Source organism: Eurosta solidaginis, chromosome 2 (genome assembly GCF_040869045.1).
Source record: "Eurosta solidaginis isolate ZX-2024a chromosome 2, ASM4086904v1, whole genome shotgun sequence".
Classification (NCBI taxonomy): domain Eukaryota; kingdom Metazoa; phylum Arthropoda; class Insecta; order Diptera; family Tephritidae; genus Eurosta; species Eurosta solidaginis.
The window spans coordinates 229059076-229203254 of record NC_090320.1 but is presented as its reverse complement, the minus strand read 5'-3'; positions in this window follow the sequence as shown (position 1 = coordinate 229203254).

Below are 144179 nucleotides of genomic sequence, written 5' to 3'. Positions count from 1 at the left end.
TGAAAACTGGTTTACACAGAAGCGACGCTGTTTCCTGAGTCAGAGCATGTGATATCGTTTCAGCAAATGTAGGTTTCGTGTTTCCGTATGTCGTTCGCTTTGTTTCGACATCCCGTATTCCATTAATAAAGCTCTGGATTTTTACCTTTTCGGTGTATTCCACGGTTGCGTCCGCATTCACTAAATGTGCCAGCATTTCAATATCAGACGAAAACTCTCGCAATGTTTCACCAGGCCCCTGGAAGCGGTTCAGAAACTCCATTTGGTAGATTTGTTTCCTGTGTTCGCTTCCGTAACTTCGTTCTACAACAGCCATCAATGCTTCATAGTTGTTCTGCTATCCTTCGGGCATCGTCTGTAGGATTTCGGCTGCTGGCCCCTTCAATGCTACAAATAGAGCTGCAACTTTATCTTCAGCTTTCCAGTTGTTCGCTGCTGCGGTCTTCTCAAACTATAGCTTAAAGACCTGGAAAGGAACAGAACCGTCAAAGGATGGTGTCTTTACCTTTGGTTTACTCGCTGAAAATGCTGGGGGATTTATATGCAACTCCTGTATTCGACCTCTCAAAACATCCAGCTCTGCCTCGATAATTCAAACTGCATTATTTGTTCGTCCATGCGCACTTCGAATTTTGATGATATACGCGCCTCTTGTGTTTCTAGTTGTACTGTAATATGTGTGTCTTGTTCTTTCAGTTGAGTTGCCATATATGTCTTTTGTTCTTCCAGCTGTGATGAAATTTGTGTTTCCTGTGCTTCAATCTTGGCTGTTATACGGTTCTCCTGCGATTCCAGTTGGGATGACATTTGCGACGACATTTCTGAAATGTGTGCCTCCTGTGCTTCCATCTCGGATGTTATACGTGTCTCCTGTTCTGCCAGTTGAGATGAAATTTCGGTTGATATTTGTTTCAAACTGCTAGTATCGCGTTAGTGTCAACACTTGCCATTGGATTCGGAGTCTCTATCTTCTCCTCCATTTTAGTCGCTGGCTCTTCCACATCAGGATAAAAGACATACTCGTCCACATTAATTCCTTCCAACTCCATTACCTCTCGTAGCCGTGCTTGAAGTTCAATCTTATTGCCGGTTGTATTCAACCCACGGCTCTCCAACTCTTTCTTCAGTTGCTGGATCCTCAATTCACTCAACTTTGCCATGTCCAAGTGGTTTTCGCAATCTTCGGAATTTATTCAACAATTCCTCTTCTGACACCAATTGTAACGAACTTAGTGCAATTCTGCTTATTTACAACCTTCTACTAACTTTCGAATCACTAAATAAAAAAAAAATAAAAACAAATGTAAGGCGCGATAACCTCCGAAGATATCTAAGGCCGAGCTTCTCTTCCAATTTGCGTCGTGCTCCTCTCGATTTTCCCTAAAAATTGGCCGGACGGGACCTAATGTTTTAAGCCGACTCCGAACGGCATCCGCAAGGCAGATGAGTTTTCACTGAGAGCTTTTCATGGCAGAAAAATACACCCGGAGCGCTTGTCAAACACTGCCGAGGGGCGACCCCGCTTAGAAAAAATTTCTTCTAATTGAAAAACATTATTTCTAAAATTTTGATGTTGCTTTTCCCGGGGTGTGAACCCAGGGCATACGGTGTGGTAGGCGGAGTACGCTACCATCACACCATGGTGGCCACGAATCACTAAACTGTTGAACAAATAACTCCAATATAGAATACTGCAAAAATGGTCTTTATTAGACTACTTGAAAATAACACTTATACTTAGCAACTGATAGCTTGCTTAAATCAAACTTATTGGTCGTGCCTCAACTGTTGCTGCTTTTATACTGTTTGGTTTCCTCGTTTTACTAGTTAGTTAACAGCTATAAAATTACCAGCTACGTTTATAGCTTCTCATATGCTCGTGTATATGTGAGTGATACTTGCACAAAAATATTGCCTACTTTTGTGACCATCTCAGACCAGATATATGCATGTTAAGTTGGGTTGATTTGCATGGACGAAAGTTAACCCATATGACGCCATCGATTTTTCGATAGTTTTTCGGCTCAGGAAAAAAAAGTTCCACTAAGCATACCCAAAAAAATAATTTTCAAGCCTGCAAAATTTGAGTTTTTTGACTTTTGTTTCTTTGATTTTTAAGGCTTTTTTCATGACCTACTTAAAAAATTTTCGTTTGATTTTAAAATTTTCATGTATACCCTGTCCGACTCAAAATTGTCCGCTTAAACCTTTGGCGATAACAGTTTTTTGAAAAAAAAACAAAAAATATTTTTTGGGTTTGAGGAGTGTTTTGGTAAAAAATTTATTTTTTCGCAATTTTTTTAAAGGGTTCCTTCAGAAACGTGCAAAAGTTTTGCCGATAAAAACGGATTTGTCTCATAGTTCCTATGTCACTTAAAATTATGCTATAAAAACGTCGGCATTAACAGTTTTAAAAAAAAAATTTTTTTTTTGGCTTTTGGGACTTGTTTTGGTCGAAATCGATTTTTTCCATTTTCAAGGCTCCAAATCATTTTTTATGTATATGTTTCCGCTAGGCCCCCCAGTAAGTATACCAAAATGAACAGGATACGAGCTAAGCTGATCTAGCCATGTCCATCTGTACGTCTGTCCGTCCGTCTGTCCATCCGTCTGTCCGTTTGTTTGAACGTATATCAGTCCCTCAATTTTTGAGATATCTTGATGAAATTTGGTAAGCAGGCATATTTTGATGGGGGATTTGACATTTGTCGAAATCGACCCGATCGGATCACTATAGCATATACCTCCCATACAACCGATTGTTCAATAAGAGGTTCTGCCTCATTTTAACAGCTAGCTACATCAAATTTTACCACAAGCTTAGGTATTTGGCATAGATGGTTGTCTGAAAAAATCGTTAAGATCGGACATATTTTTGTCGAAATCGATTTTTAGTCCCAAGTGAATTTATGCGCTAAAGACGGTGGTAAGTGCAGTTTTTAAAAAACAACTTTTGTCCGATCTTGACACTCCTCAAAACCCAAAAAATATTTTTTTTTTCAAAAAACTGTTAGTCGGACAGGGTATACATGAAAATTTTAAAACCAAATGAAAATTTTTTTAAGTAGGTCATGAAAAACCTTAAAAATCAAAGAAAAAAAGTCAAAAAACTCAAATTTTGCAGGCTCGAAAATAATTTTTTTGGGTATGCTTAGTGGAACTTTTTTTTCCTGAGCCGAAAACCTATCTAAAAATCGATGGCCCGATATAGGTTAATAAATTGACCCAGCTTAATTCATGTGTTTGTGCGTTTTCTCTCCGCTGGGTGTACGTACATTTGTGTAGACATAATGATTTAATCGTTTATGTAGATACAAGTGACTGCTCGCTTTATTGTTGTTGTGGCTTTATTTACTTAGTATCAGATTGGTGATGTGAGTATCACTTAGTGTCACCAATATTCGTCACAATATATACCACTGATTTTTATGATTTTTTCAGATAACAATATATGCTAAATACGTAAGCATTCGTTGAAATTTGAAGCCTCTAGCTCTTAAAATAGGGCAGCAATTACGAAGAGGTTCTTATCTAAACAATCGGTTGAGGGGGATATATACAATAAATGGAACGATCTCATCCATTTTTCCAGACAACAATGTGTGCAATATACGAAAGTATATAGTGAAGTTTGAAGCTTCAATCTGATAAACTGAGGGAGCTATCATAAAAATCATCTTTTTCTGAAATATCGGTAGTATGGAGGATATATGCTATAGTGGTCCGATCTGGCCGGTTCCGACAAATGTCTAATCGGACACCTAAATATACCCGCTCACCAAATTTTATCAAGATATATCAAAAATTAATGGACTAGTTTGCATACAAACAGACAGACGGACATGGCTAATCAACTTAGCTCTTCATCCTTATCATTTCGGTATACTTACTGGTGGGTCTACCTATTTTCCGTTAAGGACTTACAAGTTTGAGATTGGTGACGAAGTTACGGAAGGTTTCAAACCAAGGTGGTTGAGAATGCAATTAGTGTCACAGCATCCGACTTAGATGAGGTGAGAATTGCTTTATTTAGATTGAGAAAACAGCAACGCAGTGAGCGCTGATTGATTGTTTGAAGAGCTATTCAGAAACTGTGAACAGGAGTTGTTAGGGTGCATGCATCAACTTCTGTCGAAAAATATGTGCGAGTACTGGCCTGACGATAGCAATCAGAGTGTTCTTTGTTCGATTCAGAAATTGTATCAATTATCACAGAATCAGTTTCCTTAGAATTTGATTAAAATCGTGCCAAAAAAAATTGTAGGAAATATTCAAGCCAGCTGTGGATAGGTTTATTGGACCATATCAGTGCAGCTTCAGATCTGGTAAAGTTATAATCTACCTTAGCTGAGCAAAGAAACAATTTAAATGGTGGAGCGTCAATTTAGTAAGAAAATTTCTGGACAAAGGGGAGAAGGATCTAACTTTCCTTAAAATAATATTCTTAAGCTCACTAGCACCCTGATTATATCATAATCTAAACAAGAATATACAAATATATACGCAGTCACATCTTAAATATGATTTTTAGAGTTTATCTGTCTCTGATCCAGTTCCAGTGGCTATGCAGCTATCTTTGAAATTTTATCAAAGTCAGCTGATTATAATTCCATAACAGTGTATGTATGTGACGCCGACGTCGAAACGATATGAAATAAAAATGCATACATACTTACAGCGTGCTTTCGCTAGCTGACCTTTTTCGTCGGTTGGTCTAATTCAGCATCTTATGTGGAGGAATAACCTCGCTGACTGCATGTTTGTATGGATGGTTGGCAGCGAACAAACACACACACTTTTTTCAAAGTCTGTGTGCGGAATTATTACATTAAGTCGATATTTAACGACTTTATTCTATAATGAATCATAGAAAATATCTTGTTCCTTTTTCAGCGACCAATTGCCGCCAGGTGGGCAAAAATAGAACTGAATGGCGGAAATTTGTTTGACGGCCAAAATCATTTTAATGATTGGAAGCCAAATAAGTTAGTAAATAATACCGAACAATGGGCTACCCTTTAAGAATTTCTATACTCAGCAAAAATTGTATGTGCACCTAATAGTTATTTGTTTTAACAGGCAGCTGTGCAGTCCGACTTAAGCGGCTAAAAGTGTTTTTGTAATGGCTCAGAAAAGCAATAAAAAACTCAAGTCAAAACATGAATTATTCCAAAGTATTTGAGTATATATGCCTAGAAAGTTATGACCTGAATCCAAAAGTAATTTTTTTTTTTCTTGCTAAGTTTTTCTTACAATTTATTCCTCAAAATATTGCATTGTGGAAGAAATTGTGTTCTTATTTAAATATAAATGGGAGAAGTGAGAACTGGGTTCTCGTTTTTTACAGTACTATTGGATTGAAACATTGCATGCTATTCAAGAATGATAAATAGTAGTAGTTTGATTAATTCAATCGATAAAATAGAAGGTGGATGGGAAGGAACGCTTCCGTTTAATACTAATAAGGATCGAAGACAGTACAAAAAATTCATAAACTAAGGGCGCAGTGAAGAGAGAGAGGTTGGCGTTGTGAGGAAATGTTTAGGGATTACCTATTTTTTAGGTACATACTTCACGGTTACGTAGTATGGACCTATTTGGAAATATTTAATTTGAAAACATTGAATACTTGTCACGTAAACGTAACTGTGAAGAGTGATCAGTGACCCTTTGTTATACAACATTTTTGCATATTTGATATCGTCCCGCCTCCAACAGAGATAACAAAATATTTCCTTGAGCATGCCGATAAAAATCAGCATCTGCCCATACAGCAGTTTGATACAGATAAGCATACAAAGGCTTAGCGTAATCCATAAAGAATCGGTAAACACCTTTGCTAGGTCGCACCAGATTATAAATAAACACTATCCAACCTTTTCAGAAGAAGAAGGCAGACATGAGTAACTCTGGCTAAACTTCGTTTTGGCTACTGTAACAGGTTAAACTTTTACTAGAACTGCTAGTTTTCTCAGACAGCCGTTAGAGTGCTTCGATGACAATTTGTAAGTGGTCGCACCTATTGAATGGGACGAAGCACTGTTAATGCAAAAACAACATCTTCACTTCGTTCGTACAATAACTTTAGAATTTAGCTGATAAAAATCCGATGGTATTCGCAGAAGAAAGCCACACAAAACGTCGACTTGCTCTGTAGTTTTTTTTTTTTATTTCTCTATGTATAATTTAGTTTTTAATCATAAATTGGTACTCATTAAAGTGTAGAACTTCGATAATTTACAAATTGATCAAATCTTTCTTAAGGATTAATATATTTGAACCAGCATCAAATATATTTAGCTAAAATGCTCGTAAATATGAAATCAGACACACTTGGATAATTACGCACAGTCGTACGTTTTCATTCCAAATTCACATAAAAGCTTTCATTTTTGTATGTAAGTATTAGTCTACTCTAATATATACCCAGCAGTGCTTGTACTGAGTTAATGCATTTACTAACTTCTTGGGATCAGAACTGGCACTAGAGCATGCTTTTGTTTTATTTTGCAGTAATTGTGACTCACTGTGTGGCTAGAACTAGCTAGCTACTGAGGAAAAACTACTCAAGTTTGTAACAGTGTGTAGCTGTGCTCTCTCCAATTTGAAGCTTCCATCAATGGAGCAGAAAATACTATTTAACAATCAAAACGCTTTGTCTATATCAGTATTATTCTGGAGATTTATTGATAGATTTCTCATATTTAGAGCATACGTTTAACTCTTAGGAGTGGTTTCGTAAATAATAGCCAAAACAAAAATTACCTTCAAGGCCACTGCCGGGTATATGAAGAAATTTCATATATGTTTTCATGCTGAACTCAATTAAAAACTTTTCCTGTTGTTGAATTTGTTGTGGAAAATATGCCATATAAATAAAAATAATTGAACTAGTAAATATCTACTAAATATTTTTCTCTTATATTAGGGGGATATTATTTAAGGTATTATATGACTGCGGCCACCGTGGTGTGATGGTAGCGTGCTCCGCCTACCACATCGTATGCCCTGGGTTCACACCCCGGGCAAAGCAACATCAAAATTTTAGAAATAAGGTTTTTCAATTAGAAGAAAATTTTTCTAAGCGGGGTGACCCCCGGCAGTGTTTGGCAAGCGCTCCGAGTGTATTTCTACCATGAAAAGCTTTCAGAGAAAACTAATCTGCCTTGCAGATTCCGTTCGGAGTCGACATAAAACATGTAGGTCCCGTCCCGCCAATTTGTAGGGAAAATCAAGAGGAGCACGACGCAAATTGGAAGAGAAGCTGGGCCTTAGATATCTTCGGAGGTTATCGCGCTTTACATTTATTTATTTTTTATTATATGACTGCTTCTGCGTAAACAGAGGTATTTAAAAACATAATTCTTTAAATGTCAGATTGACCTTACACATATTTATAGAGTACTCATCTTAAGCTCACATCGAATCACGGAAGGGTCATCTGACCCATAATGCGTCACATTGTAAGAGTGTTGACGGTACAGCCGTCATGTTATAGTGGTCAGCCTTGTGTAAAATGTGCTGGCCTTCCATATCAGAGGTACGAGGTTCAAACAATAAAAAAATTAAAGCAGAAATGCATTAAACAATCCTAAATAGTCCTGCAAATATCGCTGGATCAAATGCCCTATTTTTGTCATACAACACAGCTCACGATTTGCTTGTGAGTAGTTCGTTAAGTTCCAATTTTTCAGAGCAAATTTTAAACTTTTTCTAAAGTTAATCCCAATCTGACTCTGCCATTATGTGCGTTTACAAAAAATTTTACTGTTCATATATTATCGGGGACCAAAGTGCCAGTAATTTATTGAGATTCTTTGGACTTCAACAATGACGTGGAATATTCAGAGTTGGAGTAGATGATCCCACCCTGGGATTTCGCAATATATTGGACCACATTTTTTATGTAAACGAAGATTATTGATATTAGAGAAAAATTGCAAAGTTTACAAACGGCGATGGTTACTAAGACATGTTTCTGAATTTTAATTCTTCATCAGCTAGCTTATCGGTAGCTGAGTATTGAATTCGAAATCTCAAACATTCATACTCGTACTGCTCGTTTTGATATTAGTCTCTAACACCATTTGGTATGTAATAATTCTATATGTTTTTAATCCTCATTGTGTGGAATACTTATAGGTGCGCTATTAAGAGCTTAGTAACATTGGATTTATAGCAAAGCTTTTTTAAGCAGTATTTTCGCTGTTCACTACTATATCGATATTATTAGCTGTATTCAATTAGAGAGACATACTCATATTGTTTTATACAATTGTTTTTGAAAGAAAAGTTGTGGATTATTGTTATACACTTTAAGCAGTAATATTTTCTAGATATAATTGAGAACTTCCGATTTTTGTATGGGATATGCATTCGACAATAACTTTTGTATTTTTACTATGCATATCTACTTAGAGATAACTCTGGTCGATACATGTTCTCTTGCATGAAATTTTAAGCACGATTGTTAAAATATTTTTACCCTTTTATTTCAAATGTAGAATCAGTGTTTTTCGGCTCTAGCTTCCGAAATATTTAGTAGTAAAGTTTTTAGTAAAAATATATATTTTTTTAATAAATAAACTTTATTATTATACTACAGTGAGTTAAATTATCTTTTAAGAGATTCTATTTTATGAATTGATTCTGGAGCATTGCTCTGATGCTCCAGCAGTAATCAGCTAACATATGCGTGGTGCTTGATATCGCTCTGCCATAATGCGGAGGTCCTGGTGAAAACATTCGCTAAACTCTTCACTGAAATCGCCTAAATTATAAGGAAAATGGTCCAAATGGCTACGAAGGAAGTTCATCTTGATACTCATGTCTACACCCAGATGTTAAAAGTGTAGCATCAGGTTACTTTCTGTTTCCTAAATAGTTTTTTACAATTCAACCCATGTAAATTTTCAGGTGATTTCGTGCGTATAGTGAACTCTGTATCACAAATGAGTTTTGTAATCTTGCTTTTCTGTGCGTCATCGAAAATCCTAGCTTTCACCTTTTCAGAACTTAGTTTTGAAAAAGATTTAGAAATGTGTTTAAAACATTCACCGTTTTTGTCTAAGGCCTTTATATGTTGTTTCATAAGACTCAATTTGACATGCAGAGGAGGTAATATTGTACGGCAGCTATCAGTAGGTTGGTATAAATCCATTTAAAGTGATTTCCGGGGTTTATCACAGGAGTTTTGTTCTTGAAATGAGGTATTTTTTAAGTTGCCCATAAGGGTAATGACTCAACATAACTTTTTTATACAAAACTTGTAATCCAGGGTTTGGTGCTAGTCTCATATGGTGAACCGTATACATCCATATAAGCTCGTATTTCAAAAACTCTAGCTGCTAGAAGAAATTTTAGTGCAGATTTTAAATCAGCGACCCCAAATTATTGAAAAACCAAAAAAAAAATTCATGCCACCGACAAAAAATGCTATTTACCCTTTTATTTCATTATATTAGTATATAGTACGATGCAACTATGAAGAGGTTTAGGCAGAGATTAGCTTCCCATCTGTAGCATGCTCCTTTTTTGATGCAATGATCTGCGGCTTCTTGTAAAGTACGACACGGCGTATGAGTAATTTTTTGCTAAATTGCCTGGATACTGCAGTAAAGCAGTACACCATTGGATGAGAAAATGAGAGTAATTTAAAGGCTGATAACTCCCTTTGAAGAGAACCTTTTCGTGGCACATAAAAATACAATTAAGTGGAATATACATACATACAATTCCCTAAATTTTAACTGGAGTAAAGTTAGTCTTTCACCATATTTAATACATTTTTTAATGTTTTTTTTACCATCATTTAAAAAAATAGTTTTCTTTTCCGTCGGTATAAAATAGGAGAACCTCTTTGATGACGTAATGTATTTTATTCAAACGACTGTATGATAATGACATACGGTACAGTCGTAAAGTATTAGAAAAAAAAAAGATGTTGATGTTTAAATAGCCTCAGAATTGTGTTTTTCAAGATTGAAAATGGTCAAGCGAAAGGAAATATCCGTCGAAATACGAGCCCAAATCATTATTTTGCAAAAACCAGGGAAAACCTATCGAGAAATAGCCAAACTTTTAAAAATATATCTGTGTGCAGTTCATACGGCCATTAGAAGATATCGGGAAACTGGACAAAATACTAACAGAAAACAATCTGGTAGACAAAGAAAGACAAATCAAATAATCGACAACAAAATATATGCAATAAATAAAGCCAATCGACGGAAATCTGCATCATAAATTCGTGTTGAAATCAATGAAGACTTGTATTCACCAATATCGCTCACGACAGTCGAAGGCCGGCTGAAGTCAAAAGGTATGATTGGGCAGAAAAGACTGAAGTTCGCTCAAGAACATATTGACTGGGCCATTGATCAATGGAAATCAGTTTTATGGTCAGACGAATCAAAACTCGAACATTTTGGTAGCCATAGGCGTCAGTATCTTCGCAGAAACGTCAATGAAAGATTCAAAGCAGATTGCATTGTGCCAACTGTGAAACATGATGGTGGCTCAGTGATGGTTTGGGGATATTTTAGCTACGCTGGCGTTGCCCAACTAAAAAAAGTTTAAGGAATTATGAAAAAAGAGCAGTATCACAGTATACTCCAACGCCATGCAATACCATCTGGCATTAATTTGATTGGGCGTGTATTCATTTACGAACAAAATAGCGATCCGAAACATACACCAAAACATTGTACTTCTTATTTGGAACGAAAAAAAGACGCATGTGACCTTGATACAATGGAGTGGCCACCAAAATCACCCGATTTAAATCACATCGAGCTATTGTGGGAAGAATTGGATGGAGAGATGTAAAACCAATAAGCCTTCCTAGCCTCTGGTTTTGTTTGAACTAAGTGTGGAATAATATACCACATCAAACACCTCAAAAATTCATCGAAAGAATGCCGAAATAGTGCGCTGCCGTCATCAAACCAAAAGGTAGCCATTTTCAAGAAAATCGCTTAAAGCAAAATTCACTGTTTTCTTATAAATTTTGATGGAACTTTCAGTAAAATTCATTAAAAATGTCTTCGGATAATAAAACTTTTCGACTGTACTGTCATATTTATATCACACCCTAATGCCCATTTATTTTCAATAGTCATAAATTTGACAAACAATATAGCAAGTGCAATAAGTTTACGCGTACTAAGTTGTTAACAGTTATATTAGGGGGACTCATTTAACCTTATAAATTGTGTAAACGTAAACGAGCTGTAAAATTTTGTATGAAAAATCATTTACACAATTTGTATAAATTTACGCGGACATTTCATGGTGTAAACGCGCTAAACACACTACAGCAGGTATTTTCATCAGAAATCTCCAACATCAGAAAGTCATTTACAAGAATATCTTAGTAAAGCGTTTTAGTTTTGATATTTACTTTATCTTGGCATTTTTTAATTTGTATAACAATCAAAAACAATGTTTGGCAATAATACAGCTGATCGACAATTAAGTTTATCAAGAATATTACTAGGTGCGTTCATATAACAGCGTGTGTAAATAAATATAATTTTATACCTTATAAGTTTATATGTTTTAATGAGTTCCCCTCTTATTTTTTCGAAGGCACAAAGCCATAAATATGTACATACATATGCATGTGTTGAGACATATGCGCCTAAAAGAAGTCCAAATTTCTTTCTATTTTGCTGACTTTAATTACAATTTTATACTGTGGGATGTTTACTTATAAAAACTAGCTAACACATTCTTACAAAGTTGTTAAGGTACCTAAATAATATACTTTATTAAAATAAAATTGTATATCATTATATTCCCATACAATTTTTAGGTTAATGGTATTAAATTATTCATTTATGTTAAAAGTACCTGGGCGACCGAGCTCTGCTCGGCAACGTTACGTTGTGCTGGCAACGTTTCTTTTTTTTTTAATTTCGAATAGGTGGCAACCTTAAATGGCAACCCTACTCAAAAATGTCCCTATTGTAATGCGGAGTGAAACACCTTTCGTTTGATACCCATATCGGCATATCTCATGCAATTTTTTTCATTTCGAATAGGTGGCAACCCTAAATGGCAACCCTACTCAAAAATGTCCCTATTGTAATGCGGGGTGAAATACCTTTCGTTTGATGCCCATATCGGCATATCTCAAGTAATTTTTTTTAATTTCGAATAGGTGGCAACCCTAAGTGGCAACCCTATTCAAAAATGTCCATATCGTAATGCGAAGTGAAATACCTTTCGTTTGATGCCCATATCGGCATATCTCATGCAATTTTTTTTCATTTCGAATAGGTGGTAACCCTAAACGGCAACCCTACTCAAAAATGTCCATATTGTAATGCAGAGTGAAATACCTTTCGTTTGATACCCATATCGGCATATCTCATGCAATTTTTTTTTATAGATGGCAACCTTAAATTATAACCCTACTCAAAAATGTCCCTATTGTAATGCGGAGTGAAATACCTTTCGTTTGATACCCTTTCGGCATATCCCATGCAAATTGTTTTTAATTCCGAATAGGTGGCAACCCTAAATGGCAACCCTACTCAAAAATGTCCCTATTGTAATTCGGGGTGAAATACCTTTCGTTTGATGCCCATATCGGCATATCTCAAGTAATTTTTTTTAATTTCGAATAGGTGGCAACCCTAAATGGCAACCCTATTCAAAAATGCCCATATTGTAATGCGAAGTGAAATACCTTTCGTTTGATACCCATATCGGCATATCTCATCCAATTTTTTTTCATTTCGAATAGGTGGCAACCCTAAACGGCAACCCTACTCAAAAATGTCCATATTGTAATGCAGAGTGAAATACCTTTCGTTTGGTACCCATATCGGCATATCTCATGCAATTTTTTTTTTTATAGATGGCAACCTTAAATGATAACCCTACTCAAAAATGTCCCTATTGTAATGCGGAGTGAAATACCTCTCGTTTGATACCCTTTCGGCATATCCCATGCAAATTTTTTTTAATTCCGAATAGGTGGCAACCCTAAATGGCAACCCTACTCAAAAATGTCCCTATTGTAATGCGGAGTGAAATACCTTTCGTTTGATACCCATATCGGCATACCTATGCAATTTTTTTTTAATTTCGAATAGGTGGCAACCTTGTGAAACGTTCTGAGTGGCAACGCCTAAGTAGAAAGTCTTAGAAGGTGATACATTATCTCTGTGCCAAATTTCATTTAAATTGGTTGAGCCGTTCCCGAGATCGTTCGGCTATACAAACAAACAATAATTGCTCGTTTAAAGTTATAAGATAAGATATAATCATATATTTTTGTTCATATAACAGAAAGCATTGGGATGTTCTCCTCATGGATCTAGGGGGTGGGAGGGCGGTATGGCCTAGGAGGTCGCATGTGGTCATAATAATTCGTTCGTGAGATGATCGGGCTTGGTACCGGAACGTACCAGATCTACATCCGGAAAAGGACCATCAATATCGATAACACTCCCCAAGGCCTTTGGGGAGTGTGCTTATCGTTACAACAACAACATGTTATAAAATGAATTTTTTTGGAGTTAGTCAAGTCTAGTCAGAAGAGGGATGTACATAATGTGCTTAAGCATTGTAGCGAACGCTTCTCCCCATTGCTGGCGATGAAGACGACGAAAATACGTATTCTACCACCTATCTCCACCTCTCTATGCTTCAGTGAGTCTGACAAAAAAAAAGGGAAATGCAAGTACTAGTGATGTTTGAAGTGTAAACATACAGGTGTAGATCTAGAAAACTAACGCTAAACAAACTCCTAGTAACACTAGGGGCTCATTCAGTCTATGTCAGGCCTCATGGACCGGCCAGTTCAACCTAACTTAACACTCTTCTTTGAAGTGTTTGAGGTATTGGTATAGCTACATACCGATATGTGTCGGTAACGTAACAATCGATAACAAATAGATAGCTTCTCGATAGCGCTCCCATAATATTTAAGTTGCAAACAATACCATCATATTCGGATGTCATACCGATAACTTTTCGATAAAAAATCGAGAACTTTTCAATAGCAAAACGATACTCATCGATGAAAATTTACCACACATCGATTACGTTTTTTTCGTTAATATACTTATAACACTGCGAGAATTCGTCTATTCCTCGTCAACAAAATGTCGATAACAAACCAATAGTTAATTGATAACAAAACTGATCGAAAATAAACCGATGCATTTCCGTTAACAAACCCAAAACTCGCCGATAACTCGTCGATAACAAATCGTTAACATTTTGATGAATAATCGATAACTTTTCGATATTTCGTCAGTAGCGCTCGCCAAAAGCGATAACATTTTGATAAAGGTCATACATGTTAAACAAAGCGAAAATTCATCGAAATATTTGTTATTGTTAGCAGACTAATAACAATTCTAATTCTATTCTTCGTTGATCGCGGTCACCGCGGTCTTATGGTAGCGTGCTCCGCCTACCACACCGAATGCCCTGGGTTCACACCCCTGGCAAAGGAATATCAAAATTTTAGAAATAAGGTTTTTCAATTAGAAGAAAATTTTTCTAAGCGGGGTCGCCCCTCAGCAGTGTTTGGCAAGCACTCCGAGTGTATTTCTGCCATGAAAAGCTCTCAGTGAAAACCCATCTGCCTTGCAGATGCCGTTCGGTGTCGACATAAAACATATGGGTCACGTCCGGCCAATTTGTAGGAAAAATCAAGAAGAGCACGACGCAAATTGGAATAGAAGCTCGGCCTAAAATCTCTTCGGAGGTTATCGCGCCTTAAATTTATTTATTTTTTATTCTTCGTTGACAACACGCCGATAGAAAGTCGTCAACAAACCGATAGTTCCTCCAAGAGAAATGTATATTACGCCAATAACTCGCCGTTAACGATCCTATAACTCATAGATAACGATTTGTTTCTATAAAAGATCGTTAACACGATATTAAATCGATTATACGCCGTCCTTGGCAGCCACCTTAGCCGATAATAAATCGAGACCATGGACGACTTCGTTTATTTTAAAACTAGCAATAACAACAAAATTAATGGCAGCTTTGAAATCAAAAGGAGGATAACTCTTGTCAACAAGTTTTACTTTAGATGGAGTAGGCAAAGGAAGGGTAAAGACTTCTATCGTCGTATAAAAATCACACTATAAAAGCCCCTTAACCTTTCTGTCTTGGTGTATGGATCGGGATCGTGAGCATAATCAGAGGGGATGGTATGGCGTTTGTAGTATTTAAGAGAAATGTTTTTCGGAAGAATTTTTAAAGCAAGTTATAAAAGTTAAAAGCCAAAGCTTACATCGGCTAAGCCATATTATGCAAGTTGTTGGAAATGCACTGGCCTTCAAATTACTCTTAGCGAGGCCTGTGTCTTTTATAAATGGAGGGAATTACCTTCACTACGTTGAGATAGGTAAGTAGAGGTAGACTTGATCTTATTTAATTCTATCAATTGACGTCAGTTATTACGAATCAGCAATGATTGTTCCAACTCACTACGCAAATCACCTCAGCATTTAACACCGATTACCGATGATGATGATGATGATGAAAGAATTATTATTTTCCGCTTAGTGTCCAACTAGGAAAATTCCATGAATTAGTTTTCCCTTCCTCGAAGTGGATCTAACAGACATTGAAAATTTGCTGTGAAGCTCGTATAGATCAATCATCGAATTTGATTCACTTAAATGTATAAAACTTCCATGTTCTTCATATTAGTCAAGAGCTAAATGTAAACCGCAAGTTTAAGTTGGCTGATCACTGCAACTTCTTCCAAGCGGAAGTTGGTGCTACTACTGCTAGGGAATTTAACATCTACTCTGATAACCAACCGGCTATCAAGGCCTTGAGTTCAATTATAATGCGATAAAGAGTGGTCTGGGAGTGACTGTCTTCACTTGCGATTGCATCGAACTATTTAGTGGTTAAAATTATCTGGGTTCCTGCATTATTGGGCCCCGAGTCAGCTCAACAAGCGTTGGGCGGACACCATGGCCAGAAGCGGAGGTTTGCCGAAATGATTGGGTTCACTAAGGCTCATCTTTCAAGGGTCACTGGGGTTTTGACGGAGCAGCTGTATGGATGATGATGAGTTGGAATCATTGAGTCACTTTATGTTTGATTGCCCAGCTTTTGCCAGAACTAGGAGAAATTATTTCGGTCGCGACTAACTTGGATATCCGGAGGGTTCATCCCAGGTTGAGATTGGCCTCATTAGATACTATATCGTTGCGTACTATATCTCTATTGTCGTTGTTGTTGTTGTAGCGATTAGGCTACTCCCCGAAGGCTTTGGGGAGTGTTATCGATGTGATGGTCCTTTGTCGGATACAGATCCGATACGCTCCGGTAACACAGCACCATTATGGTGCTCGCCCGACCATCTCGGGAACGATTTATATGGCCACATTAAACCTTCAGGCCATCCCTCCCTCCCCACCCCCAAGTTCCATGAGGAGCTTGAGGTCGCCAGAGCCTCGTCTGTTAGTGAAACGGGATTCGCCGCTTGAAGGTGAGGTTGAAAATTGGGTTGGAGAAGCTATATATTGCGCTACACAACCCCCTGAATCCCTACTATATCTCTAAATAGCTTTAGTTACGTCACCGTTATTTTATGTGTTGTCACAACGGATCTTCTTGCTGTCCAAGTGAGCTACCCCTACCAGGGCAGCCATCACCTAACTAACCAATATTGAGCGAACAGCAACAAAATTTTACAAATATATAAAGAGCATATCCTAAAACTTATAAAGCCTGCACTTTTTGAGGCAAAATTTTTGAATTATGCAGTTATACTCCCTTCAAGTGACTTTGAATTGATTTCAACTGAATTTCTAAGTTAGCCACATTTCCTGCAAGGCATATGCTTAGCACGTGCACTTTTATCTAGAATTGTAAAAGTAGTATACCGTTTTGTGTGGATACTTATATAAGAGTAATTATATATATGTGTGTGTGTCGATTTTATATATTTGCCACATGTGTGACACATGGCTTCAACCGTTGAGCGTTCAAGAGTTCTTGACATCCTCTTACAGCGTGACTCGAGGGTAAAAAGGTTTTGTGTACGCGCGTATGTGCACGTGCACGTGTGAGTGTGTGTGTGGCCTGTGCGCTCGAGGGAATAAGCTTTGAATTAGTTTTTAAGGCGCTTTCTTAAACAAAGAAGTTTTTAAGTACTTTTACGAGGTCAATTTAGAATAAGAGTGAGATTATCAAGTCAACAAAAAAAAAAAGAAAAAAGAGCGAATAACAACAATAAAGAACACAAAAATTGCTTTAGCAATAGAAAATAAAATAAAAGCAATTTGCGCTTTATTTATTGATGTCTTACATAGAATTTTGTATAAAAAGAAATAAATGTTTAATAAATTGCACCGCACTCAATTTGAAGTGAAAAGAAATAAATTGTAATTATATTTATGAGTTTCTGGAATTTTCTTGAATGTATTTCAATAGTTCAATTGGTTTAGTTATGTTGCTTTTATGGCAGTTAATTGATTTTCAAATTTGCTATACAATTTCGCGGTATTGTACTTGAAAAATTCTTCCAATTACGTGTGAATGTAAAAAAAGCTCCGTTTTAGACAGGGGCAAAAAATAAGTTACACAGTAAAAAACTTTAGTTCATTTTTTAAACCTAGGAAAGTTTACCGCTCATTTTAAGCTGTTTTATATTACTTTTCAAACCATCAAATAGTTTTGAGCAAATTCTAATATATCTTGTTTTTCATTTTAGTCCAGACACTCGAAAAATATAATTTTAATGAAAAGTATAAAATTAAAACCAAAAAGTTTTACCCGTACCGCATTATCAAACTTTTTGGCATATATTGTAAACCATAAGAAGATATGGTTGAGTTAGATTAGGTGGTAGGTGCACTGGTAGGGGAAGCTCACTTGAACAGCACGAAGGTCCGTTGTAATACCACATAAAATAGCGGTGATATAGATATAGCTACTTATAGAATGGTTGCATAGCAACGATAAAGTTTCGAATGAGACCGATCTCAACCTTGGATAAATCCTCCGGGTATCCGAGCGAGTCACAACCGAAACACTTTCGTCCAGTTCTGGCAAAAAATTACTCGATGATTACACCTCATTATTCTCCATACATCTACAGCAAGATAGTGTGTCCAGTATATTGAGACGTACCGCATGGATTGCCATTGAACAGTGCCCTGTAGGAACCCAATAACCACTGATAGATGAGCTTTAGTGAGCGCAATCATTTCAGCAGACCTCGTGTTATCCACTACCGGTAAGAAGGATTTTGCTACCCTGCAAGAGGTTGTGTTCGCCCAACGCTTGCTGAGTTGACTCGAAGCCCATTTATGCAGAAGCAGACATCAGCTAGCCAGCGGAGTCTTGAAATCCCTACAGCTATATTCATCCAGTTCAATTGTACCGATGCGGGTTAAGAGATCAGCTTGACAGAGCCAGATAATCTTAATCATTAAATAGTTCGATGCAATCGAAAGCGGGATTAAGCAGTATAGTTGAGCTCAAGGCCTTGATAGCCGATTGGCTGTCAGAGTAAATATTATATACCCTAAACATGGTAACACTGGAAAGCATTTTATCCACAACATCTTTAATCACAGAAAATTTCCCTTGGAAGACGCTGCAGTGATCCGCCAACTTAAACTTGCGGCTAACATTTATATCTTGACAAAAGACCAACCTTTCCGTCCAACTTCGACCCAACTGGGATGAAGGTTCCACAGACCTGCCCTGAAGGTTCATGAAGCCTGCCCAACGACCAGGAAGTGACCACCTTTTCCGCAATATCTTCTGGATTTATGTTCGGCATGACATTCAATGCGCAGGTAGATGTTTTACTGACACCAAAATTTTGGTGTTGCTCGCAGTGTACATTACATTGCACTAGACCAACACGCTATAGAGCAGAATCGGTTTGACTACCATCTCATTAAGCCAGTGTACTACTTTAGGCGAGAGCCCCTATCTCTTGCAGATAGCCCCCGCAGCATAGAAGGCAACGGCGGCGTTCATGTATGACTGTAGACCAAAAAGTTTAAGATTTAAACCAAAATTTTCAACCGTGTACAAAGTTGAATGTAATAATAAAATATTAATATATTTGACATTTTTAAAATTAATTGACAAATCAGTTTTGTTTTTGTGCTTAGAGCTGATTTCCATTTGATTTCGTTTTGAGCTGTGAACTTGTTTCCCCATACTTTGTTGTTTACACGACTTATAGCTCCATAAGGAATGCTTCTCATCCTACCACACAAGGTGAAAGCGAGGTGTGAGCCCAAAAAGGCATTGGTTGGACCTATAAAGCTTCTCAGAACCAATGCTAATACACAGATTGTTTAAAAATATAGTTCAAAACAGCTTTGTCGTCTTTAAGAAGTATAAAACATTCTTTTTGCCAGATTCTCAACATATTTTTCAAATTTAAATGCCACTCTTCCAATTTTTTGTTCCGTTAGCGATCGATCCAGTTTTCTGTTGGGCAAAGGTTTCCTCTTAGCTTTTTGTATTATATATTGCCTACTTTTAGGCAGTTAGCAGTATAAGGAGCCAAGTAAGGTTAAGGAATATGATTTCATTTGAACCTGAAGTCTGGCAACTTTTTTATTTATTGTGGTTATTGTTTTGATTTTATTTAGGAGAAAGAAAAAGGCAACTGCCGTAGATCGTTATATAGATGTATTTCGGGAGGTGCTAAATTCTTTCATTACCAATATTTTGGCCCAGCTGTTCGAACCATTCAGCTTTTACAACGCTGACTCGTTTGCATTCATAAGTACGCCTAAAGAGCATTGACGGAGGAGGCTTAGCAATCTTGCCCCCCCCCCAGCGGATTACGGGACTTAGAATATAGCCGCGATAGGTATGCCTGTCGTAAGAGGCGACTAACATGCAATGGGTTGTGTAGCGCAACTCTCTCAGGTGGTTGCCAGCGCAATATATAGCTTCTCCAACCCAATTGTCAACATCACCTACCCGTGGAGAATCCTGTTATTTTAACAGCCGAGGTTCTGGTGACCGCAAGTTCCTCGCGGATCTAGGGGGTGGGAGGGCGTAATGGCCATGAAGGTTTCATGTGTTCATGCCAAATCATTCCAGAGATGGTCGCGCCGGTGCCTTAATGGTGCTTGTTAATGGAACGTAGCGGCAAAGAACCATCAGCATTGGTAATACTCCCCAAGGACTTCGGGGAGTGTCCTTATTGCTACGACAAACAACAACAACACTTAGCAATTCTCGAAATGGATTTGTTAGGTGTCTGGAATTTTTTTTCTCTTTCATGTCTCTTTCATGTCACAAAAATTATCCATCTATATATTATGGCAGCGCTTCGCGTTACGAAAGGCCAAGATATCGCCCTGGAGATAATGGTCAGTAACGAATCGATATACAATCTGAGAAACATTGATTAGGCATTAAAGAAATGAAGACGACGGAAAAATATCCTCTGTAATTATTTTCTCATGGTATAGAAACAAGGAATTTAATAATAATGTTTAATGATGAACAGTACGAGTTCTTTGCACAAACTTCTCGTCCAGTTAATGGTGTACTGCTTTATAATTTACCTACAAATTGGAGGACTTAATCTTTTACGGCCACTCCGAACGGCATTTACTAAGGTATAAATTCACTCAAGGCATTTCCAAACCACAGCCAAGTTTAATTAAAACATAATGATTAGGCGGTTTTCATACTACATAATGCACACAGGGAGGTGGGGCACGCGCACTATATTGTTCTTTATAGTACTTCATTTGGTGCAAATCCCCAGAAGAAATCCTTCCGGTTTTAGCGTAGATATATCCGTCAATAAGCTTCATTGTTTTATTTAAGATAATCGATTTGATGATCACTCAGGTGACGTTGAGGAGATAATGCCTACAGCTCCACAAGGACTGAACTTGACCGCTTCAAACCATCCACAACTAAACAAGCTTTCACAGAAGGCTAATTTCTAAGGTTCGATTTGGTTTTTAATCTTAGTGGATCCGGAATATTCTATGCAAGACCGAATACTGAGATAGGGCGCTTTTGGAAAATATTCTGAAATACGGAGTTGCTGAACTGGCAGCCGAGATGGGATGGTATTCCCATATACAATCGATTTATATCACTGGAACTTGTTTTGAAATATGTTTTTCTAAAACGAATTTGAAAAAACTCAAATTTAGCAACAATTTTTTGTTTTGCTAACCATTTGGCGCACGGAAGATTTCTCCCGGATGCTTAAAGCTAACTTGATCTCGATTTGAAGCGGGCCTGTTTATACAATGACAATCCATTACAATAATCTCACCTAGTATATGATTTATGTAGATACTCCACTAGCTATACATCTTATCGTATCAACCACAAAAAACGCGTTGCTCTTCTCTCCCATTAAAATAGAAGTTGAAATAAAATAAAAAAAAACTTTTTTAAAATTAAGCTTTTATTATTTGTTAATAAAATTAACTAAAAAGTAAAAAATAAATTGACTGTAAAGAAATATAACACTTTATAAGTTCATTGTAACCTTTACCGATAATTAGGCTTTTTCGTCTGCGACAAAAAAATTCTATATTGTACATAATTATATATTTTTAACATTACAACTTTACACCGAAATTATTAAATCTTACAGTTTACATCACAGTCCTAATTGTTCTAAAAAAGATTACAGAGTTAAACAGCCTTAAAAGTTCAGCTATGTTAGTTATACACAGAAATACAACGTAGGCTGTGTCTTCGCTTTTCGCAAGCGTGAGATTCACCACGGTTAGGTACCGGCGGGTTTGTATGGGACTTAGGCTGTTATGCCAAAGTAAATACAAATCTTTACCGATAACTGTGTTATCGATTAATTTATCGAATTATGGCAAAGTAATATTGCATTGTCATCGGAGTTATACATGTGTGAAAAATTTCAGCTCAATCGGACACCGGGAAGTGTATCAAATTTAACTTGCAACATTCCATTACAGACAACAAAAGTGAAACTAAATAAAAGCTTACAAAAAAAAAAAACGATTTCCATCTTTATTCGCTCGTATGCTCAATTCTTCACATTTCGATAGAAGGGCACTGCAAATGCAACAACATTGATTGCGTTCTTTCTTAAATGCATAGTTTATCTTATTGATATGAAAACTTCTTAAAAACGGCATAAATATTTCTCTAATGGAATTGAAATAAGCCTCTTATACTAAAGCATACTTCTAGTAATATTTGCACACGTTCCACGAATGTGAACGGTTACTACATTGCGAAGTGTTAAACACATGCGTATGTGTGCACATACGTATGTATATATGTTTGACAAAGCAAGGAAATGCATGAAATTATTTTCCACGATACGCACACCCAGTGAGAATAACTCTTCTGAGAAGATACAGGCACAGGTGTAAAGGGGCGCGTGGAGTTCGATTGTATTACATCGAATTCTTAAACTTCCTAAACGGTTTGTCAAGAATTATATTTGTTTTCGATATTTTAACAGGTTAAACTATCTTTTTTCTTCGACGCTGGGGCAGCACACTGCCCTCAAGTAACCCAATGAACCCAGGTTAATCCTGTTCATCAATCCCCAGACCGCGGAACCACCGTTAGGCATAACGTCACGGAGGGGAAAGGCAATTTAATCTCCACTGCTACGCATGCGCATTTCTCTGCGCTCCACTTCGGCATGCATCAATCGCGTCATCACTGAAAACGCTGACTAAGGGAAAACTAAATTCCTCCTGGAAGGATTCTCTCCAAAATTCTGTAAACGGACGGTCTTTTGCATTGAAAATGAGGGCAATCAAACATTACGTGCTCTGCGTTTTCCAATTCGGTGTGCCAGTGTGGACAGAAAGGATACGAGTCTATCCTACACTTATATAGATACTCTATGAAATCGCCATGCCCACTCATTATCTGCATGAGATGGTAGTTTGTTTCGCCGTTCTCGTACCATTCTGCTATATTTCGAACTGACATGCAGGTCCAGTGCCCTTTTCTCGATTCTTTCCACCTTTCCTGCCACCCTTGCATTGTTCGTGAACTTGCGCCTCTCTTGGCATTTTCAAATGGTATGCCGTTTGCAATGCCACGCAGATCGACCATTTCACTTGACAGTAGACCTACTGGGATTATTCGAGATAAAACAGGAATAGCGTCGTCGGACACCGTACGATAAGCACATGCTATTCGTATAGCATTAATACCGTAGGCCCCTAGTATATCTTGTTTTTGGGTCATCTTAGATCCGTACCATACTGGTACTGCATATAATATTATCGAGCTGATTACCTTGGATAATAGCTGACGGGTAGCTTCGCCTGGGCCACCGATGTTGAGCATGATTCGCATTAGGGCTCCAATAACTTTCTCTACCACCAGCTTGAAGTGCTCCTAAAGAGTTAGCTTTGAGCCCATGTTCACTCCCAAGGTCCACTTGCAGAACAAGGAGTTAACTTTTTAATGTAGAGTTAATCTCACATGAAGGGTTAAACTAACACATTTTTGAAAAATTTTTATACCTTTCATGAACATGAGATGGTATATTAACTTTGGTCCGATGTTTTGTAACGTTGAGAAATATAGAAGATAGACTCACCATTAAGTATACCGAATTGATCAGGGCGACGAACTGAGTTGATATAGCCATGTCCGTCTGTCCGTCCGTCCGTCTGTCTGTTTGAACGCAAACTAGTCCCTCACATTTTAAGATATCTCAATGAAATTTGGCACAAGGATGTATTTTTGTATTATATTAGACATTTGTCGGATCCGGTAGGATCGGACCACTATAACATATATCTCCCATACAACCGATCGTTCAGATAAGACGATTTTGGTCATTCCTGTCGCAATTTAGAAAGTATAAACATGAAACTCGGCGATATATATTTTAATATGTCATAGAAGATTTTCTGAAAAAATTACTTTGATCGGAGCTATATATAGTATATATCCCATACAACCGATCGTTCAGATAGAAAGATTTTTGGCCATTTCTCCCTTAATTTAGAAAGTATAAACGTGAAACTTGGTGATATATATTTTAATATATCATAGAAGATTTCCTGAAAAAATCACTTTGATCGGAGCTATATGTATATAGTATATACCTCTCCAATACAACCGATCGTTCAGATAGAAAGTTTTTTGGCCATTTCTCCCTTAGTTTCCAATATAAAAACGTGAAACTTGGTGATATGTATTCTAATATATCATAGAAGATTCTCTGTAAAAATCATTTCGATCGGAGCTATATATAATATATATCCCATACAACCGATCGTTCAGAAAAGGGGGTTTTTTGCCATTTTTTTATATTTATCTGTTCACTGTATATTTCTTATCTTATACAGCGCATTATTTGGAGATTACGAATGAGATAAGATTATTGTTCAGCCCCATTCATGAAAGGTATGAAGTCTTCGGCACAGCCGAAGATAGTCCCGTCCTTACTTGTTTAAATTAACTCTGGGCTAAAAAATAATTATCTCTTCTGCAAAAGAGCCTAAATATTTCAAGAAAGGCTTTTGAATATTTTTTATAATCTCTCATGTTTAAGACAAACTTATCCGCAGTCCGAATTGAGCTCACCAAAACCACTTCTGTCTTGTTGCTAGGCATCTCCAAGCCCGTGTTTTTCAGCCATTTCTTTATTATACCTACGACGTCTCCGAGAAGATCGATTTGTAGGATACCGTCATACATGTGTCACTGGTATATACCGCAGGTCGATACACATAAGTATGTATATACACGTGACGGGTAACTTACGTTTTCAGGATGTCCGTTTTTATTAAATCGTACACAAAAGTTTAGTATAGTAATGAGTTAGAAGTTTTAATATAATTTTAGAGAATTAATATGGTTTATTAAATAAAGATCATGTAGGTATTATTCAACGTAATATCGCACCGCTCGTACTACTTATCGTCGGATGTCTTCGTTAAACTCTACTGGTGGACTTTTGTATTTCTAGGGTTGCCGTGTGTTTGACTAAGTGGTGCAATTTAGGAGATTGACAAAGTGGTGCATTTAGGAGTAGTAGTAGTTCATACCTACAAAGTGGTGGATTTCAGGAATTGTTCAGTATGGACTTATAACGTGTGACACATGTCATGCCATAGCGTTGGTATTAGCACAGATCTCTGGGGGACATTACCGGTGATGTTGTGCCTTGTTGGTTCTTTTTTCTTATCCAAAAGAAGTACTCTGTCGCCTAAATAGCTAACAATTATTCAGCCTCACATTCTTTATATCTCTATCTCTCTTCATCTCCCTTTATGCTTATTCCTCTTTCTCGTTCTGTTCTTTTTCGCTTGTAACTCCCATATGCTTTCACGTCCTTTTGGCTTTTCATCTCCCACTACTTAAAATGTTCCAGGAATGAAATAAATCATTATCACCATAAAAGTATCAAAACTGTGTACTTTATAGTTTAAGTCTAATTGGTGTTGTTTAACTAGTCTGCGTATGTTGTTGCTTCGCAGTACTCACATACCTTGGATATAAGTTTTATCCGAAAACATAATTCATTTCATTTACATACCTGTTTACAATTTTACATATTGATCTTATAGATGGTTGCATTATAACACACAAATGATATATTGACGGTTAACAGCGTTGCTTGAGTTATTTGATCAATTTCCTTGATTCCGTTTTAAGAAACTTTACTAAGCAAAGAATTTTCAGGAAGCCAAAAGAGAGTTTTGTTTTCAAATTCTTTCCTCGAAATGTTGTGTAATCTATAAGCTATTGAATATTTGCGCCACCGGGTGGGTGCATAGCTTTTAAATGAAAGATTATTTACTAGCAAAAATAAGCTAATGCAATAACATTTCTATATACATATGTATATAAATACACACTTTTGTATCATATGCCATGCGTATAGCCAAGAACACTTGCATGCTGCTGATGCACTTAACGACGAGATTTGCTTTACGCGCCAATGCACAAGGAAAGATTTCCGCCATTTCGTGCAAATTCATAGATGGATGGGTGCCATCATTTATAGCACCTGAGTACGTGTTTATCTTAGGTTAGCACTCTTAAAAAGTTACTTTTTCATTCAAGCGCTCACACACGCACAAACTAATACATCCAAATGCTGCTCCTATTCACTTATCATTGCTATTTCTCCTTTCATTCATTCAGCAGACTTCGTCATTCCACTAACTTTTACTTTGCACATTCTCCAAAAACTATATACCTTTATATTCATATTTTAACTCTTATCATACGCTTTGTAGACGCGAAGTAGTGGCAATCGAGTTTGCTGCATTTGCACTTGCACTTGAATTGCGTTTAGTTTAGTTACGTGAGTGGTTGAAGGGTGTGGCAAGGGCAAGCGGAAGCAGGAAGGAACTGCACGGCTTCGACTCTCTCCGCCTGCAACATATTTGGTTTGGCAGAAGCGTATCGGAAGTTAATTGCTAGATGTAGGCAATATTTCGTAGGTGGAGGAGTGAAGCAACATTGAAGTTAAAATTCAGCTAAAAAGTCATATTTTCATTTGTGTGTGTAAAGCAGTTGAAGAGTGCAGTTGGTAATATTTTTGGTGAACGTTTTGTGAAAATAACGGTAAATGGTGTAGGAAAAATGAGAGATAACACTTAAATATGGCATATGAGTAATGCAGCTGACTTCCGATACGATATGTTGTGGTATGAAAGGTAATTGAAGGTAGCTAATGAGACACACAGATTTTGGTTGAGAAATGAATATGGCAAAATGCCTGATTTTCAAAAGATCTTAAGGCAAATTTGGCCCTTTAAAGGATGAAATCTTTATCAATATGGAGAAGGTTTAAAAAGGGAGGAGGGATGAAGGAAGTACAGGTGGGGTGGTAGATGTGGAAGAAAGTGAGATCGATGCAGGAAGCAAATTGGCGGCTCGGGACCTACATATATGCTTTATGGCAGGTGAGTTTTCACTGGGAGACCTCTCATGTCAGAAATACAGTCGGAGAGTTTGCCAAATCACTGCCGAGGGCCACCACAACTTAGAAAAATATGGTTCTAATTAAAAAACCTTGTTTCAAAATTTATGATGTGCTTTGCCCGGGTACTGAATGCAGGATGTTCGGTGTGGTAGGCGGAGCACGCTAACACGATACCATAGAGATATACTGGTTAGCCTGGTGACTTGAATATTTCATATTCACTAAATTTAGTGAATGTAAAACAAAACACCCTGTTTTGTTTTGCAAACACTTTGGCTGAAATTATTTTAACTTAAATTGTTTTTTCATTTGGGCTACAATCAATTCTGGGTGGGATTTAAAAAAAAAAAAATACAAGCAAATGAGCTTAACTTTTTACGAGCCTTGGTAATGGTGGTGACGCCGCTTTAATAGGTTCTGGACGTATTAAGTAGGAATACGGCCGCTGAGTAGGCCGTGTTGTGTTAAAAACTTTGTCGAATGTTTTTGTTTTGTAGATTTCCATGTGTTCGAGTAAGTTCAGACGCCGGCCGGCACACGACGGTAGAATAACAACCGAACAGTCAAACACTCTTTCTTAAAAAATATTTTGACTTTAAAGTTTGTTTACAAAAAAAAAAAAAAAAAAAACAAAGTAATCACATAGGTACAACCAACAAGCACTCATCTACAAATTAACACAAACAGTTAAAGAACACAATCAACAAAAAAAAGTCAAACATCTAAAATTACTGACTTCTACCTGCCTCAACTATACACACAAGTTGATCAATGAAAACCACCCCATTTATAAATGAAAATATAACACACACATATACATATATAAAAACATTTTTAAACAAACGGCAACAATAGATCAGAACGAAAAATAACACTGAAGATGGCAAAATGCCGAAACCGGCATTGACAAGGGATGATGGAAAATTTTTCCAATATATATCAGTGCAATAATAAAAAAGTCAAGTACGGATTGGAGTGTCTTCAACTGCGCCGAAGGCCTCATACCTTCCACAAATGGAATTGAACAATAATCTGATGCAATTTGTCCGAAAAATGGGTTCTGTAATATACGAATCCGCTCCGGTCGGTTCCAACTAATGATTAATCGGACACCCAAATATACCCGCTCACCAGATTTGATAGAGATATCTAAAAAATTGAGAGACTAATTTTTGTTCAAACAGACAATAAGACAGACAGAGCGATATACATGGCGTAATCATTTCAGCTCATCATCCTGTACATATATATACGTATTGATAGAACTATCGCAATTTTGAGATTCGCTACAACATTAAAATATTGTAGCGAATTTTGCGAAGTACTTGATTGTTCTGCATCTTCTGCTATCGTTCGGATGGCTGAACTGTTGAATAATTAACTCAAATATTCAGTAAAGCAAAATGTTCTCTATTTCGAACACTTCTATGGTCGTAGTACCTCAAATTTAATATACTCGCGCACTTCACTCGTAGCATGCTAAAATCACACTAATTCGTTATTTCTCAGTTTGTGCTGCTTTTACACTCGCAGTTGCATCGTTCGCCTATTTCTTCTAGGGTCTAGAATTTTCGCGCATAATCTTCTCTAATTTTTGCTTATATACTCATATTACTCGTCTCTGCATCACATACTTAGTTTTTTCTTTGTACATGTACATGCGTGAATAATGCCATCTACGCTCTTAGCGATTACATGTATATGTGACTGTTTCTCTTTAGTTCTTTGCTTTAAGCTGCTAATTACATGTTTGCTGTTGTTGTGCATTTATTTACTAGCAACATAGTAGTTTACCGAAACTGATATATGCGCTACAAAACCATTTCATTTCAAGAAAGTTACACAAACGAACTTCAGCTAAGGTTTCAACTCGCACTGAAGAACCGAGCCAAATTGGCTATTAAGACAACAGCTGTTAAGACAACAGCTGTTAACAGATGCCGCTCGCTCCCTTAATCTTTGAGCAGTACTAGGTGAAGTGAGGTGAAGTTTTGCCAACTCAAAGAGTATCTGTGTTAGGTAGGTAAGTTTGGCCGGTGCATGAGGACATCACATAGACCGAATGTGTCCATACTGCTACCAGAAATTTGTTTAGCGAACAAATTGAAAAAAACACTATCAGACGCCACAAGTTAAAAATAACTCTGTCCTTTTGGCGAATACTAGAATATATGCTTCGAACAGCTGTCAAGCTGTATCACTCCCTAAAGCTGAAGTATTAGCCTTGAAACTCAAAGCTTGGTCGTTTCCTCCTCCACCCTGCATTTTCTCTATCTGCTATCACTAGCCAAGCCTAACTTTAAGGCATGTGACCACAGAAGGCAATGTTCCGTCAGAATACCGGTCGTGAGTCTACAGTCCTCTATTTTGATGGCAGGAGTAACTTTGTTAGTCTAAGCTTGTAAGACCTATCCATGATCTTTGAGACTTTACAGCCCCGTGCTTGGGTTCACGCTTTTCCGGTTTAGTCGATCATGTGTACCTCTCGTCTTTTCTTAATCGCGCCCAATCTAATAAGAACGGTTACGGAGTAAGCCTCGAGGGATGCGCCGTGTTTTAACTTGTTCATCCGCGTTTTCACCCCCATCTATTCACATGTTCCCTGGGACCCAATATATATGTATGCTTCTCCCTGTCCCGCTTCTTTCCAGTAATTGCGTACACCCTAAGACACTTTAAGATGCCGTGCTATAAGAGATTATTGCCTTAGTTGCTGCTTGGCTGTTAATATAAAAGTTGACGCGGCGGCAGTTTAGGTTATTTTCTTCCAGTATTTCTACTGCTTTGGTTACGGCTAATACTTCCGCCTCACAAACGCTACAGTGATTTGGCAGCTTGCAGGATCTGTTTATTTCCAGGTCAGCTGTAGTCAGGTTTTAATGCCACCATATTTCGCCATAGTGCCACGAAAAAGTGCGTAAGCACCAGTAACTCCAACCACGGTACCAACTCAATAACGCAATATCGCACAGAGTTACACAGCCCTAAAAGAGGGTCCCACACTTAGTTATTGGTACAGTATAGGTCTAAGGAAATATATTATTAAAATATATGCCAGTTAAAAATCTACCAGTATAAATATATTTCAGTTATTACCATTTACGCATGTAAGTTTAATCGCTACTGTAAATCTCAGAACGAAAACGAACAAATTTTACTGTAAGTTAATTAGCGATAGTTTTTTGTTTTACATATGTATGTACATAATCGCTTCCAATTAACATGAAACAATACAATTCACAAACATACATACATATTGATTTAACTGATAATATTTTAATTGTAGCAAACAAATCGTTTGCACGAGATCAAACAATATAAAGTCATTATATCAATTATAATATTCCAATTAATTAAGAAAATTGCAGTAATCGAATATTTGAATGCCGTTCAATGGCAGCTGTAGATATGTGAGAGCAAAGCGAATGAAGTACAGTTAGAGCAAAAGCAATAAATTACATGTGTAAAAGTTTTTACACATTTCCACATAGACATACATATGCACATACGTAAACAATTAACTAAAACATAAATTCATAGCTAGCATAGATATATACATTAAGCTGGGTCGATTTATTAACCTATATCGCGCCATCGATTTTTCGATAAGTTTTGGGCTCTAGAAAAAAAAGTTCCGCTAAGCATACGCAAACAATAATTTTTCAGCCTGCAAAATTTGAGTTTTTTGACTCTTTTTCTTTGATTTTTAAGGGTATTTTCATGACCTACTTAAAAAATTTTCATTTGATTTTAAAATCTTCATATATACCCTGTCCGACTCAAAAATATTTTTTGGGTTTGAGGAGTGTTTTGATGAAAAAAATTATTTTTTCGCCTTTTTTTTTTGAAGGGTTCATCAGAAACGTGCAAAAGTGTTGCCGATGAAAATGAATTTTTGTCATAGTTCGTATCCCACTTAAAATTATGCGATAGAAACGTTGGCATTAACAATTTAAAAACATTTTTTTTTGGTTTTTGGAACTTGTTTTGGTCGAAATCGATTTTTTTCATATTCAAGGCTCCAAATCATTTTTTATGTATATGTTTCCGTTAGACCCACCAATAAGTATACAAAATTAATCAGAGGATTAGCTGAGTTGATTTAGCAATGTTCGTCTGTCCGTCTGTCCGTCCATCTGTCTGTCCGTCTGTCCGTTTGTGTGAACGCAAACTAGTCCCTCAGATAGATCGGACATATATATAAAAAAAAAAATACAACCGATAGTTGAGATAAGAGGATTTTCGCCATTTTTTTTTTACATTGTCACGGATATTAGCATCACTAAACTATACCATCACTAAGGCGATGCTAAGGCCATGCCAAGCAGTATTTACGTTAATAATCAAATCAAGTATACACATATATAAGAGAGAGATGTCACACACATATGCATTTACTTATACGCCTATGTGCGCGCGAGAGACTGTAAACTACAAACATTCACATCAATAATTCAATCTTTATGTATCTACATAAACGAATAAATAAGTGCGTCTACACATATGTACCATGTACGAATACGAGCAGCGGAGAGTCAATGCGCAAACACATGCATATAGCTGAGAAGTTTGAGAGCCATGGACAATGCTAGTACATTCTGGAAAAATGCGAACGAGGAAACCAAAGGGTATAAAAGGCAACAGATGTAGAGGCGCTGTAATTCAGTTTGAGTTGAGCAATCAATGAGTTATTGATTAAGTACGCGATCTGGCAGCCAATAGTATAGTTTAATTTGAGTTATCAATCAGTTTGGTTATTAAGCCAGCGAGTAGCAAAGTATAAGTGTTATTGTGAAGTACTGTAATAAAGGCCATTTTTCAATTATTCAATATTGGAGTTATTTATTCAACAGTTTAGCGATAAGAACTTAGCAGAGGGTTGCAAATAAGAGGATTTGCAGCAAAATCGTTAAAATATATATGTCCGATTTTGACGATTTTTTCAGACAACCATCTATGCCCAATACGTAAGCTTGTGGTAAAATTTGATGTTGTTAGCTGTTAAAATGAGGCAGAAATGGGGCAGAAATAGCGAAAACCCTCTTATTGAACAATCGATTGTATGGGAGGTATATGCTATAGTGGTCCGATCCGGTCGATTCCGACAAATGTCAAATCCCCCATCAAAATAGGCCAGCTTAGCAAATTTCATCAAGATATCTCAAAAATTGAGGGACTAGTTTGCGTCCAAACACACGGACAGACGGTCGGACGGACGGACCGACGGACAGACGGACATGGCTAAATCAACTCAGCTCGTCCCCTGATCATTTTGGTATACTTATTGGTGGGTCTAACGGAAACATATACATACAAAATGATTTGGAGCTTTGAAAATTAAAAAAATCGATTTCGACCAAAACAAGTCCCAAGAACCAAAAAAAAAAAAAAATTGTTTTTTTAAAACTGTTAATGCCAACGTGTTTACCGCATAATTTTAAATTAAATTCGTTTTCATCGGCAACACTTTTGCACGTTTCTGAAGAAACCCTTAAAAAAAATGGCGAAAAAATAAATTTTTTCATCAAAACAATCCTCAAAAACCAAACAAACTTTTTTTATTTGAAAAAACTGTTATCGCCAAAGTTTTTAGCGGACAATTTTTAGTCGGACAGGGTATACATAAAAATTTTAAAATCAAACAAAAATTTTTTAAGCAGGCCATGAAAAAACCTTAAAAATCAAAGAAAAACAGTCAAAAAACTCAAATTTTGCAAGCTCGAAAATAATTTTTTTGGGTATGTTTAGTGGAACTTTTTTTTCCTGAGCCAAAAACCTATCGAAAAATCGATTGCGCGATATGGGTTAACTTTCGTCCATGTAAATTAACTCAACTTAATATACATATTTAATTATGTGTGAGATCTGCGGGTTTTGTTTGTGTGAGTGAAAAATTTGCGTTTGGGTGAGCAATTAATTAATGCTTTAATGACCGCGATAAATTTAGTAATAAACACACGTGAAAAATCAATTGGATATGTTTGATCTGGTCAAATCTAAATATAATCGTTGAAAGTGCAAAACCGCGTATAGCAATACTAATAAAACAAGAAAACAATATTTGTGCAAGGAATCGACTGACGCTCCTGTCATCGGTAGCTATTTTTTTATCCTTATTAAGAGTGTAAGATCGGATGGAAGAATATGAGCAGAAATTTGTCTAGTGAAAATTTGTTCACGAAATAATTAAAAGACTTGGAATTAGTCAAAAAATTGTGTAGATGTCATACTACTTCCGCGGTACTTTCAACGTAGGATAATATGGTTTTGCACTGTCACCAGCGCAATATATTTATATACGCGTATAAATATATAATGACTTCAAAAACAGGGTCTGTAGAAAATTTGGATAGTTAGGAATGAGAATAGTGAGAATGGGAGTGAAAGTGGAAGTGAGAGTGGGAGTAGAAGGGAGTAGTAGGATGAGAAAGGATTGAAGATAAACGAAGCAAGTAAGGACGGGACTGTCTTTGGCTGTGCCGAAGACTTCATACTTTTCATGAATGGGGCTGAACAATAATTTTTTACCGTTCGTAATGTCCAAGTAATCGGATGTATAAGATAAGAAATATATTGTGAACAGATGTACATACCTAAACGATTTTTAAGATAAATATAAAATACAAAATGGCAAAAAACCCCCTTATCTGAACGATCGGTTGTATGGGATATATATTATATATAGCTCCGATCAATATGATTTTTACAGAAAATCTTCTATGATACATTAGAATATATATCAACAAGTTTCACGTTTACACTTTCTAAATTAAGGGAGAAATTGCCAAAAATCGTTCTATCTGAATGATCGGTTGTATGGGATATATATTATATATAGCACCGATCAAAGTGATTTTTTCAGAAAATCTTCTATGATATATTGAATATATATCAACAAGTTTCACGTTTATACTTTCTCACTTAAGTGAGAAATGGCCAAAAATCTTTCTGTCTGAACGATCGGTTTTATGGTATATAACTATATATAGCTCCGATCAAAGTGATTTTTTCAGGATATCTTCTATGATATATTAGAATATATATCACCGAGTTTCACATTTATACTTTCTAAATTGCGGCAGGAATGACCAAAATCGTCTTATCTGAACGATCGGTTGTATAGGAGATATATGTTATAGTGGTCCGATCCTACAGTATCCGACAAATGTCTAATATAATACAAAAATACATCCTTGTGCCAAATTTTATTGGGATATCTCAAAATCTGAGGGAGTATCTTGCGTTCAAACAGACAGACGGACGGACGGACAGACGGACATGGCTATATCAACTCAGTTCGTCGCCCTGATCAATTGCGGTATACTTAATGGTGAGTCTATATTCTATATTTCTCAACGTTACAAACATGGACCAAAGTCAATATACCATTTCATGTTCATGAAAGGTATAAAAATTATTTTTGTAAGCGGGATCGCTCTTTAGACGTTGTTTGGCAAACAACTTTTCGAAAAATTGCCAAAACGCTGTAATTCGTCAGCAAAGATAGGTAAGGTGCTGGAACTTAATATATTGGCTGACTTAGTAACTTAGAACAGAACATTTTTAAAATCTTGAGAAATGGGCGTGGCACTTCCTATATTTAGAACTCGAAAATGTATACGTTTCTAAACCGTAAATCAAAAGCTGTTGAAGATAGCCATCACAAAATTGGCAATATATTTATTCAAAGTAATTACATTGTCATCAAAGACATGTCAGTCCAATGTACGAAAATTTAACACATATTGTAAATCGGGCTTGTTCTGGATTTCGATTCCGACCAATTTATTCGAAATCGAAATGGATTGGTGTTCTGAATATCGATTCCGACCAGACTTGGTCGATTTGAAAAGTTTTACCTCTGGGCAGTCGGAATCGAAAATAGTTAGCCTATTAAGCACAGATAATCACATTATTTTTCCTGCAAATAAGTTTTAGTGAATTAATCATTTTATTTGGAAGATTTACAACAAATTTTGCTGGACTGTTTGTTTATTTAGTATAACAAGTCTTAATTTGAAAATTCCTATCAAAAATTTTCCAGGCTAAACAAATTGGTTCTGGTCGAAAGGAAACCGACCTGTTCTCAATTTCGATCGATCGATTTTTGGGATTTTTATGCACAATTGCACGTCTTCTTGGCTCTGCATTTCCGAAAACCATTGGTGCTGGCATTTTGTTAAAATTTTTGCATAATTTTAATTTAACTAAAGTCAAAATAAATAAAAACAGTTGTTTCGCTTGATTACACTGGATCACAAAGTCCAATTTCTTTTCTGCACCAGAGACGCCATTATGAAATTCCTATGTAAAAGCACCCCCTGATTTCGAAAATCAATATTATTTTTAATTCTATGGTAACGCTTTTGAGATATTTACGAATAACGGTTTTTGCCAAAAAAAAAAAAAAAAAAAAAAAAAAAAATTTGGTCCACTTAATCATCAATACCTAACTACTAACACATATGTACCAGTAGGGTACTTAAGTATTAAATGGAAATATTTATATGAGTGCTTATAACTTTTGTATTAGTCCATCGATTTTATTGAGTGAGAGCTTATTTTTTTTGTAATAAAACAGAGATTATAGGGAAGAAAACAAGTCTACAAAAAACTAAAAAAGTTTTCGAGATCCCTCTTCGGAAAATATAAATTTTTTTATATTTTCCCAAAAAAAAAAAAAAAAAAATGGAAAAAATCCGTAATTATTTTTCGTTATCTTTGAATCTGCGGGGCATAGAAAAAAGTGTTGTATGCAAAGTTTATAGCAAATTCTATTACCTTTTAAAAGCTTCAACCCGTTTTGGAATTGCTTAATTCGTTCTAGTGGACCCAATTTTTTTATTTTTTTTTTTTTGGAAAAAACCGTTATTCGTAAATATCTCAAAAACGTTACCATAGAATTAAAAATAACCTTTATTTTCGAAAACAGGGGGTGCTTTTACATAGGAATTTCATAATGGTGTCTCTGGTGCATTTTGGCTGTAAACCAGTGTTATCGACTCGAAATGAAAACGATTTTAAATCGACTTCCAATCGATTTTTTTCAATCGGAGTTGAGAACACCAAAAAGAAATCAACTCGGAATCAGCCTCGTTTTTCTTTTCAAAACGAGTCGGAATTCAGAACAGGCCTGAATGACTCTGGTACATAAAAAAATTTTCGATATCACAATCGAACAAAAAGCGGATAATTTTAACGAGATAGGGTAAGAACATTGTGTCTATGACGGTAACTCTTTTATAGCTGGTTACGTTATTATTTAGGGTTCGTGATATTCTTCTTGATATGTTAGGTTGAACTGGCCCGTCCATGAGGACCTCACATAGACTGAATGAACTCGTAGTGTTACCAAATGTTTATCTAACGTCCAAACTGAAAAACCTTATCAAAAACCAGAACCTATATTTAAGAATTCATGAGCTTAAAACCGGCTTATAATAATTGAATTTCAATTATTATGTTTTCCAAGAGAAACTGAAAAGACAGAAACATTTACTGGCATATTGCGATGGAACCATTTCGAAAACCACCAACGTAATCATCATCAGGCAATCTTGTAATGTTGTCAAAGGTTTCACCGAAATTCGAACCGTGAATCACATGGTATATGACGCCAGAAGGCAGTTTACAGTCAGAATACTCATCATGAGTCTACAGTCCTCTCTTTTAAATGATAGAAGCAATTTTGTTAGTCTAAGGTTGTAAGACCTACACATAATTTTCGACTATTTACAGCGCCGCGCTTGGACCCACGCCTCTCCCGCTTGGTCAATCATGTGCACCTTAATCTCGTCCAGTCTAATTGGGACGTCTACGGAACAAGCTTCAAGATATGCACCCTTTATAGCTAGTTCATCCGCTTTTCATTTCAATCTATTTCCATATGGCCTGGGACCCAAAATAGATGTATGCTTTTCCCCGTCCAAGGATTGCTTACACTCTAGAAGAATTTTAGATGCAGCGCTATGCATAAAAGTTAACACGGCTACAGTTTAAGCTATTCCCTTTTTCTGGGCATGTATTCTGTATATTGTATATTATATATATGAGAGCTCGCGTTGGCTATATAACTTAGCCTTCGTAACTTTTTTTTGTATCCATTATTACAGTGGATATGGTTTGAATTTCAAAAGAAAATTGTAAAATTGCGAAATTTTTTTACTTTGGTGAAAGTTTAATCACGATAATCCGAACACCCTGTTTAGTCACTCGAAATTTTAAATTGTGCTGAATTTATTTTATTGACCTAATGAAACGGCTTGTTTTAATTGGCATATTACGGACAGCGTATTTGTCATTTCTAAATTTATTAATAAACTAATGTAATGACATTAGATAATCAGTTCAAATTGCGTAAATAAATACTGAAATTTTTGATATATTCGTGTGTAAAAACAAAACTTTCCGAAAGCTTAAACAAATTTTAGTTGTGTAATAATGCTAATTAATTATATTCATTTATTTACATAAATACTTGCAGTGCTACTACACGGCAGTTAAGGGTGTTTATACCCTGTTCCCACAGCAGTGATTCCGGAGACTTTAAGGTTATTAAAGTAGTTATTATTCATTTACTTAATTAATTTTCGCTTAACCGTTTAAATGTTTATGGTCGTCCAACAAGGTGCGACGGTCGCCTCTTCGCTGAGTTAACTGACGCTAATCGATCACACCAAAGGAATATATATCGTTTTCTACCGGGTCCTTGCAGCGGAGGGGGCCGCCTTCTTCCACTGTTTCTGTAGGCGCGTTCTGATAAAAATGCTTTCCTAGTCGTTCGTACAACATGGCCTAGTCAGCGTAGTTTTAATTCGCTGGAATATGTTGATGCCTGCGTATAGTTCGAGCAGCCCATCATTAAGTCTTCATCGGTACCCGCCATCGCCAACGCGTAGAGGTTCATAAATCTTTCGAAGAAGTTTTCTCTCGAACACTCCCAGAGACGCTTCTTTTGGTGGTCCATGCTTCTGCACCGCAGCGCTCGTGGTGCTGGATATACTTACGAGGAGATTATTCTGGCAAACTTAAGAAAGTGCTCTCGCAATATTCTTCAAAAGTTTTCCAAATCATGCCCAGATGAACTAGAAAATTTTAAGGAAGATATACACTATTTCTATCGATAGGTCCAGAAATCAAAATAAAAAGTAAAGCCAATGACCCAAAGAATTACCTGGAATGGGGCTAATTTCTTCCGTACCAGCGAAACGGGGGTACCGGTGCGTATACGTAATATTTTTTTGTTATCTATAAATCTTATAAAATAAAGTCGCTAAATGCCATGTAAGCGCATAACTTAACACAAAATGCTCCAATTTTAAAACGGTTTTTTGCATTTGAAAGATTAGCTACGTGAGATGGTACAATTAATATAATTTAAAGATATATATTATAGGGGCGTGGCAAATTGCCAAAATGTAGTAAAAAATCATAAAATTTTTGTTTACACAGCTATAACTCATAAACGGATGGATGGATTTAAAAAATTCTACTTTTCAGTAAAACTTTGAACTATTTACCTTCGATCTGCATCAAGAAAAATACTTGATTCCTTTCTTATATCAGCCAAATTGTTTAAACAAAAGTAACATTTTTACCAAAAAATTTGTTTGTGTGGTTGTTCGCTGTGAACTGTTCGCGCTAATTGCTTTTGAGTGAGGATGGTGCGACACATACATACGTACATATATAGCATTCGCTGCGTTATTTAACTTCGGGCGTAGGTTTATAGGCATGTATGTACACATGTATGTATTTTCATATCACATCAGCTTGACATATGTATGTACATACATATTAATGCAACATAAATGGTTAAGAATGCATACATCTATTGAAAAATACTCTTTCGTTAAAAATATTAAACATTTCCTTAAAATTCTTCAAAAAAATTTTATTTTTTGGTATTTTTGCATGTATCACTATCACTACATATTATAAAACAAAGTCGCTTTTTCTGTCCCATGTCCCTTTGGATGCTTAAACCTTTAAAACTACGCAACGGATTTTCATGCGCTTTTTTTTAATAGATAGAATGATTGAAGTTTGTAGATTGTATAATAACATCCATTAAATAGTGGAGAAATACTGTTATTTTTGAAGTTTCTAATGTGATGTATATACATATATAAGAGAAAGTGGTGTTAGTTACACTATTTATAACTTAAGAACGGATGAACAGATTTGGCTGAATTTGGTGGAGGGTAGCTTAGAACCAGGAGAAAGACACAGGATACTTTTTATCCCGTTCTCAATAGGGTCTTGATATCAAAACGTGGACCTGGGTAATCCTGGGATATGTTTGTACAATGTGGGTATCAAATGGAAGCTGTTTATGAGTACTTTGATACGGGGTATTTTTCGTAACCGTGGGTGACTAAAGTATCGAGATATAGACCAAAATGTGGACCCGCGTACCCCTAGAATGTGTTTATAGAATATGGACAACAAATGAAAGCTGTTGATGAGTGCTTTAGTACAGGGTGCTATTCATACCTGTTGCTGACTAGAGTCTCGACATTGAGGCCAAAACGTGGACCCCGATATCCCTAGAGAGTGTTTATACAACAAGGATAACAAATGAGAGCTGTTGATGAGTGCTTTAGTACAGGGTAATTTTCATATCTATTTGTGACTAGGGTCTCGAGATATAGGCCAAAACGTGGACCAGGGTAACACTAGGATGTGTTTTTACATTATGTGTATCAAATTGAAGCTGCTGATGTGTGCTTTAGTACAGAGTAATTTATACCGATGTATTATTTACGATCCTTTTTTCAGGGAAGTAGACCAGAGACGGGCTGGGAATGACATTAGGACTAGGATTGGGACTGAGACTCGGAGTGGGACTGGAACTCGGAATTGGACTGGAACAAAATACATACTACCCTCTGGGGCAGGCAATAAGAGATGAAGAAGAATAGGAAAAACTTGAGAGAAGAGAAAATGGGGAAGGAGAAGGAGACTAAGAAAGAGATAGAAGTGTGAAGAGGGGGAGGGCAGAGTTAGAGGGAAAAAGCTTATTAAAATGTATGCAGATAGACCAAATTTAGGGCAGGACAACGTCTGACGGGTCTGCTAGTCTGGTATAAATTAATTGTTGTATTATAACAATGCCTTCTTGTCCAATACTAGACGCTTTCTTGGACCTCACTTGCTACTCCTAGATTTAATAGCTGGGTCGCTCCCAATAACTACAGTATTTTCCTGTCGTTGGACATTAACACAGTACGTGCTCGATCGTTTCCCGTCACCCGCACTTCCTTCTTCTGGTTGCACTGACGAGACCTGATTTAAAAGCAGGTGGAGCCAGAAAGCAGTGTGCAGTCAGAATCGTGAGCCCCCTTTTTAGCGTATTTATATCATATTCACTTTTATATGCTTTGTAAATATCAAAGAATAAAAAAATGTTACCCATACGAGTCGGCTCTCGTCTTTTCTGGTGAGACCGATATATTTGCGTGCAACTGGGTATTTTTTAATACAGGAACGTGCTAATTAGTAACGGAAGTGACTTTGTTAATGTAGATTAGTAAAACTTGCTCTTGCTCTTGGGACCTTTGCAGCCCCGCGCCGTTTCTGCTTGGTCGATTATGTTCAGTTCTGCCCTCGGTTTATCTGGCCCAATTCGATAGGGACGTCTACGGTATAAGCTTCGAGGAATGCATAATTTTAATCAATCTCATCCACTTTTTACTTTCATATATGCGCATATGGTAGGGGACCAAATAGATATTGTTACGAATATTAGCAACACTAAGGGGTACTGTCATCTCTAAACCGATGCTAAGAGTGACTTGTATGCACATCCACAAATCAATCATTATGTATCTATATAAACGAATCAATCATTATGTCTCAACATATGTACGTACACGCAGCGGAGAAGCAACGCACAAACACATGCATATATCTTATCTGAGGTGCTCACAAGAGAGGGCAATAATTCGTGCAAGTATTAAATAAAAAAAAATAAATGTAAGGCGCGATAACCTCCGAAGAGATCTAAGGCCGAGCTTCTCTTCCAATTTGCGTTGTGCTCCTCTTGCTTTTCCCTACAAATTGGCCGGACGGGACCTACATGTTTTATGCCGACTCCAAACGGCATCTGCAAGGCCGATGAGTTTTCACTGAGAGCCTTTCATGGCAGAAATACACCCGGAGCGCTTGCCAAGCACTGTCGAGGGGCGACCCCGCTTAGAAAAATTTTCTTCTAATTGAAAAACCTTATTTTTATGTTGCTTTGCCCGGGGTGTGAACCCAGGGCATACGGTGTGGTAGGCGGAGCACGCTACCGTCCCACCACGGTGGCCGCCGGCAAGTCGTGCAAGTATTACTCACGCGCATATGAGAAGCTCTAACCGTAGTTGTGGCTGGTGATTTTGTAGCTGATAACTAACTAGCATGTTCTGGAATGGAAAAGCCTAGAAGTATGCAACGAAGAAATCAGACAATATAAAAGGCGACAACAGTAGAGGCGCGAGAATCAGTTTGATTTAAGCATTCCATCTGTCGAGCAGTAGCAGTGTTATTTTTGAGAGTACTTTAATAAAGGCCATTTTACATTATTATACAATGGTGTTATTTATTCAACAGTTTAGTGATTCGAACTTAGCAGAAGATTGCAAATAAGGGGGATTGCAGCAAATTCGTTACAATATGTATATTCCCCTCTATTCCGATTCTTTCTACGTACTGCTTATAATCTGACAAAATTTGCTTTGTTTTGCTTTGCGAGATAATGGCTTTAATTACAGCTTGGCTTCAATATAAAAATTGCCGATGCAGCCGTTGTAGCTGGTTTACTCCAGTTTATCTACTGCTTTGGTCATGGCTAGGGCATCTACCTGAAGAATACTCCAATGGTGGAGCAGCTTGTAGGATCTGTTTATTTTCGCATCAGCGCAGAATACCGCATGTCCTTCTCCTTCAATTACTTAGGAGCCATTAGTGTAAACGTGTATCGCTTCGTTCTTAATTTGAGTGCCCTTGCTCCAGCCTTTGATCTTTATTGCAGTTCTTGGATCCCCAATGAGGCGCGGTACGTACCGCGGTAATTTGTTTGTCCACTATATGAATAGTGGTCTTATCTGATCCTATGAATTGCGTTTAAGCTATTCAGAGGCATTGCGTCTCATTTCAGTTGTCAGCGCTATGCTCTTGCCTACCATATCTACAGGCGGGATGTGAAGAACGGCATACAGTGCAGCCGTCTGAGTTCTTTTCTTTCTGGGCTTCCGTAATTTAAAGTGCTGTGAGGCCTTCTTATATCTCTCTTCCATGTTGAACTCCCAAGAGAACTCACTTATTAGAATGATTCTCAGATATTCCTTGCTGTAAACAAGCTATCGCCTGCAGCGGTGTGGTAGTAGCATTCTCTCCTACCACACCGATGGTCCAGGAAAAGGAACATCAACATTTTTTAAAAAAGTTGTTTCAATTAGTCGTCAGTGATTTGACAAAACCTACGAGTGTATTTCTGCCGTGAAAAGCCCATAAAGCATGTAGGTCCACCCGTCCTGTCATTTTTTTTTTAGAAAATTTTAAAATAGGAGCAGGACGCAAATTGGAAAAAAACCAAATCTGGATCTCTTCGGACGTTAAACGCAGAAAAATTGATTTTATATTTAACGGAATGCAATATTTTCACTCCTTTTGGTCAGTTGGGTTACACTTTTGGTTAGGCGGATCAAAGCGCTTGGAATTTGCCCGTTGCGGGCAGGCCTGCCTTATCAGGTGACTTAAAATCCACGTACGCTAATGGTGCTAATTTTGGGTATGTATCATTACCCCATAACTTTCAGGGAGCATCCTTATCGCTACAAGAAGAAGAAGAAGGTATGTGACTCTTTTGGTTTGGTCACCACTGATTCAAAAAACTTGTAAACATTGTTTTTAAGTATTTGATATTCTGATAAAAAAACTATGCTCATTAGTTTTAAATGCTCTCATGCAGAGACGAATGAGCACAGCATACAAAAGAGTTGTTGCTTTTAAATTTTATTATTATTGTTGTGGTGTTGATGTAACGATGCATTTACTTGATTTCAAAATGTTTTACAGTTGTTGAGCAAACACATTTTGTTTGTTTTTGCTTTCATTTTGTTTTTTTATACCTTTATATTAAGTCGATTTCATGTTTGTCCCCTCATTTCCATACGAATTTTTGACCCACGGAAAAGTCTTTTTCGGTAACTTCCGGTCGAGATAGACACTTGATACTCAGAGCATAGTTCAGGTCTGGGTGACATTACAATGCAAGTGAAAAAAAAAATCCGCTAGGTGGCGCACGGAACGAGATATACAGAAAATTAATTTTAAAATGGAAATTTTGCGATCGACTTTTAACTAACTTCTCGGTGATCCAGAGACTTGAAACTTAGCACCTAGTTTGCGAGTCGATGGCACTACAATTCGTGGAACACAAAATGCAGCCTGCTGGCAGACGAATCGAAATAAATGAAAATCCTTGAAAATCCCTGAAAAAACGCAGGGAATTTTGTGATGAGTAACTTCCCGGTGAGCTAGAGACCTGAAGCTTGGGCCATGAGTCAGAACCCGGTGGCAATGCAATATTTGATCAAAAAAATTTCGTTAGGTGGCGCATGGATCAGATATTAAGAAAATTAGTTTTGATTTGGGAATCTTTCAATCCATTTTTAACTAACTTCCCGGTGACCTAGAGACTTGAAACTTGGCGCACGGTTCGAGGCGTGGTGACAATACAATCTGTAGAAAACAAAATTCCGTAAGGTGGTGCGCTAAATGAGATAACTACAAATCCTTGAAAAACGAGGGGAATTTTGCGATCGATTTTTAAGTAACTTTCCGGTGAGCTAGTGGTCTGAAACTTGAACCGCGAATTAGAACCAGGTGACAATGTAATATTTTATCAAAAAAATTTCGCCAGGTGGCGCATGGATCGAAATATTAAAAAATTAATTTTGATTTGGGAATCTTTCAATCCATTTTTAACTAACTTTCCGGTTACCTAGAAACTTGTGACTTAGCACACAGTTTGCGAGTCGATGGCACTACAATTCGTGGAAAACAAAATTCCACCAGGTGGCAGACGAATCGAGATAAACCAAAATCCCTGAACATCCCTGAAAAAAAACGGAGGGAATCTTGCGATCGATTTTTAGGTAACTTCCCGGTGGGCTAGAGACCTGAAACTTAGGCCGCGGATCAGGACCCGGTGACAATGTAATATGTGATCAAAAAAGTGAAACTTGGCATGCAGTTCGAGGCTTTGTGACAATACAATTTGTGGTAAACAAAGTTCCGCTACGTGTCGTGCTAATTGAGATAACTACAAATCCCTGAAAAACGAGGGGAATCTTGCGATCGGTTTTTGAGTAACTTGCCGGTGAGCTAGAGACTTGGAACTTGGGCCGTAGGTCAGAACACGGTGGCAATGCAACATTTGATCAAAAAAAAATTCACTAGGTGGCGCACGCGGATCGAGATGGTAAGAAAACAAATTTTAATTTGGGAATATTTCAATCCATATTTAACTAACTTTCCGGCTTTCTAGAGACTTGAAACTTGGCACGTAGTTAGGGGCATAGTGACAATACATTATATAGAAAACAAATTTCCGCTAGGTGGAGCGCTAGTCAAGGTAACTGCAAATCTTTGAAAAACTAGGGGAATTTTGCAATCGATTTTTAAGTAACTTACCGGTGAGCTAGAGACCTGAAACTTCGACCGTGAGTTAGGACCCGCTGGCAGTGCAATATTTGATCAAAAAAAAAAATTCGATAGGTGGCGCATGGATCGCGATATTAAGAGAATTGATTTTGATTTGGGAATATTTCAATCCATTTTTAACTAACTTCCCGTTTACCTAGAGTCTTGAAACTTGGCACTTAGTTAGAGGCCTAGCGACAATACAAGTTGTAGTAAACAAATTTCCGCTAGGTGGCGCGCTAGTCAAAATAACTGCAAATACTTGAAAAACGAGGGGAATTTTGCAATCGATTTCTAAGTAATTTCCCGGTGAGCTAGAGTCTTGAAACTTGGGCCGTGAGTCAGAACCCAAAATTCCAAATGTCTGATGATGAAAAAATTTTAAGGACTACCTTTATTTAATGGACCAAAAAATAGAATGCAATTTTTCCTTTAATACAGACATAATCTTGTTGAATTTCGACTAAAAAACTTTAACAATAGCTCTTGTAAAAGAATTATGGGATTTAAAATTATAAAGGTAGAGCGCGTGCTTAAATTTTAAATAATCAATTAGTTAATCCCAAGTACATAGTTTGCCTTGAATTGAAGGATTGCGCTCCACCTTTATAGTTTTTTTTTTAGTCCATTTATATAAAGGTAGTCCTTAAAATTTTTTTATCATCTTTTCCTTTATTTAATCATTGCATATTACTGTTGACATGAGATGCAAAGTGTTTATGTGTGTGTATGTGACTGTCATGCAGTTTGGCCACAAAAGCATTTTTAATAGGCAACCATTTACAACAGATGCGTTGGGTGGACGTGGCTAGTAACAATGTGCTCGTACTTAACACTATACCATACATACATACATATATTTATTATTAACGTCGCGTACTACACAGCGCTAGTTGCAGAGCCATACACGCGCACACACATATGTACATGTTTGCATGAGTTAAAAATCACAGCTTTACCTCTTTTTCTACCGCCGATCACCACGTCGTTGACACACTTAAACGAATGCACTTTCGTTATTCAAACATATTCACGTATGCGTGCGTCTGTGTATGTGTGCATGCACAGTTTATTTGTATTTGTATTCGTTACCATTGTCCTTGCAACAATTTCGCTGAAATTTGTCACGTTAAAAACATGGATGTGTTGGATAAATTGAGTTTGCGGGGTGTATACGCCTGACCTGTTAGCTCACCAAGATCGCAGCTACCAACCCGCTAACGCAGTGAAACGCGGGATACAATGAGGTCAGTGAGCAACAAGAAATTCATTTCATCGTGGTAGCGGCAGATAGCGCGCGCTAAACATGTGTATACTTTTGTGTTGTTGTATTAATTTTTCCTTTGTTTTTGAGCTATAATGTTAGTCGTGTTGATGTTAGTCGCCAAATTCTAAGGATGCAACATACAGTGTTGGCTAAGTGCCACATGCTGCACGCAATATGAGAATGAATTCTCACAACTAATTGTGTGTGGGAGTTGGTGAGTTAGTATGTGTGTATGTGTGGATTGTTTATTCATACGAAATAGATGTGTGTCTAATTTTTGTTGACATTTATTGCAATTTTCTACAAAATTCACGTGAAAAATATTAGCGAAGGAAAGCTTCGGGGAAGGAAATAGCAATAAAACGCTTATGAATAATGCATAATAAAATGGTGTAACAACTGGGTGCTATGACTTGCTTTACAATTGCATACACCGCATGGTTTTTACCAGGGGTTTCCTGATCCAACAAAAAGTATATCCGCCATTGTAAGTTCTTATAATAAGTGTCTGCTAAAAAGTTTCTGTGAGTATTGTGAACCACTAAGCAAATCCGCAAGCAATGCCCTGCTAAATAACAATTACGATCCCTTGTAGACCTTTTCGCGTTCTTAACTGACTTAGTCCTAGGTTGGTATGAAATAATCGCAGCTTTTGATTAATTTATTGAATATGTAGCTAAGACTTAAGCGCTGTTGGTACAAATGCGGCTACCAACTGCTCCGTTCTGCATCCGATAAGCATCAGTTCGGAGGAAGCATTAAACCTGTGGTGCCAAACTGTTGCTTTACGTGACTGTCTCCAATATACGCTGTGAGAAAAGTAATTAGGTACATGGCAAAACGTTTCCCATAAAAATGCTTGCATGGGAAAATTTTACGTGGTAGAGTTGATATGAGCGAAATCAGACAGAAAATGAGTTAATGGAAAATAAAATAACGGAAAACAAAAAAAAAAAAAAAAACAAATCGATGGTACATAAAGAAGAAAATGAAATGACAATGAAAATAAGTAAATGTAAATGAGATGAAACAGAAGAAGAACATGAAGAGGAGGAAAGAAATGAGGTAAAAGATAAAAACGATGCTTATGGTTATCGTCAAAGCAAAGCAATAAAACGTAAAAGGAGGAAAGGAAGAGAAGAACAAGTAAGGAAGGCTAAGTTCGGGTGTAACCGAACATTAAATACTCAGCTGAGAGCTATGGAGACAAAATAAGGGAAAATAACCATCTAAGAAAATGAACCTAGGGTAACCCCGGAATGTGTTTGTATGACATGTGTATCAAATGGAAGGTATTAAAGAGTATTTTCAAAGGGAAAGGGCCATAGTTCTATAGGTGGAAGCCTTTTCGAGATATCGCCATAAAGGTGGACCAGGGGTGACTCTAGAATGTGTTTGTACGATATGGGTATCAAATTAAAGGCGCTAATGAGTATTTTAAAAGGGAGTGGGCCTTAGTTCTATAGGTGGAAGCCTTTTCGAGATATCGCCATAAAGGTGGACCAGGGGTGACTCTAGAATGTGTTTGTACGATATGGGTATCAAATTAAAGGCGCTAATGAGTATTTTAAAAGGGAGTGGGCCTTAGTTCTATAGGTGGAAGCCTTTTCGAGATATCGCCATAAAGGTGGACCAGGGGTGACTCTAGAATGTGTTTGTACGATATGGGTATCAAATTAAAGGCGCTAATGAGTATTTTAAAAGGGAGTGGGCCTTAGTTCTATAGGTGGAAGCCTTTTCGAGATATCGCCATAAAGGTGGGCCAGGGGTGACTCTAGAATTTGTTTGTACGATATGGGTATCAAATGAAAGGTGTTAATTAGTATTTTAAAAGGGAGTGGGCCTTAGTTCTATAGGTGGAAGCCTTTTCGAGATATCGCCATAAAGGTGGACCAGGGGTGACTCTAGAATTTGTTTGTACGATATGGGTATCAAATGAAAGGTGTTAATTAGTATTTTAAAAGGGAGTTGGCCTTAGTTCTATAGGTGGACTCCTTTTCGAGGTATCGCCATAGAGGTGGACCAGTGATGATTATAGAATGCGTTTGTACGATATGGGTATCAAATGAAAGGTGTTAATTAGTATTTTAAAAGGGAGTGGACCTTAGTTCTATAGGTGGACTCTTTTTCGAGGTATCCCCATAGAGGTGGACCAGGGATGATTCTAGAATGCGTTTGTACGATATGGGTATCAAATGAAAGGTGCTAATGGGTATTTTAAAAGGGGGTGGGCCTTACTTCTATAGGTGGACTCCTTTTCGAGGTATCGCCATAGAGTTGGACCAGAGATGATTCTAGAATGCGTTTGTACGATATGGGTATCAAATGAAAGGCGCTAATGAGTATTTTAAAAGGGAGTGGGCCTTAGTTCTATAGGTGGTCGCCTTTTCGAGGTATCGCCATAGAGGTGGGCCAGGGATGATTCTAGAATGCGTTTGTACGATATGGGTATCAATTGAAAGGTGCTAATGAGTATTTTAAAAGGGAGTGAGCCTTAGTTCTATTGGTGGACTCCTTTTCGGGGTATCGCCATAGAGGTGGACCAGGGATGATTCTAGAATGCGTTTGTACGATATGGGTATCAAATGAAAGGTGCTAATGAGTATTTTAAAAGGGAGTGGGCCTTAGTTCTATAGGTGGTCGCCTTTTCGAGGTATCGCCATAGAGGTGGGCCAGGGATGATTCTAGAATGCGTTTGTACGATATGGGTATCAATTGAAAGGTGCTAATGAGTATTTTAAAAGGGAGTGAGCCTTAGTTCTATTGGTGGACTCCTTTTCGGGGTATCGCCATAGAGGTGGACCAGGGATGATTCTAGAATGCGTTTGTACGATATGGGTATCAAATGAAAGGTGCTAATGAGTATTTTAAAAGGGAGTGGGCCTTAGTTCTATAGGTGGTCGCCTTTTCGAGATATCGACATAAAAGTAGACCAGGGCTGACTCTATAACGTGTTTGTACGATATAGGTATCAAATTAAAGGTACTAATGAGGGTTTTAAAAGGGAGTGGTCCTTAGTTGTATATGTGAAGGAATTTTCGATATATCTACCAAAACGTGGACCAGGGTGACCCAGAAACTCTTCTGTCGGGTACCGCTAATTTATTTATATATATAATACCACAATACTGTTCCTGCCAAAACTCCAAGGGCTTTTGATTTCGTCCTGCAGAACTTTTTCATATTCTTCTACTTAATATGGTAGGTGTCACACCCATTTTGCTAAGTTTTTTCCAAAGTTATGTTTTGCGTCAATAAACCAATCCAGTTAAAATCTTTCATCCCTTTTTCAAATTTGTTATAGAATTATGACATTTTTTTAACTTTTCGTAATTTTCGATATCGAAAAAGTGGGCGTGGTCATAGTCGGATTTCGGCCATTTCTTCTACCAAAATAAGGTGAGTTCAGACAAGCACGTGAACTAGGTTTAGTAAAGATATATCGATTTTTGCTCAAGTTTTCGTGTTAACGGCCGAGCTGAAGGACAGACGGTCGACTCGGCGTGGCTTCAACCGATTTCACCCATTTTCACAGAAAACAGTTATAGTCACAGAGTCTATGCCCTTACCATATTTCACAAGGATTGGTAAATCTTTGTTCGACTTATGTTATTAAAAGTATTCTAGACAAATTAAATGAAAAAGGGCGGAGCCACGCCCATTTTGAAATTTTCTTTTATTTTTGTATTTTGTTGCATCATATCATTACTGGAGTTGAATGTTGACATAATTTACGTATATACTGTAAAGATATTAACTTTTTTTTTAAATTTGACTTTTAAAAAAATTTTTTTTTAAGTGGGCGTGGTCGTTTTCCGATTTTGCTAATTTTAATTAAGCATACATATAGAAATAGCAGTAACGTTCCTGCCAAATTTCATCATGATATCTTCAACGACTGTCAAATTACAGCTTGCAAAACTTCTAAATTACCTTCTTTTAAAAGTGGGCGGTACCACGCCCATTGTCCAAAATTTTAAAAATTTTCTATTGTGCGTCATACGTTCAACACACCTACCAAGTTTCATCGCTTTATCCTTCTAGATAATATGGGATAGTACTCACCAGTTTATATGCGGAATTGCGGACTATATGGGCTGCTGAGGACGTGCTGATGATGACGGGTTGTTGTTAATGTTGTTGTGTTACCTTTGGTTTAGCTGTCGCTGCGTTTCCTCGATCAAGCACGTATTATGAAATTATGCAATAATATAATTGCGTATTCGGGCTCTCCTTTACTTTCACCAACTACTTCCACGCTCACGTATCAGCAGTATCTATGGTTAGGATTTAATAGTGATTCATTCAATGCCAGTCACAAACTGATTCTTGGTTTCCACAAAGGACATCGGGTTACGTTGATATTAGTCACCGCTGTGCACCGTACCAAAACAAAATTATGTAAAAACCAAAAAAAACTCAAGGATAAGTTATGGCTGAGACGTTGATGATTTCCACGGCTGTTCTAGGGACCGTCAAAGCAGCGTAGCGATTATGAGTCAAATTGGCGATTGCTTGCGAAGAGGAATCGTAAAGTATTTTACTACTACAGATCACGTTAACCGCTTGAAAGATAGTAGTAATAGCTACAATAAATGCTAGATCTCACTTCACAGCACATATCCCAGATAAAACCATAAAACCCAATGTAAAATTTCACTAATTACACATTTTAAAGCCTGGATTTCGAAAGTTTTATTTTATGTATTTATTTTTGATTTAACTGCAAGCGTATTCGCAAATTCATTTAATGTAATTTATATTTTCTACAGCACGGAATTCCGATTTTAGAGGTAGCAACTGATATGCCTTGCAAAAATTGTAATAATAATTTTGATAATCAAAAAGTGGTGGTTTTCTGACAGGTGGCGATTTTGCCAGATCGCCATCCTGCATTTGCGGCGAATTACATTTGGTGGATTTTGCGGAGGCTGCCACACGTCCAAGAGGATTCCCAGTGGGAAATTTAAGGGTAAATGCAATTCTTTGATTTTATGGGTAATTCAATATAATACAATTCCATATAATAAAATACAGTACAAGATACGGAATATATATAAATTCATGGATATACGTATATACAAGAAGGAGATGGGACGGGTGGCAGCCTACGCCGCGCAAACACCTTCTTTGGTAATAAATTATCGCACTTTTTCTGTTTTTCGAAATTTTCGATATCAAAAAAGTGGGCATGGTTATGGTCCGATTTCGTTCATTTTAAATAGCGATCTGAGAAGAGTGACCAGAAACATACGCATCAAATGTCATCAAGATACCTCAAAATTTACTCCAGTTATCGTGTTTACGGACGGGCGGACAGACGGACGGATATGGCTAAATGAATTTTTTTTTTTGCCCAGATCATTTTGATGTATAGAAGCCTATATCTATCTCGATTAGTTTATGCCTTTACGGATTACCGTTATGCGAACAAAATTAGTATACTCTGTGAGCTCTGCTCAGCTGAGTGTAAAAAGGAGTCGATGAAAAAAATAATGACGAGGAGAGCAGAGGAACGATTTGAAGTCCAAGTCGAAGCGTGCTATGAATTTGTTATCGAAGTATTTACGTATACCAATGAGTTATCGCTATGCCATTTATGAAATATTTGGGTCTTACACATTTCTTCTCAACGAGTTATCACTTTGTTAACAGAGCGTTATTGGCGAGGTAAAGGCGATTTATCGAAGTGTTGTAAATTTGCTATTTGAATTGTAATCGAATTATTATCGATTTTTACAGAAAGGTCTTGATCATTTAACAAAAAAGCATTGATATATAATCAAACAGTTTTCTACTTGTTATCGACAACTTATTGATTTATAATCAGTGTTGCCAAAGCCATTTAACCCGCTGGGGGATATTATTGCTGTTTTTTCGATTTGTTTCCAAACAGTGACCTTTTTGCTGTTGATTTATTATCCAAATGTTATCGATTATTTATTGACCACAATATTAGTTTTTTATCGATTTATTACCAATAAATTATCTAGGACTCATTGGTTTGTTATGAAACAAATGCTGATAACACTGCAATACAAAATCGGTGTAACCCCTCGATGTCAAGCCAATAAGAAGCCGATAACTCGGCGATAACAAACTGATAACTCGACACGTTGGTTCCATGGCCCATTACGCCTTAGTTTTTTCCGTGAACTGAGATCACAGCCAGTACTGGCAGGTATTCAGAGGAGCATTCACACAGCCAGCAGAGTTGATTGCTTGCAGGCTGGTGCCTTCCCTTGCTAGCTCATCGGCAGCGCCATTTCCCGAGATGTAACTATGGCTTGGGACCCATATTATGCTCAGGTTGCACATATCAGCGGGATTGTTGAGAGCATACCTGCACTTTAACACTACTAGTGACGCGAACGATGATGATATTAGAATGTGCTAGATGGATATTCGAAGATGCCGCCATTACCATGATATTCCGGTTGAAATTATTTGCATAGATGTTAGTCAATTCACTGTATTTAAAGGTCGAAAATATGTAAGATTGTATAACTTTTACCTTTTATATATATACGGCGGCCGCCGTGGTATGGTGGTAGCGTGGCACGCCTACGACACCGAAGACTCTGAGTCTTAGTACCGAGCAAAGCAACATCAAAAATATAGAAACATGTTTTTTAATTAGTTTTTCTAAGCGAGGTCGCTCTTCGGCAGTAATTTGGCAAACATTCCGACCGTATTTCTGCCATGAAAAGTTTTTCAGTGAAAACTCATCTGACTTGCAGATACCGTTCGGAGTCGGCATAATGGCAATTTGTAGGAAAAACTAAAAACGAACACGAAGCAGATAAGAAGGGAAGCTCAGCCTGCTAACTCTTCGGAGGTTATCGCGCCCTGTATTCATTAACTATACAAATTAATGCAAAATAATATCGGATATATCTTCAAATAGGATGACAATTAAGCGGATGTTGATTAGAGAAAAAACAACAGATCAACTGAAATACCATTGGTATCACAGAGGCTTCTGATGACAGAAGTATTCGGCAACAAAGATTTTATGGAATATATGTAAATTAAGTTATTCGCCTTCTCGCAGCACAACATTGTCTCCATAATCGCATGCTACTGGGTTTTCAATGGGAAAATTTAGTATTGGCGGCGTATGGGATGAGAGGAAGGTACATAAAATTCATAGTGTTACTATCTTAACGGCTTACTAATCTTCGCCTTGAGTCGGCGAAACTTTAAATTTACATTTCTTACTGCAAAACCCACTCATTTTTATACTCAGTTGAGCAGAGCTCACACAGTATGTTAAGTTTGATTGGATAACGGTTGGTTGTACAGGTATAAAGGAATCGAGATAGATATAGACTTCCATATATCAAAATCATCAGGGTCGAAAAAAATTTGATTGAGCCATGTCCGTCAATCCGTCCGTTCGTCCGTCCGTCCGTTAACACGATAACTTGAATAAATTTTGACGTAACTTGATGAAATTTGGTATGTAGGTTCCTGAGCACCATCTTAGATCGCTATTTAAAATGAACGATATCGGAATATAACCACGCCCACTTTTTCGATATCGAAAATTTCGAAAAACTGAAAAGGTGCGATAATTCATTACCAAAGACAGATAAGGCGATGAAACTTGGTAGGTGAGGTGAACTTATGACGCAGAATGGAAAATTAGTAAAATTTTTAACAATGGGCGAGGCACCGTCCACTTTTAAAAGAAGGTAATTTAGAAGTTTTGCAAGTTGTAATTTGGCAGTCGTTGAAGATATCATGATGAAATTTGGCAGGAACGTTGCTCCTATTACTATATGTACGCTTAATAAAAATTAGTAAAATCGGAGAAGGACAACGCCAACTTTTAAACAAACAATTTTTTTAAAGTAAAATTTTAACAAAAAATTTAATATCTTTACAGTATATAACTAAATTATGTCAACATTCAACTCCAGTAATGATATGAAGTAACAAAATACAAAAATAAAAGAAAATTTCAAAATGGGCGTGGCTCCGCCCTTTTTCATTTAATTTTTCTAGAATACTTTTAATGCCATAAGTCGAACAAAAATTTACCAATCCTTGTGAAATTTGGTAGGGGCATAGATTCTATGACGCTAACTGTTTTCTGTGAAAATGGGCGAAATCGGTTGAAGCCACGCCCATTTTTTATACACAGTCGTCCGTCTGTCCTTCCGCATGGCCGTTAACACAATAACTTCAGCAAACATCGACGTATGTTTACTGAACTGAGTTCACGTACTTACCTGAACTCACTTTTTCTTGGTATAAAAAATGAACGAAATCCTACTATAACCACGCCCACTTTTTCGATATCGAAAATTACGAAAAATGAAAAAAATGCCATAATTCTATACCAAATACGAAAAAAGGGATGAAACATGGTAAGGTAATTGGATTGTTTTATTGACGCGAAATATAACTTTAGAAAAAACTTTATAAAATGGTTGTGATACATACCATATTATGTAGAAGAAAATGAAAAAGTTCTGCAGGGCGAAATAAAAAACCCTTAAAATCTTGGCAGGTATTACATATATAAATAAATTAGTGGTATCCAACAGATAATGTTCTGGGTCACCCTGGTCCACATTTTGGTCGATATCTGGAAAACGCCTTCACATATACAACTACCACCACTCCCTTTTAAAACTCTCATTAATACCTTTAATTTGATACCCATATCGTACAAACACATTCTAGAATCACCCCTAGTCCACCTTTATGGCGATATCTCGAAAAGGCGTCCACCTTTAGAACTAAGCCCCACGGCCTTTTAAAATACTCATTATCACCTTTCATTTGATACCCATATCGTACAAAGAAATTCTAGAGTCATCCCTGGTCCACCTTTATGGCGATATCTCGAAAAAGCGTCCACATATTGAACGAAGGCCCACTCCCTTTTAAAAATACTCATTAACACCTTTCAGTTGATACCCATATTGTACAAACACATTCTAGAGTCACCCCTTGTCCACCTTTATGGCGATATCTCGAAAAGGCGCCCACCTATAGAACTAAGCCCCACGCCCTTTTAAAATACTCATTAACACCTTTCGTTTGATACCCATATTGTACAAACGCATTCTAGAGTCACCCCTTGTCCACCTTTATGGCAATATCTCGAAAAGGCGTCCACCTATAGAATTGAGCCCCACACCCTTTTAAAATGCTCATTAACACCTTTCGTTTGATACCCATATCGTACAAACAAATTCTAGAGTCATCCCTGGTCCACCTTTATGGCGATATCTCGAAAAGGCGACCACCTATAGAACTAAGGCCCACTCCCTTTTAAAATACTCATTAGCACCTTTCATTTGATACCCATATCGTACAAACACATTCTAAAGTCACCCCTTGTCCACCTTTATGGCGATATCTCGAAAAGGCGTCCACCTATAGAACTAAGCCCCACGCCCTTTTAAAATACTCATTAACACCTTTCGTTTGATACCCATATTGTACAAACGCATTCTAGAGTCACCCCTTGTCCACCTTTATGGCAATATCTCGAAAAGGCGTCCACCTATAGAATTGAGCCCCACACCCTTTTAAAATGCTCATTAACACCTTTCGTTTGATACCCATATCGTACAAACAAATTCTAGAGTCATCCCTGGTCCACCTTTATGGCGATATCTCGAAAAAGCGTCCACCTATTGAACGAAGGCCCACTCCCTTTTAAAAATACTCATTAACACCTTTCGTTTGATACCCATATTGTACAAACACATTCTAGAGTCACCCCTTGTCCACCTTTATGGCGATATCTCGAAAAGGCGCCCACCTATAGAACTAAGCCCCACGCCCTTTTAAAATACTCATTAACACCTTTCGTTTGATACCCATATTGTACAAACGCATTCTAGAGTCACCCCTTTTCCACCTTTATGGCGATATCTCGAAAAGGCGTCCACCTATAGAACTAAGCCCCACGCCCTTTTAAAATGCTCATTAACACCTTTCGTTTGATACCCATATTGTACAAACGCATTCTAGAGTCACCCCTTGACCACCTTTATGGCGATATCTCGAAAAGGCGTCCACCTTTAGAACTAAGCCCCACGGCCTTTTAAAATACTCATTATCACCTTTCATTTGATACCCATATCATACAAACAAATTCTAGAGTCATCCCTGGTCCACCTTTATGGCGATATCTCGAAAAAGCGTCCACCTATTGAACGAAGGCCCACTCCCTTTTAAAAATACTCATTAACACCTTTCAGTTGATACCCAAATTGTACAAACGCATTCTAGAGTCACCCCTTGTCCAGCTTTATGGCGATATCTCGAAAAGGCGTCCACCTTTAGAACTAAGCCCCACGGCCTTTTAAAATGCTCATTAACACCTTTCATTTGATACCCATATCGTACAAAGAAATTCTAGAGTCATCCCTGGTCCACCTTTATGGCGATATCTCGAAAAAGCGTCCACCTATTGAACGAAGGCCCACTCCCTTTTAAAAATACTCATTAACACCTTTCAGTTGATACCCATATTGTACAAACGCATTCTAGAGTCACCCCTTGTCCACCTTTATGGCGATATCTCGAAAAGGCGTCCACCTTTAGAACTAAGCCCCACGGCCTTTTAAAATGCTCATTAACACCTTTCATTTGATACCCATATCGTACAAACAAATTCTAGAGTCATCCCTGGTCCACCTTTATGGCGATATCTCGAAAAAGCGTCCACCTATTGAACGAAGGCCCACTCCCTTTTAAAAATACTCATTAACACCTTTCATTTGATACCCATATTGTACAAACACATTCTAGAGTCACCCCTTGTCCACCTTTATGGCGATATCTCGAAAAGGCGCCCACCTATAGAACTAAGCCCCACGCCCTTTTAAAATACTCATTAACACCTTTCGTTTGATACCCATATTGTACAAACGCATTCTAGAGTCACCCCTTTTCCACCTTTATGGCGATATCTCGAAAAGGCGTCCACCTATAGAACTAAGCCCCACGCCCTTTTAAAATGCTCATTAACACCTTTCGTTTGATACCCATATTGTACAAACGCATTCTAGAGTCACCCCTTGACCACCTTTATGGCGATATCTCGAAAAGGCGTCCACCTTTAGAACTAAGCCCCACGGCCTTTTAAAATACTCATTATCACCTTTCATTTGATACCCATATCATACAAACAAATTCTAGAGTCATCCCTGGTCCACCTTTATGGCGATATCTCGAAAAAGCGTCCACCTATTGAACGAAGGCCCACTCCCTTTTAAAAATACTCATTAACACCTTTCATTTGATACCCATATTGTACAAACACATTCTAGAGTCACCCCTTGTCCACCTTTATGGCGATATCTCGAAAAGGCGTCCACCTATACAACTACCACCACTCCCTTTTAAAACCCTCATTAATACCTTTCTTTTGATACCCATATTGTACTAACAAATTCTAGGGCCACCCCTGGTCCACCTTTATGGCGATATCTCGAAGCGGCGTCCACCTATGGAACTAAGGATTACTCCCTTTTAAAATACTCATTAACACCTTTCATTTGATACCCATATCGTGCAAACAAATTCTAGAGTCAACCCTGATCCACCTTTATGGCCATATACCTAAATGGCGTCCACATATAGAACTATGGCCCACTCCCTCATAAAATACTCTTTAATGCCTTTCATGTGATACATATGCTATACAAACACATACCAGGGTTTCCCTCGGTTCATTTTCCTACCTGGTTATTTTCCCTTATTTTTTCTCCATAGCTCTCAACTGAGTATGTAATGTTCGGCTACACCTGAACTTAACCTTCCTTACTTGTTACAGTTAATTTCAAATTAGTTTGTCATAATTAAATGACAAATTTTTCTGCGGAATTATTTTGTAGAATTATGTAAATATACCAACTTTAATATCCACTGAGACACCTTTGTATGTCAATATCACTGCAAACCGTGGCAGTGTTGCTGGTGTTATTGCATAAACTAAATATTTTAAGTGTTCAAGTGAGAAACGGAAAACAAATATTACATTTGTTGTTGGTTTGATAGGAACCTCATAGAAATTTTGCAATGCAAATTGTTTTGCATAAACATAAGATATGTCTATATAATTTACATAAATATTTACATATATTCATGTATAATGCATACTACAAAAGGTCATTAGAAAAACGTTTCAAAATATCCAATACATACCGAACAATTTCCGAAGCATATTTAAATTTTAAATACAGAGGCGCATACTCATAGTCAAAATAAAATAGGTTTTGTATTTAATTGCAGCATTTTTGACAGATCGCTCATAGCAAATTATGTCAAAAAGCTGCAAACTAAATTTAAAACTTCTTTGATTGTGACTATGACTATGCGCCATAATGTATAGCAGCGATGGGCAAAACGACTCGTATGAGCTTTTGCTCATACGGGCACGCTTTACACATTTAAGTGCTTGGTGAGGGACGATCAAGTGCAGGTATGTGGGGAGAAGAACACAGGAAGAGAATAATATACAAACACACATAAGATTGATAAAGAGAGAGTATTTGGCTATATGGAAAATAGAGCTGCCATCGCTCTTATTATGTTCAAATTATTAAGGGTTTTAGAATAAAATAGCCTTTACCGGCGGCTTCGCTCGCACTAAAGGCCACAAATATATAATATCGCTTTTGTGATTCACAACTCGAACTGAATTTTCAGTTGCAATTTTAAAAGTTCCTTTATTATTCAAATCATAAACAAAGCAAGTTTTAAAATAAGAAAAATGGTCGCCGTAAATTAAACACACATGCAACACATGCTCCAACAATTTTTGCAGTATGGATTTAAAGATATATGTATGAGAGCTGAAGAAGTTTAGTGTTTCCGCAACTTTCTTGCGATGAATATTGTTTGAGACGAAGCGTACGATATTTTCAATGTATTTTTTTTCTCCCCTAACACCCCAAAACACACAAACGTCTCACCAAGCACTCGCTGGGACTGAAACTGACTTAGGAGCCGAAAATAGGCCCATCCCTGATGTATATCTACCATTCTCCGTAGTTGTTATTGAAGCACCGTGCAACTCTTGTCATGATTACAATACATATGACGTAGAAAGTGATGATGCAAATTATACAAAGTAGGATTAAATCCAACTCAACACACACACATATACCTGAGCAATTAGCTTTTGCACAAAAGTTTATATGTTTTTAACATGCTTTTATTAGCTTGGCCTATATCTATCTATGTAACCATGTGTGTATGTAACGGAATATTTGAGCTTAATTTTCACCGGTTTCTAGATGTCTCATTAATTTGAAACTTTGGATACTATATCAACATTCAAATTGATATTTTAAAAGAATCTTTTATTTTGATTTTAAATATAAAAATTTATTTTTGTTTATTTTTGAGTTTAGATATTTTCCAACTAATTAGAATTTTCTTTTTTTGAAGTTATTCAAAATTTTAAGTTAACACGAAAACTCAATTAAAATTATTTTAAAAATTAAAGTAAAGAGTACAAAGTAGTTAACACTATATTTACTCCCCCCCATTATATAGTTGATAATACAACTATATATTTTTTAAAATTTTATTTATTTTATTTTAAAATATTAATATTAACATTGAAAATTTATAAATATACTGACACTAAAATTTTCGTTTTGAAATAATATTCAAAAATAAAGTAATTCAAAAAATAATTTACTAAAATAAAGTATATTTAAATAAAGTAGATAACTCCACATTTACTCCCCCTCCAGTGAAACGAAAAAAATTTATTTTTGAATATTAATTTACAGTGTATATTAAGTACTGTAAGATTTTTATGTTATAGTTTGAAGAACATTTGAATTATGTGTTAATTGCGTTAAAGGTTTATGTTAGTATTGATGAAAGTACCCAATCTTTTGATGATTTGATGTATTTGATAGCTTATTTTTAGTTGTTGTTATTGTTTACTTATTGTATTAATATTTTATGTATATTAATATTTGGTTGTGTTACTGCAATGTTGTTTGTGAAATATTGTTATTTATCATGATGTGATTGAAGAATCTAGAATTAGGTTGAGTAATAGTAGATGGCAACTTTGTGTGCACAATTACTCAAAAATTAAAAACTTGTATTATGCAGAATATATGTTCAATATATAATTGTACTCTGCATAATGTATGTCCAAGTTGTTGGTAAGGAAGTAAAATTTGATTCCGTTATTCGTTTGAGATTGATATGAAATTGTCATATGATTTTAATTTCAATATGAAAGAATTGATATATGTCAATAAAAATTATTTTAGGAAATCTTTGGAGATTTTTTAAAATTGATTATTGATTGTTGATTGTTTTTTTTTTTAAATTTTAATGGTTGTTCTTGTTGTATGAAAATGCACTGAATATACTTTTAAAATTTATATTAAACAGCATTCAAGGATGTGATGATTCGGAGCAGGACCGTGTGTACATTTGCTGAAACCGGTAGATAGCTTGTAATTGGTCCAGGTAACTTTAAACAAATTTTCTTTGGTAGCACGTCACTTAGTTGCACTTTTATTTGCGGTATTTTATTGGTCAATAGCTTTGTGATACGTAAAGCGTGACATTCAGTGATTGTATCACATATAGACTTATATAAACATTTAGGTCCGTTGGTAGAATCGCCAATATATCAACATTCAAATTGATATTTTAAAAGAATCTTTTATTTTGATTTTAAATATAAAAATTTATTTTTGTTTATTTTTGAGTTTAGATATTTTCCAACTAATTAGAATTTTCTTTTTTTGAAGTTATTCAAAATTTTAAGTTAACACGAAAACTCAATTAAAATTATTTTAAAAATTAAAGTAAAGAGTACAAAGTAGTTAACACTATAGATACGTATCAAAGACCGATGACAATGCATTAATGTTATGGTGTGGTAACATAAGGTCAACGGCCATTAGGTCAATTGGCCTTATTACCACGTTGAATGGCCATAAGTTTGATTGAAACTTTGCACACGTATCAAGGTTCGATGACAATGCATTAATGTGATGTTGTGGTGACATAAGATCAACGGCCATAAGGCCAGTTGGCCTTATTACCAATTTGAATGGCCATAAGTTTGATCGAAACTTTGCGCACGTATCAAGGCTCGGTGAAAATGCATTAATGTGATGGTGTGGTGACATAAGGTCAACGGCCATAAGGTCAATTGGCCTTATTACCACTTTGAACGGCCATAAGTTTGATTGAAACTTTGAACACGTATCAAGGCTCGATGACAATGCATTAATGTGATGGTGTGGTGACATAAGGTCAAGGGCCATAAGGTAAATTGGCCTTATTACCAATTTGAATGGCCATAAGTTTGATCGAAACTTTGCACACGTATCAGAGCTCGATGACAATGCATTAATATGATGGCGTAGTGACATAAGGTCAACGGCCATAAGGTCAATTGGTCTTATTGCCACTTTGAATGGCCACAAGTTTGATTGAAACTTTGCACACGTATCAAGGTTCCATGACAATGCAATAATGTGATGGTGCGGTGACATAAGGTTAACGGACATAAGGTCAATTGAACTTATGACCACCCCAAATGACCATAGATTTGAAACCTTGCACATAATGCGAAAAACGCATTCCTTTATTAATGATAGAAGTGGATGCATGGCACATTTATTTTTTTATTTTATAGCTAACCGAACTAAAAAATAGAAAATAATTTTCAATTAAAAAGAGTTTATATAACAGTAGTAGAAGGTCAAACAATCATTTAAAGTTAATCGCCTCAAAATAAAATTATAATAAAATTGAAGTTATTAACAGAATAATTCAATTCACAATAAAAAGCGCGGGGTGCTTGATATTGAATGATACAATCATTCTGTTGGCAACTATCTGAGAGGAAAGATATGAAATGTAGTCAAATGCACCCCACGCGATTTAATCTGAATAAAATTATTCTGTTAATAACTTATATTTTATTATAGTTTTATTTTGAGGTGATTAACTATAAATGATTGTTTGACCTTCTACTACCGTTATATAAACTCTTTTTAATTGAAAATTATTTTCTATTTTTTAGTTCGGCTAGCTATAAAAGCGTGTTTTTTTAGTTTTTTTAAACTATTATTTATTTGTTGTGTTAACAGTGCTTGGCGCAATTCAATGCATGTTACTACCCACATATTTTTATCAGAATCCTCTAACGGAAGTCCAATGAAACTGGCAGTTTCAAGAGGGGTGGACCATAGGGAGATTGGTGTTAGAGGCGTAGGTTTCACATTACAATTAAAAAGATGGTTGGTGCATGTGGGGCACATCTCAATCGATATATCTAGGTCCTCAGCCACTTCTCTAACGGTGATTCGACGATTGGCCAATGCCATTTTTTTCACTTCATCAATTTTTTCGTTTGTTGTTAAAGTGCTCGGGAGTCCGGCACTCTCTTTGCCGTTCACATCTTCTCGGCCTTCTGAGAACATTTTGGACCACCGATAAAAGTTGCTTTGGTCCAAGCAGGTCGCTTCTCCGTATGTCACAGTCAACACTCGGAATGCATCCGCGCACTTAATTTCGTTTTTCACACAAAATTTGATACAGGTTCTTTGATCCATTTTTTTTTTTTTTTTGAATAGGTAAAAATAGAAGACGAGCCAAAACACGTACAAGCCAAGCAGCTTTCAACAATTAGGTGAACGTTCAAAATGGCCGAGCTTGTCGGCATAAGTGAGAGACATGAGTACCAATATAACGCCATTAATTTCCATTAACTGATCTTCTTTTAGATTTCGGTCATATCAAATCTAACACGAACAACGGTCCCACATTACGATAGTGTAGTCACTTAAGCTTACATTCTGTATTTCCCCATATGCATACCACTTTCAAACACAACGCCTAAATTGACACCACCCTTCTTTTACTCTGTGGAGCTGTTTACACATCACATAAATTCAATTGTCACAAGTAAGGAAGCCTAAGTTCAGGTGAAACCGAACATTACATACACTTGAAATGCTGTTGTTGTTTGCTTTGTGTGCTTAATAGTGGCTGCGCAATAATACATATGCATATGGTTCTTTTATGAAACAATTTTCGTTTGAAAGGAGCAAAAAGGATACAGAGGCTAACACCAATGACCTTGAGCGGATAAGAATGTAGTTTTCCTTCAGATATGGGGATTTTCCTACTGTTTATTTTAAAATAAAGATATAACAGAACAATAAAAATACTGTAACGAATTTAGTGAAACTGCGCTTATTTTACACCTTCTTCTAATGTTCGTATCGCTAAACTGTTGAATAAATAACTCCAATATTCAATAACGCAAAAATGGTCTTTATTAGACTACTTTGAAAGTACTTCACAATAACGCTTAACTTCACAACCAATAGCGTGCTTAAATCAAACTGATTACGGACTACTCAGCTTCTGCTGCTTTTATACTCTCTCTCCAAATGTCTAGACGCTTCTTCTTCTAGATTCCTCTACCTGGTCACCAGCCGTATGCGTGTATTTGTAGTGACCATATGCGTGTGTATATGTGATCGAAGTAGTAGCTGACGATGACATGCGCTTGTGAGTATCTCTCTGCGGCTTGTATGTATGTGTGTACATGATGATTAATTTTTTTACGTACGTACAAGTGTGGCAGCTTGCTTTATTGTTGTTGTGGCTTTATTTACTTAGTATCAGATTAGTGATGTGGGTATTACTTAGTGTCAATAATATTCATCACAATACGATTAGTAAAAAATTATTTTTGCTAAGATTTAACTCATTATTTTTGCCTATAACCGTTTTTAAAGTCATTTATATAAAAGTGGGCGTGGTACTTACCAATCTTTCCCATTTTTACTAGAAATATTTTCTGCTATAGGGAAAATTTGTGTTCCCAATTTTATTACGGTCTGTTAATTTTTCTTTCGAGTTATGGCTTCCCAAACAGAAAATTTCTTAGTTATAAAAAGGTGGTACCAGGCCCAGTTTTTTAAATTTATTGTTATAAATCCACTTGGAAAATGAAATACCATTGATATTAAGCTCTTTCTGCAAAGATATACCTTATTTTATTCGTCCACGACCCTTTTAAAAATATTTTATATAAAAGTGGGCGTGGTCCTTAACCGATTTCGTTAATTTTTCTTTAAAGCATGCCTTATTGTAAAGGCAACCTCTCTGCCGACGGTTATTACTACAGGATTCACGATTTTTGATTTATGATTAACAAGTGGGCGGTGCCACGGTCATTTTAAAATTTTTTTTTAAAATTTTTATCAAGAGTCTCAATAACCCCTTCAATGTTGGTCGCCTTGTCGTGGAGAAGGGGCTTAAGTATCATGTTGTAATCTCCTATGCGGAGGAGTCCCAACACGAGACCAACTAAGAGGAAAGCCCCATATGTCCTACAGCGTCGATGGCGTGTTCAGAAGAACGCATCACTTGTCGCTGCAGGAGATGTGAGGATTGCCGCACCAACAACACCCAAGCCAAGGTGTTGAGGTACCCGTGCAGTTGGCTGTGTGGTCAGCGAGTGTATATTGAAAGGCTAATCGCGAACGGTTGCCTCCGATGCCCGGGCAAGGCAGGTGGTATAAGTGCCTTACCCCCGGTTTGCTGGCTCTACCGGGGACTGACTAACCATTCCATGCAAACTCGTGGGAACTGTATGCCCAAAGCTAATAAAAATAATAAAAAGGAGGGGGAGAAAGGGAGCGTTCTGGGAACGCTCTCTGAAGACGATCTTCTGGCGACGCCAACAACTCCTGGGGTAGCTCAACCTGGCGGAGCTGTGTGAGGATGGGTTGTCAATCCTCGGAGGGCGAGCAGGCGAGTCTTAACCCAATGATCAGGGTGGCTCAAATTAACCTGCAGCACTCAAAAGTCGCACCGGATAACCTGCTGGTCCTCCTCAGGGAGGAGGACATTGATGTCTGCCTAGTGCAGGAACCATGGGTCTTGCGGTCACAGATTATAGGCCTAAAGACTCGAAACTATAACCTTTTTTCCACACATGGAGAAGGTAAACCGAGGGCTTGTATCCTCGTTAGGAATACTATTAATGGTTTCTTTTTACCTAATTTCAGTAGCTACGACATTGCTGTGGTCAAGGTCGAGTCAAGAAGCGGCCGAAGCTTATATGGCCCACGATCGGCCCGCTTCTCCAGAGGAGGTAGCGCAAATGGTAGGACAAGTAGCCAAGAAGGAGACGGTCGTGATGGGTTGCGACGCCAACGAAAGGCACGCGGTTTGGGGGAGCAGCGACAAAAACGAACGGAGTGAGTCTCTGTTTGAATTTATATTAGCTAACAAGCTCTACATATGTAACAAGGGCAGCTCTCCTACCTTTACTTTTCCGAATACGACGAACTACCCGGGGTGGGAGGAAGTCCTTGATATAACATTAACATCTGACTCCCGGGAGCTTACCGTTAGAAACTGGGAGGTCTCGAAAAAACTTTCCCTGTCCGATCACCGGTTGATCCTTTTCAACATAGACTGGGAAAAAGAAACAATTCAGCCGCACAGAAGCACTAAACGGACGTTCTGGAGCCTATTTGACACGATAGTCAGTGATAGGCTCCATAGAAGTAGGACGCCTATTCAATCTACAGACAGTCTTGAGGACCGAGTCCGGTTTCTGGAGAAAAGTTTTCAGGTGGCCTTTGAAGTCGCCTGTCCAATTTCGAGGAGCAAAAGGACCTTTACACTGTGGTGGGATAAAAATCTCAGCGACCTGTGGTCAAAGCTGAGGAGGGTCTTCAATGACTGTCATTTCAGGAACGATTTCCAGGAGTACAGCATGGCTCTAAGGGAGTCTAAGAAAGCCATATGGACAGCAAAATCAAGCTCCTGGCGAGAACACTGCGAGTCGATTGAGTTCACGAAGGACTCAGCCAAGCTGGCACAGATTCTTGCCAAGAGTCATTCAAAAAAGACATTTGTCAAGCGCAAGACATTTGTTAATCACATTCCGGTCTCGTTGACGAAAGCAAGGGTGGTTTTCATATCTAAGGCCGGCAGAAGGGGGCATGAAGTAGCCTAAGACTTTCGCCCAATAAGTCCACGTCCTTTGTTTTGAAAATATTCGAAAGACTACTAGATATACATATACAGGAGCTTCTAGGCCAGGCTCCACTTTCCACGGCACAGCACGCGTACGTGAGAAGGAAATCCATAGAAAACGCGCTACTTGAGGTAGTTCGAACAGTGGAAAAGTCCCTTCATCATAAGCAGTTCACTTTGGCTGCGTTTGTTGATGTGGAAGGCGCGTTTAACAATGTATGAGCCGAAGCGATTGAGGCTGCCCTCGGTAGGGCAGGGGTTGAAGAGCCACTACGGCTTTGGTTTTCAACCCTGCTTCGCAACCGCGAAATAACAGCAGAGCTAGGCGGAGGTAGTGTTGGCAAGCAAGTATGCAGAGGCACACAACAGGGGGACGGGGGGGGTTGGAGGGGGTGCTTTCACTTCTGCTTTGGTTGATCACCATAAATGAAATCCTAGGAAAACTTAACGCAGGGGGATTAAGATCGTGGCGTATGCCGACGACGTGGCGATCTTGGTCTCTGGCCCTTTCCCCTCCGTAATGAGCGATATCATCGAAAGGGCCTTGGCTAAACTCAGCAGGTGGGCACAGGGATGTGGCCTTGGGTTAAATCCGGACAAGACGGACCTGCTTCTCTTCACGAGGAAGTACAAGCCACCTGCCTTCAGACAACCATTCTTAAACGGCTAGCAACTAACCCTGTCATCGAGTACCAAGTATCTGAGACTAACAATTGACTGCAAGTTGAATTGGAAAGTATGCATCGAAGAGCGGGTACGGAAGGCCTGCATCGCCTTCTATGCCTGCAAATCAATGTTTGGTAAGAAATGGGGACTCAAGCCAAGCATGGTACTTTGGATATACGAGGCGGTGGTGCGACCGGTGCTTACCTATGGTTCCATAGTCTGGTGGGGAGCTCTAAGTAAGAGCTACAATCTCACCAGCCTGCAAAAAGTCCAGCGCACTGTGTGTGTTGGTGCCATAGGGGGGACGTACATGGCCCACAACTGCTTTAGACCCCATTTTGCACCTTCTTCCGATCTACTTGCATGTAATTTATACATCGTCACAAACCGCACTGAGACTCAGGGAGTCTGGGTGTTGGGAGGATACTAAACATGGGCATAGTAGTATCCTAAAGAAACTTTCGGATGGTACATGTAGTAACGAGACAGATTACTACCCTCGCAAACTGAAGTTTGAGTATGGTTGTAATACCGCCATTCCAAGCAGGAACGAGTGGAAGAGAATACGGGCATAAGGGTCGAGGACATCCAAATCTACACTGACAGCTGAAAGATGGAATCGGGATTGGGGGCCGGATTCTTCTCTGGGTCCCTAGATTTGTCTGTATCATTCAGACTCCCATCGCACTGCAGCGTGTTTCAAGCAGAAATCCGCGCGATATAGCAAGCCTGCGAATCACTGGAGGGCTTGAATGTAGCTGGTAAAGTTTGCGTCCTGTCGGATAGCCAAGCAGCGCTAAAAGCGCTTTCCTCGCCACAAATCAACTCAAACTTAATGTGGGCTTGTAAGCGATTCATATCCCAGTTATATACCAATCTAGAACTACACGTTATCTGGGTCCCGGATCATAGGGGGATAGAGGGTAACGAGAAGGCCGACGAGCTAGCACGCAGGGGCTTATTGGAGATGAACGGAGAAATAACCAGTGTCGAAGTAGGCATACCCTTAGCAGTAGCCAAGAGGAATATCCAAAACTTCTACTTGAAGAAAGCACAAACAAAGTGGAACAACATCACCACCTGTGCAATATCAAAATCCATTTGGCCGAACTATGATGGAAAGAGGTAGAGAAGTTTTCGGAACAAATCCAGGGCCAACACACTCAAACTGATAGCAGTCTGCACCGGTCATTGGGCAGTACGTACGCATGCGGAAAATATGGGCATTCCGTATAACAACTACTTCAGAAGCTGCAAAGATCCCAATGCCAGGGAAACAGTAGAAAACTTTTTGTGTAAATGCCCGGCTCTAGCTAGAGCCCGGCTAAGGTTCCTTGGAATCCCGTTTCTAGAAGACCTCAGAGGGTTATATGTGATAGCAATCCCGAATATTCTTAATTTTATCAACAACTCTGGCTGGTTGTAATATATTGACCGTAATATTGCGTAGGTTTTTTGACGAGTTACATGGCATCAAAACGGCTTTAAATAGCTACTTGGGCGACCAGGGTCGCAGCCATTTCACCTACCTCAATATCAGTCCACCCGTCAAATTTCAACACACTAGGTGTATTATTTACTAAATAATCAGGTTTTTTGTGTTTTCCAAAATGGTATTACGGTATAAACAGCGGGCGTGGTTATCATTCGATTTCGCTCATTTTCAACACCAATCTTATTCTGGGTCCAGATAAGCTCGTGTACCAAATTTGATGAAGATATCTCAAAATTTACTCAAGTTATCGTGTTAACGGACAGACGGACGGACGACATTGCTCAATCAAATTTTTTTTGGATACTGATGATTTTGATATATGGAAGTCTATCTCGATTTCTATATACCTGTACAACCAACCGTTATCCAATCAAAGTTATAATACCCTTTGTACAAGTACAGCGGGTATAAAAATGCGAGATATTTCCGTACCTAACTGTGCATCATAAACTATTATTAAGGACATTTGTATGCATCTGTAGATATCACAAATTTCATTCATTCATCATTCCTAAAATATCACTTAAATTTCATTTATTTGCTGCCCTAATTCTTTAAAAATGAACTACATATGTACATAGTTTGGTATTATATATATTTTAAGAATTTTGTTTATGGCTTTTAAACAATTGAGGCCTATTTTCATAATATCTCTTCTTCTTACTGAATATCTAAGCTACTTGGTGTCATACTTTTCGGTCACTTGTGGCATTCTTTCAATATTTGTTCACCAATTTAAAATCCCAATTTTTATTGCTCTTTTCCGTTTACAAAGTTTTGCATTTTATTTTTTTTTTTTCAATTCAAATCTCTTTTCGATTTATCGCCGTAAATCGTTCGGAATGAAGGCTTGACTTTGTGTGTTTGTAAATTTACGCAGTTAATAATATATGTGGATAAATGCCATATAGGAAAATCTTAAGTTAAATTTATACATACATAGTTACTTATAAAGTTATTAATAATTTATATTTATCTTAAAATTTTATGAGTTTTGTTTTAAATGAATTTCGACCTCGGTTTTAGAACATCGCTTCGGGTCTGGTTTCAGATTGAACTTTCACATTGGCTTCGGATTCATTCTACATTCTACATGGCGTGACTACAAAAAAGGGCAAATTATTCTTGTTCTTAGAAATTCGCGGGATTTGGATTTCATCTTCAAAACTTGTTTCGATTTCGTTTGTTAATTTTTGAAAATTCGCTTCAGTTTTGGTTTCGTATTTCGAAACATGCAAGTCTCGGCTTTAATATTGCTCTTTGAAATTGGTTTCTGTATAGCTTTAGGTATTATTCGATAAAAATTACGTTGGTTTCTGTAAACGTCAGTTTGGTTTCGGTGTCGGTTTTGCAAACATCCAAATTTTGGACTTAGTTTCGTTCTTTCGGTTTATATTGGACTTTGGTTTTAGTTTCCTTTTTCGGAGATAGCTTAGTAAAATTTTTTGTTGGTTTTTGAATTTAGTATCAATTCTTGGTTTGGCTTTTTTCTTAGAAAGTAAATTTGTTTCAGTAAATTTTGTTCGAATTTTATTCGTCATTATGGATTACCTTAGCGCATATTTCTTGATCGATAATTTTGAACAATTTTGACATTATTTGGGGATATTTTCGGGATTATTAAGCAACTCTTTTGGAATTATTTTAAAACTATTTTGCTGTTTTGTCGGTAGAGTTTCAGTATTGTTTCCACTAGCAGTTTGAGATTTCGGTATTGTTTAAAGGATCATGGTACTAACTCATTTTGCTTCGTTGATTTTCCCTCAGGGTGGATAAATGATGTATATTGGAACGACTTTTCGTCATTCCTAGTAAAATTTGGTTTCGAGACAAACCGGTTGCAGTGTTGTGCCATCATCATTGTCGATTTTCCTACTCTTTTTCGAAAATCGACACTGGAGATGGTACGACGCCGAAACTGGTTTGTCTGGAAAAAACCAAATTTGACAAGGGATGACGGAAGATCGTTCCAATATACATCGATCATGGTACTATTTCGGGATAAGTTTCTTGATTATTTTTGGAATCTTTCGCGAACTTATTGGTGATCGTTTTAGCATTTTCCTCAAAATAATTTCTTGATTTTTACAAGATCATATCGGGACCATTTTTGGATACTTTCGAACTAACGTCGGATCATTTTCATATGGTTTTTAGGATCATGGGACTATTTCGGCACTGCTTCTAGACATTTTCGGCTTATAAGCGATTATATTACGACAATTTGCTATTCGGCAACGTTTCAGTATTTTTTTTTTGGTATCACTTCGGGATTGTTTATGAGTTCATATAAGGACATTTTCATGATTGTTTCATTGAAGTGATCTGGAATTTTGTTTTGTTTGTCTCTTCCGAATCTCATGTTTGAAACCATATAGTCTAACTCTATGGTAGTACTATACTGCTATGGGCAAACGGCCTGTCCCGAGGCATTAAGTCTAGTTGTGAGATAAAAATTTGGAGACGAATATGGGGAAAAAATAATTTAAAGAGAGATGTTGTTGAGTTTGGGAGACAGGAAAAGCGGATAGTTGAAAAAAAAAAAAATGCTTGGAGCGATTTACCTCCGAGGAGGTTAAGGCCGAGCTTCTCTTCACTTTGCGTCGTACTCCTTCTCGTTGTCCCTACAAATTGGGTGGATGGAGCCTACATGTTATACGTCGACTCCGAACGGCACATGCAAGGCAGATGACTTTTCACTGAGAAGCTTTTCATGGCAGAAATACACACTGTTTGACAAATAACTTCAGAAGGCCGACCGCGATTAGAAAAACGTTTTTTAAATTTTTGATGTTACTTTGCCTGGGAATGAACTAAGGACACTCGGTGTGGTAGTCGGAGCATAAACCTTTTCTATGATGAGGCGGTTTACAACTTTCACACCACAATTTTCCTAAAGGGTATTAGTAGGCAAAACCGTCTACCAAAAACACGCATCCACACACATATGTTAAACCATGTTTTTTTCATTTCCTTAACCTTACACATAAAAACCATTAACACATTCAAAGTAAGTTCCCTTTTCCTCTCACTCCCTGTGACAGCATACCAACACATTTCCGTTTGCCATTAACAAACGGAAGCTGTGAAGTTACGATGCAGCCAAATGCCAAAGCACATTGATAATATTTTTAACTGCCATTACTGTTTGTAGGCACAAGAATATGTGGTATGATATGGTAGAACGAGTTAAGGCTAAAGTGGGACTCTTTATATAAATTTCGTTTTCACACATTTGTGTCAACTGGTTTTCTTTTTTTTTTTTTTGCATGCACTCTTCAATAGATACTCGGTAATGGGAAATCTTTCAGTATCTTAAAATACTTTCTATGCAGTAACCAGAATGACTTGCTGCTGTTGGCATGACCTATAACAGTTTTTATGCAACGCTTTCATTGGGTTCTACAACTCTATAGAGAGGCCTGGGTGGGTGTGTATGTGTGTGTGTGTGTATGCGTGCAAAACTCATTCCCTCTTGCGAGTTAGACTTCATTCGCATTTTTCATTTGCACTGTTCGCACTTTTTTAGGGGTTTCGAATTTTTTATGAGTTTGACTTTTTTACGGTCACCTGCTCACTATTGCTTCTTGCACTTGCATTGAATATATATATGTATGTATATACTTTTTTTCAAATACCGGTCGGCCTATTCATTTCGATTAAATAAGATTATGATTTTGAGTTTCAACTTTTAAACATTGCGCAGTGGCAACTTTTATCGAAGGCCTTTGAAAGTTTAAACTTCGTTGACTCTTAAATGATCAAACCAATCGGCTTAGGTTTTTTTTGTTGGGCAATTAAGAAGAAACTTTACTGCGCAGATATAAACAGGTAGGAAGATTTCAAAAACAAAGTCGTAACAACAGATGAATGATTTTTTGTGCAATAATTGCAATGCAGGTTACTTTTTTGGTGTAATTGGAGGCACCGTGGTTTTTGTTATTGTTGAGGTGTGGCCCCTTCAATCAGATGTCTGTTGGGATGGCAAGGTTTATGGGTGTTCAACAGAGACTATTTGTTCAGCATTTCATATACTTCTCCATAAGGGGGAGTACTCCCATCTCATTATGTAGGTAGTGTTCTGGGGACATAAGAAGATAGCCCGTAGCGGTTCTGAGAGCGGTGTTTTGGCAGGCCTGTATTTTCTTCCAGTGTGTAACCTTTAGGCTTGGCGACCATATCGGGGACACGTAGCAAGCAATCGGGCGCCAAAACACTTTGTAAGGGGCAATTAGCGTTTCTTTGTCTTTATCCTAAGTGCTGGCGGTATGAGATTTAAGGATTTTATTACAGATCTGGATTTTAGGTGAAATTGTGATTTCTTGCGTGCCAAAATGTAGATCCAAGTCGAACGTCACACCCAGTATTTTAAGGTGTAAGGCAGTCTGTAGCATTATGCCATCGACGTGTATGTAATAATATAGTCGATATTTGCCGTAAATAAGGTCACAAATGATTCGTGTGGCGAAGAAATTGGGGAGATAAATGAGATAGCTGTTTATTTTACTACAAAGCTAATCGATGTGTGGGCCTGGACCTCTGGTCATAATTATGCTGGGTTGAGATATTACGTTCCCGAATTTCATGGATGCCTGCCGAGCAGACAGATAACTTGCGGCCCACCTTTGGATACTTGGGAGGACAATTCCAAGTCATGCAGTAACGTTCCGTAGTTGACTGTATCAAAAGCTTTAGATAGGTTTAGCGCTACGGAGTCACCATGGTGTTAAGGTAGTGTGCTTGGTTATCATACCAAAGGAAATAGACTCAAGTCCCGGAAACAAACTTTTCAATTACAACAAGTTTTTCTAAGATAGGCCGCACCTTGGAGTGACTTTGAAAACACTCAGAGTGTGTTTCTTCCATAAAAAGCTTCTGGTTTTTCATTGCTGAATGGTTTTCGGCAACCCGTCAGGATCATTTCGGGAAAGCTTCAGGTTTATTTGGGGATACTTCAGGGCTCATTTCTGTATGGTTTTGGGGATCCGGCCAGGAACCCGTCAGCGTCATTTCCGGCCTTTTTCGGGACTATTCCGGGATAATTTGGGAACCCTTCTAAGATCATTTCTGGACGATTATCGGGATACGTCTGGGCTCCTTTCGGGACGATTCCGGGATTAATTGAAGACGCTTATATTTTCTGGATGGTTTGCGGTATCCTTTCGGTATCATTTCGGAACTAAAGATATAGCTAAAATACTTTTTTAACTTTGAATGGAATTTTTCTGTAAATAACTTAGATTTTATTATAATTTATTTTTGATTGTTCGATATAAATCGTTATACCTCTGAATCTATTTGACCTAGTCCAATGATATTTGATATATAGTTCACATGGATCGCGACTACACAATTTTTGAATAGTGGGGTTATTTCTATATCATTTCGGGACTACCTCCAGATCATTTAGTTATTGTTTTCGGGATCATTTCGGGACTATTTCCAGATCATTTGTGGGTTAGTTTCGAGGTTATAACGGGACAGTTTCGGCATCATTTCAAAATAATCTTTAGATAATTTCGGCATCATTGCAGAACTATTTCGGCATCATTTTGGGATAATTTCAGGTCCATTTCGGGTCTATCTACAGATAATTTCAAAATATTTTCGAGATGATTTAGGGACTATTTCTAGATCATCTCCTTAATATTTTTGGGATTATATCGAGAAAATTTCGGGGCTATCTTCAGATCGTTTTAGGATTGTTTTCGGAATTATTTCAGGACTATTTCATGATCATTTCGCACTATATGCAGACCATTTCGCGATTATTTCTGTACTATTTCGGGACGATCTCCAGATAATATTTTGGGATCCTTACCTCTCATATCGGGATCGAATCAGGACTATTTTGGCATAGTTTAGGGATGGTCTTCAAATTGTTTTCGGAATAATTTTGCAATTGTTTCGAAACTGTTCCGGGATTGTTTTAAGAATCATATAGGGAGTATATCGGTGCATTTAGAATACAAACTCACACAAAAAAGAATGTGGATGTGGTATATCTATCAAAATTTACCTTTTGCCAGTGATTTTTTCTAGTTTTGAGGTTAGGGCTGTACCTGAATCCTTAACGACAATCGGATTGGGATTCAACAAGCCATGCCAGATCGGGATACTTTTTTGTGACTGTGTAATGTAAAATAAACAGAGATTTGTATCTGTTTTTGGAGGTTAGAGCCCAACATAAATCCGTTAGGCCAATTCTGATGTATATGATTTGGCGTCCCAAATTGCATGTAAATACATGTGTAGCATTACCATATCGGGATAGTTTTTTTTCTGGATGTCCAATGTAAAACAAACACTACCCAATCGCCAGTGCTTTTGGAGGCGAACGTGAATAGTCCATATATTTCATTTCCTCCTTGCGAACGGGGCCGCGAGTAAAAGATAGCCTCATACATAAAAATAACTGTTCATATGCAATAGTGAACTATTAAAGTTTGTGGACTGTATAATAAAAATGTGAACTGCACAATTCAATTGTCGGTTGAAGACTGTCTAGACAAGCCAAATTTTATTAGTTTCTTTCTCCTTGTTTACATAGTTGCATTTTACAGGGTTGTATTGATAATGTACATTTTCAGGATTATAATTTTATGTAGTATATCTAAAGCTTAGGTATAAAAATGGATACAAACTAGTGAATTAAATAGAACAATTGTAGACCATCAAATTTTGTGAATACTTCGTATATCGATAGACAACGGACGCAAACATACCGCCCTTCTTGAAAGTATCCACTTTCAACAGTCCATAAATAACGGGCATAACTTAACGATGGGACGTTTAAATGTTCCCCTTGATGTTTTGACTGAAACAACTCTTACAAGTTCATCTTTGCCTGGATATGTTTCTACAACTTTGCCTATACTCCATTTGCTTGGTGGCAATGTATCATCTTTGAGGAGCACAATGTCACCACATTGGATATTTTTGAGTTTTTGGCTCCATTTTGGGCGTTGTTGTAATTGACTTATGTATTCTAACGACCATTTTTTCCAAAATTGTTGAACTAATTTTTGTAAATACTGCCAACGGTTTAAACTATTTACCTTGGATTGAGTGTAATTAGTTTCTGGGATAGTCGCCATCGATCTAAGAATTAAAAAATGCCCTGGTGTAAGGGGATCTGGATCACCTTCGAATTTTGTGCAGAGTGGCCGTGAATTCAAACAACACTCTATTTGGCATAAGACCGTGCATGTCTCTTCGAATGTTGTATTAGCATCTTCGAGAACTCTCTTCAAATGGTATTTTGTACTTTTGACCCCTGCCTCCCACATTCCTCCAAAGTGAGGACCAGTTGGGGGAATGAAATGCCATTGAATTTCTTGTTCTGCCATACCTTTAAAAATTTTCTCCTGGTTATGCCTTTCATGTAAAAAATGCCACAATTCCTTCAATTTTTGATTACAGCCTACAAAATTGGTACCGTTATCTGAGTATATGTTCGACGGTTTTCCTCGTCTAGCCACAAATCTACGAAGGGTTGCCAGAAACGATGCAGTTGATAGTTCTGATACCAACTCTAAATGTACTGCCTTTGTCACTAAACAAACAAATATTGTTATCCAACATTTGTAAGTTTTGCTTCCCCTACCCTTCCACGACTTTACGTGTATAGGTCCTGCAAAATCTATGCCTGTATTCACGAAAGCTAATGCTAGTTCCACCCTATATCCAGGTAAGCTACTCATCTGCTGAGAAAATGGTTTATTTCTGAAGCGCATAGATGTGGTACACTTGTATATACATTGCTTGATTATTCGGACCACTCCTGGAATCCAGTACCTTAATCCGAGTACATATTGCAATTGTCGATTACCTGCATGTAAATATTTCTTATGATGATATCTCACTAATAAATGTGTCAACGAACTATCCTTGTTAAGAATTATCGGGTGTTTTTGATCAAACTTTATAACTGCGTTCTCAACCCTTCCACCTACTCGCAACAATTGCTTTTGATCGATAAATGGTGTTAATGCAGATAGACTGTGTTTTACAGGTAGAGATTTTCCAGCTAATAACATCTGAATTTCTGAATGGAACGAATCCTTCTGAGCCTGCCTAACTAAGACATCATGCGCATTATCTAGCTCGTGCACATTTAAAAAGCCTGTTGTTCTGGCTACTTTATTTGTTCTACAGTTTGTTTTGAATCTCAACATGTATGCTGTCACTGACAATAACTTTCCAAAACTTGAAAATCGTTCAAATAAATCATCTGTTGGATTTTCAACGGCATGGCATATGACCATATGTTGCCTTTCTTCTAGATGTGTTTCCTCTGGCGGCTCTGGTGCCACTTCTTCCCACTGATGACATGTTCTCAGTATGTTAGGCCCGTGCCACCAAAGGTCGTTATTTATTAAGTTACAAGCGGTAATACCTCTTGTTGCTAAATCTGCAGTATTATTATGTGAAGAAATATGACGCCAGCTTTCTCGTGGTAATATATTCAAAATGTATGAAGTTCGGTTAGCAATGAATGTTTTCCATCGACGTGGATAATCGCTTAGCCAAGCTAAGACAATAGTTGAATCAGAATACCCGAATATGGGAACCTGATCAACGTCAAGTGCTTCCTTTACTTTTACAACCAGTTTGGTCATGAGCTGTGCAGCGCATAACTCAAGTCTTGGTAATGTTATTTGTTTAATAGGTGCTAACCGGCTTTTGGAGGCAATAAGATTTGTTGACACTAACCCATCTAAATGGCGAACTTTAATATAAACTGCGGCCGCATACGCTACCTCTGACGCATCTGCAAAGCAATGAAGTTCTACCAACTCACCGTTTGTAACTGTAATCCATCTTGGAATTCTCATTTTCGAAATGTCATTGATGCCACTCCTCAACTCGTACCATCGTGTGACCACATCATTAGGCAACTTCTCATCCCAATCAATGCCCCTCAACCATAACTGCTGCATTAAAAGTTTTAAAGAAATAACCACTGGTGCTAACCATCCTAATGGATCAAATACTTTCGAAATATCTGATAAAACTGTTCGTTTGGTAATTTGCTGTTGTATTTCGTTTAGAGTTACCTTATATTTGAAGGAATCACACGTTGTGTCCCATAACAATCCTAAGGTTTTGACTATCTGCGTATCATCGATAATCGTTTCCGCTGACATTTCTGTATCATTTGCATCGATCGTGGACATAAATTCTGATGAGTTCGAACACCACTTGCGTAAATGGAATCCTGCTTGAGTAAGTAGATCACATAACTCGATTTTTAACTGCACAGCCGACTCTACATCTTCGAAACACCAGATGAAATCATCTACATAAAACCCGTCTAGAATTGCTTTACTTGCTCTGGGAAATAAGGCCGAATTTTCAATTCCTATTTGCTTGAGTGTCCTTGTTGCTAAAAAGGGTGCACATGCAGTGCCGTACGTAACTGTTTTTAGCTCATATGCCTTTACTTCATCTTCACTAGTTTCCCTCCATAAAACTCGCTGATTGCTTCTGTCGCTCTTGTTGACCAAAATCTGTCTGTACATTTTTTCTATATCACCTGTCAACCCTACCTTAAACTTGCGAAATTGAATCAATAAGAAAAATAAATCTTTTTGAACCGTGGGTCCTATGAGTAGTTGATCATTCAGTGACTTCCCATTTGATGACTTACAAGATGTATCAAAGACTACCCTGAGTTTTGTAGTTGTACTTTCTGGTTTCAACACGGCGTGATGTGGGAGATAATACTCGACCTGTGCCTTTTCATCTACCACTTCTTCCATATGATTCATCATTTTGTATTCATGCATAAATTGTTTGTAACTATGTGCTAATATTTCATCTTTATTAAATCTCCTTTCCATTAAGCATAATCGATTCCATGCTGCTAACCTTGAATCGCCAAATTCTAATTTTTCTTCCCTGAGAGGCAGCCGAACTACATATCTACCATCTTTTGCGCGTGTAACATACTTTATGTAATGATCTTCTGCTTGTTGTTCCTCAACTGTCAGAACCTGTGTCAGTGGCTGTACTTCTTCGACTTCCCAAAACCTTTGTAATTGATTAGTTGCATCAAGTGATGCAGTACCCACAAAAATATGAAATGATTGACTCGACTCTATTTTGCCAAGTATCACCCAACCAAATATTGTTTCAACCGCTGAAGGTGAACCACTTGGATGAACTAGTTTTCCCGACAGTACACATGCTGAAAACACATCCGCACCTAAAATTATGTCTATTCCGTTTGGTGTGTCATAATTGTTATCGGCCAGTTCGAGATGGCGAAACTAGTTTAGTTTCTTATTTTGTACTTTTTTTCCTGGTAAATTTCGAGTCAAATTTGGGAGACACAGTGCGCTAGTCTCAATATTGTGATTCCCCTTTGGAAAATTTATGCTTAGTTTTACTTCACCCTTACAACGGCTATTAACCCCTCTACCTATACCATGAATCGTTGTATTATTGAAGCTTCTCTTCAACCCCAACCGCTGCATGCAAGCTTCTCGTATGAGCGACACCTGTGCTCCTGAATCAAGTAACGCTCGACAGGTTTGATAATGACCATTGATATCTAATACCCTTATTATGTCCGTAGGTAGCAGTGTTATATATTCGTTTTGTATATTTGATAAATTTATTGATACTGACTCTGTTTGTCTTTGCGGATAATTGCTTTCATTCGACTTATCTTGCATTACATGCAATAATGAATTATGTTTCTTGTTGCAAACTTTACACAACGATGATGTGCAATTAACGGCTCGGTGATTGTCCTTGAGACAACTAAAGCATAGCCCCACATCGCGCACTACTTGAATCCTCTCCTCTACTGGTTTTCTTTTAAATTGGTCGCATTGATATATTGAATGATTTTCTGCACATACTGGACATTGTTTTACTTGAGAAACGTATATTTTCGATGCCTGCGTCTGGCGATTAAAATAGCTTAGAGGGGTTAACGATTTACCTGAACCTTTATTTGACTGTATATTTTCTAATTCGGTAACGCGTTGCTCTAAAAATATCATTAAATGTACAAACTTACTTTCATTTTCTGTGCTTCTGCTCCTATACCACAGCATTGGTGTTTCAGAATCTATTTTTTTTTCAAATAAGTACAACAAAAGTGTGTCCCACTGATCCACTGCCTCACCTAATGCTTTTAACGCATTGATACTTTCGTTAGAATCATTGTACAGACGCTTAATCTCATTCAATGTTGGTGCTTTAATTGGTTGCTGATCAAGTAACAGACTTACATATGCTTTCTTCACCTTATCACCCTCATTATATTTTTTATATAGCAATCCCCATGCTACCGAGTAATTCTCATTTGTGGGCTTCAAATGCCTCACTATTGATAATGCCTCCCCTTTCAACTTTGTCAACAAATACTCGAACTTTTCTATGTTTGCTAAACTTGATTTGTTATGAACCATTACCTCAAACAAATCGCGAAAGTGTATCCAGTTTATGTACGTTCCGTCAAACTCTGGAATTTGTATACGAGGAAGCCGGACTTCTTGTTGCCTGGTGTTCAATTACCTAGAAACATACATATATATATATGTTGCGATTCTAACTTGAAATGTACTAATGTCCCAAATGAATATAATGACTGATGCTTCTCTCTCAATACGTTTTTTTTTTTTTTTGATACAATGTTTTATGCTACTAATTGAATAACATATTTGAACTGAATTCAAGAAAGACTTATTGTAGACATCTTACATGTATGAATGTTATACTCAACCAGTTCTGATTTGAAATGTACTGATGTACCGAATATGTTATGCTTCTATCTCAAAATGTTGTCTCTCTGACTCAATGTTAGGTTTAACGACTTTTGTGCGTTCTGGTTTCAATTTGCAATGTTTCTATGACTCTGCTGAATATGATATGCTACTCAACTCAAAAATGTATGTTATGCTTCTATCTCAAAATGTTGTCTCTCTGACTCTCAATGTTAAGTTTACAGACTTTTGTGTGTTCCGTTTTCAATTTTGAAATGTTTCCATTGACTCCTGACTCTACTGAATATGTTATGTTACTCAAATCAACTGCTAACTATGTTTCATGAAATATTTACGATATGCTTCTGTCTCACAATATCGTTTCTCTGAATGCTTTATAGCTAAACGTACGTTACGTTTTGATTTGAAATGTTTACATCGAATCTTACTCTAACGACTGTTATGTATCGAATCTATTTATGTTAAGTTCTGAATACGACTGTTAAATATGTAGTTTTTTTTTTCTTTTTGTACAATATTTTAAATTCCTCATGCAATGACATTTAACTTAATTTCCAGAATTACTTATTGTATCCTACTTACATACATTAATGTTATAACTCCACACGCCTCTGTATGATAAGACGACCCTTTGTGTATGTATGTATCATCTGTTCATTGCTGGGGTACTCTGCTGGCATGTTCCGACTTGTTCATTGATGCTGCTTCCTCTTTACGTGACGACTAGGCCTTTATTTAGAACCACTTATTGAATTATATCCACTGCTGCAGTTGGTGTTTCAAACTTTTCAAGGCACGTAAATATTTATGCACTATGCACTTTCGCTTCACGTGTATGTACCTATGTCCCTGCATAACATATATGCTTGCTGTTATGTATATATATATGTATGTGTCATGTACGATTGTACGAACACCTTTCTGTTTATGCACGTTTAACTTCGCTTCAACGCTGTTTCTGCCGCAAATTGGCTTTTTTATACTCAGTTGAGCAGAGCTCACAGAGTATATTAAGTTTGATTGGATAACGGTTGGTTGTACATATATAAAGGAATCGAGATAGATATAGACTTCCATATATCAAAATAATCAGGATCCAGAAAAAATTTGATTGAGCCATGTCCGTCCGTCCGTCCGTCCGTCCGTCCGTCCGCCCGTTAACACGATAACTTGAGTAAATTTTGAGGTATCTTGATGAAATTTGGTATGTAGGTTTCTGAGCACTCATCTCAGATCGCTATTTAAAATGAACGATATCGGACTATAACCACGCCCACTTTTTCGATATCGAAAATTTCGAAAAACCGAAAAAATGCGATAATTCATTGCCAAAGGCGGTTAAAGCGATGAAACTTGGTAGATGGGTTGACATTATGACGCAGAATAGAAAATTAGTAAGATTTTGGACAATGGGCGTGGCACCGCCCACTTTTACAAGAAGGTAATTTAAAAGTTTTGCAAGCTGTAATTTGGCAGTCGTTGAAGATATCATGATGAAATTTGGCAGGAACGTTACTACTATTACTTTATATGTGCTAAATAAAAATTAGCAAAATTGGATGAAGAACACGCCCACTTTTTTAAAAAAAATTTTTTTAAATTCAAATTTTAACAAAAAATTTAATATCTTTACTGTATATAAGTAAATTAAGTCAAAATTCAACTCCAGTAATGATATGATGCAACAAAATACAAAAATAAAAGAAAATTTCAAAATGGGCGTGGCTCCGCCCATTTTCATTTAGTGTGTCTAGAATACTTTTAATGCCATAAGTGGAACAAAAATTTACCAATCCTTTTGAAATTTGGTAGGAGCATAGATTCTATGACGCTAACTGTTCTCTGTGAAAATGGGTGAAATCGGTGGAAGCCACGCCCAGTTTTTATACACAGTCCTCCGTCTGTCCTTCCGCTCGGCCGTTAACACAATAACTTGAGCAAAAACCAATATATCTTTACTAAACTTAGCCCACGTACTTATCTGAACTCACTTTATCTTGGTATAAAAAATGGCCGAAATCCGACCATAACCACGCCCACTTTTTCGATATCGAAAATTACGAAAAATTAAAAAAATGCCATAATTCTATACCAAATACGAAAAAAGGGATGAAGCATGGTAACTGGATTGGTTTATTGACGCAAAATATAACTTTGGAAAAAACTTTGTAAAATGGGTGTGACACCTACCATATTAAGTAGAAGAAAATGAAAAAGATCTACAAGGCGAAATCAACAGCCCTTGGAATCTTGGCAGGAATACTGTTAGTGTTATTGAATATATAAATAAATTAGCAGTACCCGACAGATGACTTTCTGGATCACCTGATCTACATTTGGTCGATATCGCGAGAACGCCTTCACATATATGAAAGAGTCTTTATTCAAGATCTTTCGGGTTGTCAGGATTTCTGTATTCCGATTAAATAAAAACGCTGCCGATTTATGCACATTAGCACATTATAACTAACAATTCATGTTTATTAAAGTTTAAAGTTAAATATATGAAAATATGTGTGTTTAAATGAAATTGATTAAATAGTTTAATTTAGTGAAAGTAAAATGAGTATTAGAATGATTTCTCTGCCCGTTGCCGAACCGACGTTGTTCACGGCGCGTTGTTCAAATCTAAACTGCTCTTTTGTCGCTGACATTGAGTAAGGGTTGCCAATTGATTATTATTCCGTTCATGTGCAGAGATGATGTATTTCGTAGGATTAATTACTAAGGTAGGGTCAGCCTAACCGTTGTATTATATTGACCATAGATTAGGTTGCCTTTATATTATATTGCTCGTATACTTAGGATGACCTTACATTCGGCCAATCCTGATTACTGGAGTCGCCCTCGGCTCCGTCGTCGTCGTCGTCAAAACCATCAAAATTGGGTAAACTACACCATGGCTTCAACTTATCTGATGCAAAAATTGAAGTATAATGTCGTTGCTTACGTTTTGATCCAGGTATGTCTTCAATGAGATACCGGTCTTTACCTATAACCTTTGTTATCAAAAACGGCCCTTTGTACAGTGGCTCCAATTTGCGAGAACCACCAGTGCTCACCTGTTCATTTTCGGCGAGAACAAGATCGCCGACGTTGTACTGTGTTGGTTTACGATGTATTTCGTCGAATTTAGATTTTGCTTTCTCTCTTTGCTGATTTATTCGATGCACGGCATCTGTTTGTATCTCTTTCATCTCGTCGTTGTTGATAGTTTTATCTTCATGTAATGCTAATATCAATTTGTTTTGTAAAATATCTCTAGGCTTATAACTGAATAAAAGTTCTTGGGGTGTTCGCTGTGTTGTTTTATTCTTCATGGTGTTAATAGCCCACTGTATACTTTGAATTTGTTCATCCCAGTTTTTGTCGTTTTCAGTTGATGGAAGTAACATACCCATAATAGTTCGATTTGTTCGCTCGGCATGTCCATTTGCCCGTGGAGTTCGAACTGCGTTTAAAATCTGCTTGATGTCGTGATTGTTACAATAATTCTTAAAGTCATTTGATGTGAATGCTGTCCCTCGATCTGTTACGATACGTGTAGGCACTCCAAAATAACTGCTCACCTCATTCAATAGTGTCAATACATGTCGGGTTGCAGTACTCTTAACTGCTCGTACTACCGTATATTTTGTAAATGAATCCACTAAAACTATAATATGTTCGTTTCCTTTTTTACTACGTGGAAAAGGTCCAAGATAATCAATATGTATTGTTTTAAATGGTACAGGATCGATTTCATCGTAAAGGTACGCCCCTTCTGTTTTACCACCCCGCTGCTTATTGTACGCACACTCGACGCATGATTGTATAAAAGATTTAATGAAATTTCGCATACGTGGAAACCAAAAGTATTTCTGTGTTTCTTCTAAAGTTTTCTCCGTGCTAAGGTGTTTAACTTTCTCATGTACGCTAGCTATAATTTTGTAACGCATTGATTTTGGTACTAACCATAATTTATCACCTTTCTGTTTTCGGTAAACCCGCCCATTTTCGAGCTTATATTCTTCATTTGTAATTTTATCACCGCTTTCTAATTTCTCAATAATAGAACGAATATTATTGTCTTGCTGTTGCATACTGTACATCCAATCTCCCATTTCTATTGTTGTTTTTGAAATTTTTAAAGATGCTGTATCTATATCTACGCTTTTTTCGTTTGGTGTTCTGCTTAGGAAATCAACATGTTCCATCATCTTGCCTGGTCGATGTTCTAACTTAACAATAAAGTCCTGGATACGTAGCCACCAACGTGCAATTCTTGGTATCAACTCACGCTTCTGCATCGCTGTAGTAACTGCATTACAATCCGTCACCACTACAATTTCTTTACCTTGTACGTAATATCTACGACTACTAACCACTGCTAAAACTTCGAGTTCATAGCTGTGAAAACTACGTTCGCTATCTGTTGTGGATCTGCTATAATACGCAACTGGTTTCCAGTCACTGCCTTCCCGCTGTAAGAGCACACCTGCAATGCCAACAGAACTGGCATCAGTATGTATTTGATGATCTGCTTCAACGCGATAACCTGCCATCACCGGCTTCGATGTTAACGCTGTCTTCAACATCAAAAATGCTTTCTCTTGCCTATCAGTCCATATAAACTGTTGATCTTTGCGTAATAATTCACGCAACGGCTCGCTTATAATCGAGTACCCTGGCACGAAGCGTCTAAAATATCCACTAAGACCTAGAAAACGTCTTATATCGGTTACGGATTTTGGCACTGAAAAATTATTTACAGCCGCCGTCTTTATATTGCCTGGACTTACACCACCGGGGTGAAGTTCATGTCCTAAAAATTCTATTGTCTGCTTCATAAATTCGCATTTGTTGATATTTAAAGTGAGATTAAGTTGGCGTAAAGCTTCAAATACTCTAGTCAACTTTTCGTACATCTCGGATATATTGTTACTACCAACCAATATATCATCCATATAGTGAATCATGTCACCAGGTTGAGTCCTATCTTTAATGTTTTGCATTAAACGCTGGAATACCGCCGGCGCATTTCTAAGCCCGAATGGCATTCGCTTAAATTCAAATAAACCGTCTGTTGTTATGAACGCAGTGTATTTTCGACACTCTTCTTCGATTGGTACCTGATAGTAACCACTATTTAAATCTAAGACTGAAAAATATTTGTATCTCAAGGCTTCGCTCAGCCTTTCTTCTATGTTTTTGTAGGGTAAATTTCTTTAGTTGTAAACTGGTTTAGTCGCCTGTAGTCAACGCAGAGGCGTTCACCGCCGTTTTTCTTCTTAACCAAAATAATTGGACTTGCGTATTCTGATTTCGATGGGCTAATTATGTCGCATGACAAAAGCTCATTAATCATTTCTGTTACAAGATGCTTTTTCGGCTCAGGAACCCTGTATGGTTTTTGAGCAATCGGTGTATTCGTTGTCAGTTCAATTCTCATTTTCGTCGCATTAGTTAAGCCAATGTCACAAAGCTTTTCTGCAAAAACGTCCCTATTATCTTCCAATAACGCTTGCAAATTTGAATTCACGTCGTCTATACTACAATTAATGTTACTAAAACTCGTTACTGGTTTTTCCACGACTACCTTTTTCACCTGCGTAGAAAATGTAAAGTTGTCCGCTTTTATTTCTGCTACCATGCCGTCATTTCTAAAAATATCATTTACAATGACTGGTTTTTGACAAAAATTTGTTGATTCTTGTAACTGAGAACGCTTAACAACAACTGCTTTTTTTCCGCAATTTTCTGCTTCATTATTTGGATGAAGTTTATTACAGTCTTTACATTTACGATTCTGTTTCGATTTCGGACAATTTCGCGCGATATGTCCACCTTCTTTGCAATTGTAACACGTTACGCTTTTCGTTTCGACCGCGCTTCGATTCATATCTTTAGAACTTTCTTTATTGCGATTGTTTACGTACTCGTTTTTAAACTGTTTTGTTACCGACATATTTTGTATATAATCTTCAATTGTTTCGCGCATATCTTTAAGAGAATTAAACTTAATTGGAGCTATTGCTATTTGCAACTCGCGATGCTTTAAACCGTCGCGAATGTATTTTATAATTGTACTTTCAGTCAAGCCATACCGTCGGCCTAGTCCGCTCATTCGAAAACAATATTCATTAAATTTTTCGTTTTGCATTCGCGTTGAACTTGCCATTTTATAATGAATTTGTGCGTCATTCAATTCAAAACTAAATTCACTTTTTAACGCACTTGCCAAATCAGGCCAATTGGAATAAAATGTTGGTGCAGCATCTAACCACATTCGTGCAGCACCTTTTAATTTACTGTACACTGCCAAAAGTAAACATTTCTCATCCCATTCGTATGCACTTATTGCACTGTCCACCCTATTAACAAATTGTGTCACTGTTAGAGAGCTTTCGTTCGTTGGGTTAAATTCTGGTATTGTCTCAGCAATTTCTTTTACACTGGCATTTCTGCCCACCACTCTTATTGAACTTTGGGGTGACACAACTATACGCTCTTCATTTACACTAGAGCCACTACCATTCACTTCTTGTGCATTTGTATGTTGACTTGGAACCAAACTTTGTATTTTTGTCATCATAATTTCCATCATTGCTCTTAAATCATTTACTTGCGTTTGTAAATTTGATTCAGAATTCTCGATTTGGATTTCATCACTACCTAAGAAATCACACAATCGTAACACTAATTCAGCTTTTGTTCCCGTAGTTGAAAGATCATTATTACGCAGCTGCTCTTTCAGCTCGTCTACTTTCAATGTTGACACTTTTATTTTCATTTTGCTATTTTGTTTACTTCTTTTAAAACGAGTATTCTAATTAGAATTTGTTTACTTATTTGTTTTGCTTCACTCGTCCTTTTGTTCGAGTTTTACGACACGTTGTCTCTTTTGTCTATTTACATTTTCATACACACGAATGGTCGTGTAAGCGAGATCGACACTTTGAAATTATTACAACAATAACATTAACGACCATTGTCGTATTCTTTACTCGTTCACTCGCACGCTCTACACGCAGACCGCAGAGTTAATAAAAAAAATCTTGTATTTATTACTTCAAATACAAAGCTCTGATTTCTATTTTCTATGTTCATCAACCGTTCGTACATTCGTACGCCCGATAACTATACTTTGCCACAGTTATATTCGTACGCATATAATTCACAATTTCTGCTTTCTTGCTTTTGCCTTTTTTTTCCCGCAAACCGCTCGTCCATTCGTACGCGCGATAGGCAACAAATTTTGGGCAACAACTACAACACGCAATTTGAAATCAACCACCGAAATTCACTTGCTCTGTCTTACTTTGTATGTATCACCGACCGATCGTCCATTCGTACGCGCGACAGGCAACACAACAACAATTACAACATGCAATTTGTACACAAACGGATTTTCGTTGTTTCTTTGCTTGCAACTTACGATTTATAGCAACGCTCTATGACACGTAAAAAAAACATGACAATATCGTATGCAATTCAAATACTTTCCGTTGATACTGCTTTATCGATAATGCTTTACCGACGCTCGTCCATTCGTACGCTCGTAGGCAAACACAACAACAAAACATATGTATGTACATCAACTTTCGATTTGTGTCTTATGTACAGACTTTGAACATGTCTACACTTGTCAGAATGTTGCATGTATTCTGATGCAATCTTCCTGAAACGAACGAATCTTCTCAAGAATTCGTTGTTTTACACACAATCATATTTTTGTTCTATTATATTTCAATATAATTCACACTGTCACTGTGAGGCTATGCGGAGCATCTCACTTCTGAACTGAAAGAGTCTTTATTCAAGATCTTTCGGGTTGTCAGGATTTCTGTATTCCGATTAAATAAAAACGCTGCCGATTTATGCACATTAGCACATTATAACTAACAATTCATGTTTATTAAAGTTTAAAGTTAAATATATGAAAATATGTGTGTTTAAATGAAATTGATTAAATAGTTTAATTTAGTGAAAGTAAAATGAGTATTAGAATGATTTCTCTGCCCGTTGCCGAACCGACGTTGTTCACGGCGCGTTGTTCAAATCTAAACTGCTCTTTTGTCGCTGACATTGAGTAAGGGTTGCCAATTGATTATTATTCCGTTCATGTGCAGAGATGATGTATTTCGTAGGATTAATTACTAAGGTAGGGTCAGCCTAACCGTTGTATTATATTGACCATAGATTAGGTTGCCTTTATATTATATTGCTCGTATACTTAGGATGACCTTACATATACATCTAAGGGCCACTCGCTTTTAAAACCCTCATCAATACCTTTAATTTGATATCCATATCGTACAAACACATTCTAGAGTCACCCCTGGCCCACCCTAATGGCGATATCTCGAAAAGGCGTCCACCTATAGACCTAATGTCCACTCCCTCTTAAAATGCTCAGTAACACCTTTCCTTTGATACCCATATCGTACAAACATTCTAGAGTCACCCCTGGCCCACCCTAATGGCGATATCTCGAAAAGGCGTCCACCTATAGACCTAATGCCCACTCCCTCTTAAAATGCTCAGTAACACCTTTCGTTTGATACCCATATCGTACAAACATTCTAGAGTCACCCCTGGCCCACCCTAATGGCGATATCTCGAAAAGGCGTCCACCTATAGACCTAATGCCCACTCCCTCTTAAAATGCTCAGTAACACCTTTCGTTTGATACCCATATCGTACAAACATTCTAGAGTCACCCTTGGTCAACCTTTATGGCGATATCTCGAAAAGGCGTCCACCTATAGAACTGAGGATTACTCCCTTTTAAAATACTCATTACCACCTTTCATTTGATACCCATATCGTACAAACACATTCTAGAGTCACCCTGGCCCACCCTAATGGCGATATCTCGAAAAGGCACCCACCTATAGACCTAATGCCCACTTTCTCTTAAAATGCTCAGTAACACCTTTCGTTTGATACCCATATCGTACAAACATTCTAGAGTCACCCCTGGCCCACCCTAATGGCGATATCTCGAAAAGGCGTCCACCTATAGACCTAGTGCCCACTCCCTCTTAAAATGCTCAGTAACACCTTTCGTTTGATACCCATATCGTAAAAACTAGCCATATCGTGGAACTAGCAATAACAAAATATATATTAATGATGCACTCACGGGTTTTAATCGAGCTTTGTTTACGGCAGCATATAAATTAAAGAAAGAGAAACACTACAAATATTTATGGTTAGGGAAATCGAGCTTCCTATTAAAAAGAGCAGAAAATGAGAGGGTTAACAACATCAGAACTTTTGAAGACATAAAATTTATTGTTGATTAGCTACTCTGTAGCTATACTCTTTGTTCTTTTTTTCTTCATTTATTTTTCTTCGATGTTTGTTGACGTTCTGATTGATGATAACCTAATCATCGCTAGCAAAAATTTTTTTCATAAAGCGCCCTCAGTAGGTTCTAACGATATAAAAGTTGTGCATCAGAATATACGTAGCCTTAGGCAGAATTTTGATTTATTTTTAAGTCATATCGATGCATTAGGTTGCCTACCAGATATTATATTTTTAACGGAAATTTGGATATATTCTTATGAAGTAAGTGACTACAGCATACCTCATTTCAATTTTTATGCCAATGCGAATGATAGATACAGTGCGGGAGGTGTTGGAGCCTTTGTGCGCGATACTTATGAGTGTACCTCAGTAAGTAAAAATCTTTATAGTGCTGATATGCTACAACTTTCTCTTAATATAAAAGGCGAACAATTTGTTTTCCTAGGGGTATACAGACTACAATCTGTTCCTATTTCTGTATTTATTCAAGAATACTCCAGTTTCGTGCTGTGTGAAGAAACTACAAACTTTTTCATACTGGGTGATTTTAATTTAGACCTTTTGCATCACTGTAATACAACTGACGATTATTTGGCCTTGATGGCTGGAAATGGTTATACTTCCTATATTAATAAGCCGACGCGCTTAAGTTCGGGTACGTGTATTGATCATATTTTTTGCCGCTTTAATGCCGTACCATATAGATATTGTAATAGTTTTAACATTGACTTGCAAGTAACTGATCACACGATGACGGGTTTGCAAATATTTGGAATTGTTTTCGACAAACCAAAAGCAAATCGCGTTCAGAAATCATATACCAAAGTTAATTTCCCTATGCTGAACCATAAGCTATGTTTCGAAAGTTGGTCGAATGTCCTCGCTGAAAATGACATATCAGTAGCTTTTTACATATTTTTAGATACCTTAAACGCGCACATTCTCAACTCTTCGTATACTGTAAATGATCGTATTTCCAATTTAATTTTAAAAAAGATATATTTTAATGTGGTTGATATACTGATATACTTATTCAACACCAGCATTACTCAGGGTATTTTTCCCGATGGTTTGAAATGTGCGATTGTAATTCCGATTTTGAAAAAAGGGGATAAAAAAGATGTTAATAATTACAGACCTATTTCACTACTCTCGGCCATATCTAAAGTTTTTGAAAAGGCTGTTAAAACCAGAATTGTTAATTTTCTAAATAAAGCGAGCTTTTTTAGCTCCATGCAGTTTGGCTTTCGTTCTGACCTTTCAACAAAAGACGCTTTGCTAGATTTTTGCACCAACGTCTACAAAGCTCTGGATGAAAAAAGAAGTTGTGCTGCTCTCTTTGTGGACATAACAAAAGCTTTTGATATGGTCGATAGGGGTGTACTATTGGATAAACTATATAGTGCAGGATTCCGCGGTGTTATGCATAAGTGGCTTAAATCGTATATATCGGGCAGAACACAAAAAGTTAAAGTAGAATGTAGCTACAGTAGATTACAGCTTGTTAATCTGGGTGTTCCCCAAGGCTCAGTGCTTGGTCCAATATTGTTCTTGGTCTATATTAATTCAATATTTAAGCTTCCATTGAGAGGCAAGGCCACTGCCTTTGCAGACGATCTTGCAATTGCGTACAGTACACCGAATTACTTTGAATTAATATGTGACATTAACCATGATATACATTTGTTACGAACCTGGTTCGCTTCACACAAACTGATTGTAAGTAGTAAAACTAGACTTATGTATTTCAGTCATGTTCTCAAAGAACAACCAAGTTATGATGTCATATTTCACTCCGCAGTGTGCTCTCGCTTTAACATGCACCATATATCGTGCACTCAAAGTGACGCGATGAGATCTTTTGATTGTAATAGAAACTGTAGTGAGAGCTGCTTCAGGGTTGAAGTTGTTGAGAATTTCAAGTACCTAGGAATTATAATAGACAACCGCTTGAGTTGGTCTGAGCACATTAATGCACTAAAAAAATACTTTCTATATACCACTCGTCACTTTTATCGTCTGAAAAAGTTATGTTCAATATCCACTTTAAAAACAGTTTACTACGGAATATTTCAATCTAAACTGCAATATGGTATCACATGCTGGGGCGGCGTTTCGGCCAATAAGCTGTCAGCAGTGGTAACAATTCAAAAGGGGATTATAAGGCGAATCTGTAGTGCAAACTATAGGTCTCACTCTATGCTATATTTTAGGAAACTAGATATATTTCCGTGTCGACATCTCTATCTTTACAAAGTTTTAAAAACATTCTTTATACGGTGTGGCTACCTGGAAAGCTTTCCTTCGGAAGTCTACAACTTACGAAGAAATCTACTTCCGATGGTACAAATTCCGCATACTAGGACGTCGCACTTTAGAAGTTTTTACACATACACGTCGTGCAAATTTTTCAACTCCCTTCCTGCCACTGTACAGGTAATAAGAAATGTCAACTTATTTAAAAAAAAGTTAAGCTGTATCTTTTTGGTTATAATCACTTTGAATTAGAAACGATGCTGAGGATGACCCTATAAACCGTACATACCTTAGGAAGCTGCAAATATTTAGTATTGATTCTCTTTCATATCTTTGATGATTTAATTTAATGTATAACTTAAACTCTTTATGAAATTTTTATTTTTGTACACCCCACACAAAACAATATACCAAAGCTAGGACTGGCATTTAGAACTATGTTAAACTTTAATATAAAAAATGCCATATACTTTTCCTATGCTGCATAGTAATTTGAAATTATTTAATGCAATATTGTAATCTTAGGTTAATAAGTATGCATCTGGAAAATGTTTAATAAAATACAATACAATACAATACAATACAATACAAATACATTCTAGAGTCACCCTTGGTCCACCTTTATGGCGATATCTCGAAAAGGCGTCCACCTATAGAACTAAGGATTGCTCCCTTTTAAAATACTCATTACCACCTTTCATTTGATACCCATATCGTACAAACACATTCCAGAGTCACCCCTGGCCCACCCTAATGGCGATATCTCGAAAAGGCGTCCACCTATGGACCTAATGCCCACTCCCTCTTAAAACGCTCAGTAACACCTTTCATTTGATTCCCATATCGTACAACTAGAGACACCCCTGGTCCACCTTTATGGCGATATCTCGAAACGGCGTCCACCTAGGGAACTAACGATCACTCCTTTTCAAAATACTCATTAACAGCTTTCATTTGATACCCATATCGTACAAACATATTCTAGAGTCACCCCTGGTCCACCTTTATGGGGATTTCTCGAAAAGGCGTTCACCTATAGAACTAAAGCCCATTCCCTTTTAAAATACTCATTATCACCTTTCATTTGATACCCATATCGTACAAACACATTCTAGAGTCAGCCCTGGTCCACCTTTATGGCGATATCCCTAAATGGCGTCCATCCATAGAACTATGGCCTACTCTCTCTTAAAATACTCTTTAATACCTTCCATTTGATACACATGTCATACAACCACATTCCAGGGTTACGCTAGGTTCATTTTCCTACATGGTGATTTTCCTTATTTTGTCTCCATAGCTCTCAACTGAGTATGTAATGTTCGGTTACACCCGAACTTAGCCTTCCTTACTTGTTTCTATTTCAAGTTATATGTATTTTCCACCAATATGTACATATGTAAATTAAATCACTTAGATAGGACTGTACATACATGCATTTTTATGCACTCAATACATTATTCATATAAACGTCTAATCTTGTTTAACCAATGTATTTTCTGCAAATTTTCTTGCAAATTCCATTCAATGCTTTGAATATGTTTGTAAATTCACTGCACTAAATTGTTATACAATAATTGGCACTGATTTTGCTAAATTTTCGACCGACATTCGGCTCGATGGACCAAATTTTATGTTCATATGCAATAGTGAACTATTAAAGTTTGTGGACTGTATAATAAAAATGTGAACTGCACAATTCAATTGTCGGTTGAAGACTGTCTAGACAAGCCAAATTTTATTAGTTTCTTTCTCCTTGTTTACATAGTTGCATTTTACAGGGTTGTATTGATAATGTAAATTTTCAGGATTATAATTTTATGTAGTGGGTATAAAAATGGATACAAACTAGTGAATTAAATAGAACAATTGCAGACCATCAAATTTTGTGAATACTTCGTATATCGATAGACAACGGACGCAAACAATAACCGTTGAAAAAGAAGCTTGCAACACATGTCTTTCATAGAGCTTTTTTCTTTCGCATGATTGCAAAATTATTATTATTATTATTGAAGCGAACTACTACAAAAAATACGATGAACGCATTGATGAGAAAAAAATTTATATGAATCATGTAACCACTGCTTGTGTGAAAGTTATGGCGCACCATGGTTGTAACCATTCACGCATGGCTCGTAAAATTGTTAAAAGTGAGAAAACTAAAAAAATATGTCAAAGGCTCAGGGCGAATATGCGGCAAATTGAAATTGCGTTACGTTGCATGCACACAGTTGCGAATCTACTTTCTTGCACATGCGTGTGGATATGTGTTGTTGTGTATAAAAATAGTAGTCACGCCCCAAAAATATTACTAATGAGTAGGATGTGGCTGGTGTCATGACAATGCTTTGCCCAGTTCAATAGGCGCGAAGACACATGTATTGCCATAAAAGCCTTTTGACGGAGGCCCAGGGCAACTAGTTTCAACACGACCACATGAAAGCTGCTAGGTTAGGTTGAACTGGCCGATCCATGAGCACCTCGCATTGACTGAAAGAAACCGTAGTGTTACCAGAAGTTTGTTTTCCGAACAAACTTACAAACCCTATCAAAAACAAAGACTTATGTTGTAAATAATTTCGTGCTATTGGCAAATACTTGAAGCTTGGAAGAAACTAGGCTACTTGCCCATTCTAGTTCTCACAGCCGTGTTACTCATAATACCCAAATCGATATTGGGACAAAGTAACGCATGATTCCTTGGGAATTGTGATATGGCTCCAAATCCAGGTTTGATAACAGAATTCGCAAGCAGCCGATATTATGCACCAGCGCGACACGGGATTTTTCCCGATCAAAGACTGTAGTTTCAGTGTATAAAATAAATACAAGGTGCGACATTCAAGACGTTCCTCTTTTAATTTTTGTTACAAATTGGTAATAAATAAGATACATTTTTGCTAAGAAGCTTTTTGTGGCAGAAAACACCCGGAATTATTGCGAAAGGCGGTCCCACTTAGAAAAAATTGTTTTGAAAGATTTTGATATTGATTTTCCTTGCCCTTGATGTGGTAGGCAAGCAGACTACCGCCACAACACGGTAATCTCATATAATTTGCAGCAGCTCCTTGAAGCTGCACTGTCCAGACTGTTTTACTTCGGCCAGATATTGTACTCAACCTCAGCCCAGGAAAGTGGTTTGGCTGCATTAGTCAAGTTTTCTACATTAAAGCCCTAATTGAACTCAATCTTCCATACAAAATACAAATTCTTAATCATTGTGGATAAAATATTTGTGATATCTTATCTGTCAACTGCCTTACAGGATGTTCAATATGGATACTTTTTAGCATTTGGCAGGGTGTTCAATATGGCGGCGCATAGGACAGGCTATCTGCAGCTGGTGATATAAAGAGATATAGAATGAGACAGCGATAGTCAATTAAAAATCAGGAGATCCATTCTGTTTGTAATTCTGACGTATATGCAGAAGTTAACACACTTGTTTTATCCACAATGTTCTTAATGATCTCGTTACTGCTTTTTTGAATGCCTAATCGAGTGAAAAATCCAGCCGGCTTTGCTTGGTGCTTCGAATTTATTGTCAATGTGACAAATGACAATCAAAACTGAATTATTTTCACTAATTTACGAAAAATAAAAATACACGAAAAAATTCAGAATGGCTTTTTCGAAAATAATACAATCTATGGATAGTTCCGCATACATTTTATTCTTATTGTATTTAAAGTTAAGGAGGAAACGGCTGCTTTTCATTTTAACTGTTTTTTTATAAACACGAAATATTTTTTGGGGCTGCTGACAGCTGTTTGCTTAATGGATCAAAAGGTCCTGTATGAAAAGGGAAATTTAATTATTTCATTAAATAGATTTGTGATTCGATTAAGTTTCTGTATGAAAACGGTATAGCGCTTGACTTGTCAAAATCTTTTGACACAGCCAATCACTGCGCGTTAGTTCAAGACTTGGAAGGGTCTACCCTTCCAACGAGTCTCAAAACGTGTACCGCGTATATATGATTGGTCGACAGGCATCGGCCGAGGGGTACCCCAATTTTGTTTTGTTTAATTTCTACATGTTCCATCTCCACCAGAAGATGTTTTTATAATTTCGTATGCCGATCGCTGTACAATAAAAAGAACAACCGAAATAGTTCAACTAGTATCTAAATGGAGATGGAGGAGGAAACGATCAAGCACGTTATGTGCTTGTGCATTGCGCTAGCTAGGCAAATCTCCAGCTACTAGGAATGGTACATTTTTCAAATCTAGAAGCAGCAAGTGTCATAGTTCCTAGAAAGCTTCTAGTATTTGCCAAGAATACGGCGCTATTTTATACCATATATCCTGGTTTATATATCTTGGTTTTTGATAAAGGTTTTCAGTTTGGTCACTAAATTCACTTCTGTTAACACTTCGGACTCACATAGTCTATGTGAGCTCCTCATGGTTCGGTCAGTTCAACCTAACCTAACCTAGTCTCTGAAATAAGCATATATATTCACTGTCTTTCTGAGCCATTCCAGCTCGCTCAGTTTAACAGTGTCACCCACCAAATCCGAGAGAAGTAGCATGTCCTACCAACAAATTATTATTTACTTATTACTTGGGATTCTGAGGTATCCTAAAAATTTAGCATGTGAAAGTTACACGCCTCGTAAATACGTTTTTGAGGAAATATAAAATTACTTATACGATTCCCACAAGATTCCCTATATCTTCATTCATTTTCGAAGTACATCGGATTGTTGACCAGTCATTGCCACTAATTTGCTTTATATTGAAAACTGATCACGTTCTGAACTATTTTTGTATCAAAGTCCAATTGTGGCGGCGTTCGTTGTGAAGGTCAAGTGCAGTAAAACTTGCTCTACATTGGCGTTGTTTGCTAAAAATTAACCCTTTATTACAAAGTTTCCTTATAATTTCAATCAAATCTTTGCCTCATAGAGCGACTGGATGCGTATCCTCATATTGACCAATGTACAGCTAAAAGTCATAATTGAAACACAAAGTTTTTTAGGTTTTTTTTTATCTTAAAAGTTGCAATATCTGTAACCCAGCATCTACACAGCCGCTCACCTGAATAGGTGCAACCATTATATAGGAGCTGAGACATGTATACAAGTATTTATGATACAGTACATACAGATCACTACTGGATTTTCCTACTCCCATGGTACAGTTTTTAACGATGAACATTGTAGGCTTACACAGCGTCCACATTGTTCCCTTTCGAGTAATGTACCACCCTTCATTGGATAGCCATGGTATTTTGGTCGCCTTCTACGACAGGTATATGGGCATATCCGAATCCACATACCCGCAGGGGGAGTTTTGAGGATAGATATATTGTTGTGAGGTTATGCAATGCGACTTATTGGTCTATTGTGACTTCATTATTTCCTCATCCAAACCGAGTTCTCAAGTGAAAGCCAAAAGTGTATGTACATATATACTTTCTCATTTGAATAATCCAAGTATTCTTAGTCTTCTTCACGTGACTGCATCTGATTTAAGCAATATGTGTTTTGCAATCTCATGCTCGCTGCCAAAGAACCGGAAGAGCCTATCAGACCATTTACCCATTTTGGGAATGTGGCTATTTAGTCTGCAGTGACCAATGCCTCTTAAAATGCTTAGGCTGCTATTGGGCGGTTAATCTAGGCTTTATAACGCTTGGCTTTATAAAATTAATTGTATCTTATTATTCGTGGCTTTGCCTGCCGAGGTATTACTGCTCTCTGAGGCAAGCCTGCCTTTGCCTTAACTCTTTTGTTATAGTGTGTAAGCTCATCGGTATGATGGGATCAGGCCCTAATGGATTTTAAGCCGCTGCCTTTCTGAGCAGCCCGTCCGCTTGTTTCTTTTCATACACGCCTCTGTTGGGGGTTACCAAGCTAATGGTAATAATAGGCCCTAGATGATTTAATCCCACATGCCCAACACACTCAAAAACTTTGAATGATTGAGCTTTGTAAACAGTGGTGAACCTTCTTAGATGAGCGTCAGTGTATAAGATAAGGCCGCCACATACGGCGTAGTAAACATTGACTGAGGCTAGTTGCAACGCCAACTTTATTCTCCAACCCCACTCGCATATAGCCACATACACGAACTTTAAATTGCAATAGCTGCCAGTGTCGCATTTCAATATAATAAATTTATGCAACTGCCGGTTTTTATGCCGAATAAACGTAATTTTTAATTGAAAACCACGTGGTGACACTCACACATGCTCAGGCAAATAAACGGTCTTTAGCTCATGTAAATATACGCCTGTACGAATAAATATATAGCGAAAACAATATATAAAACTACCTAGCCCTTTATGCACACATGTTTTTAAGTTTTATAAGAAGAGAAAAAGTGCTAAATTAAATAATGGGAAATGGCACATAAAAACGTTAAGAATGATAAGCCTACACTACAAAGGGCAAATGAAAAGTTCAACGCCTGAAAAAGTTCACAATAATTTTTATTACTTCCGAACCTGCAAAAGTGTTTAAAATATTATTTTTTTATTACACACGCCAAATGCGAATGAAAAAATTCATTCATATTTAAATTCATTTATTCAATCTTTTTACCATTAAAAAATTAATTTTAATTGAAAATTTAATTTCAAGTCCCTAAAAATTGTACAGCAAAGTTTATAGCCGCCATCGTATCACTTTTCCAATGCCACTTAACCTTTGTAAAAAGGACACAAAGCCTAAAGGTGAAATAAGAGCCAGGATATACGCAATTCATAGTTGTTCGAGTAAATATTGGCGTATAAATATGTTTGTATGCATGTATGTGTATATGTTTGTGTGTTTACTCGCAAATATGAGTGGAGCTTAATGAAAAATTGGAAAATTGCAAACAGGCAAAATGGCAACTGAGTACTTATCGATTGCTGCAAATAAATTATCCGTAAAATTGTTCGAAAGTTTGTTTTTGTTGTTTTTTTTTTTTGTTTTTAGTTATTATTAAAGTGTCATATTGTGACATGACTTGAGGGAGTTTTTGCGGTATATACCACTTTGATTATAGCACTTTAACAAAGTCATTACAGCACAATTAAAAATATTATGACAGCACGCGGAAAATATCGAAGAGAAACAAGAAGAGGAATAATAAAGTGGGAGAATCAGTTTTGCGGGCAAACGCAAGGATGGATACTGAAAAGTTTAATAGCAACTAAGAAAAAAAAATCATCATTTTAAGAGCTAATTATTGACTCATGATCGGATATACAATTTGTCATGAAAAAAAAGGTTAAGGAGTGTATTTAGTACAATGTACGATGTGAAATGCCACAGGGAGGGATTAACCATGCCAACGGGCTTATCTTGTTCGAGCTGTGATATAAAGAACATGGATTTTCATATGATGTGATATCGCACCGATACTTTTACCACACGATGCCGATTTTTCTAACTCGTTGCTCTTAATACGATACTTTGTGGATAGAATACCCGAAACCGATTAAAGTTGGGAATCTGTCACAGCTGTGAAATACGTATATATTTTCAATTTTTTTTTTTAACGAAACTTACTTTCTCCTCTGGTTTCAGGCTTTTTATAATCAGTTGAGCAGAGCTCACAGAGTATATTAACTTTTATTGGATAACGGTTGGTTGTACAGCTATAAAAGAATCGAGATATATATAGAATTCCATATATCAAAATCATCAGTATCGAAAAACAAATTTGATTGAGCCATGTCCTTCCGTCCGTCCGTCCGGCAACAGGATAGCTTGAGTAAGTTTTGAGGTATCTTGATGAAATTTGGTATGTAGGTTCCTGGGCACTCTTCTCAGATCGCTATTTAAAATGACCGATATCGGACTATAAACGCGCCCACTTTTTCGATATCGAAACTTTCGAAAAACCGAAAAAGTGCGGTAATTCATTACCAAAGACGGATAAAGTGATGAAACTTGGTAGACGAGTTGAACTTATGACGCAGAATAGAAAATTAGTAAAATTTTGGACAATGGAGTTTTGCAAGCTGTAATTTGGCAGTCGTTGAAGATATCATAATGAAATTTGGCAGGAACGTTACTCCTATTACTATGTGTGTGCTCAATAAAAATTAGAAAAATCGGATGAAGAGCACGACCACTTAAAAAAAATTTTTTTTAAGTCAAATTTTAACAAACAATATAATATATTTACAGTATATAAGTAAATTATGTCAACATTCTCCGCCCTTTTTCATTCAATTTGTCTAGGACACTTTTAATGTCATAAGTCGAACAAAAATTTACCAACTCTTGTGAAATTTGGTAAGCGCATAGCTCCTATGACGATAACTGTTTTCTGTGAAAATGGGCGAAATCGGTTGAAGCCACGCACAGTTTTTATACACAGTCTACCGTCTGTCCTTCCGCTCGGCCGTTCACGCGATAACTTGAGCAAAAATCGATATATCTTTACTAACCTCAGTTCACGTACTTTACTGAACTTACTTTGTATTGTAAGGCCCACTTCCTTTTAAAATACTCATTAACACCTTTCATTTGATACCCATAACGTACAAACAAATTCTAGAGTCAACCCTGATCCACCTTTATGGCGATATCCCTAAATGGCGTCCACCTATAGAACTTTGGCCCACTCCCTCTTAAAATACTCCTTAATACCTTCCATTTGATACACATGTCATACAAACACATGCCAGGGTTACCCTAGGTTCATTTTCCTAAATGGTGATTTTCTCTTATTTTGTCTCCATAGCTCTCAGCTGAGTATGTAATGTTCGGTTACACCCGAACTTAGCCTTCCTTACTTGTTACTACTAATTTGTTGAATAAATTTATTCCGTTCAAAAACCTCAAACCTCCAAGAACACACTGCAACTCACTCACTCAAGTAATATAACTCATTCTATTTCTGTCCCTTCTCAGGGCTCTCAAATGACACTTTTAACTTTGTGATATTCTATGAAATGGCAACTGCCTCTTTGCAGATCTTTTGAATGTGTTTATAACAGGTTCAGTCACATGCTGTTGTAAAACGGCCATCAAAATTTAAACTGTGGCTGTGTTGGAAAGAGTAAAGTCATCGAAGTGGAAATTAGTCGTTTGTTAACGAGTAACGAGACAGGACGGCTGGGCGATTGGTTGTTAATACTCAAAAAATTATTCGTAAGTATGCTATAAAAATATTTTTTGATTGATCGATTCTAACAAAAAATTAGAACAAAATATAAACAAAATCTGCTAGGTACTCCAGTTATGTATGTACTGGAGTACCTAGCAGATTTTGTTCTGCCCGATATTTCACAAGCGAGACTCGTTTACCCTCTTCGCACTTTATCCCTTTATTTTCTACTTTTTCTTTCACTTTTATTCTTACTGTTGGCCAACCGTTTTCCATTTAACTTCCCACGACCGAACCAATTTCCATTCCTGTTGCCGCACCCACTCACACTTGCACTCCCAACTTCTTCACCTGACCGACCGACCGATCGTTGTCTTTGTTATTACAAACTTTTACTATATGACACTAAAAAAAAAAATCGCAACACTCTTTAGATATAAAATATACATAGATATTTGGGACGTTCTGCTGCCCGATAATATTCCACTTTGTCATGTACATACTTTCTCAGTAAACGGAGACATTTTTCTCCATTTCATTTTATGGACCTTTCCTTCTTCTAACCCCACTGAATTCATCTCCCACAACCTCCCTCCATTTTTCTTTATATCCTTCCCTTCTCTAGGTTCCTCTCCTTCCCATCTTCCACTCGCACTTTCTCCATTTATATCTCCATTTCCTACTCCCACTTTCTTTTTTCTCTCTTACCCTATCTCTATTTTTATTCCTCTCACCACTCTTTATATCCCACTCCATTTCCAAATCCTCCTTCATATTTTCTTCTTTCTCTTTTTCACCCTATATCTTTTGTATAACTCTCGTTATCCTTTTCGCTCTTTTCTTAACCCAAATCTTGTTAAAACCGTCACTAAAACATCCTATTTTATATCCATATTGGGAAAACACATTTTAGGATCACCCTGGTTCGTATTTTGGTCTACATCTCAGATATTGGTCTACATATGGAATTAAAATTCACTTGAAAACTACGGAACTAACGCAACCATGATTTTTAAGAGTGGTTCATCCGATCTTAAGGTATAAAGCTGCCAACAGATTTTGCGTCTTTTTTATATAAGATTAGCCTATTCGAAAGACTGCCCCCATAATAAGTTTCAAACCATTGCCACCATCTTGGTCGGCTTCGCGGAAAGAAGGTTCCATAATATTGGGTTATATAACATGGTAGAACCTTTGCACTAAATTTCAAGCAAATCGCACCAAAAATAGAACTTTTTCTAAAAAGTCGCAAATATTCAGCCTGTTAAAGTTGTACCCTTGTACCGAGTTTCAAGCAAACTAAAATTCAAGAAAATCGCAATTAAATTATTTTGTTATGAATAGGTCGGCCCCTGGCTTACTTCTCGAAAGGATAGTTAAGACTATGGACCAAATTCTGAATCCAAAGCATTCTCAAAGCACCACAAACATACATACCAACAAAGTTTCATAAAAATAGATCCAGTCCCTTAGAAGAAAATCAGTCAAAAGCAGTCCTACAAATATGTATATTGAGATTTCGGGACTATTACCCAATATTAAGGGACCATTATGTGATCAGTTCGGGACAGCTTTCCTTGTATACTTGTGCCTATTTCAGAATAGTTTCATGACTATCACCGGGGTTTACCGGTTGTGATTTCGGAATCATTTGCCCATTGTTTTCGTATATTTTGGGAGCATTTCGAGATTATTTTCGTATTACTTCGGGACAATTTACGGAACATTTCGCGATTGTTTTCAAAAGTTAGTGATGAGTAATTCAAAAGCGTTTCGACACTTTCTCTCAAGACTTTTGGGGTCATCTTACAATTCTTTGCCAACTATCCTTTATCCAATTTGGGATCATTTCTTCCCTTTCTTTCCGGATAGTTTCGATGCTATTTGAAGATCAATTACGAACTTTCAGTACGAGCATATTGGCGGACGCCTTTCTATTGTGGTGCCTAGTTGGTCTAACTGGCCAATGGTCTTCAACTCAAGTTATCTGGAAACTAACATCAAAATACTTTAAATATTTTTCCTTAAAAGTCGCCCCACGGCAATGATCAAGAAAACCCTTAGAGTATATTCTGATATGAAAAGTGTCTCAACAAATTCATCTACTATATTAGATGCCGTGGGAGTCGGTCTGAAACATGTATGTCGCTTAAATTGTAGGGAAAATGGAACAGCGGCACACCACAAATTTTAAGAGTTTTTACCTTCTATGAGATATAGACCACAAAATATTATTTACCAATTATTCGAAAGCGTTTTGGGATTGCTGTAGACATAATTTCAAAACAAATTTCTGGACTGTGTTGATGCTATATTTGGATCATTTTGGAGCTATCTCCGGAAAATATGGAAAATGTTTCGCTTTTGTCATACATCAGGTCTACGTGTATAACATCTTTTTAGACTTCAGTGTAGCGCGCAAAGAAGCTACTTGTATGATCTTTTTTTAGTAATTTGAGACTAAATGGGATGCCCGATTAGAGAGTATCTATCAAGCGATTTATTTAACTTGGCGAAATCAAGTAACCGCTCACCGAAAAATTATGATGAACGAATAAGCCACTCAAAAATTTTTCAAGTGAATATCCAGTCTAGCAGACATATTAACCTTTAAATTGTTTACTATGCGGTTCAACCTAAATGGCTTATACATAATTAAATTGTTCAGAAAAAGCTCAAATTTTAGGTGTTTTTGAAGTTTAAAATTGAACAAAATCAAACCAACACATTCATACGTTTGCATAGTGAGATGTATGAGCCCCTGTAGTGACTTAAAGCGAGATTTTTTAAGCGTGTTCAAATTAGAGTTAGACTTGTCCATACTTCATTCCCACATTTTTTTATACTCAGTTGAGCAGAGCTCAGAGAGTATATTAGGTTTAATTGGATAACGATTGGTTGTACATATATAAAGGAATCGAGATAGATATAGACTTCCATACATCAAAATAATCAGGATCGGGAAAAAATTTGATTGAGCGATGTCCGTCCGTCCGTCCGTCCGTTAACACGATAACTTGAGTAAATTTTGAGGTATCTTGATGAAATTTGGTATGTAGGTTCCTGAGCACTTATCTAGATCGCTATTTAAAATGAACGATATCGGACTATAATCACGCCCACTTTTTCAATATCGAAAATTTCGAAAAACAGAAAGAGTGCGATAATTCAGTACAAAAGACAGATAAAGCGACGAAACTTGGTAGATGAGTTGAACTTATGACGCAGAATAGAAAATTAGTAAAATTTTGGACAATGGGAGTGGCACCGCCCACTTTTAAAAGAAGGTAATTTAAAATTTTTCCAAACTGTAATTTGGCAGTCGTTGAAGATATCATGATGAAATTTGGCAGGAACGTTACTCCTATTACTATATGTACGCTTAATAAAAATTAGCAAAATCGGAGAAGGACCACGCCCACTTTAAAAAAAAATTTTTTTTTAAAGTAAAATTTTAACAAAAAATTTAATATCTTTACAGTATATAAGTAAATTATGTCAACATTCAACTCCATTAATGATATGGTGCAACAAAATACAAAAATAAACGAAAATTTCAAAATGGGCGTGGCTCCGCCCTTTTTCATTTAATTTGTCTAGTATACTTTTAACACCATAAGTCGAACAAAAATTAACCAATCCTTTTGAAATTAGGTAGGGTTATAGATTTTATGACGTTAACTGTTTTCTATGAAAATGAGCGAAATCGGTTGATGCCACGCCCAGTTTTTATACACAGTCGTCCGTCTGTCCTTCCGCATGGCCGTTAACACGATAACTTGAGCAAAAATCGACATATCTTTAATGAACTTAGTTCACGTGCTTACTTGAACTCACTTTATCTTGGTATGAAAAATGAACGAAATCCGACTATGACCACGCCGAAAATTACGAAAAATGAAAAAAAATGCCATAATTCTATACCAAATACGAAAAAAGCGATGAAACATGGTAAGGTAATTGGATTGTTTTATTGACGCGAAATATAACTTTAGAAAAAACTTTATAAAATGGTTGTGACACCTACCATATTAAGTAGAAGAAAATGAAAAAGTCCTGCAGGGCGAAATAAAAAACCCTTAAAATCTTGGCAGGTATTTCATCTAATTCTAATCTAATCTAATATCTAATCTAATATATCTAATATATATTATAAATGGGAAAGTTTGGATGTTAAGATGTTTGGATGTTTGGATGTTTAGATGTTTGGATGTTTGGATGTTTGGATGTTTGGATGTTTGTCCAGACGTTTGTCTTTGTGACTCAATAAGGCAAGAACGGCTGGACCGATTTGGATGAAATTTTGCACACATATAGCCAATAGTCTAGAAGGATCTACTAGCTATATATTTTTGAAAAGGGGCGTGGTCTCCGCCCCCTAGGAACAGTTATAATTTAATTATTATATTTTTTCGTCTTTGCGACTGAATCACGCCAGAATGGCTACACGGATTTTAATGAAATATGGGACACAGACAGTAGTCTACTAGCGAAATTTTTTTCGCACATGGAAAGAGGGTGGGGTCCCACGACCTCTTCGAGCAATTACTTTTTAATAATTTTTACACATTATAACTTTACGTATACTGGCCTTCACCAATATCACAGACTCAAGGGGTGTATATATTTTTTAAAAGGGGCGTGGTCCCCGCCCCCTAGGAACAGTTATAATTTAATTATTATATTTTTTCGTCTTTGCGACTGAATCACGCCAGAATGGCTACATGGATTTTGATGAAATTTGGGACACAGACAGTAGTCTACTAGCGAAATTTTTTTCGAACATGGAAAGAGGGGTGGGGGTCCCACGACCCTTCGAGAAATTATTTTTCATAATTTTTACACATTATAACTTTACGTATACTGGCCTTCACCAATATCACAGACTCAAGGGGTCAAATAAGTCGAGGGCTTACAAAGTAAGCAGTGACACCCTCCGCCCGCCCCCCCTTATCTCCCCCTCTGGTGTAAAATCCATAAATTATTATAACTCAATCTAAATTTTCTCCTAAATCAATAGTTTTTGGTATCTGGTACATACAGAACGATATCTAGACAATTTTGGAGGAACGATCAGTGGTCCTCTCCTCTACTCCCGCCATCCGCCCTCCATCAATTGTTTTTATTAGCACGCTTTTATTAGCTTTACCTGTATGTTTCTATCTAACTTTTTATTCGCTCCAATGCGCCTGCTGCCTTATTAACATGGTTTTATAATTAGCTTCACCTTATTTGTAATCCCGTAAGGGTCATATCGAGACCCTTCCGGGATCATTTCTGGATGGTTTTCGGGATCGGTCCGGGATTACGCCGGGGTAATTTCGGGACTTTTTAGGGACTATTTCGGGATCATTTTGGGACCCTTCCGGAATCATTTCTGTATAGTTTACGGGATCCGTCCGGGATCCCGTCGGGGTTATTTTGGAACATTTTCGGGACTATTCCGGAATCATTTCGGGACTATTTCGCGATCATTTGGGGACCCTTCCGGCATCATTTCTGGATGGTTTTCGGGATCCGTGCGGGATCTCGTCGGGGTCATATGGGGACTTTTTCGGGATCATTTGAGGGCTCTTCCGGCATCATTTCTGGATGGTTTTCGGGATCCGTCCGGGATATCGTCGGGGTCATTTGGGGACTTTTTCGGGATCATTTGGGGCTCTTCCGGCATCATTTCTGGATGGTTTTCGGGATCCGTCCGGGATCTCGTCGGGGTCATTTGGGGACTTTTTCGGGATCATTTTGGGGCTCATCCGGCATCATTTCTGGATGGTTTTCGGGATCCGTCCGGGATCCCGTCGGGGTCATTTCGGGGCTTTTTCGCGACTAATACGGGATCATTTGGGAACCCTTTCGGCATCATTTCTGGATAGTTTTCGGGATCCGTCCGGGATCCCGTCGGGGTAATTTCGGGACTTTTTCGCGACTAATACGGGATCATTTGGGAACCCTTTCGGCATCATTTCTGGATGGTTTTCGGGATCCGTCCGGGATCCCATTAGGGTAATTTCGGGACTATTAGGGGATCATTTGGGAACCTTTCCGGCATCATTTCTGGATAATTTTCGGGATCCGCCCAGGATGCCGACGAGGTCATTTCGGGGCTATTTCGGGATCATTTGGGATACCTACCCGCATCATTTCTGGATGGTTTTTGGGATTCGTCCGGGATCCCGTCGTGGTCCTTTCGGGACTTTTTTTCGACTAATACGGGATCATTTGCGGACCCTTTCGGCATCATTTCTGGATAGTTGTCGGGATCCCGTCAGGGTCATTTCGGGACTATTAGGGGATCATTTGAGGACCTTTCCGGCATCATTTCTGTATTGTTTTCGGAATCCTTTCGGGATCCCGTCAGGGTCATTTTGGGACTTTTTTGGGGCTAATACGGGATCATTTGGGGATCCTCTAGGGGTCGTTTCGTGACTTTTTCTGTTTTATTTCGGGATCATTTGGGGACCCTTCCGGCATAATTTCTTGATGGTTTGCCGGATCCATCAGGGTCATTTCGGGACCATTTTGGGATCATTTGGGGACCCTTCCGAGATCATTTCTGGATCCGTCCGGGATGCCGTAGGAGCCATTTCGGGATTTTTTGTTACTTTTCCGGTATAGTTTTTGGACCCTTCCGGGATCATTTCTGGATCTGGGCGGGATCCCATCTGGGTCATTTCCGGACTATTTCGGGATCATTTTGGGATCCTTCCGGAATCATTTCTGTATGGTTTTCGCGATCCGTCGTTGATTCCCTCGGAGCCATTTCGGAACCTTTTCTGGAGTATGTCGGGGTCATTTGGGGACTTTTTCGGGATCATTTGGAGCTCTTCCGGCATCATTTCTGGATGGTTTTCGGGATCCGTGCGGGATCTCGTCGGGGTCATTTGGGGACTTTTTCGGGATCATTTGGGGGCTCTTCCGGCATCATTTCTGGATGGTTTTCGGGATCCGTCCGGGATATCGTCTGGGTCATTTGGGGACTTTTTCGGGATCATTTGGGGGCTCTTCCGGCATCATTTCTTGATGGTTTTCGGGATCCGTCCGGGATGCCATCAGGGTAATTTCGGGACTATTAGGGGATCATTTGTGGACCTTTCCGGCATCATTTCTGGATAATTTTCGGTATCCGTCCGGGATGCCGACGAGGTCATTTCGGGATTATTTCGGGATCATTTGGGATACCTACCGGCATCATTTCTGGATGGTTTTTGGGATTCGTCCGGGATCCCGTCGGGGTCATTTCGGGACTTTTTCTCGACTAATACGGGATCATTTGCGGACCCTTTCGGCATAATTTCTGGATAGTTGTCGGGATCCGTTCGGGATCCCGTCAGGGTCTTTTCGGAACTATTGGGAGATCATTTGAGGACCTTTCCGGCATCATTTCTGGATAGTTTTTGGAATCTTTTCGGGATACCGTCAGGGTCATTTCGTGGCTTTTTCGGGATCATTTAAGGATGGCTTTCAGGATTCGTCCGGGAACCCATCAGGGTAATTTCTGGACTTTTCCGAGACTATTTCGGGATCATTTTGGGACCTTCCCAAGATCATTTCTGGATGGATTTCGGGAATTGTCCGGGATGCCCTCAGGGTCATTTTGGGACTATTAGGTAAGCATTTGAGGACCGTTCCGGGATCACTTCTGGATGGTTTTCGTTTTCCGTTCAGATTCCCGTCGGAATAATTGCGGGACTTTTTCGGGATCATTGGGGTCCCTTCCAAAATCATTTCTGGATGGTTTTTGGGACTCGTCCGGCATCCCGTCGGGGTCATTTCGGGACTTTTTCTCGACTAATACGAGATCATTTGCGGGCCCTTTCGGTATCATTTCTGGATAGTTGTCGGGATCCGTTCGGGATCCCGTCAGGGTCTTTTCGGAACTATTGGGAGATCATTTGAGGACCTTTCCGGCATCATTTCTGGTTAGTTTTCGGGATCCTTTCCGGGTCCCATCAGGGTCATTTCGGGACTTTTTCGGCATCATTTAAGATTGGTTTTCAGGATTCGTCCGGTATCCGTCAGGGTAATTTCTGGACTTTTCCCAGACTATTTCGGGATAATTGTGGGACCCTCCCAAGATCATTTCTGGATGGATTTCGGGATCTGTCCGGGATGCCGTCAGGGTCATTTTGGGACTATTAGGTGATCATTTGAGGACCTTTTCGGCATCACTTCTGGATGGTTTTCGGTATCCGCTCAGGATCCCGTCGGAATTATTGCGGGACTTTTTCGGGATCATTTGGTGTCCCTTCCGGCATCATTTCTGGCTGATTTTTGGGATTCGTCCGGCATTCCGTCGGGTTCATTTCGGGACTTTTTCTCGACTAATACGGGATCATTTGCGGGCCCTTTCGGAATCATTTCTAGATAGTTGTCGGGATCCGTTCGGGATCCCGTCAGGGTCTTTTCGGAACTATTAGGTGATCATTTGAGGACATTTCCGGCTTCATTTCTGGATAGTTTTCGGGATATTTTCGGGGTCCAGTCAGGGTCATTTCGGGACTTTTTCGGGATCATTTAGAGATGGCTTTCAGGATTCGTCCGGGAACCCGTCAGGGTAATTTCTGAACTTTTCCGAGACTATTTCGGGATAATTTTGGGACCTTCCCAAGATCATTTCTGGATGGATTTTGGGATCAGTCCGGGATGCCGTCAGGGTCATTTTGGTATTAGGTGATCATTTGAGGACCTTTCCGGCATCACTTCTGGATGGTTATCGGTATCCGATCAGGATCCCATCGGAATCATTGCGGGACTTTTACGGAATCATTTGGGATTCCTTCCGGCATCATTTCTGGATGGTTTTCGGGATTTGTCCGGGATCCCGTCGGGGTTATTTCGGGACCTTTTCGGGGCTAATACGGGATCATTTGGGGATCCTCTAGGGGTCGTTTCGTGACTTTTTCTGTATTATTTCGGGATCATTTTGGGACCCTTTCGGCATAATTTCTTGATGGTTTGCCGGATCCATCATGGTCATTTCGGGACCATTTTGTGATCATTTGGGGACCCTTCCGAGATCATTTCTGGATCCGTCCGGGATGCCGTAGGAGCCATTTCGGGATTTTTTGTTTCTTTTCCGGGATAGTTTTTGCACCCTTCCGGGATCATTTCTGGATCTGTGCGGGATCCCATCTGGGTCAATTCCGGACTATTTCGGGATCATTTTGGAATCCTTCCGGAATCATTTCTGTATGGTTTTCGCGATCCATCGTGGATCCCCTCGGAGCCATTTCGGAACTTTTTCTGGAGTTAGTCGGGATAATTTAGGGACCCTTCCTGGATATTTTCTGGATGGTTTCTGAGATCCGTCCGGGAGCCCGTCAGGGTAATTTCGGAACTTTTTCGGGACTATTTCGGGATCAATTTGGTACCCTTCAGGCATCATTTCTGTGTGGTTATCTGGATAAGTCTAGAATCGTGTCGTTGTCATTTCGGGTTTTTTTGGGACTACTTCGGGAACTTTTGGAAACACTTTCGGGGCGTTTCTGGATGGTTTTCGGGATCCGTCCGCGATAGCATCGGGGTCATTTCGTGGCTTTTTCTGGAAAATTTCGTTATCATTTTGGGATCCTATCAGGTTATCAGCTCATAAAGTTCTTTTTTTTTACTCAATTACAAAAATAAAATGCATTAGACAGAAAAAAAAATTTAAACAGATAACTTTATAAGCAGGCTAACGTGAATAGCCCACATATTTCATTTTCTCCTTGCGGACGGGGCCGCGGGTAAAGGCTAGTATCTAATCTAATCTAATATATTGTAACGAACTTTTATTTGCAAATCCTCTTATTTGCCCTTTTGCTAGGATCGTATCGCTAAACTGTTGAATAAATAACTCCAATATTGAATAACGGAAAAATGGCCTTTATTTAAAATACTTCACAATAACACTCAAACTGTGCAACGAATAGCTTAATAACCAAACTCATATCTTAAAGGAAACTGACTTTCAAAATAATAGTGCTATTGCTCGCTAGATATCGTCTTACTCGTAACTGCTTGACAATTCAAATCAAACTGAATTACTTCTTACTCGCCTGCATCGCTTTTATAGTTTACGCTGCATACTTCTAGGCTCTTCGATTTCCAGAAGTTACTAGTTGTGTCGGCTACAAAATCGCCAGCCACAACTACGTGCACAAATTATTGCTCTCTCTTGTGACAACTCAGATAAGGTATATGCATGTGTTTGTAGTTTACAGTCTCCCGCACACACATAAGCGTATAAGTAAATTCATCGGTGTGTGACATCTCATCTCTCGCTGCCTTGTATGTAAATGTTGCTCGTCGGAATGTGTACATATGTGTAGACGCAATTATTGATTCGTTTATGTAGATACATAATGATTGAATTATTGATGTGCATTCACGTCACTGCTTAGATCGGCTTAGAGCTGGCAGCACTCCTTAGTTTTGCTAATATTCGTAACACTGCCCTCCACCTAAGTCTGATCGTCCCGATCAGACAAATCTCTCGATCTAAACGCTGCTAATCTCTCCAAATGAACCACTTTCATTTTGGTTCGTGGTTTGTATGCGGTACACTACATCGTTGATCCGTTTTACAACTTTGTATGGGCCTTCCCAGTTACACTGCAATTTCGGGGACAAACCTTTTTTTCGTTGTGGGTTGTATAGCAGCACCAAATCTCCTTCCTGAAACCCTTCCGAATTAATTGCTTTATCGTACCTCGCTTTCATCTTGTCACTCATAATCTTTGCTCGTTGCCTTACCAGATCGTGTATCTCTATCAGCTCTTCTTCTAAGACATCAATGGATTTCTTGACATTCCTCTCCGTATCGGCATCTATCCCATACTTCAAATCAGCTGGCAGTCGAAGGTCATTGCCAAAAATTACCTTTGCGGGAGTTTGGCCCGTTGTGTCATGTACTGCCGATCGGTAGGCCATCAAGAATAATGATATGTGTGTATCCCAGTCCTTATGGTACTTGTCGACTACTTTCCTTAAATGCTCCTCTAATGTTCTATTGAAACGTTCCACCATACCATCGGACTGAGGATGCAATGCAGTTGTCCGTGTTTTTCGAATGCCCAACTTCTTGCACAGTTCTTGGAACACAGCTGATTCAAAATTCCTGCCTTGGTCAGAATGTAACTCCATTGGTACACCATACCTTGCAACCCATTCGTTTTTAACCACTTCTGCTACTGTTTCTGCTTCTTGGTTTGGGATTGGGTATACCTCTGGCCATTTACTGAAATAATCCATAACCACCAGTACGTATTTGTTTCCGCGGTTGCTAGTAGGAAATGGACCTGCGACATCCATGGCGATCCTTTCAAATGGTGCACCTGAAATATACTGCTTCATCTGGCCACGACTTCGGGTTTTGGGCCCTTTCGCTCTGTTGCATACCTCGCAATTGGCAATCCACTCGGTGACCGACTGACGGCAACTAACCCAATAGAATCTCTGCTTAATTTTCTCGAGTGTCTTCGTGATTCCAAGATGGCCTCCACTTGGACCATTGTGCAACTCGCTGAGCACGTCAGGAATCCTCTTTCTGGGAACAACTATAAGTTTCTTCTTGCACTGACCATCCTCACTCTCCCATACTCGATGCAAGCAACCGGATATCAATTCCAAACTGTTCCACTGTGCCCAATATGACTTCGCAATGGGACTCTCTGCTGACATATCCTCTCTGCTTGGTCTTTCGTTTCGTTCGAGCCCTTGCATAACATGTGACAGATCTGTATCTTCTAGCTGACACTTTCTTAGTTGTTCCTTGTCCCATTCATCCGTACACGTTATAGTCATTAGCCGGACATCTATAATGTCTTCTTTAGCCTCGGCCTTTGAACAGTGCTTGCATTCCAAACCACATGGCCTTCGTGACATTGCATCGGCATTTCCATGGGTACTACCTTTTCGATGCTCAATGGAAAAGTCATAGCTTTGAAGTCGCTCGATCCACCGTGCCAATTGTCCTTCCGGATTACGGAACTGCAGAAGCCATTTCAATGCTGCGTGATCTGTCCTGACATGGAATCGCTGGCCGTAGAGGTATTTGTGAAAATGTTTAATGCACTCTACCAATGCCAACAGCTCTCTCCGCGTAACACAGTAGTTCCTCTCTGGTCTTCCAATCGAACGGCTGTAATATGCAACTACCTTCTCCTGTCCATCGACCAGTTGTGATAAAACGCCTCCTATAGCATATCCACTTGCATCTGTATCTAGAATAAATGTTGCTCCTGGAATCGGATATGCTAACATTGGGGCAGTGCACAAACGCTCCTTCAATGTTTGGAAAGCCACTTCTTGCTCCTTCTTCCATTCAAAAGCTTTGTTTTTTCTTGTAAGCTCATGGAGGCTATGGGCTACGCTGGAAAAATTTGGTACAAATCGGCGGTAATATGTGCACAGCCCAAGAAAACTTCTCAATTCATGTAGATTCTGTGGTCTTGGTCAATCCTGTACAGCCTCTATTTTTTCGTTCGCAGTGCAGATGCCCTCTGTCGTTACCTTGTGACCCAAATAATTGACTTCCTTTTTAAACAGCGCACACTTTTTGGGACTTAACTTCAGACCAGCGCCAGCTATTCTTTGGAAAACTTCCTCCAAGTTCTTAAGATGTTCATCAAAGTTCTTGCCCAATACGATGATGTCGTCCAGGTACACCAAGCATGTTTTCCAATGTAGTCCTTTCAGTACCTGGTCCATGAGTCTCTCAAAAGTAGCTGGTGCATTACAAAGTCCAAAAGGCATCACTGTAAATTGCCAAAGACCATCACCGACACTGAAGGCTGTTTTCTCTTTATCTTCCTCCTTCACCTCCACTTGCCAGTAGCCGCTTTTCAAGTCCAGCGTGGAAAACCATTTCGTACCAGATAGCGAGTCCAGAGTGTCGTCAATTCTTGGCAATGGGTAGCTATCCTTTTTCGTTACGTCATTCAACTTCCGGTAGTCCACGCAAAACCTCATTTTTCCATCCTTCTTTTTTACAAGTACTACCGGTGAGCTCCATGGACTAGCTGATGGTTCGATGACGCCGCTGTCGTTCATTTCTTGAATGATTTGACTCACAATTTCCCGCTTCGCCAGTGGAACACTACGTGGAGCTTGACGGATCGGTCTCGCATCTCCAGTGTCAATTTGATGTTTCACAACGTTGGTGCGGCCTGGTTTAGAATCATCCTGGTCAAATATGTTCGCGTACTTTAGGAGCAGTTGTTTTGCCTTACTCTGATATGCTTCCTCTAGTCCCTGCATCCATGCCGTGATGTCATTTGAAAGATCAGTATTACTAGCTGAAACGTGTTCCTGGAGCTGTTCACAGTTAATAACCACTTCAGCCTCTTGGCATCTTCCCAAAATAGCTCCTTTAGTCAGTTTGAGTGGTGACTTGAACTCATTGAGTACTCTTACCGGAATACGTCCATCTTGTTTTGTCATAGCCAGGGTTTTTCCTACAAGTATGTTTAGTGCTGATTTGTTTGCTGCTTCGACAACCCACAATTTGTTTGTCCCACAATCTCCATCAACCTTTGCCCAGATGACTGCTTCGGATTTTGGTGGTATTTGCTGACTCTCTTCCACCAGCACTCGTTTACTGCTGTAGCCTCTCTCGTAGCCGAAATTAAGTGGTACATCCATGTTTTTATATCGCATCGTCTTGCTTTGCATGTCGATCTTGATGCCCTGGTCGATTAAGAAGTCCACTCCAATTATGATTTCATCAACAATTTCTGCCACTATAAAATTGTGTACTACCATGACGTTCCCAATTGCGACTTCACATTCTACTTCTCCAATTACCTGGGTGTCCTCTCCCGTGGCTGTACGTAATCTTGCTCCAAGCAATGGTCTTATTTTTTTGTTGACTAAATCCGCTCGAATGATGGAATGAGATGCACCCGTATCTACAGTCAATAACCGTTCCTTTCCGTCCACATGTCCTCCAACAGTAAGGTTGCTCGATCTTCTTCCAATCTGCGAGATAGAGATTATGGGGCATTCAATTGCGGGAGCCAGCTGTCGCCCCTTGCGGCTGACTCGATTTAGTTTAACGATTGAGTGGTCTTGGATATTTGCTCATCACCTTCTGCTCTGCGTTTATGACCACCCACATTGTTGGAACTATTGGGACCGCTGCTGCAATGTCGTGCAATATGACCTGGGTTGCCGCACTTGAAACATTTAATAACTCCGGCATTTTTCTGTTGTGATCCCTTCAGTGCTTCCAAAATAGTGTCTACCCAATCTGGTCTTTCCACTTCTACACGATGAGCTTTGTATGCTGGTTTACTCAATAGTGAGGCCGTTTCCTGAGTCAATGCATGTGATACCGTTTCAGAGAATGTCAGCTTTGGGTTTGCGTATGTAGCTCGCTTCGTTTCCACGTCCCGTATGCCATTTATGAAACTCTGGATTTTTACCCTTTCAGTGTATTCCACAGGTGCGTCCGCATTTGCAAGATGGGCCAATCTTTCAATATCTGAAGCAAACTCCTGCAATGTTTCATTTGCTTTTTGGTAGCGGTTTTGCAACTCAATTTGGAATATCTGTTTCCTATGCTCGCTTCCATAACGTCGTTCTACAGCAGCCATCAATGCTTTATAATTGTTCCGCTCTCCTTCGGGAATCGTCTGTAGAATTTCCGCTGCTGGCCCCTTCAATGCCACGAATAGTGCAGCAACTTTATCTTCTGCATTCCAGTTGTTCACTGCTGCGGTCTTCTCAAACTGTAGCTTAAAGACCTGGAAAGGAACAGAACCGTCAAAGGATGGTGTTTTTACCTTTGTATTGCTTGCTGAAACAGCTGGGCGGTTTAATTGCAACTCTTGTATACGACCTCTCAAAGCATCCACCTCGGCTTCGATTTTTTCCTCAAACTGCGTTATTTTCTCGTCCATACGTGCTTCGAGTTTTGATGATATACGCGCCTCTTGTGCTTCGAGTTGTACTGTTATGCGTGCCTCTTGTGCTTTCAGTTGTGTCTCCATTTTTGATGTAATCTGTGTCGACATTTCTGCCATACGCGTTTCTTGTGCTTCAATCTTCGATGTAATCTGTGTCGACATTTCTGACATACGCGTTTCTTGTGCTTCAATCTTCGATGTTATCTGTGTCGACATTTCTGACATACGCGTTTCTTGTGCTTCAATCTTGGATGTTATGCGTGTCTCCTGCGATTCTAGTTGTGATGCCATATATGTCTTCTGTTCTTCCATCTTGGATGACACTGTCGATGTTTGAGCAGATATTGCAGCTAAAATCATGTTCAAGTCTGTACTGGTAACCGTCTGCGCTGTTTCGTTCTTCTCTTCAATTTTTGTTGTCTCCTCGCCATCAAGATGAAAGACATGCTCTTCCACATCAATTCCTTCTGCTTCCATTGCTTCTCGTAGCCGTGCCTGAAGTTCGAGTTTAACGCCGCTTGTATTCAATCCACGGCTCTCCAACTCCTTCTTCAGTTGCGGGATCTTCAATTCACTTAACTTTGCCATGTCCTTGTTGTCCTCTAGAATTTATTCAACAATTCCTCTTCTGACACCAATTGTAACGAACTTTTATTTGCAAATCCTCTTATTTGCCCTTTTGCTAGGATCGTATCGCTAAACTGTTGAATAAATAACTCCAATATTGAATAACGGAAAAATGGCCTTTATTTAAAATACTTCACAATAACACTCAAACTGTGCAACGAATAGCTTAATAACCAAACTCATATCTTAAAGGAAACTGACTTTCAAAATAATAGTGCTATTGCTCGCTAGATATCGTCTTACTCGTAACTGCTTGACAATTCAAATCAAACTGAATTACTTCTTACTCGCCTGCATCGCTTTTATAGTTTACGCTGCATACTTCTAGGCTCTTCGATTTCCAGAAGTTACTAGTTGTGTCGGCTACAAAATCGCCAGCCACAACTACGTGCACAAATTATTGCTCTCTCTTGTGACAACTCAGATAAGGTATATGCATGTGTTTGTAGTTTACAGTCTCCCGCACACACATAAGCGTATAAGTAAATTCATCGGTGTGTGACATCTCATCTCTCGCTGCCTTGTATGTAAATGTTGCTCGTCGGAATGTGTACATATGTGTAGACGCAATTATTGATTCGTTTATGTAGATACATAATGATTGAATTATTGATGTGCATTCACGTCACTGCTTAGATCGGCTTAGAGCTGGCAGCACTCCTTAGTTTTGCTAATATTCGTAACAATATATTATAAATGGGAAAGTTTGGATGTTAAGATGTTTGGATGTTTGGATGTTTAGATGTTTGGATGTTTGGATGTTTGGATGTTTGTCCAGACGTTTGTCTTTGTGACTCAATAACGCAAGAACGGCTGGACCGATTTGAATGAAATTTTGCACACATATAGCCAATAGTCTAGAAGGATCTACTAGCTATATATTTTTCAAAAGGGGCGTGATCCCCGCCCCCTAGGAACATTTATAATTTAATTATTATATTTTTTCGTCTTTGCGACTGAATCACGCCAGAATGGCTACACGGATTTTGATGAAATTTGGGACACAGACAGTAGTCTACTAGCGAAATTTTTTTCGAACATGGAAAGAGAGGTCGGGGTCCCACGACCCTTCGAGAAATTATTTTTCATAATTTTTACACATTATAACTTTACGTATACTGGCCTTCACCAATATCACAGACTCAAGGGGTCAAATAAGTCGAGGGCTTACAAAGTAAGCAGTGACACCCTCCGCCCACCCCCCTTTATCTCCCCCTCTGGTGTAAAATCCATAAATTGTTATAACTCAATCTAAATTTTCTCCTAAATCAATAGTTTTTGGTATCTGGTACATACAGAACGATATCTAGACAATTTTGGAGGAACGATCAGTGGTCCTCTCCTCTACTCCCGCCATCCGCCCTCCATCAATTGTTTTTATTAGCACGCTTTTATTAGCTTTACCTGTATGTTTCTATCTAACTTTTTATTCGCTCCAATGCGCCTGCTGCCTTATTAACATGGTTTTATAATTAGCTTCACCTTATTTGTAATCCCGTAAGGGTCATATCGAGACCCTTCCGGGATCATTTCTGGATGGTTTTCGGGATCGGTCTGGGATTACGCCGGGGTAATTTCGGGACTTTTTCGGGACTATTTCGGGATCATTTTGGGACCCTTTCGGGATCATTTCTGTATAGTTTACGGGATCCGTCCGGGATCCCGTCGGGGTTATTTTGGAACATTTTCGGGGCTATTCCGGAATCATTTCGGGACTATTTCGCGATCATTTGGGGACCCTTCCGGCATCATTTCTGGATGGTTTTTGGGATCCGTGCGGGATCTCGTCGGGGTCATATGGGGACTTTTTCGGGATCATTTGAGGGCTCTTCCGGCATCATTTCTGGATGGTTTTCGGGATCTGTCCGGGATATCGTCGGGGTCATTTGGGGACTTTTTCGGGATCATTTGGGGGCTCATCCGGCATCATTTCTGGATGGTTTTCGGGATCCGTCCGGGATCCCGTCGGGGTCATTTCGGGACTTTTTCGCGGCTAATACGGGATCATTTGGGAACCCTTTCGGCATCATTTCTGGATGGTTTTCGGGATCCGTCCGGGATCCCGTCGGGGTCATTTCGGGACTTTTTCGCGACTAATACGGGATCATTTGGGAACCCTTTCGGCATCATTTCTGGATGGTTTTCGGGATCCGTCCGGGATCCCATTAGGGTAATTTCGGGACTATTAGGGGATCATTTGGGAACCTTTCCGGCATCATTTCTGGATAATTTTCGGGATCCGTCCAGGATGCCGACGAGGTCATTTCGGGACTATTTCGGGATCATTTGGGATACCTACCGGCATCATTTCTGGATGGTTTTTGGGATTCGTCCGGGATCCCGTCGTGGTCCTTTCGGGACTTTTTTTCGACTAATACGGGATCATTTGCGGACCCTTTCGGCATCATTTCTGGATAGTTGTCGGGATCCCGTCAGGGTCATTTCGGGACTATTAGGGGATCATTTGAGCACCTTTCCGGCATCATTTCTGCATTGTTTTCGGAATCCTTTCGGGATCCCGTCAGGGTCATTTTGGGACTTTTTTGGGGCTAATACGGGATCATTTGGGGATCCTCTAGGGGTCGTTTCGTGACTTTTTCTGTTTTATTTCGGGATCATTTGGGAACCCTTCCGGCATAATTTCTTGATGGTTTGCCGGATCCATCAGGGTCATTTCGGGACCATTTTGGGATCATTTGGGGACCCTTCCGAGATCATTTCTGGATCCGTCCGGGATGCCGTAGGAGCCATTTCGGGATTTTTTGTTACTTTTCCGGGATAGTTTTTGGACCCTTCCGGGATCATTTCTGGATCTCTGCGGGATCCCATCTGGGTCATTTCCGGACTATTTCGGGATCATTTTGGGATCCTTCCGGAATCATTTCTGTATGGTTTTCGCGATCCGTCGTTGATTTCCTCGGAGCCATTTCGGAACCTTTTCTGGAGTATGTCGGGGTCATTTGGGGACTTTTTCGGGATCATTTGGGGCTCTTCCGGCATCATTTCTGGATGGTTTTCGGGATCCGTGCGGGATCTCGTCGGGGTCATTTGGGGACTTTTTCGGGATCATTTGGGGGCTCTTCCGGCATCATTTCTGGATGGTTTTCGGGATCCGTCCGGGATATCGTCGGGGTCATTTGGGGACTTTTTCGGGATCATTTGGGGGCTCTTCCGGCATCATTTCTGGATGGTTGTCGGGATCCGTTCGGGATCCCGTCACGGTCATTTCGGAACTATTAGGGGATCATTTGAGGACCTTTCCGGCATCATTTCTGGATAGTTTTTGGAATCCTTTCGGGATCCCGTCAGGGTCATTTCGGGGCTTTTTCGGGATCATTTAAGGATGGCTTTCAGGATTCGTCCGGGAACCCGTCAGGGTAATTTCTGGACTTTTCCGAGACTATTTCGGGATCATTTTGGGACCTTCCCAAGATCATTTCTGGATGGATTTCGAGATTTGTCCGGGATGCCCTCAGGGTCATTTTGGGACTATTAGGTGAGCATTTGAGGACCGTTCCGGCATCACTTCTGGATGGTTTTCGGTATCCGTTCAGATTCTCGTCGGAATAATTGCGGGACTTTTTCGGGATCATTGGGGTCCCTTCCAAAATCATTTCTGGATGGTTTTTGGGATTCGTCCGGCATCCCGTCGGGGTCATTTCGGGACTTTTTCTCGACTAATACGGGATCATTTGCGGGCCCTTTCGGTATCATTTCTGGATAGTTGTCGGGATCCGTTCGGGATCCCGTCAGGGTCTTTTCGGAACTATTGGGAGATCATTTGAGGACCTTTCCGGCATCATTTCTGGTTAGTTTTCGGGATCCTTTCCGGGTCCCATCAGGGTCATTTCGGGACTTTTTCGGCATCATTTAAGATTGGTTTTCAGGATTCGTCCGGTATCCGTCAGGGTAATTTCTGGACTTTTCCCAGACTATTTCGGGATAATTTTGGGACCCTCCCAAGATCATTTCTGGATGGATTTCGTGATCTGTCCGGGATGCCGTCAGGGTCATTTTGGGACTATTAGGTGATCATTTGACGATCTTTTCGGCATCACTTCTGGATGGTTTTCGGTATCCGCTCAGGATCCCGTCGGAATTATTGCGGGACTTTTTCGGGATCATTTGGTGTCCCTTCCGGCATCATTTCTGGCTGATTTTTGGGATTCGTCCGGCATCCCGTCGGGTTCATTTCGGGACTTTTTCTCGACTAATACGGGATCATTTGCGGGCCCTTTCGGCATCATTTCTAGATAGTTGTCGGGATCCGTTCGGGATCCCGTCAGAGTCTTTTCGGAACTATTAGGTGATCATTTGAGGACATTTCCGGCTTCATTTCTGGATAGTTTTCGGGATCTTTTCGGGGTCCAGTCAGGGTCATTTCGGGACTTTTTCGGGATCATTTAGAGATGGCTTTCAGGATTCGTCCGGGAACCCGTCAGGGTAATTTCTGAACTTTTCCGAGACTATTTCGGGATAATTTTGGGACCTTCCCAAGATCATTTCTGGATGGATTTTGGGATCAGTCCGGGATGCCGTCAGGGTCATTTTGGTATTAGTTGATCATTTGAGGACCTTTCCGGCATCACTTCTGGATGGTTATCGGTATCCGATCAGGATCCCCTCGGAATCATTGCGGGACTTTTTCGGGATCATTTGGGGTCCCGTCAGGGTCATTTAGGGGTGCGTTCGAGATCCCGTCAGGGTCATTTCGGGACTTCTTCGGGAATATATCGGGAACATTTCTGGATGGTTTATGGGATCCGTCCATGACCCCTTAAGGGTCATTTCGGGACTATTAGGTGATCATTTGAGGACCTTTCCGGCGTCACTTCTGGATGATTTTCGGTATCCGCTCGGGATCCCGTCGGAATCAATGCGGGACTTTTACGGAATCATTTGGGATTCCTTCCGGCATCATTTCTGGATGGTTTTCGGGATTTGTCCGGGATCCCGTCGGGGTTATTTCGGGACCTTTTCGGGGCTAATACGGGATCATTTGGGGATCCTCTAGGGGTCGTTTCGTGACTTTTTCTGTATTATTTCGGGATCATTCTGGGACCCTTTCGGCATAATTTCTTGATGGTTTGCCGGATCCATCAGGGTCATTTCGGGACCATTTTGGGATCATTTGGGGACCCTTCCGAGATCATTTCTGGATCCGTCCGGGATGCCGTAGGAGCCATTTCGGGATTTTTTGTTACTTTTCCGGGATAGTTTTTGCACCCTTCCGGGATCATTTCTGGATCTGTGCGGGATCCCATCTGGGTCAATTCCGGACTATTTCGGGATCATTTTGGAATCCTTCCGGAATCATTTCTGTATGGTTTTCGCGATCCATCGTGGATCCCCTCGGAGCCATTTCGGAACTTTTTCTGGAGTTAGTCGGGATAATTTAGGGACCCTTCCTGGATATTTTCTGGATGGTTTCTGAGATCCGTCCGGGAGCCCGTCAGGGTAATTTCGGAACTTTTTCGGGACTATTTCGGGATCAGTTTGGTACCCTTCAGGCATCATTTCTGTGTGGTTATCTGGATAAGTCTAGAATCGTGTCGTTGTCATTTCGGGTTTTTTTGGGACTACTTCGGGAACTTTTGGAAACACTTGCGGGCGTTTCTGGATGGTTTTCGGGATCCGTCCGCGATAGCATCGGGGTCATTTCGTGGCTTTTTCTGGAAAATTTCGTTATCATTTTGGGATCCTATCAGGTTATCAGCTCATAAAGTTCTTTTTTTTACTCAATTACAAAAATAAAATGCATTAGACAGAAAAAAAATTTCAAACAGATAACTTTATAAGCAGGCTAACGTGAATAGCCCATATATTTCATTTTCTCCTTGCGGACGGGGCCGTGGGTAAAGGCTAGTATATTATAAATGGGAAAGTTTGGATGTTAAGATGTTTGGATGTTTGGATGTTTGTCCAGACGTTTGTCTTTGTGACTCAATAACGCAAGAACGGCTGGACCGATTTGGATGAAATTTTGCACACATATAGCCAATAGTCTAGAAGGATCTACTAGCTAGGGACTATTTCGCGATCATTTGGGGACCCTTCCGGCATCATTTCTGGATGGTTTTCGGGATCCGTGCGGGATCTCGTCGGGGTCATATAGGGACTTTTTCGAGATAATTTGAGGGCTCTTCCGGCATCATTTCTGGATGGTTTTCGGGATCCGTCCGGGATATCGTCGGGGTCATTTGGGGACTTTTTCGGGATCATTTGGGGGCTCTTCCGGCATCATTTCTGGATGGTTTTCGGGATCCGTCCGGGATCTCGTCGGGGTCATTTGGGGACTTTTTCGGGATCATTTTGGGGCTCATCCGGCATCATTTCTGGATGGTTTTCGGGATCCGTCCGGGATCCCGTCGGGGTCATTTCGGTACTTTTTCGCGACTAATACGGGATCATTTGGGAACCCTTTCGGCATCATTTCTGGATGGTTTTCGGGATCCGTCCGGGATCCCGTCGGGGTCATTTCGGGACTTTTTCGCGACTAATACGGGATCATTTGGGAACCCTTTCGGTATCATTTCTGGATGGTTTTCGGGATCCGTCCGGGATCCCATTAGGGTAATTTCGGGACTATTAGGGGATCATTTGGGAACCTTTACGGCATCATTTCTGGATAATTTTCGGGATCCGTCCGGGATGCCGACGAGGTCATTTCGGGACTATTTCGGGATCATTTGGGATACCTACCGGCATCATTTCTGGATGGTTTTTGGGTTTCGTCCGGGATCCCAGCGTGTTCCTTTCGGGACTTTTTTTCGACTAATACGGGATCATTTTCGGACCCTTTCGGCATCATTTCTGGATAGTTGTAGGGATCCCGTCACGGTCATTTCGGGACTATTAGGGGATCATTTGAGGACCTTTCCGGCATCATTTCTGTATTGTTTTCGGAATCCTTTCGGGATCCCGTCAGGGTCATTTTGGGACTTTTTCGGGGCTAATACGGGATCATTTGGGGATCCTCTAGGGGTCGTTTCGTGACTTTTTCTGTTTTATTTCGGGATCATTTGGGGACCCTTCCGGCATAATTTCTTGATGGTTTGCCGGATCCATCAGGGTCATTTCGGGACCATTTTGGGATCATTTGGGGACCCTTCCGAGATCATTTCTGGATCCGTCCGGGATGCCGTAGGAGCCATTTCAGGATTTTTTGTTACTTTTCCGGGATAGTTTTTGGACCCTTCCGGGATCATTTCTGGATCTGTGCGGGATCCCATCTGGGTCATTTCCGGACTATTTCGGGATCATTTTGGGATCCTTCCGGAATCATTTCTGTATGGTTTTCGCGATCCGTCGTTGATTCCCTCGGAGCCATTTCGGAACCTTTTCTGGAGTATGTCGGGGTCATTTGGGGACTTTTTCGGGATCATTTGGGGCTCTTCCGGCATCATTTCTGGATGGTTTTCGGGATCCGTGCGGGATCTCGTCGGGGTGATTTGGGGACTTTTTCGGGATCATTTGGGGGCTCTTCCGGCATCATTTCTGGATGGTTTTCGGGATCCGTCCGGGATATCGTCGGGGTCATTTGGGAACTTTTTCGGGATCATTTGGGGGCTCTTCCGGCATCATTTCTGGATGGTTTTCGGGATCCGTCCGGGATATCGTCGGGGTCATTTGGGAACTTTTTCGGGATCATTTGGGGGCTCTTCCGGCATCATTTCTGGATGGTTTTCGGGATCCGTCCGGGATCCCATCAGGGTAATTTCGGGACTATTAGGGGATCATTTGTGGACCTTTCCGGCATCATTTCTGGATGGTTTTCGGGATACGTCCGGGATCCCGTCGGGGTCATTTCGGGACTATTTCGGGATCATTTGGGGTACCTTCCGGCTTCATTTCTAGATGGTTTTCTGGATCCGTCCGGGATCCCGTCGTGGTAATTTCGGGACTTTTTCTCGACTAATACAGGGTCATTTAGGGTAGCTTCCGTCATCATTGCTAGATGGTTTTCGGGATCCGTCCGGGATCCCGTCTTGGTCATTTCGGGACTTTTTCTCGACTTATACGGGATCATTTGGGGACCCTTTCGGCATCATATCTGGATGCTTTTCGGGATCCGTCCGGGAACCCGTCGGGGTCATTTCGGGACTTTTTCTCGACTAATACGGGATCATTTGGGGACGCTTTCGGCACCATTTCTGGATGGTTTTCGGGATCCGTCCGGGATCCCGTCGGGCTAATTTCGGGATCATTTGGGGTACTTTCCGGCATCATTTCTAGATGGTTTTCGGGATCCGTCCGGGATCTCGTCGTGGTAATTTCGGGACTTCTTCTCGACTAATATAGGATCATTTAGGGTAGCTTCCGTCATCATTGCTAGATGGTTTTCGGGATCCGTCCGGGAACACGTCGGGGTCATTTCGGGACTTTTTTTCGACTAATACGGGATCATTTGGGGACGCTTTCGGCATCATTTCTGGATGGTTTTCGGGGTCCGTCCGGCATCTCGTCGGGGTCATTTCGGGACTATTTCGGGATCATTTGGGGTACCTTCCGGCATCATTTCTAGATGGTTTTCGGGATCCGTCCGGGATCCCGTCGGGTTCATTTCGGTACTATTTCGGGATCATTTGAGGTACCTTCCGGCACCATTTCTAGATGGTTTTAGGGATCCGTCCGGGATCCCGTCAGGGTCATTTCGGGAATATTTCGGGATACATTCCGGCATCATTTCTGGATAGTTTTCGGGATCCATCCCGGATCTCGGCGGGGTCAATTCAGGACTTTTTCTCGACTAATACGATATCATTTGGGACGCTTTCGGCATCATTTCTGGATGGTTTTCGGGATCCGTCCGGGAAACCGTCGGGGCCATTTCGGGACTATTTCGGGAGCATTTGGGGTACCTTCCGGCATCACTTCTAGATGGCTTTCGGGATCCGTCCGGGATCCCGTCAGGGTCATTTCGGTACTATTTCGGGATCATTTGAGATACCTTCCGGCACCATTTCTAGATGGTTTACGGGATCCGTTTGGGATCCCGTCAGGTTGATTACGGAACTATTTCGGGATCCTTTGGGTACCTTCCGGCATCATTTCTATATGGTTTTCGGGATCCGTCCGGGATCCCGTCGGGGTCATTTCGGTATTATTTCGGGATCATTTGGGGTACCTTTCGGCATCATTTCTATATGGTTTTGAGGATCCATCCGGGATCCCGACGGGGTCAATTCAGGACTTTTTCTCGACTAATACGGGATGATTTGAGGACCCTTTCGGCATCATTTCTGGATGGTTTTCGGAATCCGTACAGGATCCTGCCAGGGTCATTTCGGGACTATTTCGGGATCATTTGGAGGATCCGTCCGGGATCCCGTTGGGGTTATTTCGGGACTTTTTATCGACTGGTATCGGATCATTTGGGGACCCTTTCTGCATAATTTTTGGATGGTTTTCGATCATTTCGGGACTATTAGGGGATCATTTGAGGACATTCCGGCATCATTTCTGGATAGTTTTCGGAATCCGTCTGGGATCCCGTCGGGGTCATTTCAGGACTTTTCGGGTCCAATACGGGATCATTTTGGGACCCTTCCGGAATCATTTATGTATGGTTTTCGCGATCCGTCGTGGATCCCCTAAGGAGCCTTCCTGGATATTTTCTGGATGGTTTTTGAGAACAGTCCGGGAGCCCGTCAGGGTAATTTCGGAACTTTTTCGGTACTATTTCGGCATCATTTGGGGTATTTTCCGGCATCATTTCTGTATGGTATTCGGGATCATTTGGGGTCCCTTCCGGAATAATTTCTGGATGGTTTTCGGTAATTTCGGGACTATTAAGGGATCATTTGAGGACATTCCGGCATCATTTCTGGATAGTTTTTGGGATCCGTGCGGGATCCCGTCGGGGTAATTTCTGGACTTTTTCGGTACTAATACGTGATCATTTTGGGACCCTTCCGGAATCATTTCTGTATAGTTTTCGCGATCCGTCGTGGATCCCCTAAGGAACCTTCCTGGATATTTCCTGGATGGTTTTTGAGAACCGTCCGGGAGCCCGTCAGGGTCATTTCGGAACTTTTTCGGGACTATTTCGGGATCATTTTGGTACCCTTCAGGCATCATTTCTTTGTGGTTCTCTGGATAAGTCTAGAATCGTGTCGTTGTCATTTCGGTTTTTTTGGGACTATTCCGGGAACTTTTGGAGACCCTTCCGTGGCATTTCTAGATGGTTTTCGGGATCTGTCCGCGATAGCGTCGGGGTCATTTCGTGGATTTTTATGGATAATTTCGGGATCATTTGGGTATCCTATCAGGTTATCAGCTCATTTAGTTCTTTTTTTACTCAATTACAAAAATAAAATGTATTAGACAGAAACATCTTTTTAAACAGATAACTTGATAAGCAGGCTAACGTGAGTATCCCATATATTTAATTTTCTCCTTGCGGACGGGGCCGCGGGTAAAGGCTAGTATATAAATAAATTAGCGGTATCCAACAGATGCTGTTCTGGGTCACCCTGGTCCACATTTTGGGCGATATCTGGAAAACGCCTTCAAATATACAACTACCACCACTCCCTTTTGAAACTCTCATTAATACCTTTAATTTGATACCCATATCGTACAAACTCATTCCAGAGTCACCCCTGGTCCACCTTTATTGCGATACCTCGAAAAGGCGTCCACCTATAGAACTAAGGCCCACTCCCTTTTAAAATACTCACTAACTCCTTTCGTTTGATACCCATATTGCACAAACGAATTCTAGAGTCACCCCTGGCCCACCTTTATGGCGATATCTCGAAACGGCGTCCACCTGTGGAACTAAGGATTACTCCCTTTTAAAATACTCATTAAAGGGGTGGTGCCGCGCCCATTTTTTTTTAATTTGAAGTTTTTCCTATTTACTGTTATAAATCAACTTGAGAAATAATATACCATTGATATGAAGCTCTTTTTTTGCAAAGATATAGTTTATTTTATTCGTCCACGACCATTTTAAAAATTTTTTGTATAAAAGTGAGCGTGGTCCTTAACCGATTTCGTAAATTTTTCTTCAAAGCATTCCTTATAGTGAAAGTAACCTCTCTGCCGAATTTTGTTACGATCGGTTTAACAATTTTTGGTTTATGATTAAATATATTTGTAAAATTGATTTTTTCACGAGTGGGCGGTGCCGCGCCCATTTTAAAAAATGTTTTCAAATTTTTATCAAGAGTTTCAATATCAGTCCACATGTCAAATTTCAACATTCTAGGTGTATTATTTACTAAATAATCAGATTTTTGTGCTTTCAAAAATGTTATATATATAAAAAGTGGACGCGGTTATCATCCGAATTGGCTCATTTTCAATAGCAATCTATTCTAGGTATAGAAAAGATCGTGTATTAAATTTGGTGAAGATATCTCAATATTTACTCAAGTTCTCGTGTTAACGGACAGACGGACGGACATGGCTCAATAATTTTTTTTTTCGATACTGCTGATTTTGATATATGTAAGTTTATATCTACCTCGATTCCTTTATACCTGTACAACCAGCTGTTATACAATCAAAGTTACAATACCCCTTGTACAAGTACAGCTGGGTATAATTACAAAGTTTACAAACGGCGATGGTTACTACGACATGTTTCTAACTTTCAGTGCTTTATCAGCTAACTTCTCGGGAGCAGAGTATTGAACTCGAAACCTTAATTCTCAATCTCTCAATTCATACTTTATATGTAATAGTGTAAAAACAGTCAGCTTTAAGAATTCTCCTCTGCTCGCTTTGCGATTGGTCTATACTGGTTTTTGTTACTATTCCTTTGCACAACATTATGTGCATAATAACTCTATATGTTTTTTTTTTAATTCTAATTGCGTGGAATACTTATAGACGCGCTCTCAAGAGCTTAGTGTCATTGAACTTTTATTTTTTGTAAATGGAAGAGATACGTTTTAAAGTCACATGACAAAATGGCCCTTAACATTTTAAGAAAAATAAAATAAGGAACGAAACGTTGGCATATCTTTAGTTATGAAATCAGTCACAGAATATAATATTAAGGAGTTGTGGTTCTTAGAAAAATACTTGGTACAAAAAATATAATATATATTCAAAGCTGAAGAACAGGCCTTTCGTAGCTTAATGTTTAATTAACTAGAAACTAAAATGCGTAAACATTTTTGTGTTACGTATGTTGCTTCAAAAATTTCACCAGAACTTAATCATACTTCCTTTTTCTAGCCAGGCTTCTAACTTATAATTTATGCATTATGATATCAACACTTTCAATCAGCCGAGCTGTAAATGATCTATAATATCCTCATGCTACAATAAGCTTAAGTCGCATAATAACTGAAGAAACTTATTTTATGCAAGTCCTTCAAGTATCTAGCTAACTAAGCAAGTTATCATGAAAAGTAGGAAAATGATGCATAACACCACACACACACGCCCCACACAAACACCATATGAGAAAGCAACAAAAATGCGCACTTACATACACATACCCCGCCAAGTTAAGTCTCGAATGTCCACAACAGTTGTTCAAGTATTAACAAGAAGGATAATCCGTAAAGGTTTTTAGCGTGCTTAAAGCATTTAGCGGTAAAAGTTTTTACATCGTACCGTTACCTGTCACTTACTTTTCACTCAACTGTTTTACATCGCGTCCTTTAGTGCACATTTATGTGCGTACTTGCATATTGAAGCCGCTACAACTTGCAACTTTTTGAACTTTCTAAGAAAGTTTTTTATAATTTTTATTTTTTTTTTTTGTTTTCTTGATCAGTTTTCTAATATATTCAAAGCACTCTCAACGATGAGGGTGACACATGCATAGATTATCACCTGTCAAGTTGCGAATTTTTAGAGCGCAACAAATGAATTTGGCGAACATGAAAAGGAATATTAAGACTTAGCAGATATGTAGTAAGACGATGATAGGGTTGAATGGCTGAGAAATAAACCAAATGTTCACATGTAAGATGTGAGATACACTCGATACATTTGAGCTACCTGGATTAAGAGGTGTAACTGCAATATGAAAATGTGTTAGTGTTCTCATGCAAGCAGCGTTATGTGACGGTAAAGCGGTTTTCATAAAGGAGGGTAAGGGAATGTAATGCTACATACTTATAGAAATGCTGAGGGAAGCCGTAAAAGAGAAAATTGTGGAACAATTTACTTACTATTTTGCGTTCATGTTTCTGACGAATTTATTAGAAAAAACTTCCCATGCAGAGACTGTAGAGTTTAGTTGCGGTTATATATGTCAAAAGGCGATCATAGTACCATCTAGCAATTGACCGCCATTAGTGAAGTTTAAAACGTAGCAAATGTCCTTCATTTTCTTAGTGACGCTTAAAACGTACCAACTTTACATCGTCGTATTAATGACGCTCATAAAAAAGACTAACCAATTGGAGTCGTGTTTACTCGAAAGAGAGCATAGTGGACGTAGTGTAACACCGACCCTATTACCGTTGATAAAAACTGTACCGCGGGGAGAAGGATAAGCCAGTCGTGACTTGCAGATGCTTGTATTCAGGTCTTGATTCCTATCTTGAAGATTTTGGCGATTTTTAGCGGTTGACATTGGCTTTTTCCTTGGAATTTGCCCTCGACTTTTCCCTGGCTTTTGCCCTCGACTTTTCCATTGGATTTTTTGTCTTCTTCTTGTCCTTTAATGCGATAAATTCACTTTCGTGGAAGTTGACAATAACGCACTCTCTTCCGAGTAATGCCGCCACTTCAGCCCACAAATAAGACAATAAAGCATTCTCTTTGGAGCAATGTGATCTTCTTCGTTAGAAAGTTGGCATATGGTTTACTCTTGGTCGGCCTACAAGGTTAAACTGCCTGTTTACTAATTCTGACGTAAGCATAAATATTTCAAAGGGTCTTCTGCGGAAGGTCAAAGAAAAGGTTGATCACATCCCGAAATTGTGACCCTGTTGTTTAGTCTGTTTTAACTTGTTGAAAAAATTAAGATGAAGGAGTTGTTTATCGTTTGTGGATAACAATTGATAATTGTAAGTGTGGGTTTGTGCTCACTCTTCTTTTTGAAATATTTGAAACTCCGCTAGGCTATGCTGAGCATTGGCATGTAACGAATATTAGCATCACTAAGGGGTAATATGATTTCTAAGCCGATCCTAAGCAGTGACTCGTGCACATCAATAGATCAATCATTATGTTTACACATATGTACGTAAACGCAGCGAGAAGATACGCACAAACGCATGCAGATATCTTATGTGAGATGCTCCCAAAAGTACGAAATTATAATTGTGGAAGTGTCGCTCACAAATACACGCGCATATGAGAAGCTATACACGTGCATCTGTAGTTATAATTTTATAGCAGTAACGAAGTAAATTCTGGAAGCGCCCAGAAGATGCAACGAGGAAATCGCAGAGTATAAAAGGCAGCAACAGTAGAGGCGCGACAATAATTCTGCTTTAAGACACTATCTGGCAAGCAATAGTAGTGTTATTGTGAAGAACTTTAATAAAGGCCATTTTGCATTATTTAATAGTGGAGTTTTTTATTCAACAGCTTAGTGATTCGAACGTTAGCAGAAGATTGCAAATAAGGGGAATTGCAGTAAATTCGTTACAATTGGTGTCAGAAGAGGAATTGTTGAATAAATTCCAGAGGACAACAAGGACATGGCAATGTTAAGTGAATTGAAGATCCAGCAACTGAAGAAGGAGTTGGAGAGCCGTGGATTGAATACAACCGTCATTAAACTCGAACTTCAGGTACGACTACGAGAGGCAATGGAATTAGAAGGAATTAACGTGGAAGAGTATGTCTTTCCTCTTGATGGCGAGGAGACAAGAAAAATTGAAGAGAAAAATGAAACATCGCAGACAGTTACGAGCACAGACCTGAACATGATATTGGCTGCAATATCTGCAGTAACATCGATAGTAACATCAATGTCGTCGCAAGTTTCATCTCAACTAGAAGAACAGAAGACATATATGGCATCTCAACTAGAATCCCAGGAGAACCGTATAACATCCAAGATGTAAGAACAGAAGACATATATGGCATCTCAACTGGAATCGCAGGAGACACGAATAACATCAAAGATGGAAACACAACTGAAAGAGCAGGAGGTACGGATAATAGTACAACTCGAAGCGCAAGAGGCGCGTATATTATCAAAACTCGAAGCGCGTATGTACGAGAAAATAACACAGTTTGAGGAAAAAATCGAAGCCGAGGTGGATGCTTTGAGAGGTCGCATACAGGAGTTGCAATTAAATCGCCCAGCTGTTTCAGCAAGCAATACGAAGGTAAAAACTCCATATTTCGACGGCTATGTTCCCTTCCAGGCCTTTAAGCTACAGTTTGAGAAGACCACAGCAGTGAACAACTGGAATGCTGAAAATAAAGTGGCACCTTTATTCGTAGCATTGAAGGGGCTAGCAATCGAAAACCTACATACTATACCCGAAGGATGCGGAACAACTATGAAGCATTGATGGCCGCTGTCGAGAGACGTTACGGAAGCAAACACAGAAAACAGATATAACAAATTGAGTTGCAAAACCGTTACCAAAAAGCAAATGAGACATTGCAGGAGTTTGCTTCGGATGTTGAGAGATTGGCTCATCTTGCAAATGCGGACGCACCCGTGGAATACACTGAAGGGGTAAAAATTCAGAGCTTTATAATCGGCATACCCAAAGCAAACATTCGCTGAAACGGTATCCCATGCACTGACTCAGGAAACTGCCTCACTTTTGAGTAAGCCAGCGTAAAAAGCCCATCGTGTGGAAGTAGAAAGGCCAGATTGGTTGGACACAATTTTGGAAGCACTGAAGGGATCACAACAGAAAAACTATGGAGATATGAAATGTTTTAAGTGCGGCAATCTGAGTGGCCGTAAACGAAGAGCTGACAGAGATAAGCAAATCTCCAAGTCCACTCAGTCGTTAAACTAAAGAGAGTCAGCCGCAAGGGGCGACAGCTGGCTCCCTCAATTGAATGCCCCATAATCTCTATCTCGCAAATTGGAAGGATGGAAGGTCAAGCAATCTTACTGTCAGAGGACATGTGGATGGAAAGGAACGTTTACTGACTGTAGATATGGGTGCATCCCATTCCATAATTTCATCAGATTTAGTCAACAAGAATCTAAGACCATTGCTTGGAGCAAGATTACGTACAGCCACGGGAGAGGACACCCACATCATTGGAGAAGTAGCATGTAAAGTAGCAGTTGGGAGAGTCACGGTACTCCAGAATTTTATAGTGGCAGAGATTGTTGATGAAATTATAATTGGAGTGAACTTCTTAATCGACCAAGGCATCAAGATCGATATGCAAAGCAAGGCGATGCGATATAAGAACATGGATGAGCCACTTGATTTTGGCTACGAGAGAGGTTACAGCAGTAAACGATTGCTGGTCGAAGAGAGTCAGCAAATGCAACCAAAATCCGATGGATGGAGATTGTGGGACAAACAAATTGTGGGCTGTCGAAGCAGCAAACAAACAAGCACTGAACATACTTGTAGGAAAAACCAGGTAGCGGGGTGATCAACCGCTGCGGTTAGGTGGCCTAGCCAAAGATTGTTGCACATATTTTTGCATTGTCTGCTTTCGACGGCTGGGTTGGGCGGCATTGTTAGATGCTTCGTTCAGGAGGACGGTCGTCTAAAATAGAACTTCAAGGATTGAAGGCTAAGAAAAACTGAGCAAGTTAAATAACATTTTGCCAAGTTTTATAGTAGTCGCATATTATTTTATCAGGGATACTTTTAAACTTCTTGAAAGTACAATATAAAAACTTGAGTTAATATGTTCAGACTCGAGCTCTCATTGTAAGTTGATAAGAAAACCAAAGCAAGCTTAATGGATAAGACTGCTCTTAAATAAGGGGCAAAAGTGATCACAAAATCTGTGTTAAGTGGACAAAGAGCTCAATGATGCTGCGAGTCTAACAAAGATGCTTCGAACAGGGGAGGGAGAAACGGACCTCAAGATTACGAAAACGGTGGAAAAAATGCATTGCATGAGCACAGTGGCGGATAACTTGGAGGGAGGAAAATAGCTCGTGCGAGCTCCTCCTGACCATTGAGGAGGGTTCGTTTGATGTGGAGCTGATAGAGGAGCTATGACTTCCATCTGGAGCAAAGATTTCTGGACTCAGTGCTCGCGGATTCAGCGTTTATTACGCAAAGACGGATAGCTGGGGTAGAGCTGCAGTCTTGGTAAGGAAACACCTATACTCGTGCATGATATCTAACCTCAGTACCGAAGACCTAGCGGTAGTCGCAATAGAGCGAAAGAAAAAAAGAACCTTCCCTTATCCTGGCATCCTGCTACATGGCCCATTTCGTGGATGCCGCACCAGGTGATTTCAAAAGACTGGTGAATCAAAAAGAGTGCAGAGTACGGCTTGTCATAGGTGCGGATGCGAATGCGCATCATATAATATGTGGAGGGGACGATATTTATAACAGAGGTGAGTCCCTTTTTTGTTACATACTACAGAGTAGTCTACAGGTGACAAACGGGGTAGCATTGCCTACATATACTGGTCCTACGGCATGCAGTGTGCTTGATACCACATTGAGTTCTCAACATGACATATCGGGGTATGAATGGAGGGTCCTTGACAGGCCCACATTCTCAGGCCATGTATATACCAGATTCAGAATCCCCCTAAATAGGCTAGAGAAGGGGAAAACCTTTAGAAACCCTCGGACAACGCACTGTATATATCAGCTTCAGAATCCCCCTAAAGAGGGTAGAAAAGGGGAAAACTTTTAGAAACCCTAGGGCAACGGGCTGGTACAAGTTTCAGAAAGATGTATCAGATTTTTAAGTTGGCAAAAGTTGCGGAAAGCGAGGAGTGCTGGAACTACTACAGAGATCTGTTGAGGATCCATAAACGTGAAATCAACAGGTCAAAGCGGGTTGCATAGAAAAATTTCTGACCCGACATAGAATGCTCCAGCGAAACCGCGAGATTGAGGAAAGTGCTATCTAAAGGAGATGCAGTCCAGGGACTGATAAAAAGGGACGACGGGGAATGGCCAAACAATTGTGAAGAGTTCCTGGGAGTGCTATTTAACACACACTTCCCATCAGGAGACGATGCGGAAGAGTTATGTAGCCACGTCTACAGTCGTAATACGGAGCGAAAGGTACCCAGATTGGGGAAAAAGAACAAAATTGAATGGGCAAAAACGTTTGCTGTGTTCAAACAGTCGGGCTCAGCTGTGATATTCCCTGCCATTAATGGCTAAGAATAATCTTCGAGGGTTGCATAAAATTGAACCACGTCCCGCAATCTTGGAGAACGGCTCGGGTAGTCTGCATATCGAAAGCGGGAAAAGCCAGTCATCTGCACCCAAAAGACTACAGGCCCATTAGCTTGAAATCTTTTCTGCTCAAATCCCTAGAGAGATTAATAGATGTGTATATAAAATCTAAAATGAAAGAGAAATTATTCTCTTCAGCGCAACACGCTTACACCAAAGGCAAGTCAGTCGATAGTGCATTGCATAGGGTAGTTATTCAACCTAACCTAACCTAACCTACCCAACTGAAACATGAGGTCGTGGAGTTGTAGCCAAATGACTTAGCTCTCTAAGCTGTTTATCGCAATAGCTTTTAAAACCCATTGGGCTTGTTATGACAAGCAATAAAATTACAAAATTACTCGTACGAATTTTAATTACATTTTAAGCATAGCAAAAATCTTACTAAGCAGATCAACACAAAATTTATATCATTTCTACGCTTTCACAGCTTTTTTATTTTTATGGGTCATTTTAAATAATTCTAATTGTTGTGTAGGCATTTAAAAAAAAAATGTTTGTAGCTACGCATTTGCTTTATTGCCAACCCCTCCGTTGGGATTTCACACATTTACGTTATGATTTAGCACAACATAATCGGTATAAGCATAAAAATTATCTATGCACAAGCGCTGTCCAAGCTAGGTATTAGTATTTGCTTTGGCAGCAGCAAGCGAAAAGGAAACAAATGTGAGGATTCCCAAAATTATAGGAGAGACCATTAAAAAGCAAGCCACTAATACCCAGATGCTCGTTCATCTCCTTGTTGCTGCTATTTTCTTGTATGAGTAATCTCTAAGGGATATTACAAGCTCGTGCGTTAGCTTTTAATGACCGAGTGACTGGCCTTTTATGTATGAAGGTAGATATATCATCTTGACTAGCTTTCTTGGTGTTTGAACGCCAAGTGGCAAGTTATGTCCAGTATTTAATACTTCTGAAGAAGATATATTTAAAAAGCAAATTACTCACTAACAAAGTCTGTAAAGAGTATTTCAAATGCACTTAAGTATGACACTTGAGCGACAACTAAATTGCTGTTTTTATTAAGTGTCATAAAATGTCTAACACTGACTGCTATGTGATACTATATGTAGTATCTATGGTTGTACGCAATTTATGAATACTACGTTGAGTTAGGGGACGCCATGTCGTATGAGTCACGTATCACTAATAAACTGGACATTGTATTGACGCGACGAAGGCATCACTGCATGTGAATTAATAACTAAGTTGTTTTTGCTATATGCACAACAAAAGCAAAAGTGCGTATGTGTTAAAACATTCTTGTCATCAAAGTACTTATAACTGTATTTGGAATACATATATATGTAAATACAAATGCCGCAAGCAGCTGAATCATCATTTTCCATTTGACATATCAGTCATAATCTTGATGATCTCAAATCGTATGTTGCGTAATCATTTCAGTTTGATTTGTTGCTAACTTTTATGGTAGCAAGAGAAAGTGCTTACACTCCCTCCCGCTGCTCGCACATGTCCTATTTGTGACAACAACATGTGGATATCAGATGATTGAAAATGTGCAAACTTGACATCATAACTGAAATTTATGAGCAGAATTGTGTATTTTATGACAGCTTTTTTACAATCGCAGTGGAAACAAAAAGAAGAAATTGGGCAATATGTGGACATAAATATCAAATATGAAGCCATATGCGTAAAAAAATCAATAGGGAAACAGATCTCGCTCTAACTTAAGACGATTCATATTCATTTTAATTTGGAGTTGTTACGATTTTGTATCTAATTTTTAGCCCACGGTTTCAAATGTCCATTCTGTGCCTAAAAGTACGCACTGTTTGTTGGGTTTTTTTCAGTGCCCGTTTTAGAGAATGTACCCAATGGCACCCAAAATTCCAATACAACAAAGGAAATGAAGGCAGACAAATCAACAAATCAGTCCTTGAATTTCAAACTTCGCTAATGCCAAAACTCATTTGCCAAAAACATCTAAAACAGTAACAAGTGCGCAGAAAAGTATGCAGCATTTAGTAGCATATAACAACAAGGAACAACAGCCTAACACGAATGATTTTAGATAGGACTTAGGCTGTGATACCTATTGAAAATATTATAAGAAAAGTTGCATAATTTTCTGCGCACTTGATTTTGCTTAAGATATTTTTAGCGAAGCGTTTTTAGTTTTAGCGTTTTGAAGAGCATGCTGAGCAGAGCTCACAGAGTATATTAACTTTGTTGGCATAACGGTAATCCGTAACGGCATAAACTAATCGAGATAGATATAGACTTCTATATATCAAAATGATCTGGGCTAAAAAAGAAATTCATTTAGCCGTGTCCGTCCGTCCGTCCGTAAACACGATAACTTGAGTAAATTTTGAGGTATCTCGATAAAATTTGGTACGTAGGCTGCTGGAAACTCATCTCAGATCGCTATTTAAAATGAATGAAATCGGACTATAACCACGCCCACTTTTTCGATATCGAAAATTTCGGAAAACCGAAAAAGGGCGATAATTCATTACCAAAGACGGCTAAAGCGATGAAACTTGGGAGATGGGTTGACCTTATGAGTCAAATTTTAACAAAAAATTTAAAATCTTTAAAGTATATAAGTAAATTATGTCAAAATTCAACTCCAGTATTGATATGATGCAACAAAATACAAAAATAAAATAAAATTTCAAAATGGGCGTGGCTCCGCCCTTTTTCATTTAATTCGTATAGAATGCTTTTAATGCCATAAGTCGAAAAGAAATTTAACAATCCTTGTGAAATTTGGTAGAGGCTTAGATTCTAGGACGCTAACTGTTTTCTGTGAAAATGGGCGAAATCGGTTGAAACCGCGCCCAGTTTTTATAGACAGTTGTCCGTCTGTCCTTCCGCTCGGCCGTTAACACGATAACTTGAGCCAAAATTGATATATCTTTACTAAACTTAGTTCACGTACTTATCTGAACTCATCTTATCTTGGTATAAAAAATGACCGAAATCCGACTATGACCACGCCCATTTTTTCGATATCGAAAATTACGAAAAATGAAAAAAATGCCATAATTCTATACCAAATATGAAAAAAGAGATGAAACATGGTAATTGGACTGGTTTATTGACGCAAAATATAACTTTAGAAAAAACTTTGTAAAATGGGTGTGACACCTACCATATTGTAACGAATTTTCTGCAAATCCTCTTATTTGCAATCCTCTGCTAAGTTCGAATCACTAAACTGTTGAATAAATAACTCCAATATTGAATGATGGAAAAATGGCCTTTATTAAAGTACTTCACAATAACACTTATACTTTGCTACTCGCTGGCTTAATAACCAAACTGATTAATAACTCAAATGAAACTCTACTATTGGCCGCCAGATCGCGTGCTTAAGCAAACTGATTGATAGCTCAACTCAAACTGAATTACTTCTTACTCGCTTGCCCCGCTTTTATAGTTTACGCTGCATACTTCTAGGCTCTTCCATTTCCAGAACTTACCAACTATATTCGTGTGTGTATAGTTCTCATATAGTTTCTACTTGTTTACAATTGTCTACTTTTTAGCGCTTCTCAGATGTACATATGTGAGTTTGTAGTTTACAGTCTCCCGCACACACATAAGCGTATAAGTAAATTCATCTGTGTGTGACATCTCATCTGTCGCTGCCTTGTATGTAAATGTTGCTCGTCGGAATGTGTACATATGTGTAGACGAAATTATTGATTCGTTTATGTAGATACATAATGATTGAATTATTGATGTGAATTCACGTCACTGCTTAGCATCGGCCTGGAAATGGCAGCACTCCTTAGTTTTGCTAATATTCGTAACAATATTAATAAGAAGAAAATCAAGAAGTTCTGCAGAGCGGAATCAAATGCCCTTGGAATCTTGGCAGGAATACTGTTCGTGGTATTACATATATAAATAAATTAGCGGTATCCGACAGATGATGTTCTGGGTCACCCTGGTCCACATTTTGGTCGATATCTCGAAAACTCCTTCTCATATACAACTAAGGACCAATCCCTTTCAAACCCCTCATTAATACCTTTAGTTTGATACCCATATCGTACAAGCACATTCTAGAGTCACCCTGGCCCACCCTAATGGCGATATTTCGAAAAGGCGTCCACCTATAGACCTAATGCGCACTCCCTCTTAAAATGTTCAGTAACAACTTTCGTTTGATACCCATACCGTACAAACACATTCTAGAGTCACCCCTGGTCCACCTTTATGGCGATATCCTGAAATGGCGTCCACCTATAAAACTATGGCCCACTCCCTTTTAAAATACTCTTTAATACCTTCCATTTTAAACCCATGTCATACAAACACATTCCAGGGTTACCCTAGGTTAATTTTGTTAAATGGTGATTTTCCCTTATTTTGTATCCAAAGTTCTCAGCTGAGTATGTAATGTTCGGTTACACCCGAACTTAACCTTCCATACTTGTTTTTTTTTTTTTTTTTGATTCATTTCCCCACGAGTGGCGGAGAAAGGAACGTCCACACCGGCAGAGATCTTCATACAACCTTGTGTGACCTGGTACCAGGAGGGCTTCGTTCACGACTGGGCTATTTAGGGGCCCCCAGCCTGGCTGATCCTCGGCACGGAAACGCATAACGCCTTGATCTAGCCCCCGATAAGGAAGGGAAATAGGAAAGAAAGAAAAGAGAAGGAGAGAGATACCCCAGAAACCATGATCGAGAATCATTTCCGTACAACCAGGCCATTAATAGGTCTGACACACAGCCCTGATCTTAGCTGGACACCGTCCGGACATCGCACAGGCTCAATACTGTGGTATCCATTTTGGTACGAGGGATTTATTTATTTATTTTTTTTTTTTGAGGCTCTAAAAATATTGTGTAATTCTTGATCGGAATAGGGGCGTAGCACCGCCCCTTAAAAATTTGTTTTTCCCCATTTTCTTCTCAAAATAAAACTTGGTAAGTGAAATATCAGTAATGCAAAACTATTATCCGCTCAATTATTACTCCTCCAACCATTAATTCCTACATCTGCTATCACTTTCCAAGCCGAATTTAAAGGCATGTGACGCCAGAAGGTAGTTGAAATTGACTAAAGTTGTGTGCCTTTAAAGTACGTGGTTCTTTGTAACAAATTGAGCAATATTAAACTTGATGCTTAGTTTAGCTCCCTTTGCATTTAAAAGTTCATCAACTTGCTGGACAACAGCAACTTTCCTATGCTCCGTCTCTTCCTTGCAAATATATAAGTGTATCGCTACGGATAAAGGATCTGCATCGCACTGAGTTCAGCGAGGGGGTATCTTTACACCGATCCTAGGACTAAAGTTCCACATCATCCTGGAAAACTACTCGTCAGGTTTACTATGGCTTTTTGATGCTTATTGAAATACAAACACTATTAGAAGGCGAATGCGATCCAATCACCACGTTTCATGTGCGATACATCAGTCTGGTAGTTCTGAGATGAATGCCGCAAAAGTACAATTTTGAACCTAATTAAGACGGGAATATCGTCTCTAGCATACCAGTTTGTAAGGAATCCTATAATATACCCACGGTATTTATGGCTGCCGTAAGAGGCTACAAAATGTCAGTTCCGTTCTTTGGTTGTGCACTTGGTTTGGAACTTTCTGCGTAAATACGTTCTTCAATGAAAAATTGCAACATGTCTCAAGTACCAAGGTATGCCCGGCTGTTTCCGTTGGTGGATGCCCTCGTCAAAGTAAATGTTGATATCTCCTCCTTACAGCAAGCACGTTGAACGGGGAAAGGCAAAAAGACAATTGGATTTTGCAACATCTGGTACAGTGGTCATATGGACAGACACGCGTCTACGGTGCAAGTTGCTGGTTATGTAATGGGAAAGAGACTTCACCACCAAATATAATCCTTCACGGTTATAAATTAGCGTCTCGCAGTGATCTGCATCTAGCCGAGTTTTCACAAGAGTATTTGGGAATACAAATTAAAACACGATGCTGACGACACGAATAAAGACACCTTTTATGAAAAACTAGAAAAAAAAAAAACAAATGATGCTTGCTGCGGCAGGATGGGAAAGGAAGAGGTCAATGGTCCCAGAGTCGGCAAATTTAGCCTCCACGCTCTAAATATTGGAATCAGCAATATCAGGTTCCAACATAAAAAAAAAAACAAACAACACCAAGCTAGTTGACTGTCTCCTGATCGAGGAATACAAAACCGGGTCGATCGCGTCACGATCAACGCAGGCAGAATGTCCGGAATCTGCGCACTCTTAGAGGACTACTTGGCCCAATATCATGTGTAAAACAAGATGCGCACACGCCTCTGCGAGCAGAAGATATACAATAAAAGTTTGCTATTGAGGACGAACTCCCGAAACAGATAGCTTAACTTCAAATAAGAATGACAGCTAAGTTTGTTGACTTCTCGAAGGGGTCCGAACCAAAGTAGCTGATAAAGCAAGAGTCGGGGCATCACAATGACATCTAGTAAAAGTGATTGAAAATTAGTTTGTCGGCCTAGACCTTTTGGCCTACCATAACCTATCACATCAACTGATGAACCTTTTACCCTAAGTTTGCGCTAACGCGACACCAACGCCATTCAAAGATTGTATTCTACTGAAATCGATTTGTTTGTTGTTGACAACAAAAAACATTCTCAAGTGAGACACTACAAGCATTGCGTGGACATCTTTGTTAGATATACATATATACGCCTTTGGAATGGCTATCTACTGGCGTAGTCTCTACCCAATACACACACATCTTATGAATAAACAGATCAGACAAACCCACAAATTGCAACTGCTTAGTTTTAAGTACCAAATATAACAGCTTTCTCGATAATCACGAATCGTCTGCGGTGTTACTGCTAACCACTACAAGTGAATAAACTCATTCATATTTACATTAAATTATCACCTCCATGCGTACGTACTTACGTAGCATTCTCGTATCATTAATATGTTCATTGCGATGCCAGGGAGCATGTCAGCGTGGCAGCATTCCAATGTCATTGGCCAACAACAACAACAAAAAGATATAACAAAATGCTTAAAGCATTGCCAATGCTGAGTTTAAAATATCTGTGAAGCATAGGGTGTGTTGAAAGATAATGCAAGGTAACATAGGACAAAACCTTGGCTGCTGGACAATTATTACAATGACCACATTGGTAACAGTGACAATATTAGAATTAGTTGTAGAAAGTACAAAGGCATGCAACAAAACATGTGAAAATTGGCGTGAGACCAACTAAATTATTGCCAGTGTTGCCAGACATATTTGAAAGCTATCACCTATTTTGGTTTGTTGTTATACTAAAATAGTAACAAATTCTTGGTGTGAAAAAATCTTCGCTGATGGTATGGGGGAATCCGAAACCAGACGAGTCATCGGTTTTTTATCGAAATGAATATAGATTCGAACGAAGTTTTAGATTTTATATCGGCGAGTTATCGAAAAACTTTCGATCATTAATTGAAAATTAATCAATTCTTCTCGAAAATCTATAGATTTCTAATCAAAAACTTATTTGTTTTTTATAAAAAAATTATCGATTAGCTATCGAATAGTTATGAATTTGATATCGAAAAGTTATGAAAAGTTATTGTAAAATTCTCTGTTCTCTGCAGACGAGTATTGATTTATAATTGATTTAGTACTGATTTGTGATATATTTGCTATCGATAGTACAGGTTATCGATGAGTAATGGGATTTTCTTATCGGTTATCGGTTTTTTGATACCTTATCAAACAGTCAACGATATTCTCTGGAGAAATTATAGATTTTTATCAAAGAGTTATCAGTTATTTATCGAAATGTTAGTGATTTGTTATCTCTTGGTTATTTAAAAGCTATAAGTTTTTCACTAAAATGTTATCGATTTAGTGTTAGCAATTTGTTATCGGTTTTTGTTGAAAATTTTTCGATACCTTATCGATTAGTTAACAATATTGTTTGGAGAAATTATCGATTTTTAACAAAGAGCTATCAATTATTAATCGAAAAATTATCGATATGTTATTTATTTGTTATCTATATGCTTTAAATTTTTCACTAATATAAGGTAATCGACTGAGTGTGAGCAATTTGTTATCGGCTTTTTGACCATTTCCTATCTACTACTCATTCGTTTGTTGGGATGCAGATACCCATAAAACTCCAATAAAGAATAGATGACACATATGTAAACCGTCTATAACAAAACAATCAGAAACCCATTAGAAGCTGATAGGAAACCGATAACTGGACAATAATGTCACTTATGGTAATAAGCCGATAATAAAAAAGAACTTGTCGGTATCGATTGTTACCAATAAGAAGCCGACAAACTCCTTTCAAAAAGCCCGACATTATTTGTTTCTGGCAAAATTACTTCTGTTGTAGTTTACGTTCCACCTCTGCGCTAGCTCTGGTTAATTTTAAAGCAAAAGTTTTATAAACATTTTGATTGATATTTACATATCAATCTTCACGAGTAATGAATACTCACGGCGTTTTCTTCAACGAAAATAGAAGCAAAAAAGTTAAAAAGCATAAGCTCGCCAAGCCCCTGCACTATACAAGATTGATTCGTAGGCAGCGAATCGTTGAAATCTAACCTAGTTGAATTTCTCAAACCGTTTAGTAGCCCGTTTAAAAACCTAAAGTAAACTCATAAAAGATATAGTCAATGAGAACAAGCAAGCCTATTCGATCGATTTCTCTATTGAGAGGGAATGATAGCTATCTGCAGCTTTATTGCGTTCCCGAAATATTGAAAGATGCCAAAGTAATTTTCCATCCGCACGCAGCTAAGGCTTGTAACTCTATAAAGAATGAGGCCCATCTTCTCTAATATTTATAACGACTTACAGACGATTGTATAGGAAGATCGATGCCGCACTTCTAGAAACAATCACTTCTCTTACCTTAACAAGCTTGCGGATCAAATGTGCTCGTGGAGCATAACTACTTGCTCTCTTTCCCATAATGGAGGTGAAGGATACTAAGGTAATTTCGTTGCTGGAGGACACTTTTCTTATTACGCAGGAAATTTTCCATCCAACTCTGGCCTATGGTACGCCGATGAAACTAACTAAAATCAGCTACACAGAGCTACAATTAAGTGAAACCTTTAACTTGGATACCATTCGCAAACTTCTCTGCTGCATTGCGTTGTTTTCCTGTAACCGAGCAGTTGGTGTTTCTTTTCACATTTCTCTCAAAGCAGAAATACTTCTATATTAAGTCTTTGTACACTTTATTCTACTCAATGAGCTGTTTAGAGCAACGGTATCTTTCAACGAGCGTCGGACAGTTTGGATATCATTTTCTGCCTCCTCAACTCAATGAGCTTACTTGTGACCTCTTAAAAACTTCTAGTGCTGAAATAAGGTAAAAGTGCCCTGATCAAATAGTCCAAAATGTTTCAAAATATCCCCAGAATAGGTCAAAGTGCAACATCTGGCAGTATTGTACCAACAGCAAAACTATTTCAAATTTATAAACACAGAGTTGGATGCGCAATTAAGTTGTATTTTAGATGTTTACATGCATTTGCAGGAATGATAATTTAAGCAGGTTCGGATAATGTGGGCGGAGTGTGTATAGTGGACAATATGATTGTCTTAGAAGCTACAAACCATGATCATCAAGCGACGCTGAAGCAACTTTGTATCGGCATTGAGGGTCGAGAGTATGTCTGTTTGAAAAAAAAAAACCTATAAGAAGATATTTACATCAAGTTTACAACGATCTGTAGCTCTTACCAATTTCTAGAGAAAGCAAATGTGGTACAAGTGGAGCCTCTCGCTTCACTCCCATTGGATATTTACAGCGATTTTGAAGCCTATATCACAGTACTTAGTCCTTGCAAAGAGACTAAATGGCTCGAGGCAGTTTGATCGCTAACCATACGGCATCAGTATCAATATTGAACGAGCATATTACTTGATTTCGTGCCTGCACTTTGACGGGGATCTTATATCCACAATAGTGGACCAGACGATACAAGTTTATACCGAGTGT